This window comes from Apodemus sylvaticus, chromosome 12 (assembly GCF_947179515.1).
Source record: "Apodemus sylvaticus chromosome 12, mApoSyl1.1, whole genome shotgun sequence".
In the NCBI taxonomy this organism is placed as follows: domain Eukaryota; kingdom Metazoa; phylum Chordata; class Mammalia; order Rodentia; family Muridae; genus Apodemus; species Apodemus sylvaticus.
The window spans coordinates 101,009,075-101,153,253 of NC_067483.1; positions in this window are offsets into that span (position 1 = coordinate 101,009,075).

The window sequence follows — 144,179 nt, forward strand, 5'->3', positions numbered from 1 at the left end:
TCAGACATCAATGAGAGGAGAGCCCATGGGTGCTATGAAGGCTCGATTCTCCAGAATAGGGGAATGCAAGTCAAGAAATTAATGGGGGTGTGAGGAGGGGGAGGGGTGATGGGATAGAGGATTTTTGGAGGGGTAATTCGGAAAGGGGATACCATTTGAAATGTAAATAAAGGAAATATCGAATAAAAATGAAAAAAAAATAAAAGAATACTTACTGCCTCCCCCCCCCCCCGCCCCCCAGAAACGTTGTCCTTCCCTACTACATAGGCTGGAAAGCAAGCCTTACTCAGTGGCTTGGGAGCAGCATTCATGAGCCCTGCAGCTCTTATGGGAGTCTACAGCAAGAACGACTCACTGAGTCATATCCAAACAACAGCCCCCGAGGTTGGGAATCTTGGATCTGAGGGCTGTCAGCCTGGTAGTGAGCAGTTCCGACCTGTAGGTGCACCTTGTTGCCGTGTTCTCATCCTCTGAGCCCTTTTCACAATGATGGAACACTCCACAGGATCCCCATGGGAAAGGCATGCTTGCAGGTACGCCGGGCAGCCTGTATCTGCAGTCAGGAGCAGAGAGATGTTTGCTGGTACTTGTGTCTCTTTCTACTTTTTATTCAGCTTGGAGCTAGCCCATAGAATGGCCTTTCTACCTCAATTAATCCAATATAGAAAGCCCCTCAAAGATGTGGCCAGAGGTTTGTCTTCTAGGTGAGTCCAAATCCTCTTGACGATATTCACCAACTGTGGCGAAACTGACACCATGATTAGGTTTCCCTGGCCCTACTCCAGTATTATTTCCCCTCTCTCCCCATCTGGCTCTATCTGAAAAGGCCCTGCATGTGCTGGGGAGCATCCCAAACTTGCAAGGCAGATGTGTCCACACCTTATACAAGAAATCAAGTGTTCACTGGGCAGTGATGGCACACACCTTTAATCCCAGCACTTGAAAGGCAGAGGCATGTGGATATCTGAGTTTGAGGCCAGCCTGGCCTACAGAGTGAGTTCCAGAGTAGCCAGGGCTACACAGCGAAACCCTATCATGAAAAACCAAATAAATAATTAAATAAATAAATAAATAAAAATAAAAAATAAGAAAAAATAAAAAAAAATCAAGTGTTAGCTGCCTGCAGGCCTCTTAGTGAGAGTGCCAACACATAGTTCACTCCTAGGATGAAGGCAGCCGTTTGTACCACTCGAACATATTTGGAGTCATATGTTGAGGTAGTCCTAGGATCTTGACACCTTGAACATCCTCTAGAGATAAGGGCACAGGCATGGTGCCTGTCTTGATGTGTCTGCACACATTTCTGTGCTTTGGGTTAGGGATTTCATTCAGATGAGATCCTAAGCATGCTCTGAAAGGAAGGACCCAGGCTCAGTGCCTGTCTACTTGTGGTTCCATATATTTTCCTCTGTAAATGCCTAACTGGTAAAGATTAGGTCCTTCTAAAGTGGGGCTCAGGGCAAAATGAACCATGGAGAACACTTACAGATGATGCCTGCTACACCTGGGACTGGTCTAAAGATTTTACTAATTCAGAAATTCAGGTACATTTCTCAAATTAAGCAGATCTCCAGGCTCACAGGGGACACATCCAGGGATGGAACCCGGGGAGCTGGATCACAGAACTGCATACACTGACACCCAAGTCCCCACCTGGGTGTGACTGGCCTACCTGCATGGACCTCTATGTGCAGTATAGCAGGGAAGGGGATAAAATGGAAGGAAAACTGAAAAAGTCTGGAGTTCAGTGCTGCTTTCCCTTCAGCTGGCTCTGCCTTTTAATCAGGGAACTTTGCCTTTCTAAAAGGTTAGAGAGGCAACATGAACCCCACTGGGGACTGAGCTGTGAATGTAAAAAAGCTACAAAGACCTGTTATTATAAAGCCTGCTTTCATTAAGATGATATTCTAGTTACTATGGATACCTAATAATTTAGTTTAAAACTTATGGACATAAAGGGATCATTTACTATGTTCTCACAACCCCCAGGCCAAGAATGTTAGCCGTACATTTCCTACATTGTATAAGGTTTGGGGCCTCAGCAGGAAGACCTGGTAAATAGGAGCTCAAGTTTTCTGATGGCCCATTAACAGTAAGGGGCGGAGTCATCTGAAGACCCACTTCCAGCAAAGGGTGGAGTCATCTGATGACCCACTCACAGTAAGGGGCGGAGTCATCTGATGACCACTCACAGTAAGGGGCAGAGTCATCTGATGACCACTCACAGTAAGGGGCAGAGTCATCTGATGACCACTCACAGTAAGGGGCAGAGTCATCTGATGACCCACTCACAGTAAGGGGCGGAGTCATCTGATGACCACTCACAGTAAGGGGCGGAGTCATCTGATGACCACTCACAGTAAGGGGCAGAGTCATCTGATGACCCACTCACAGTAAGGAGTGGAGTCATCTGGAGACCCACCTACTCACAGGAGGAGTTGAGTCAAAGACCTGTCCACTCAGTGAGCGGCAAAGTTATGGGAAGGATGACTGACCCTCCCGCTCATAGCATGGGTCTGCTGCTGTCTGAGGGCTAAGACCCTAGCCGAAGCTGAGGACTGAGATGGTGTGTGTAGTCACTACATGTGACTTGGGTTCCTCCTGTCATTGCGGTAGGAAGAGACAGAGACTGAGAGAAGAAAGACAGTAAAACCCCTTCTTTCTCTGAGAGAAGTTTACTCTGTAAAATATTCATTGTTCATGAGCTTGCCTCTTCTCTCCAGGAAGAGAGGTAAGTCTAAATCATTACACACTTTGCTCTGCGGTGCTGGGGATGGAAGCTGCTAGGCTTTTACACATGCTGGCTGTATGGAAAAGCTGCAGCCAAACCGTCAAACTCTGGCTTTCCTGATAGTCAGGAGAGCAGCAGACCTGAAGCTCCACAGCCCATTCCCCACTTGCCAGGAAACAGCCCCTGACCTTTCAAGCTTTGCTTCAGCTGACTGTTTAAGGATAAATTCAGAGCAACCTGTGGGATTTACTTATTTCTCTAGGTATCTCCCATACATGTTTTATAACTTGTTTTTCTCTTGCTGATCTGTCGTTTGTTACCAGAGTCTGACTCAAATAAGATTCAAGCATGGTGCAAGGGAACCAAGAGCCCCGGTTTATTAGTTTGACTTGATTTACACCCTTTTGATGTTGCAATGATGTGAAGTGTAACATGTGGCTTGCTTGCTTTCTTCCTTCCTTCCTTCCTTCCTTCCTTCCTTCCTTCCTTCCTTCCTTCCTTCCTTCCTTCCTTCTTTCTTCTTGTCAAATTTAGACAAGAACAGTATTTAGAATTAGAACAGTATTCAGTATGATTATATGCCCTGTGAAACACTTTATTATAAAATAGGCTTTGTGAGAGATGTTTTGGCCCAACTGAGTACCGTGCTGATGCTCTGATCGCATTCAGGCAGGCCAGGCTAAGCTCTGACATCTGGTAAATTAGATGTATTAAATTGCATTTTCCACTTAATGGTATTTCCAGGTTATGATGGATTTATCAGGACACAACCTCCCTGTAAACTAAGAGTTACCTGGATTTTTGATGTATTACATTGTTTTATTGATAATTTGTCTTTTGCTAGTCTAGTTTCCAGAGCCTTTGCTGGACAACCTGAGACAGGCAGAGGAAACACTCCCCTCTCTCATGAAGTTTTCTGTCTGTTTCACTCTCCGACCCTGGCCCTTGCACTAGCTTCTCTCCTTCCCACTTCCAACTAGGTTGTGTTTATTATCTAGTTGCTAGGACAAAATACCCGAAGAAGGCAACTTAGGGAAGGGAGGGTTGGTTTAGTCATCCTCTTAGGGGAAGGGAGAGGGAAGGGCCCTAGCTGTGGTGCTAGGAGTATGAAGTCACTTTGTCTCCACAGTCAGAAGGCTCAGAGACATAGATGCTGGTGCTTAGCTCACTCCCTCTTAGGTGGTCCAGGATCCCAGCCCAGGTGTCTCCTCTCCTCAGTTAAAGTTCTTTGTAAATGTTCTCCCAGACATGCACAGAGATGCCACTTCTAGGTGATTTCTGAATCCTGCCACGTTGACAGTGAAGACCATCACACTGCGGCAGGTGTCCCTGCCTTCTTTGGTTTCTCACATTAAAGCTATGGTCACCAAGATTTCTTTCAGATGTTTATGAATTCCCACCTTTGCGTGTTAGATGGTTTTCTTGCATGCAGCCATTGAACTGAACAGTACATCATTTCTTAAAAACCTCTCTTATGCACATGGCTTGATGCTCTCTTATGCACACAGCTTGTGGAACTCTCCCCATTCCACAGTTTGCTACAGCATGTAATTATGACCTTATCACAAATTTCATCATATCTAGACTGGAGCTAGACTTAGTGGCAGTTTTAAGCAGTTTTAGCCATCTCTGCAGCTCCTAGAATGAAGTAATTTGGGTATCTGTAGCAGTCACTGGCTTCTTTGCAAAGTGTTTGTATTCTTTTGTACTTGTTTTTCATATTTAAGAAATATGAGAACTTAGATCTACAGTAAGCTTGAGAAATTTTCAAGTGAGAATTTGATTACTGCCCTTCAGAAAATTGAATCCCATTAGGTCTTATTCATCTCTGCACTTCCTTAATTTTTAATCCTCTTTCCCTTTCATATTTTATACAATTTCCTTTATTAACTCACATCCCTGAGGCAAAGACAAGAGAGTTTTGCAGACAAAAGTTGAAGGTGTTGAGTTGCCAAAGCATTAGGTGATTATTACATGAGTGTTTCCCTGGGTGTTATGACAATGAGAATCAGGATGAGTTGTGTGGCTAGGTGTACCCAGCTGTGAATAAGAAATTATCCCCATGAAAAAAGTCACACAGCATGAAGGAAGCAAGAATGTTCATGGGCTTGGGAGGAGAGAACAGGCAGACAATCGGTGTTGAACAAACCTCTGGCCTTCCTGGTTTGTGTCTGTCTGGAGTGGCATTATCTTTTAGCTACTTGGGAACAAATGTCATGTGTCTTAGCTGTTACATATACATCGTAGGTCAGGAGAGATCCCTGTCTACCTGTCTGCTATGGTCCCTCATATCACACTCACTTATATAGAAACGATCTGACTCTTTGCATTTGGATAGAAGAATCTGTGGAGTGCTGGGAAGAAACATTTTCTCTCCACCTTCTTATGCTTGTTCTCCACCATACAAGATGATGGAAGCCAGCTCAGTGGTGTGGGACCACAGAGCATCAAAGGAACACCAGCTGGGTGTGGGAGGTGTTTATGCAAGAATATTTCCAAATGGATTGTCCTAGATACCTGAGAATCTGGAATCATTTCTGTTTCTTTATGCCTCCTAAATACCCCCTGCCCTGTCTTTGTCTGTCTTTATTTTTCCTTCCTACCTTTCCTCCTACCTTCCCTCCCTCCCTCTTTTCTTTCCTCCCTTCCTCCCCTCTCTCTCTTTTCTCCCCTCCTCCCCTCTTCTCTTTTCTCCTCTCCTCCCCTCCTTCCTTCTCTTCCTTCCTCTCTACCTTCCTCTCCCTCCTTCTCTCCCCTATATCTCTCCTGGAGACTATGTAGTCCTATCTGACTTGAATCTCACTCTAAAGACCAAGTTGGCCTCAAATGCAAACTCCTGGCAATCCTCCTGCCTCTACTTCCCCCAGGGCTGAAATTATAAGGTTGAGCCACCACCCAGCTCAGCTGATTCTAACAAGCACAGGCATGTGAACTGGTCACCCAGAAATTTCTAAGGAGCCTGAAGTCCCTTGGCTCCACGAAAGCAAACTTAGATATTTCATTCTTTGTATTAATTGACACCACTGAAATTTTTGTAGGCATGGTCACATCTATTCAACTTCAACATTTATATTGGTTAATGACTGACACAATCCTGCAGCACCCAAAGAGACACTGGAATGTGGCATACACAATCATTTGTACCACAAGGAGATGGTTCTTTGCTTGTCTGAATCATCTGGAGGAAGTGCCTGGAGGTAAAATGAAATCAGTATTTAAAAACAAGCTGCTCTCAACTGTTTTTTTTTTTTAAGTAGATCTATGTGGAATAGATGTTCACAAGATCAGAGTGGAGACTGCTTTGCATTTAAGGAGTCTTCATAGAGCAGTAGAATTCAAAACAAGCCTTCTCAGACAGTCTTGCTGAGACACTCATCTAGGTCAGATCTCTGATGCTGGTGGTGGACAAGTTGCACAGGAAGGAAGGATATTGTTGTCTGTACCTGCTTAGGCAAAAGGAATCATCTCCAGGTGACACAAAACCCTGATAGAGTTGATCCAGGGGGATCCTAGATTTGTTTAAAATTGAATGTGTGGTGGCAGACAGCTTTCTCAGCTGATCCAGGCCTATGAGTTTTTGGGGAGGAGGTGACAGCATATCAGGAGAATTAGATGGAGAAACAGTAACTTTTGAAATGTTGCTGTAGGGCCAGAGTGGTGCTTTGCACTTTACAGACTCCATGTCCTCATCCTCCTGGGCTGTCTATGAAGCATAGATTGTTATCTGCATCTTGAGGATGGAGATGTTGAGGCATGGAGGTGAACCGTGTTTAAGTTTACATATTCCAACTAGGCTTTTAAAAATGATTTTTATTACTTATAAGAATGAGTTAGGAAAATTACTTCCCTTGGCAAGATATAGAAACTAAAATCTTTGGAAAATAAATAACCCCCCATAATTGCTATAACACATAGCTTTGTATACCACTTGAATATTGTTTAAAAATAATACTCTGTAAAAGTTGGTATAAGAAACATTGTCTCCAGTGTCAGCCTCATATCCTGACCTTCAAGTACTTAAGACACAGTTGAAATAAAATGTATTTCCAAAGGGGTTTATCTTCCACAGTCCCAAAAACTCTTCTATTGTGTAAGTTAGGCAGTGGCTCCAGGAGTGGAACTTACTTACTTTCTTTCTTTCTTTCTTTCTTTCTTTCTTTCTTTCTTTCTTTCTTTCTTTCTTTCTTTCTTTCTTTTGTTTAGAACTACTTACTCCAAATGGGAGTCCAAATAGTCTCCCAAGGCTAGAAGGGACCATTTCTCCAAAGTTCTCCAAAGTGAGGCTCTTCCCTCAACTGAACTTGACTTTTGGATTTAATAATGTGCATATGGTAAGACCCACTTCAGAGGGCAGTTATGTGTACTGGCTCTGAGTGTGATTACATTGCTGATATTTTCTTGTTTGTTTCTTGGAGTGCATAGGGACTGGGGCTCTCTGCTGGGGGCAGTGTGGTACAAGGCAATGGTAGTATCAGACTGCTTCATCCAGCTGCACCACAGGTAGCTCCATTGAGGTTGAATGTAGTTTTTAGGATGAGTTTCCAGTGAGCATCCATGGTACCTCAAGATATTGAGTCTCCCAATTGATGGATGGCAGAGCAGGCCTGGGTTGGCTAGAACCTGGATCTGACAACCCAAGTTGTCAGAACCTAAGCTATCTGACTGCAGATAGCTCCATTCTGATTGCTCCAGGGTTCAACAAAAGGATTGTGTTCTCTGTGAGCCTTTGTGTGAGAATGTTTGGAGACTCCCGGGGAGCATTGCATACTCTGGTCCAAATGCACCAAGGAAACCTGCAGAAGAAGTCACATTTATTGTATCTTCTGGTTATAACTTTAACTTTATTAGCTGAGTTAACTCTGAAAGTTGGAACAATCCAATCTAGCTCCTTAAATTGCTTGGGTGGAGTGTGTCAGTCTCAATGAGGCTACTGTAACAAAGTGCTGTGGTCCCAGCAGTTTACAGATACCAGAGGCTTATTTCTTGGAGTTCCAGAGCCTGGAAATCCACTATCAAGGTAGGGGCTTGCTCAAGTCTGGAAAACTGCATCTTTTGGGTTCACAGATGGCCACTTTAGGGTCACCTTTTATGATGGACACTAATCAAGTCATGAAAACTTACTGTCAAGGTTGCCTCCTAACTATAACATCATAGTGACAGTAACTTAACTTTTGAGATGTTTTGTGAGGCCAAGGTGATGCTTAGCTTACAGACTATGCCCTTATCCTCTTGGGCTCTCAGAGAAGCAGAGATTGTTATCTGTATTTTGAGCAGGGTTTAAGGAATATATTTAGGGTATGGGAACCACAAGCATTAGACCATAGCACATGAAGAAACTAATGCCAAAGGGCCCTCTGTTTCTTTTTCTTCTCTCCTTCCCCCTTTCTTCTTCCTCCCCTTCCTGTTTCCCATCTTCTCTTTCTCACTATGCAACCCAGGCTGCGTCAAACTCACAGTCTTTCTGCCTCAGCCTCCCACCTTCTGGGATTACAGGTATAGTGTGTACTGCCACCTCAACTGTAACATGTTTTCTAGAGATAAAGGGAGGATTGTAGAGCCTAAGGCAGCAGGGCCTTTGTCACCACAGAGCAAGGGGAGATGAATTATTGAAACATTGGAGTTTAGCATGTATTTCTTACTAATAAGATCTCTTAGCTATGCCCCTCAAATGCCACCAGATGTCAAAAGGAGATTCACAATGACACTTAGGTTTGCAGAGGCCTCATTTTGAAATTGTGGTCGCACAGCACCCATTTGTACTGAGATCATATTTAATTCTGACAAAGAACAAATAGGAGGTAGTGAGAATTGCTGGTTTTTCCTGCACCTCTGGAGAGGAGTGTTGGGGCATATTGTTTTTGACACAGCACCTCAATTAAGCCTTAAGAATAGGTAGTACATGCTCCATGAAATAGAGCCATGTGTTGACAGGGAGAATTCAGCAGCATGGTCTGAGGTTTAGTTTGATGTTCCTCCACCAGTCACAATAATTACATTGCTGTCTTTTCATAATATGATTTATTTAGATGTTGCTTTATGAATTAATTCCTTCTAATTGCTGCTCCCCTCGCTGTAAATCAAGGTTTCTTGCTTTCTGTAGTACAGCAAACATGATCCTACCATGCAGTAATTAGTCCAATTAGGAAGCAAGGCAGATGTGGAAAACCAATTAGTTTCAGGAATATGTCCCTGCCTATGTATCCCAAGCACTGTTCAATTGAAATTTAATAGCAACTTAATAAAACATTGTTTCATTCACAAACCATCTCCTCCTTCCAAGCTCTCATTTGTTTGTTTCTCTGCTCATTTTAAAGGGAGCCAGTGCCAACTTGCTTCATGCTTGGCCAATCTCTTTCTGTGTGAAGATTAGTGTTATTGTTTTCTCCCTCTGGTTTAAGTGGAGGGAATCCACGCTTGAAGAGGGAAGCAGACACCATTGATCTAGGGGAAAGGATGAGGTTTGGTCATCTCCATTCCTCTTTTCCTAATTACTAGGGATCTCTGTGTCCTGGAAGAGAGACCTTGCAGATCATATGATAGTATACTTAAGTGACCCCAAAAAAACTCTACTAGAGAACTCCTACAGCTGATAAACAACTTCAGCAAAGTGGCTGGCTACAAAATCAACGCAAGCAAATCAGTAGCCTTTATATACTCAAAGGATAAGCAGACTGAGAAAGAAATTAGGGAAATGACACCCTTCACAATAGTCACAAACACCATAAAGTATCTTGAGGTGACTCTAACCAAACAAGTGAAAGACCTATATGACAAGAACTTCAGATCTCTGAAGAAGGAAATCGAAGAAGATCTCAGAAAATGGAAAAATCTTCCATGCTCATGGATTGGCAGGATTAATATGGTTAAAATGGTCATCTTGCTAAAGGCAATCTACAGATTCAATGCTATCCCCATAAAAATCCCAACCCAGTTCTTCATAGAGTTAGAAAGAGCAATTCTCAAATTCATCTGGAATAAGAAAAAATCCCAGGATAGCTAAAACTATTCTCAAAAGTAAAAGAACTTCAGGGGGATTCAGTATCCCAGACCTCAAACTTTACTACAGAGCAATAGTGATAAAAACTGCATGGTATTGGTACAATGTCAGGCAAGTGAATCAATAGAATAGGATTGAAGACCCAGAAATGAACCAACACACCTATGGTCACTTGGTCTTCGACAAAGGAGCTGAAATCATCCAGTGGAAAAAAGATAGTCTTGTCAACAAATGGTGCTGGTTCAATTGGAGGTCAGCATGCAGAAGAATGCGAATGGATCCATTCTTATCTCTTTGTACTAAGTTCAACTCCAAATGGATCAAGGACCTCCACATAAAACCTGACACACTGAAACTAATAGAAAAGAAACTGGGGAAGACCCTTGAGGACATGGGCACAGGGGGAAAGTTCCTGAATAGAACACCAATAGCTTATGCTCTAAGATCAAGAATTGACAAATGGGACCTCATAAAACTACAAAGTTTCTGTAAGGCAAAGGACACTGTCAAAAAGACAAAACGTCAACCAACAGATTAGGAAAGGATCTTCACCAACCCTAAATCTGACAGAGGGCTAATATCTAATATATACAAAGAACTCAAGAAGGTAGAACCCAGAGAACCAAATAAACCCATTAAAAAGTGGGGTACGGAGCTAAACAAAGAATTTTCACCTGAAGAACTTCGGAGGGCTGAGAAATAACTTAAGAAATGTTCAACATCATTAATCATTAGGGAAATGCAAATCAAAACAACCCTGAGATTTCACCTCACACCAGTCAGAATGGCTAAGGTCAAAAACTCAGGAGACAGCAGGTGTTGGCGAGGATGTGGAGAAAGGGGAACACTCCTCCACTACTGGTGGGATTACAAGATAGTGCAACCACTTTGGAAATCAGTCTGGCGGTTCCTCAGAAAACTGGGCATGACACTTCCTGAGGACCCTGCTATACCACTCCTGGGCATATACCCAGAGGATTCTTCAGCATGCAATAAGGGCACATGCTCCACTATGTTGATAGCAGTCCTATTTGTAGTAGCCAGAAGCTGGAAAGAACCCAGGTGTCCCTCAACGGAGGAATGGATACAAAAAATGTGGTATATTTATACAATGGAGTACTATTCAGCCATTAGAAACAATGAATTCATTAAATTCTTAGACAAATGGATGGAGCTGGAGAACATCATACTAAGTGAGGTAACACAGTCTCAAAAGATCAATCATGGTATGCACTCATTGATAAGTGGATATTAGCCTAAAAACTTTGAATACCCAAGACATTATCCACATATTAAATGAGGTCCAAAAAGAACGAAGGAGTGGCCCCTGGTTCTGGAAAGACTCAGTGCAGCAGTATAGGGGAATACCAGAACAGGGAAGTGGGAAGGGGTAGATGGAGGAACAGGGGGAGGGAAGAGGGCTTACAGGACTTGCGGGGAGTGGGGACCCAGAAAAGGGGAAATCATTTGAAATGTAAATAAAAATATATCAATAAAGAAAAAAATTAAAAAAAAAAACCATCCTTCTTTCCATGGCTTGATCCAGAGATTTAGACCCATGAGACTAGAATGTTGTGTTTTATACAAACACACATAAATCCATAAAACACATGCACATAAATAAATACTTATATAGACACGTGCACATGTACACACACAAACATGCACATGTACACACATATATGCATGTGTGGTCTGTGTGCTGCCTATCCAGGGAGACCTATGCCTAGGCTCCCAATTTTCGTTTACCAATCCCATTAGATATTCTCTTGCCCAGGCCAGAGTATGACACTAGGGACATCCCTATCCTTTAACTTTTCAATTGGAAAATTGGGATGAGGTGAACTACTAACCTCATGGGTTCCAAAGATAACAACTTATCATAGCAACTTTGAAAGTATTAACCCACAAATCACCAACAAAACAAAAAGGCTACTAATCCAAATGTTTGTAATATAGATGGAAAATTAACTTGTACAACATTGGCCAGTGACACAAGGGTTATCTCAGGCCTCAGGCTGGTTTAGGACCTGTGATGGTGATGATCATTTATATGGTATCCTGTATCCCTTGATACAGAGCAAGGGAGCCCTGGGAGTGGGCAAGGCGATAGCTGGCTGTTTAAGCCTGTAGTTCATTTCTCTTGTAAAGCAGAAGGCAGAGTAATCCCATTTCTTCTTGTCTAGGGGATACAGATAGCAAATATGAGGAAGAGGCTCCCTTCTAGGTATGGAGACTTCTCCCACAGAAGGAAAGGCAGAGCTAAACTTAGCTCCAAGCTCTTGTAACATGCCCCCACTGGGTTCTTTATTTGCACAAACAGCTTGTGCCTGTCTTTGGGGAACAAATCTCTAGCTCTGGGACATCTACAAGAGAGTTATTCTTTAAAAGCCTATCACCAAACAATTACAGCAACTGAGAATCCCTCGTTGCAGGTTGGTCTGATAGGTGAGTTACTGAACTTTTGATTTATGTAACTCATTATCATTGCACAGTCACTGCAGTGCCACGCTCCATTTGTCTCTTGGATCATTATGTGGTTGGCTTTCTCCATGTCCTGGAAGCAAGACCTTAATAATAACCAGCAAGGGTAATATAATTAGTAAGAAAGTGGCATGGCTGTGTTCACTTAGCCCTTCGGTGTATGTGTGTGTGTGTGTGTGTGTGTCTGTGTGTGCATGCCAGGACTAGGGTAGCTGTGAGTATGCAACATACAAGAGATAACTAGCCCTCTTTGGAGACTAGCAACTCCCTTCTCTCCTGAATCAGCAGGTTCTCAGTAGATGTCTAGAGAGTCCAATCAGAGTCTCTCAGATGTAGGCTGCTGTGTGGGGAGCAAAGGACAAGGAAAAAGTGTCACCGTGGAAAAAAGATTGCGACATATCCGTGGTGGGTTTTAGAGGATGACTGCCCCTGTGACCTGGAAGATGAAGCTATTCATCCCAGCTCACAGGACACGATTATTGCTCTTTTGATTGTATCTGCTCCTTGGGGGACGCCGTGACAATGCTCAGGTTATAAACAGTCAGCCGCTCAGGGTGGATGATGTGCCAGCCTCAGGTGATTGAGGGACATGAGGTCTGAAGCTGAAATTGTTCAACGGCTTCCACTGTCCTTCTGAAATACTCAGCGGAAGGCAAATTTTATGGGGCCGTGAAAAAGACAATTGCTAACCAAACCAGCAAAAATTAAAATTAGGCTCACTGTCCAAAAGTTCAATAAAATTGAATTTGGAAAATATTTATTGACAGATCCCAATAGCTACAGATATTGTTGTTCAGATAAATAAGCATCCATTACGCTTGAGTGCATGAATTACTTCAGCATAGCCTACAGTTATAATCTACTTGGGCCTAAATAGAGTTTCTAACTAGAAGAGAGAATGGATCAGGGGATCAAAAGGTCCCCTGTCAAGAACAAATGCATGAGCTGTATCCTGAAGGGTAGTGGGCTGGAGACAGCACAGAGGGCAGGCACAATAGGCAACAGAAAGTGCTGGGAGGCTATGAGGCAGTGGTCAGGTTAGGTCTGTTCTCTAGTCTCAGTACATTGGTGTCTGGGAAGGCAGCTGGCTTACAGCACAGGCACTCTGGGATCTGCCCAGGGTCTGGTAAATACAGGGCAGCACCAGAAGCCTCTGCCAGCAGGGTAGTCATATTTTGGGAGCATTTTCTTTTCTTCTTAAAAAAAAAGTGTGTGTGTGTGTGTGTGTGTGTCTGTGTATGACCCTGTGTGTTCATGATGAGGCCAAAGGTCAATCAATGTCAGCTGTCTTCTTAAATTTCTTTTCATTTAAGTTAATTATTAATTTTTGAGACAGGGTCTCTCACTGCACCTGGAGCTCACTGTCTGTCTAAATGTCAGGTCCAAAAGAAACTTGGCAATGTTGTTTATTAGCATACAAAGTGCAGGCAGACCTCCAGGCTCTCCTGATATCACAAGTACCTGTGACAGGGTCCAGGCTACCATCGAGTCTCTTTTTGTCTCTTCTCACCCTGCTTCCTACCCTAAACTTCTCCAGCTTATAGGCTTCCCTTCCTCAACTCCCCATTCCCTTATAACCTCGACATTTTCACTATGCAATCTCTTCCCCTGTCCCCTTTTTGGTTTCCTTTGTCTGTAGTCTCTGTCTCCCCCTGCATCTCCCTTCATATCCCAGTCCATTACTTTCTCTGTTCTGGACTCTTCCAGATGCCTCTGGCTATACTCTTCCTCAAATCTACAGTTAAAATGGTTACTCAACCATACCTTGGAACAGTCATGTTGTCAGTTTATACAGTATCCTTCTATCTCTACCTCCCTGGTACTTACTAATGCATCTGGCTTTTATGTGGTGCTGGAGATCTAAACTCACTTCCTTATGCTTGTGACACGGACACAGACCTACTTAGCCACCTCCCTGAGTCCAAAGACTTGCAAGCTTTTGCTGTAAGGTAAATTTTGTAATGATAGAACAGTGTGATTTTTCTCAGTAGCTAACAGGGGAGGGGAGGATAATAAAAATAGCAGTGATTTAGGTTTTCCTCCAGGGTCCCCAGGGAATAAGGTGTCCACACTTCCCCACTGTTCTATTACTTGGGAAGAATGGGAGCCAGCAATAATGCTGGGAGGACTCCTTTGCAGCTTTCCTTGGGGCTTTCTGAGAGAACTGCCTCTGGGGCATCTGCTTTCCCAAGCAATCAATGCAACCACAGAGTGAGAAATGAGTAACAGCAACTGCTTAGCATCCATTCTTCCTTGTAATTAATACCACGTGGCTATGCAGACAGCCCAAGCTGTCTGTTGGAGAGATGCTCATTCAGGGGAACCAAGCAACAAGCAAACAAATGGGAAAGGCTGTGTGCACATAATTCTTGCAAAATTCAAGAAGACAATGGATTACCTCCAAGTTATTGGTACCCAAGTACCACTTGGGGGTTATGTCTTGTCTTTTTTCTTTTCTTCTGAAAAAAAATGGCATATATATACATATATATGTATGTATGTATATGTAACCAGAAGGAGCACAGTCTTAATTGTTTCATTAAAAGAGGTGTTGAGATGTTACTAATTGCCAAATGCAATTAAGTGTGGCAACATGTCACAGGTAAATTAATGAGAAGAAGCCAGGTGCATGGTGGGGGTGTGGTGCTCAGTGTTCATGAGGTGGGAATAATTGTTACTGTTACTGGAGGGGACTTCTGCTTGTCCCCACTATGCCATTGCACATGCCCTACATTGGGCCCATTTCAGCTTTGAAAAAAAATGCTTTCTCTCTTCCTCTTTTGTTTTCCATTCTTTGTTTTTCTTTGTTTTATGTGTGTGTGTGTGTGTGTGTGTGTGTGTGTGTGTGTGTGTTCAACCACATGGGCTATAGTATGCACAGGGAGGGCAGAGAACAAGATAATGGAATTTGTCCTGTCCTTCTACCATAAGTAAGCCAGAGACCAAACTTGGGTTGTAGGGCTTGGTTGCAGGTACCCTTAATACATATCTCTGGCCTTCCATTTCAATTCTAAGGGCTTCTGATTCACCTGTGACCATGGCTAGGACTGTTTTTAGCTGCTGACTCTCAGAGCTTCATAATGATGGGAAAGGAGTTGAGAATGTGAAAAAGAAAAGACAATTATTACAACCCAGAAAGGTGGGATAGTATTATGTTCACATAAGAAACCAGATGAAACCATAGTCTACCTTGTCACCAATCTGGTGTCATGGCAGAGAGAGAGCCACCATGCCTGAGTGTTTTAGGGTGATAAACTGTGAGGCTAGCTGTCTTTCAAGATGATAGCCAATGAGCTTTCAGAAAGCTAGGCTGTGGGACTGGTGTCTCAGGTGAGCTACAATTTACATACCATACTTTCTCTGATTTCACATTTATCTATTAGTTTTTCTTACATGTTCTGTGTAGTACAGAACATGATGAAGACCTTTTCAACTTCAGCTAAAGCAGACTGTGAGCCTGGTGTGAATGAGAACATTCCCCAATAGGTTCTGCGTTTGAATACTTGGTCTCCAGTTGGTGGAACTGCTTGAGGAGGCTTAGGAGGTATGCTCTTGCTGGAGGAAGTAGGAGGGGTGTTGAGAGTTTAAAGATTTAGGCCATTTCATGTGAGCTGTCTTGGCTTCCTGTACATGGTTCAAACTGTGAACCCGCAGATATTTCTGTTCCCAAGTCTGTTGCCTGATGTCATGCCCCTGCCTGATGCCCTGCTCCCTGCTTGATGTCATGTCCCTTTCTGATGCCATGTTCCCTGTCATAATACCTTGCTCCTGACCCGATGCCATGTTCCCTGCCATGATTGATTCTTATCCCTCTAGAACTATAAGCCCAAGTGTGCTGGATGGCTTTATGTCAACTTGATGTACGTTAAAGCCATCTGAACTCAAGAAGTTAGACCCTAGAAAACCATTTTAACCCTATTAAAAATGGGGTACAGAGCTAAACAAAGAATTTTCACCTGAAGAACTTCAGATGGCTGAGAAGCACCTTAAAAAATGTTCAGCCTCATTAGTCATTAGGGAAATGCAAATCAAAACAACCCTGAGATTTCATCTCACACCAGTCAGAATGGCTAAGATCAAAAACTCAGGAGAAAACAAGTGCTGGTGAAGATGTGGAGAAAGAGGAACACTCCTCCACTGTTGGTGGGGCTGCAAATTGGTAAACCACTCTGGAAATCAGTCTGGCAGTTCCTTAGAAAACTGGGCTCGTCACTTCCGGGGGACCCTGCTATACCACTCCTGGCATATACCCAGAGGATTCTCCAGCATGTAAGAAGGATACATGCTCCACTTTGTTCATAGCAGCCCTATTTGTAGTAGCCAGAAGCCAGGTGTCCCTCGATGGAGGAATGGATACAAAAAATGTGGTATATATACACAATGGAGTACTATTCAGTCATTAGAAACAATGAATTCATGAAATTCTTAGACAGATGGATGGAGCTGGAGAACATCATACTAAGTGAGGTAACCCAGTCTCAAAAGATCAGTCATGGTATGCACTCACTGATAAATGGCTATTAGCCTAGAAACTTGGAATACCCAAGACATAATCCACATATCAAATGATGTTCAAGAAGAACGGAGGAGTGGCTCCTGATTCTGGAAAGACTCAGTGCAGCAGTGTAGGGCAATAACAGAACAGGGAAGTGGGAAGGGGTGGATGATGGAACAGGGGGAGGGAAGAGGGCTTATGGGACTTTCAGGGAGTGTGGCACCAGGAAAAGGGAAATCGTTTGAAATGTAAATAAAAAAATATATCAAATAAAAAATAAATGAAAAAAAAAGCCATCTGAGAGGAGGGATCCTCAATTAGGAAAATGCCTCCATAAGATTAAGTTGTGAAAAGGTCTCTAGGTCACTTTTAAAATTAGTGATAGATGGGGGAGGCCCTGCCCATTATGTGTGGTGCCATCCCTGAGCTGGTGGCCCTGGGTGAAGGGACTTTAGCCAGCCCAAGCATGGCAAACATGGCTCTGGTAGGTCTTGCCCTTCTCCCCCACTCCTGTGTCTTGCTAGAAACCATTAGATTATATCTCTAAAGCCAGCCACCAAGGTCTATTCCCTTATTTCGTTACTTCCTCCTCCTGATGCTGACTACCTCGGTCCAGCTATGAAAGTATTAAAGTCCAGAAATCAAAACCCCTCTTTGGCTCACCTAATTAACATGTCCAATCAGAATTAAACACTTCATCCTAAAATGGGGATTCTCTTTTTACCCTTATAAACTGCCATTTGCCCCTGGCCACTCTTTCTCCTTTCTCCAGAAGCAGTTCTTTATCCCTCCAGGACAAATATCCTTTTCCCCCTCTCCCTTTTCCTTTCCCCTTCTCCATCATCCTCTATCTCCTGTCTTTGTCTCTTATTCCCTGCCCCTTTTCCCTCTGGGCAAATACATCTCTTTGTGTTGAGAACTTGGTCTTGAGAGTAACTTGTGCCAGATACCAGCCCTTCACTTTTCTGTAAGAAAGCAGGCTAAGCAACCCATGAGGAGCAAGCCAGTGAGCAGCACCTCTCCATGGCTTCTATATCAGCTTCTGCCTCCAGGTCCCTGCCCTGTGTGGATTTCTAGTCTGATTTCCTTTGGTGATGAATAGTGATATGGAAGAGCAGGCCAAATAAACCCTATTCTCCCCAGTTTGCTTTTTGGCATGGTGTTTCATTGCAGCAACAGAAACTGTAACTAAGATTCCAAGTAAACTTGTTCTATAAGTTTCCTTGGACATGGTGTTTTATCACAGCAATATAAAAAAAAGTAACCAATACAGATTCCTTTAGAAATGGGAATGGAACTCTGTTTTTCCAGGTTTTTTTTTCTTTCTTTTCCTTTTTTCTTTGGACCAATGCCTCACATAGTTCCTAGAACATGTTCAGGACTCAATATTTAATGAATAAACCAAATAAGATAACTGAGTTGATAAAGGGAACTGCTTTGTGGGAAGAGAAATGCCAGAATCGCTTGCAGAAAGTGGAGAGGAGGGTTGAAAGTCTCTGAGCAGTAAGCATGTTAAAATGGACATTACAATGATGCTAGAAAATAGACCAGATGACCATGATCTATAGAAGGTTCTGGAAGCAGTACAGTTACACACATTTTCAACAGCAGCTCTTAGGTTGTTCCTACATGGGGTAGAAAGACTGGCCTTCAGCTATTCCATCACCATGTACTTGGACTGCCCACTGAGAGCTTGGTCTATTAGATTCACCATGCACACTATCACACTGATGGTGATACAGGCTGTGACTAGGCACAGAGCCCCATGGTGGATGAGCATGGGTCCTCAAGGTGGGTGAGCATGGATCCCCTGGTGGATGAGCATGGATCCCATTGTGGATGAACATGGATCCTCATGGTGGATGAGCATGACTCCCCAAGGGGGGTGAGCATGGATCCCATGGTGAATGAACATGGATCTCATGGTAGGTAAGCATGGATCCCATGGTGGATGAGCATGGATCCCAAAGTGGATGAACATGGATCCTCAAAGTGGGTTCATCTATTATGACCATCAAATGTACAGGCAATACTTTATATTTTTAACCAGCATAGTCTCTTATTCCAGATATGGATTTTCCTTTCTTGTCCACAGGACTGCTACCAGTAGCACTTGCTGAGGCACTTGCTGAATCCTCTGGGACAGAGTTCTACATACATGACATCCATCCAACAATCATAATTTATAGAAGAGATGAACTGGTAAGCCTTTGAATATAGACACTGTAGTCATACCACACACTGTACATACCAGAGAGTTGTTGGTCTGGTAGAGCATAATGACCCGCTAAATACAGGGAGTAGTGCTCTCAAGGCATGGGTTGTTACTACTCAGGAAACAGTGCATACTTTGAATAAAAGAAATGTATATACTGCTGTGTACCTAGTAGGTAGAATTCATAAGTATGGGAAGCAAATGGTGAAAACTGTAGTCTTGCTCTTAGTGAATGAACCACATGGGGAACATGTTTCTTATACCTACAACTTAGGGTTCCCCATAGGTTTTACTTCCCGAAGAGGAAATACTGCTGCCAAAGGACCCAGCAGGAGTCCTGTGAATTATAAGCTATGACTTCTCTGTGTATTCAAGACTCTTTGGGCTGAAGGACCGGCAGGCAAGAAGAGGAGTCTCCATTTTGACTCAAGTGAAGTGATTTACCCAGGGCTATTGCAGGTTTGACGCTCATGCAATTCACACTGCCACCCTACATGCTTTTCAGACTGACTTTAGTAGGAAGTGGATGAATTCAGCAACCCTGCATAATGAGTAGGAGCTCAGACCTTTCAGGTGTATGGTTTGGCTCATGCCACCAAGTAAGGAAGATACCAATAGCAGCTTGGGTATTAAACAAGAGCTACCAATACCGGCTGTCATGTAAGAGCAAGCTGCGGAGAGAGGCAGTTGCAGGTTAGCAGCTGCTATCTTTCTGCCAAGTCTGCCCCGAAAAAGAAGGATTTCTAGAAGTATGGAGAACCTATTCCTAAAACTTGGGTGAAGAGCATCTCAAAGTACCCCGAGAGGGGGCAGGGGCATATGAATGGACTCTGATACTCCTCTCTCGTGGTCTTCCAGAAATGGAGGATGAGTTCTCTCAGGGGAACTTTCTGCTAACTGAAGTGATTGTTCTAGATTGAAGACAGCCTCAGCCAAGGAAAGCTGAGGCCCCCTCTTAGTGGTAGTCCATAAATAATACAGTACCCTGAGGGATGAAGGTCCTACCTATTTACCTCCAACTCATCATCCCTCTAAAGGACCATTTGAGCTCTAGAATATTCTCTGGGTCCAATGAGGCTTTCATTTAATTCATATCGCACTTAGCTCCTCCCTCCAACCAAATCTGTCTTCTTCCTCTCTCTTCTACAAGTGAGCAATCCTTCAGTGATATTTAGGTATTGTGGCTAACTTGCTGGGAAATGCTACTTCTTGGTAAGTGTAGTTAAAGTCATCTATAACCTTGTGTTTTTCCACCTGTCTACATTGTTCCTAGAAATTATGACTCTGGGACTTAATATTTCATGAATAAATGCCATGCCAAAAGCTTTGCTTATTCACGGCTAGCTCGTAACTTAATAACCCATTTATTCTATTGTCATGCCACGTGGCTGGTTACCTGGGCTTCAGTTTCATGTGACCATCGTCTTCTGTGGGGCAAATCTCCTGCATGCCTCTTTCCCACAATTCCCTCTCTTCTCCAAAATTCCCACCTCTTATCTCCTGCCTCAGCTCATTGGCCAGAGGCTTTTTTATTGACAGGTGAATGCTTTTACATAATGCACAAGAGATTCCCTTTACAGATAAGGCTTCAATTGTTACAGTTTTCCCTCCCTCTAACAGTCAAATCCCTTGTAACCATTAGTATACAGATACTTCATTTTCCTAATTTGTTATATGGCCAACACTGTGATTTCTGGCTTTCTTCAAAATGCCATCACTTGGGACCCTTCCTTGCTTGTGATTCATGTCACTGTGGGTGACACCTCCTTAGTTGTTCCAAGTCTCTGTGTTTGTCTCATTGCATTCAGTGGCCATCAGTGGATTTACGTTTGTCCCTCTGTGCTGAGTGCCTAGGCACTGGGGATGGGTTCCTGTCATTTTCTTTTTTTCTTTCTAGCTGTGCTTTTCTCAATATCACTTCTGACTCATCTCCAGTTCTTCTATATAACCATTGTTCCAATCATTGCTTCTCGCAGAAGGAGCTTGGTTAAGTGTTGTGTAACAGTTTCTTACAATATTAAAATATCCATCCTACAAGCTCTTTAAGCTCTTTAAGCAAGAAGATCACGACTCAAATTAGCTTCAGGAAGTTCCTAAAACTGACCAGATTCACTGGGTCTTTCCTGCCAGGGTAAATAATACAAAAAAGTTGAAAGTTGCTTTCAGAGGAGAACTGAGCTGCTTAAATATTCTCAGGTAAATTTCCAAAGCTGAAGAGATCCTGAGAGACAAACCAGCTGCCTAGAAAAAGGAGAGATGGGCTGAGCTGCCTGGAAGAGATTTAGACCAACTAACACACATGGAAAGGACACTCTCCAATTTATTGAGCTGCCCGTAGGCTGTGCGGTGCACTCCAGGTTCCCAGCTTTGTGAGCTGTCAGCCATGTTGACACGAGTTTTGATGAGTTATTTCTACTCCTGTAAGTAATTCCAGTAACACTCAGTTGGTTCACCAAGCTGAACCTTGATCTGTCCTTGGTCCCCTTGGTCTGTCATGAGCCTCCATGTCTGCCATGGAATGAATGAATATGTGTGGATCATTAGGTTAGGCAACAGTTAACAGTGCAGCCCTTACTTCACAGGACAGGGGATAGGCCAGTGTGGTACTACGGAAAAGGCGGCCAAAGGTAACACTTGGCCTTGGTGTTTCACCACCAGTATTCTTTAATCTTTTGAAAATTTATTTAGCTCTAAAGTTTTAGTACAAGTTTATATTGCACGTTAAGTATTTGTGCCCAATGCACCCCCACTTTTCCTTCCCCCCACTTTTCCCTCCTGTTGTCTCCTTAGACTGTTTTGTTTCTGCTTCCATGTTAGCTATAAATTATACAGATCTAGGAACCACAAATGAGATAAACCATCTGATATTTGTTTTCCGACACTGGCATAATTAATTTACTACAGTTATTTTCAGTTGCATCCATTTTCCTACAAATGACATGTTTCTTTTAGTGGATGAGAAAAATTCCATTGTGGACAAGCCACATTTCCTCATGCATTTCCTTACACATTTCCTTATGCATCCCTCTGTTTCTGGACAGTCATGTTGGTTCTATAATTTAGCTGTTGTAAATAGTGCTGCAATACACACTGATGGGCTGGGGTCTGTGTGATGTGTTAGCTTGGAGTTCTTCAGGTCATATTCAGGAGTTTGACCACTCTGATGCCTCATTATTCCACAAAGTCAGCTCTGGGGGAGGGGGGGAAATGGCTGATTTGGCCACAGTGTGTGTGTCTGTCACAGTGTTCTCACAGTGTGTGTGGCTGTCACAGTGTTCTCAGTGTGTATGACTGGCACAGTGTTCTCACAGTGTGTATGACTGGCACAGTGTTCTCACAGTGTGTGTGGCTGTCACAGTGTTCTCACAGTGTGTGTGGCTGTCACAGTGTTCTCACAGTGTGTGTGGCTGTCACAGTGTTCTCACAGTGTGTGTGGCTGTCACAGTGTTCTCACAGTGTGTGTGGCTGTCACAGTGTTCTCACAGTGTGTGTGGCTGTCACAGTGTTCTCACAGTGTGTGTGGCTGTCACAGTGTTTTCACAGTGTGTGTGGCTGTCACAGTGTTCTCAGTGTGTATGACTGGCACAGTGTTCTCACAGTGTGTGTGGCTGTCACAGTGTTCTCACAGTGTGTGCGGCTGTCACAGTGTTCTCACAGTGTGTGCGGCTGTCACAGTGTTCTCTCAGTGTGTGTGGCTGTTGCAGTGTTCTCACAGTGTGTGTGTCTGTCACGGTGTTCTCACAATGTGTGTGTCTGTCACAGTGTTCTCACAGTGTGTGTGGCTGTCACAGTGTTCTCAGTGTGTATGACTGGCACAGTGTTCTCACAGTGTGTATGACTGGCACAGTATTCTCACAGTGTGTGTGGCTGTCACAGTGTTCTCACAGTGTGTGTGGCTGTTGCAGTGTTCTCAGTGTGTGTGTCTGTCACAGTGTTCTCACAGTGTGTGTGACTGTCACAGTGTTCTCACAGTGTGTGTGACTATCACAGTGTTCTCAGTGTGTATGACTGGCACAGTGTTCTCACAGTGTGTATGACTGGCACAGTGTTCTCACAGTGTGTGTGTGGCTGTCACAGTGTTCTCACAGTGTGTGTGGCTGTCACAGTGTTCTCACAGTGTGTGTGGCTGTCACAGTGTACTCACAGTGTGTGTGGCTGTCACAGTGTTCTCACAGTGTGTGTGGCTGTCACAGTGTTTTCACAGTGTGTGTGGCTGTCACAGTGTTCTCACAGTGTGTGTGGCTGTCAGTGTTCTCACAGTGTGTGTGGCTGTTGCAGTGTTCTCAGTGTGTGTGTCTGTCACAGTGTTCTCACAGTGTGTGTTCTCACAGTGTGTGTGGCTGTCACAGTGTTCTCAGTGTGTATGACTGGCACAGTGTTCTCACAGTGTGTATGACTGGCACAGTGTTCTCACAGTGTGTGTGTGGCTGTCACAGTGTTCTCACAGTGTGTGTGGCTGTCACAGTGTTTTCACAGTGTGTGTGGCTGTCACAGTGTTCTCACAGTGTGTGTGGCTGTCACAGTGTACTCACAGTGTGTGTGGCTGTCACAGTGTTCTCACAGTGTGTGCGGCTGTCACAGTGTTCTCACAGTGTGTGTGGCTGTTGCAGTGTTCTCAGTGTGTGTGTCTGTCACAGTGTTCTCACAGTGTGTGTGACTGTCACGGTGTTCTCACAGTGTGTGTGGCTGTCACAGTGTTCTCAGTGTGTATGACTGGCACAGTGTTCTCACAATGTGTATGACTGGCACAGTGTTCTCACAGTGTGTGTGGCTGTCACAGTGTTCTCACAGTGTGTGTGGCTGTTGCAGTGTTCTCAGTGTGTGTGTCTGTCACAGTGTTCTCACAGTGTGTGTGACTGTCACAGTGTTCTCACAGTGTGTGTGACTATCACAGTGTTCTCAGTGTGTATGACTGGCACAGTGTTCTCACAGTGTGTATGACTGGCACAGTGTTCTCACAGTGTGTGTGTGGCTGTTACAGTGTTCTCACAGTGTGTGTGGCTGTCACAGTGTTCTCACAGTGTGTGTGGCTGTCACAGTGTACTCACAGTGTGTGTGGCTGTCACAGTGTTCTCACAGTGTGTGTGGCTGTCACAGTGTTTTCACAGTGTGTGTGGCTGTCACAGTGTTCTTACAGTGTGTGTGGCTGTCAGTGTTCTCACAGTGTGTGTGGCTGTTGCAGTGTTCTCAGTGTGTGTGTCTGTCACAGTGTTCTCACAGTGTGTGTTCTCACAGTGTGTGTGCCTGTCACAGTGTTCTCAGTGTGTATGACTGGCACAGTGTTCTCACAGTGTGTATGACTGGCACAGTGTTCTCACAGTGTGTGTGTGTGGCTGTCACAGTGTTCTCACAGTGTGTGTGGCTGTCACAGTGTTTTCACAGTGTGTGTGGCTGTCACAGTGTTCTCACAGTGTGTGTGGCTGTCACAGTGTTCTCACAGTGTGTGTAGCTGTTGCAGTGTTCTCAGTGTGTGTGTCTGTCACAGTGTTCTCACAGTGTGTGTGACTGTCACAGTGTTCTCACAGTGTGTGTGGCTGTCACAGTGTTCTCAGTGTGTATGACTGGCACAGTGTTCTCACAGTGTGTATGACTGGCACAGTGTTCTCACAGTGTGTGTGGCTGTCACAGTGTTCTCACAGTGTGTGTGGCTGTTGCAGTGTTCTCAGTGTGTGTGTCTGTCACAGTGTTCTCACAGTGTGTGTGACTGTCACAGTGTTCTCACAGTGTGTGTGGCTGTCACAGTGTTCTCAGTGTGTATGACTGGCACAGTGTTCTCACAGTGTGTATGACTGGCACAGTGTTCTCACAGTGTGTGTGGCTGTCACAGTGTTCTCACAGTGTGTGTGGCTGTCACAGTGTTCTCACAGTGTGTGTGGCTGTCACAGTGTTTTCACAGTGTGTATGACTGGCACAGTGTTCTCACAGTGTGTGTGGCTGTCACAGTGTTTTCACAGTGTGTGTGGCTGTCACAGTGTTCTCACAGTGTGTGTGGCTGTCACAGTGTTCTCACGGTGTGTGTGGCTGTCACAGTGTTTTCACAGTGTGTATGACTGGCACAGTGTTCTCACAGTGTGTGTGGCTGTCACAGTGTTCTCACAGTGTTCTCACAGTGTGTGTGGCTGTCACAGTGTTCTCACAGTGTGTGTGGCTGTCACAGTGTTTTCACAGTGTGTGTGGCTGTCACAGTGTTCTTACAGTGTGTGTGGCTGTCAGTGTTCTCACAGTGTGTGTGGCTGTTGCAGTGTTCTCAGTGTGTGTGTCTGTCACAGTGTTCTCACAGTGTGTGTTCTCACAGTGTGTGTGCCTGTCACAGTGTTCTCAGTGTGTATGACTGGCACAGTGTTCTCACAGTGTGTGTGGCTGTCACAGTGTACTCACAGTGTGTGTGGCTGTCACAGTGTTCTCACAGTGTGTGTGGCTGTCACAGTGTTTTCACAGTGTGTGTGGCTGTCACAGTGTTCTTACAGTGTGTGTGGCTGTCAGTGTTCTCACAGTGTGTGTGGCTGTTGCAGTGTTCTCAGTGTGTGTGTCTGTCACAGTGTTCTCACAGTGTGTGTTCTCACAGTGTGTGTGCCTGTCACAGTGTTCTCAGTGTGTATGACTGGCACAGTGTTCTCACAGTGTGTATGACTGGCACAGTGTTCTCACAGTGTGTGTGTGTGGCTGTCACAGTGTTCTCACAGTGTGTGTGGCTGTCACAGTGTTTTCACAGTGTGTGTGGCTGTCACAGTGTTCTCACAGTGTGTGTGGCTGTCACAGTGTTCTCACAGTGTGTGTAGCTGTTGCAGTGTTCTCAGTGTGTGTGTCTGTCACAGTGTTCTCACAGTGTGTGTGACTGTCACAGTGTTCTCACAGTGTGTGTGGCTGTCACAGTGTTCTCAGTGTGTATGACTGGCACAGTGTTCTCACAGTGTGTATGACTGGCACAGTGTTCTCACAGTGTGTGTGGCTGTCACAGTGTTCTCACAGTGTGTGTGGCTGTTGCAGTGTTCTCAGTGTGTGTGTCTGTCACAGTGTTCTCACAGTGTGTGTGACTGTCACAGTGTTCTCACAGTGTGTGTGGCTGTCACAGTGTTCTCAGTGTGTATGACTGGCACAGTGTTCTCACAGTGTGTGTGGCTGTCACAGTGTTCTCACAGTGTGTGTGGCTGTCACAGTGTTCTCACAGTGTGTGTGGCTGTCACAGTGTTTTCACAGTGTGTATGACTGGCACAGTGTTCTCACAGTGTGTGTGGCTGTCACAGTGTTTTCACAGTGTGTGTGGCTGTCACAGTGTTCTCACAGTGTGTGTGGCTGTCACAGTGTTCTCATGGTGTGTGTGGCAGTCACAGTGTTCTCACGGTGTGTGTGGCTGTCACAATGTTCTCACAGTGTGTGTGACTGTCACAGTGTTCTCACAGTGTGTGTGACTGTCACAGTGTTCTCTGTGTATGACTGTCACAGTGTTCTCACAGTGTGTATGACTGGCACAGTGTTCTCACAGTGTGTGTGGCTGTCACAGTGTTCTCACAGTGTTCTCACAGTGTGTGTGGCTGTCACAGTGTTCTCACAGTGTGTGTGGCTGTCACAGTGTTCTCACAGTGTGTGTGGCTGTCACAGTGTTCTCACAGTGTGTGTGGCAGTCACAGTGTTCTCACAGTGTGTGTGGCAGTCACAGTGTTCTCACAGTGTGTATGATTGTCACAGTGTTCTCACAGTGTGTGTGTCTGTCACAGTGTTCTCACAGTGTGTGTGACTGTCACAGTGTTCTCAGTGTGTATGACTGGCACAGTGTTCTCACAATGTGTATGACTGGCACAGTGTTCTCACAATGTGTATGACTGGCACAGTGTTCTCACAGTGTGTGTGGCTGTCACAGTGTTCTCACAGTGTGTGTGGCTGTCACAGTGTTCTCACAGTGTGTGTGGCTGTCACAGTGTTTTCACAGTGTGTGTGGCTGTCACAGTGTTCTCACAGTGTGTGTGGCTGTCACAGTGTTCTCATGGTGTGTGTGGCAGTCACAGTGTTCTCACGGTGTGTGTGGCTGTCACAATGTTCTCACAGTGTGTGTGACTGTCACAGTGTTCTCACAGTGTGTGTGACTGTCACAGTGTTCTCTGTGTATGACTGTCACAGTGTTCTCACAGTGTGTATGACTGGCACAGTGTTCTCACAGTGTGTGTGGCTGTCACAGTGTTCTCACAGTGTTCTCACAGTGTGTGTGGCTGTCACAGTGTTCTCACAGTGTGTGTGGCTGTCACAGTGTTCTCACAGTGTGTGTGGCTGTCACAGTGTTCTCACAGTGTGTGTGGCAGTCACAGTGTTCTCACAGTGTGTGTGGCAGTCACAGTGTTCTCACAGTGTGTATGATTGTCACAGTGTTCTCACAGTGTGTGTGTCTGTCACAGTGTTCTCACAGTGTGTGTGACTGTCACAGTGTTCTCAGTGTGTATGACTGGCACAGTGTTCTCACAATGTGTATGACTGGCACAGTGTTCTCACAATGTGTATGACTGGCACAGTGTTCTCACAGTGTGTGTGGCTGTCACAGTGTTCTCACAGTGTGTGTGGCTGTCACAGTGTTCTCACAGTGTGTGTGGCTGTCACAGTGTTCTCACAGTGTGTGTGGTTGTCACAGTGTTCTCAGTGTGTATGACTGGCACAGTGTTCTCATCCTGGAGCATTGCTTTTGTGAGCCTCACATATTTTTTCCTGATTGTAATTTCAATGTATTATTTTTTAAGTTTCTTTTCTTGGAACTAATTAATTTACTGTCCATCTTGATCAAAGCTTCCTCTGCTACTCCTCCCAGTAGCCTTCCTCTTCCTCCCCCTTCCTCACCCCTCCCTCACCCACTCCCTCACCCACTCCCTCACAGCCTCCCTAACCCCCTCCCTCACGGGGGCCTCCCACGGATATAAACCCACCTTGGCATATCAAATCACAGTGGTATAGGCTCATCTTCTCCTATTGAGCTTAGACAAGACAGCCCAGTTAAGGGAAAGGGGTCCAAAGGCAGGCAGCAGAGTCAGAATTGCCTCTGCTTCCGTTGTTGGGGGACCCACAGGAAAACCAAGATGCACATCTGTTACAAATATGTAAGGGATCCAGGTCTGTCCCATGCATGCTCTTTGGTTGGAGGTGTAGGCTCTATGAGCCTCTATGGGCCCAGGTTAGTTGATTCTGTAGGTTTTCCTGTGGTGTCCTTGACACCTCTGGTTCCTTCAATCCTTCCTCTCCCTCTTCCATAAAATTTCCCAAGCTCCACCTAATGTTTGGCTCTTGGTCTCTGCATCTGCTTCCATCAACTGCGGGGTGAAGCCTCTCGGAGGACAGTTATGGTAAGTTGAGCCTCATTTTTAAAGTAAGAGAATGGATGGTTCTATAAAAAGTCCAAGGAACTATGTGTCTACCTTAAAGCCTATTTTTGTTTTAAATTACATATTTAATACTTTCATGCTTGTTCCTCTCTCAGTACTTCATACTTAAGGAGACTAGCATTTTGGCTTTTGTTCTTAGTGTTGTATCTCAATACCCAGCACTGAGTCTATCAATTTATCAACAGGGACAAAGACATGTTTATACCTCATTAAACATGTGACAATATAAATCAGCTCATAAATAATTCTTAGGTGATTGTCTGCATGTCTTAGGGATCAGAGAAGCTTCACCCCCCAGTTCTCACCCTATATCTGCTCCAGGCTTTGCCCCTCTGTTTCTGATCCAACAAAGGAAAGGGTGAGAAGGACTAAAGAAACACATTGTGAGGATCAGAAAGAGCCTGAGCTCCTGTGCTGTGGATGCTTAGTGGGAAGAATGCTGGAGACAGCAAGCACAGCCCTGGGCAGCCCTGGGGTTGTGTCTCAGACACTGTGTGGCTCAAGCACCTGAAATACAGAAAACCCAAGGGCTTCAAGCCCAAACTCAAGGTGTGGTCAGGGTTGGTTCTTCTGAGGCCTGCCTTCTTAGCTGTAGATGGCTCCCTCTGCTTTGCTTTCATGTGTTTTCTCTTTTCGTGTATTTGTGTACAGATCCTTCTTTTAAATGAATGTTAATTATTGGTAGTTTAGGCTTCATTAGACAGTGTGTGTGTGTATGTGTGTGTGTGTGTGTGTATGGTGGCATGTGTATGGTGTGTATATGTGTGTGGTATGTGGTATATGGTATGTGGTGTATGTGTGGTATATAGTATGTGTATGTTGTGTGGTATGTGTGGTATGCATGTGTGTGTATGTGGTGTATGGTATATGTGGTAATTGTGGTGTGTGTGGTATGTATGGTGTGTGTGTGGGGGGTATGGGGTATGTGTGTAGTATGTGGTTTATGTATGTGTGTGTAGTATGGGGTGTGTATATAGTATGTGGTATATGTATGTGTGTGTGGTGTGTAATGTGTGTGAAGTATATGGTATATATATGTGTGTGTGGTGTGTATCTGTGTGATATATGGTATGTGGTATATGTGTTGTGTGTGTATGTGTTGTATGGTGTGTATAAGTATGTGGTATAGGGTATATGTGTAGTATGTGGTATATGTATGTGTATGGGGTGTGTGTGTAGTGTCGTATATGTATGTATGTGTGGTGTGTATCTGTGTGTGATATATAGTATGTGGTGTGTGTATGGTATGTGGTATATATGTGTTATGTGTGTATATGTGTATGCATGGTGGTGTGTATGTGTGTGTGTGTGTGTTTGTGTGTGGTGTATCTTTAGGTTGAATGTTGATTCCAGGTATATCCTTGGTTACTCTCTGCTCATTGACTCTGCTAGCCTAGCCACTACCCAGGGATCCTGTTTCTGCCTTTTCAGAGCTGGGGTTATTGGCAGGCCACCATGCCAGCTCAGTTTTTTCATCAGTGCTAGGGCTGTGAACTCCAGTCCTCACACTTGCATTGTAAGCACTTGATCTATAGCCATCTCCCCAGCCCTGACCACATTAAAATTTAATTACCTCTTTATAGGCCCAATCTTCCAAACCAGTCAATTCTGAGGTACTGGAGGTTAATACCATAGGAATTTGGGGGAGGGGCAACATATTCAGCCACAGCTTCTACCCAGACACAGACAAAACAGTCAGGGGGTGGGTGGGGGAGAGTCTTTTCAAGCATGCATGGTTACAGAAGCAAAAGGAAGTGATCAAAGTCCCTCCCTGAACAATGGATACAGAACATTTCCAAGCAACAGATGCTGGTTTACACCTGAGCTTCAGGGTCTGTCTCCTTGGATCAGTCTCCATGAAACAGACACTCAAGTTTTACAGTAAACAGAGCCTTAACTTAGCTACAGACTCAACATGGCTTCTGATTATAAAATGGAGTCAGGCTGGTTCTTTACTTCCTAAAGTTGCTGGGGATGCCATGAGCCAAGTCCGGATACATCGTCTGTGTCCTACGCAGCAAGAGCTGTACATGAACTGCTTGTGTCTGTCATCTTCATGGGACAAGAGCTTAGTTCTCCAGGACCCCTGTCTTCCCTTTGTGTGACTGAGTAGGATCCAGTGCAGCAAAGCTGCCTCTGTGCTTAGTTAAAATGTCCATTTTCTTTTTGGGGTAGTTAAAGATAGAAAAGACATTCTTTTTATACAGAAGTTAGTATTTCAACTATAAAGAGCCAAAGTAAAGCAACACAAGAGAACACACAACTTATAAAATGATTGAGCCAACAGGAGGTAGGTCTATGTTCTGACTTACGTTGCAAGGAAATGTTCAGATTCTGCCTAGGTGGTGAACAGTCTGATACTTGATCAGGCTTCGAGACACTGGGCTTTTCTACCTCCCTCCCTTCCCCCTTCTCTCCTTTTCCACCCCTCCCTCCCCCTCTCCCTCCCCTTTCCCTCCCTCCCTCCCCTTCCCTTCTTCCCCTCACCCCTCCCTCCCTCCCTCACTCCTTCCCTCCCCCTTCCCTCCCTCCCTCCCCTCCCTCTCTCTTCTTCCCTCTACCCTCCCTCCTTCCCTCCCCCTTCCCTCCCTTCCTCCCCTCCCCCTCTCTCCCTCCCTCTACCCTCCCTCCTCCCTCCCTCACTCTCTCCTACCCTCCCTCCTTCCCTCCCTTCTTCCTTCTTTTCTCTCTCTCTCTCTTTCTTTCTTTCTTTTTTCTTTCTTTCTCTCTCTCTCATTCCTCACCATGTCTCCTGTAACTAAGGGATGATGATGGGTTCTTGTCACCCACAATTAAGGAATTGTCACAGATAGTTTCATAACATCTGCTTCTTGCAACCTTCTAATTATCCATAAAAACCTGGCACAGAGTCTGACGGTTTATCTGGAACATGGGATGTGAATACCAAGCAGGGCATTTGGCTTCCGGATAGAGAGGGATGGCGTAAAACTGGTGTAGGAGCTCTTTGCCCTCTTCTGGATGTGACTGCGTCTCCTGTTGAAAGCAAGGTTAGGTTTCGCATCTTCTCTGTAATGACTGATTTTGAGAGTATCCTTTAACAAAAAGAATGCAGGTCAGGAGTATACTTAGGGTTCTGTGTGAGAGTCTGCTGTTAGTGTCTGCCCTGCAATGCCCCTCGTAACCTTTCTAGATGTGTGTCCCTCCTCCTTACTGAGATTTCTGAGTCTGGATGGGAGAAATGGAGGGTCTCTTGACTGGAGCATGCACTTGCCTTTAGCAAGGTCATCTCCTTGACTCCTGTGACGTGTTTGTGACCAATGCCTTTTTAACCCACCAAACTACCTGGCTTCCTGAGCAATGTTCTCTTTACTTCTCTTGCTCTTTATTCTCTGTATTTTGTTGATGGCCTAGCATGTTCTAACTTGTGATCACAATGTCTTATGTGTACTTACACTTCTAGCGATGATCTGATCCACTGATGATTCTGACCTGTGGTTCTGACTCCACAGGGTCCTGCATGGACATTTGGCTGGAGACCTCTACTCCAGTTGAGAGCTGGTACTTTGTGTCTTGCCATCTCTTGGATATGATGTCACCGCCTTGGGTCAGCTCCCTAGTGTTGTTATTTTTCATCTTGCTGAGTCATGGGAAGAAATTAAATCCCCCTCCACCCTCTTAGGGTCAATGGGTAGGATCTGGAAATTGGAGTGATAAAAGGCAAATAACCAGAAGGAAAAACAGATTTATAAAATGGTTCCACACAAGAGTTCAGTGAGCAGAGATTAGACCCTAGGCCAATGTAGTATCTTAACAAAGGGTACTGAAGCCCAGAACAGAGGCTTGGGGAATGCTTCTGCAAAGGGAAGGTTTACATAAAGGTGAGGAGCATATGTGTGATTAGTAAATGCCCCTCTTCAGTGTAGATAAGGGGTCACATTGACTGATGGGTATTGTCTCTGGAATGACCATACAAGTAGAAATTTGTTATCTTAGAGAGAAACTTTTTTTTTGAGAAAATGATGGGAAAGGAGATAGTTTTCCTCACATCTTTTCTTATGCACTTTCAACTCAAATGCTCCCTCTTCCGGACTGGCCCGTTAGGGGTGCGTTAGTCCCTCCACTGCTCTGAGCTAAGTGGATGAGAAATGATGTTGAGCCTTGAAAACTTTTAAGAATTGCATTTATTTAATTTATCTGTGTGCACTGGAAGAGCTCAGAGAACTTTCAGGAGTCAGCTCACTCCCCCAGCCAAGGGTTGAACTCAGGTCATTCGGCTTGATAGCATGAGCCTTTACCCTGAGCCATCTCCCTGGCCCTAGTTTTGAGTCCAGAGCTCTTGGTTTTTGCTATACTGAGAGGCATCAGCTGGGAACTTGTTAAAATGCTGGTCCTCAGGCCCTACCCTGCTTCTTCTTAGTCAGATCTGCGTTTTATAAGATTCTAAGGCAGGTGGCAGGTACCCGGCACATCAATTGCTGGACAGCAAAGTTCAAAATCAGTGTTTGGATGGCAAGCGGTCATTTATCAAGTCCCTCGTGGTAGGTGTAAGGAAGTTGCTGCCACTGCTGGCACAGGTTTGACTCGGAGCAGGAGCCTGTATCTAATTGCAATAGATAAAGCAACTTGGGTTAAAGCCAGGCCTTCAGGAGGACAAAGGGGAGTGATGTGGGCATCTGAGGTGAGGCCTTTAGCAGTTGGATTATAATACAATGTGCTGTAATGGAGCAGTAATGAAATGCAATTGATACAGTTCTGCTATAAAAGGAGCACTGTCTTCATTCAAGCATCTATCCTTCACAGAAGGTGTCATGGCATCAGGCACAGGGGAAAGAGCTCTGCTGCAAATGTTCTAGTCTTGCTGCTCTTTTGCTCTTCAGGTGAGTGTCCTAGCACAGAGCTCTGACTAGCCTGGGCTCTCACATGCTAGTCAGCTGGACATTGACACTGCTGGAAGAGAGCTGTGGGTGCTGTCCTGCTGGCCTCTCTGGAAAGTCTTGCAACAAATTGCAGCTGGGACATGAGCTTCTGCTGTCAGAGCCACCAGTCGTAGATACCTTTTAAAAAGACATGGAGCTGATCCTTTGTCACAGTGGAGCTGATCCTTTGTCACAGATCCGAAGATTAGCAGTGTTGCTAATCAGGAGGAAGAAACAGATTTACTATAAAAGCTTCACAAGGAGTTTACTGACAAACAAAAGAACAAACAAATATATTACTCAAGCAGGAGGTTAAATTCCAGGCTTACATACCATCCTACCAAAAGCTGCTAGAGTGAAGAGAACAGCATGAGTACCACATGGCATAGCATCCCTCAGCATTAATACCACACAACATTAGCACCACACAGCATCAGCACCACACAACATCAGCACCACATAGCATCAGCATCACACAGCACCACACAGCATCAGCACCACACAGCATGAACACCCCTGAGCATCAGCACCACACAGCATCAGCACCACACAACATCAGCACCACACAGCATCAGTACCACACAACATCAGCACCACATAGCATCAGCATCACACAACATCAGCACCACACAGTATGAACACCCCTCAGCATCAGCACCACACAGCATCAGCACCACACAACATCAGCACCACATAGCATCAGCATCACACAGCACCACACAGCATCAGCACCACACAACATTATCACCACACAGCATGAATACCCCTCAGCATGAACACCCCTCAGCATCAGCACCACACAGCATCAGCACCATACAACATAACCACCATACAGCATCAGCACCACACAGCATGAACACCCCTCAGTATCAGCACCACACAGCATCAGCACCACACAACATTACCACCACAGTATCAGCACCACACAGCATGAACACCCCTCAGTATCAGCACCGCGCAGCATCAGCACCACACAATATTGTCACCACAAAGCATCAGCACCACACAACATTATCACCACACAACATCACTGCCACACAGCATCACCACCACACAGCATGAACACCCCTCAGTATCAGCACCACACAGTATCAGCACCACACAACATTATCACCACACAGCATTAGCACCACACAACATCAGCACCACCCAGCACCAGCACCACACAACATCAGCACCACCCAGCACCAGCACCACACAACATCAGCACCACCCAGCACCAGCACCCCCTCATCAGCATCCCTCAGCATCAGCATACAACATCAGCATCCCTCAGCATCAGGACCACGCCTCCCTGATGTTTCAATTGCAATCTCTCACTTTATCATTTCTCTTGATCATTTTAGTTTTCCTGTGTGCTCAAAACTTATTTTTAGTAGCTTGTCACCAAAAGTTTATTTTTAAAAATATTTATTTCATTTTATTTTATGTATATGAATATTTTAGGAGTGCTCATGAGCGAATGTGGCCCCCCACCCCATCATGGTACATGCTTGCTTCTTGTGGAAGTCAAAAGAGGCCACTGTATCCTCAGGAAATGAGATTACAGATGGTTGTGAGCCACCATTTAGGTGCTGGGACCCAAACCTGAATCCTGCAAGAGCATTAAGCGCTTTTAATTACTGAGCCATCTCTCTGGCCTCGCAGTTTCCCTGTGCCCAGTATTTTCACTTTTTCCCTGAGGAAAATCTGAATTAGCAGTCACCCTGGCAAGACAGTTCTTACGTTTTTATTTGTATAATACTTATTTTGAAAAAGAAAAAGACATAATAAAACCTCTGAAGCCTTGTCTCACAGGACACACAGACTGAAGGAGAAGCCTTAAAGTGGAGGTGAAGGGAGGAGGAGATGCCCAGGGTCATGAAAATTACAAATGAGTTACATTGTAAATTTAATATTGGTGCCATTGAACATTTTTCTGAGGAGACTGTGGCAAACAGAGGTGTGCTTCCAAGAACTGAAATCTGGGCCTGATTCTACCTCAGTGCAGCATGAGAACCTCACATCATGAGCGCCCCTCAGTATGAGCACCACACAGCACCAACACCACACAGCATCAACACCACACTAACATGAACTCATGGTGACCAATGAGTTTAACTGGCGTTTCTCATAGAAGCATGGGCAACCTATGGGCAGTGAGACCACTCGAGAAAACAATCTCTGTCCTCCATAACTTCTGTTACCTCTCTGTAAATCCTGGCATCCTCTCTGTAAATCCATGGTGGGATCCCATGAGCCCCTACTATAGCAACCATTAAGCACCTATAAATTCTTGATAAAAGGCGCACCCAGATGTGTGCAGTTTCCTTCAGATAATCACAGGCTCTGACAGTTCAGAGGGCAGTAGGAACATTGTGTTGGGAAGATGGTATTCCATAGCAGTTGGGTTTCCAGTGGGCTGTCTTGGGTTAACTGTTCCATACAGGAGTGGGGGGAATGGAGTGGGGGGTGGGGAGCTGCAAGACAAGCCTGTCAAAGGCTTTGCTTTATACTGAGATAAAAATTGTGGATAGCATTCCTGAGTGCATAGACTCTCCAGATACTTGCTGGCTCTTCTGTGTGTGTTAGCCTCTATGTTAGCTTTCCATCATTGTGATAGAAAGCAGGAGAAAGTCAACCTAAAATGGGGAGATGGTTTCACTCTGCTGTTCTGACTTTGTTGTTCTGTAGCCTGGAGTGAGGAAGAAGTCATGGTGAGAGGATGTGGTGGGGCAAAGCCACTTACTCCAGAGGAGCTGGGAGATGGAGAGAGGGAAGACAAAGCTTTCTTCCAGTTCTCTCAAATTCTGTGGCCAGGCCCCACCCTAAAACAGTTCTAGCATCTCCCAGCAGGCCAGCACTGAGGACCAAGTCTCTTCACTGGCCTGTGGGAACACTGTAGATCCAAACCCCAGCGTATGGTCTGGTCCTCATACCAGCAGAAGGGATGGAGTGATGGTCTCAGTACCAACTCCAGAACAGAGAGCCCAGGCCTGACTTCCAGCTCCACTGTTTACAGGCCTTATGACTTCACGTCAGTCCCTCACCCTCTGTCACCTATAAACCTGAAATGTCAATTGCATCTGCTAATGGCTGGGAGCATTAAATTATGCTATGGACACGAAGCACGAAGTGTCTGGCTCTTCACAGGCCCTTGACATTATTGTCATTATTCCTACTTGACAGATAAGGAAATTGGGTCTCAAAGAGGTTAAGTGGCTGGCCCAGAGTCTGGTGGCTAGATCAAATTGGCACCAGATCTAATCTGACCTCTGTTAACCACTCACATGCTGACTCAGAAGCTTGGGGGCTGCTGCTGGATACTGCTGGGCACAGCATTACTGAAGTCTACCTCAGGGAGCACCTCTCATCTGGATTCCCTTGGCAGGTCTTTAGCTTGGTGAGTCCTTTGAGCTTACATCTACTTGTAACACAAGGAGGCAACTGTACCAGTCACCCCATGTATTTGTTCATCTGTGGGATCACCACAGTTGTTCTTAGACACCTGTCTTTCTCAGATATAGTTAAACACAGCCAAAACTGAAGTTACTTTCTGCCACAGGTCATCTTTAGTGTTGCTTCAGTGCAGGGTGTGTGTGTACCTACCTCTCTCTGCTGTTTCCCCATCTTAGAAGGTTCACCTGAGTGTAATTCCCCTACTTCCCACCAGGTGTCCCACCCTTCCCTGATATCTGATAATCAACTGGGAAAGGAAGACTTGAGGAGGTGGTGGGTGGTAGGATTGAAGGAAGGGGATGGGGGGAGGTGAAGAGACTTCCAGATGCTGCTTCTTATCTGTAGACAAAAGGAAGTGTTTGCCTTGTTCTTCTTTGATGAATAGTCGGATCTCCCCAGAAAGCCCAGGGAAGTCACCGTAATTCAGAGAGCTTCTATTTCTGTTAGGGAATTGGTGTCTGTCTGACCAGTCCCTTTCATCTCTGAGCTGGAGACTGCAATCTACAGTCACAGCATTCTTCTTTAGAGCTCTTCTTATAGCCTCCCCTCCTTTCTTAAACTCTTCTTCCAGGGTCTGATTTAAAAAAAAAAAAAAGACCAGAAGTCCTGGCCCCACCTGCCCTCAATATTCTTTGAATCAGGGAAGGTCAAAGGCTAGTGTGTGACAGTGGCACTAACTAGTGTTCCTGCAGACATTAACCTAATTCGTCCTCATTTTTAATGTTACTAATGCAGAAATACTTCTCATTCTGAAGCAAGACTGCCACATGCTTCTCCAGCGTGCACACAGCTAAGTTGGGATTTAGACAAGTGACTGGAACACTTGCAGTTGTAAAAGTCCTGCTAGTCCTGGCAGGTGGTGAGCTCCTACCAGTCATTAGCCCCGCCTTCCTTTGTTTCAGAAGATCCTGCACACCTAGGAGAGGTTGGGTCTGGAAAAGAACAGTCTGTGTTCTTTCTCTCTGGTATTACCATTTGTCCTGGGACTCTCTGAAGCCCCCTCAGCCTCACTGTGTAGACCCTGGATACCTCCCATGGCTTAAAGAAACAATGTGATCGTGGACCTGCAAGCTGGCAGGTTATTTCTCACCTGGTGATCTGCTGAGGGTATAGTGTGCTATCTTCATTTAGTGCCAACATCAGAAACAGCAGCACGGGCTATTCTGCCTTCCCCCTGGCCCTTGAAGACCCTGATGTCCAGAACACAGTGCTAAAGGAGGCCCCAGATTCTGCATCCTGCACCTCATTATGTGCACAGCTTTTAATATCCACAGGGTTTTTGCCAATATACATTTTCCTGTGTACTGGGAATCTAGAGCTCAGACACAATGTATTATTGATAGGATTGTAATTTACTCCCCTTGGGTTGTATCTACAGTGTATACCATTAACACAAAATATTAAATTACCAGTGGTTATATTTATTTGTCTACTTCGGTCTGGCTCAATGATATTTGCTTTTCTACTCAATAAAAGACCATGAATACAGAAAGCTGGATAATATTATTTTTTGTTGCTGCTGTTGCAAGGGTGTTTTGTCTAAACTATTTTTTTTGAACACCGTGCTGAGCCATACTTTGCAGCCAGGACAAGAGACATAGAAGACTGGGAGTTTAGGTGAAAAGATGGGTGGGCAGTTCTCTCTAGCTCTTGGCACACACTGCTTCCCTGGCTGGCTGCTCTAGTCAAGTGCAAGGACTTTTGCTTCTGCACAAGGGATCAACAATCTGTTGCGGCCAGAGGGAGGTCAGGGCTGTTCAGACCTCTGTGCCAGACCTGCAGAGCCCCGGGTCACAGCTGAAAATGTGGAGCTGAAGCTGGAGTGGGATTCACGTGTGTGGTGCAGAGCCTTTGGTTATAGTCTCCTAGATTACTTTGTAGTCTTCTCTTCTATAATCACTACTGGCCACTTTGTTTCTTTTCCTCCCTGAGCTGGGTTACATAGAAATACATAGGCATGTTTCCTTCTTTAGAAGAACCAAAGTTAAGGGGGTTCAAACAACACTACCCATGGGAATATCACATCATATCTGCCTGGTGCTTTCTTTGTTCTAGCCTTCAGATTCCTTGCAAAGCTCAAAACAGTGACATTTACTAGTTAGCTAGCTCGATACCCAGACTACCATGGTCCCCTCAGTCAGATCTGCTATGTAATATTTATGAGTGCACATTTTCTTAATGCCTGTGGGTTGGCCTCCTCACCATTTGTGAGGCTCAATATACAGAAGTGTGGGCTGAGTTTGGCATTCATATTAATAGACAGACGCAGGAGGGCAAGACATTTACAAAAATGTGTTTTCCTATATTCAGTGTGAGGAACTCATGATTTTTTTCCCTGGGGAAGATGGTCTGGGGAGGTAAAGAGGCCACTGTGGGACATTCAGGATACAGGGTCTTGGATACCAAAGAGGCCTCTATGTTCAGTTCCTAAGAGAAATGGTGGCTATGAGCTTAGCCACGCAGGGCATCTTCCAGAGGTAGGTTTTGTTTAGTGTCTGTTTTTGTTTTTGTTTTTGTTTTTAAGTCAAGTGGCTCCTCAAGCAGAGGAAGTGTTAATTCCATAAAGTATTTCTCTGGGCAGGTACTTCATACTAAGTGGACTTCTTTTGGACTTGTGCCTTCTGCCTCAATCCTACATCTTTTTCTCTAAAAGAGAGATATGGTGTTTAAAACAAAAACCAACACAACAGTCACTCAGAGTATACAGCCAATTAAGTCAGCACCAAATCTATCAGAGCAAACCAGAGACCCTGACAGCAAAGTATTTGTCCCTAACCCATCCCAGCTTCCTACAGAACCCGAGCACATGTTCTGGTGCAGAGGGACCCACGAAAAGGCAATTACACTTGGTGAGTGATTAAAGACGGATCTGGCAGCTTTATGTGTCAAATATGTTTAAATGCATTAACCTTTACCGAATTTACACTGCCTGCTGAGTTATATCCTGTACAGTGTCAGAAAGATCTGAATCTGCCTTCATTTAAGTCTTTTTTTATATTTATTTTATTACAATATAAATAGACTTAAATAATCTTAATAGGGATTTCCTTCCCAGTCCTGCAGGTCTTACTGGCACTGTGGAGAGTCTGAGGGCAATAGGGTCCCTGGCTGGTTGCAAATGATGTCCCAGCTACCTGCCTGGAAACCCTAGGGAGAGAGGGAGTGAGGGAAGCAGCAGGACTTTCTTGAGTTTATCTGGGATTTAAGCCTGCAGGGAGCAGGTTTAAGATACAGCACAGGGCAGAGAGGCAGGAGGGCTTGTCAGCAGATAGGCAACTTTTAATTTTGCGAGTTACAGAAAATACACATTTCTGAAGCATTGGCTTTAGGAAGAAAGGCCACACAGCAATCATCAGCAGCGCATTCTTGTCTGCTATTGCTGTCCCTCTGCAGAAGCGCAGGCTGTGGATGCTTCTGGTGACTGTGTTTGTAGACTGTGTTCAAAGGCTGTGCTTCAGCCCACCGCTGGCAGCTCCATGCCTCCTGAGCTTCACTCCACTGAAATCTGGTTGGCATAAGACAGACTCCGGTGGAATGAAGGACAAGAGGACCCATGGATTGTCTGGGGCTGTTTATCTACTAAGCCTCCTCTTGTAGTGCTGTGTGACCTGGAGGAGACCTTCAGGATCCTGTAACCCAACTCTTACAGGACCTGAATATGTGTATTCATTAATTCATTCACTCGTTCGTTCATTCATTCATTCATTCAGGACCTGGTGAGGACCTGACTACTCAAACCCTCAAGCATTCATATTCCCACCTCAGAGTGTTCTGGGTGGTACAGCCAATGCTGGGGAGGGGGGCGGGGAGGTCTGGACTCTAGATAGTTTCTTGCCCATGAAGGGCCATCCCAGATACATCCAAGTGGAGTCTTATCTCTGTATACCTAGTTAGGATGCTGGTTCTCCTCTTCAATGCGTGTTCCATACCAGAGCTGGGTATGTTTGGTGATATCTAGAGAAAGCACATGTTCTTTCATTGCATACCAAGGGTAGAATACAGGGAAGCGGGTATTCTTCTGAAGAAGCCACTGTGCGAGGGCATGAGCAGCCCAGTTGAGGCCTGTGTGTTGGTGTGTAATCAGGATAAGCTGAGGAAGACAATGCCTCTGCTTGTCTGCAGGCCTGTTTATGGTGGAGGGAAGAATCCTCCGTCCTTTCCCTATAACTGGGAAAGCATAGTCTGGGAAAGTCAGTCTCTAATGGCCATATATCCTTCCCCAGATCTGCACAGAATTAGTGAATGACTTCTCCAAGGAACCTAGAGTAGAGGTCAAAGGAGGGAGGCCAGAATGTAAGTGGCTTTCAGAGGCTGAGCTATATTGAGAGGCCATGTAATACCTGTGGACTTTCTGTCCCTGCCCATAAGAAAATGCTCACCAAGCAGGAGCTTTGCAGGGCTGCACTGGCCTCTTTGCTGTGTTCAGACATGTTTGCTGCTCAGCGTAAGCCTCATAAAAGGCTGCTCTAAGCAGAGACAAGCAGACAGGGTGGGTAGGGCTGGCCTACCTTGTTTGGAATACTTTCTTCTTCCTGGGCTTGTTCTGACCTGACAGAGAGGCTCCACCTCTCCCATCCAGCCCCCAGGCCATCAGGCCTCTGAGAAAGACTCTTAAACAAAAGCAGGGATTTCTAGCTATGGTTAGGGAAGAATCCCACTTTCCTGGGTTCAAACTAAGGCACCTTTCTCAGTGTGTGCACAGGGCACACTAGAAGGCAGGGGGCTGTGTGAAGAGAGCAAGAGGTTCAGTGAATCTTCTCCTGCTCAGCCTTTTAGCGAATACTTACCGAGTTACCAAGACCAAAGAAGCCCCCACACCACCTTTGACCTACTTCCTAGTCAAAGGGGAGAAAGACACAGGTTTGCTGGCTTTGACCAAGGAAGGCAGGAGACTGTGGGAGGTAGTTCTGGGCTGGAAAGAGTCTTGGTTTGTGGGATTTCAGCTCAGTTCTGAAAGCAAAAAGGTCATTATTAGGTCTCTGTCCAGGTCCCCCTTACCCAACTCTTGAGCAAGCCCATCAGATTCCTCAAGTCTACAATTGGACTCAATCTCATTTAAGATCCTGACCCTCCCAGTGGAATCCAGAGGAAAGGCTTGATAGTGGAAACAGGCCATATGAAAGCGTGTACTGGAGGCAGCTCAGGAAGGTCTTGCTTCCCCTCATAACATTCCTCTGTTCCAGCATACCTGCAGCTGCTATAAAGAGTTGATCTACAACCTGGATCCTGAGACCTGATACACCCTGTGTGTCACCTCCAGGATTCAAGTTCTCCCACCCAGCAGGCCTCTATCACTGCAATCTCCAGTGATGTCTGTCTTGGCTAGTTGCAGTATTAGATTGTGTCACAGAACCAATGAGACTAGGTTGGGTTAGAGAATAGGTTTTAGCCAGTGATTGTTCTTCCAGATACCGTCAGGACTGTGCCCTAAACGTCTTAAAAAACCATCTTGTACTCGAGATCACAGTAGGGAAGCAGGTCTTGCATGTGCTGCACTTAGTACCCCAGGACTAGGCAGTGGGCACACATTCCTCTAGTCAAGCTAGACAGAACTGCAGTGTTGCTATTCAGCTGCCTGACACCCACTTCCATTATCACCAAGATTTATCACCCAACAGCTCAGAAATCCCCTGGGAAACAAAGAAAGAAGTTGAAACTTGATTTATTTTCCACTCTTCCCTTCTGGCCCTATGATCCCTAGGATCTAGCCACTCACCCGCCAAAACTGGAGAATTCAGACTCACCTGCAAGTACATAGAAGTACCTATACCTCCGGATATCAGGCTCTGCTTTGCCTTTGATGCAAAATAATACTTTTTTTTTTCCTAAAGAGAGTATCAAGCTGGAAGATGGTTGAAGAATCCTAGGAGGAAAAAAAACCCAAACAAACAAAAAACAAAAACAACAACCAAAAAGACTTTTAAGTCTTTTACCCTCAAGAATTGAGGGCTTAGAGGAAGCAGCACATGCTCTACAGGGTGCCCAGCTCAGCGGCCTGGGCAGAGCAGAAGTTGCTACTGGAGAAAGAGACACGTGGTCCTCTCTTTAGTAAAAGACAATAGGAAAATAGGAGAAAGTGGCCGAGAGGGGGCTAAAGGAAGCTGGAAAGAGAGGCAGGTGGAGTACAGAGGCTGGACAAACCGAGCTTGGTCACAGACAATAAAAGAGAAACTGGTTTTTCCAAGGCAGGGGTGAGGAGGCGGCACTGGTCTCTCTATTTATGCACCTCTCCGCCAAGCTTCCAGTTACCTGCTGAGCCCAACCAATTGAGAGAGGGCTCGGCTGCTGACTCCGCCTCCCAGAACCACACCTCTCAGGGTGGGTCATGCTTGCTGAAGCCTTTCTGCATTCTAACCTTTTTCTCTCATTGTTTTGTAGTCTGGCGGCGGGCTTCCCCTGCCCAGAGAGAGAGAACCTGCGGAAAGCTCCAGTCCCCCAATATTTAGAGGGAAAGAACTTGTTCAGATCTTACTTTGGGTCATGGAGGCTGCGCATGTGTGTGTCCACATGTTTACATTCATACGGAGCCATGTAGGAAGCAGGAACCAAAAGTCCTTTTGCACCTTTAACAGAGTCCATACATCTATGGGGTGCTGCAGGAAGAGGTCGGAGGAGGGACAGAGCCTCATGGACCTTGTGACTTATCATGGTTTTATAACCCAAGAGGCCTCACTTCCCTTCCTTTCCTTAGAGGGAGGGCCTCTGCTGTACGAGAGGGAGCTGGGAGGACAGAAGGAACTGTGGAAGGTCCTAGCAAACTGTTAGTTCTACCTCCCCACCTTGCTTCACCTCCACTCATCTATTCCACTCCTCCCCCTCTCTTTGTTCTTTCCCCTCCCTCACCACCTCTCCTGTTCCCTTCTGCCTAGGTTTCCTGAAGGACTAGAGATATAGAAGTCTCTTTAAATGAATCCTAGAAGCTTGGTGCCTTCTGTTTGTTCTCAAAGTAGACCCTTTCTGGGCAAAGGCAGTCTTTCCCTTTCAGGAGAGTAAGGAAATGCAGAAAACAGTGTGTAGAGCATATTGGTCCTGCCCTGTTCCAGAGCCACTCACAGGACCTGCTCTAAATCTTCTTTGCCATCTACTTATGCCAACCTCTTCCCACAGCTGGGGAAAGAGGCTTATAATGCTTATGAGGCACACTTCTATAACTAGTGTTAAGATGTGTGCCTACCTAGATCTACGTGGCTTCACCGATACATACAACTCGCACTGCCTTTCATCAGTTCTTGCTCACTATGCCTTCTTCCTGTGCCTTTCTTCCCGCATTTCATCCATTCACTCACTCAGCATCTCATCCCACAGTGAATACTCTGTATCCTTTGACTTCATCTTTGAGGCTCTCCCAACTAGATATACCTAGATACAAGTGAAGGGTCTGGGAAGGGTCCACAGAGGAGGTTCCTTTGAACTGAATCTGAGAGGATAGGCAGAAGAGGGTTGGGGGCTGTTTGAATTAACCTCTCGAGGTGTGGAGAGGCAGCACAGGACTGAAGCTCATGGAGGGGGACAACCTTTCTGGGCAGGGCCTATGAGTGTTTTCTGTAGGAGGTAGCCATATCCCGTGTCTTAAAGGGAATGAATGGCCAGAGCTGTTTCTCAGATGCGTAGGACTTGGAGACAGTTAAATAACTGTTAAAGAATGTGACTGCCCCCAGAATGTGGGGGAATGAGGAGATAGTAGGCCAAAAGGACAAACATAAATCCTGTTGATCTCAAATCTCTCTTTTCTAGGTGTCATCTTTGACCCCTAAATGTGGTGAGAAAATAGAATCAATTTACATTTGGCTGGGCTCTCAGCTGTTCTTTTCCAGCTTCTGGAAGTGTGGGACACACCCAGGGGTGACTGTTGGAAGCCACCTGTCTTCCACTCCTCAGTCTAGTTCTTTACCCCAGAAACCTGAAGTTATCTTCCTCCCCTACTACCAAATCCAGGTTTCTAAGAGGAATTCATTTCCCAGACACGTTAAGATCATGCTGGGTGGGTAGAAAATAGAAAGGAATTTGGGGGATGAGTGGGAGTGGTCTGGGGGCTCCCTCCCATTTCTACTTCACTGTTTCCATGGTAACAGTAATTTGATCCCTCTTCACCCTAGTCTTTTTTGTCACTTTTTGTTTTGTGTGCTGTCTGTTTTTTTGGCTCTCATTTCTCTTTTTCCTGAACACACCCAAGCCTGAAGCTCTCTACAGTTAGAAATCTTTGGTCCCCTGTGTGGCTCATTTCTGGGAAGATGCTGCATTTCTCTGCTGGTTCTTCCAGTTCCGTGCCTTGCCCATAGTAGAGTCTGTAATAGGTCTTTCTGAATTAGTGAAAGCTGGTCATAAGCCCATCTAATTTTGCAACCATCCTGCTTATACCTACCAACTTGAGGTTCTGCTAAAACTGTGGTAGTTGTTGGCCTAAAGTAGAGGCGTTTGGGTTTCAAGGAAACCCCACTGTGCTTGCTACATTAGGAGAGGAGCAGAAGGGTTAGCATGACATGACATGCCATGTTCTCAGAAAGCTGTTGCAGACAGCAGGACATGGCCTGACAGGAGACTTCACTCTCAGATAGCTCCTGGATGCTCAGTCTGCAAACAGACGTGTTAATGGTGCTTCTTCTAGCCCTGTGTTCCTTTCTGGAACCCAGAAAGGAAATATGTAAATGTAAATCTGGGAATATGTGGTTCATCTGCATCCCTGAATGCAGAAAGACAAAATAAGAGCCCAAATGAGGTATGAGGTTTGAGCTTGCATGTAACTTCATAAAACTCAGGATTGTGATTACAACATGGTTGTGAGAAGACAAGGTCTTTCTTTGATTGCACGCTTAGAAATAGGAGACAGGGGCTGGGGTGTGGCTCAGGGATAGAGTGCTTGCCTTGCATGCACAAGACCTGAGTTCTAGTCACAGTACAGTGAAAATGAAGAAAGACAAAAAGGAGGAAAGGACAAAGGGAAGGGAAAAAGACAAGAAAGAAGGGGTAAAGATGTAGCTCAGTTGGTAGACTAATATGTACAAGGCCTTCATTGAAAAGCCTGGACACACAGAACACAGACAGACACATACAGATTTAGAAACACACAGATTCACAGACACACACACAAACACAGACACACACAAACAAACATAGACACAGAGTCACAGACACACAAAGACACAGACATACACAGACATAGACACACACAGATACAGACACTTGCACAGAAACAGACACACACAGAGACACACAGATAAACACAAATACAGAGAGAAACATAGTCATACACAGAGATACAGACACATGCACAGAAACACAGATACACACACACACAAACACACAAAGGCATAGACACACACAGAGCCATATAGACACAGAAACAGAGATACAGACACACACACACAAACACAGACACAGACACAAACACAGACACACACAGACATACAAACATACACAGACACACAAAGGCAGACACACAGATATATACACACTCACAGACACATACAAACAGACAGACACAGACATACATACAAACATACACAGACACACAAAGATAGACACATAGAGACATACACACATACACACACACAAGCACACACACACATACAAATACAAATACACCTCTAGGAATGTAGCTCAGTGTGTGAAAAGGAAGGAAGATGAAACCAGAAATAAAAGTGATGGCGGTCAGCCCTGCTCACCTAGTGAGGGTAGGGAGTCTTGGTTCTATTACCTTCAACTGTGGCCTTTGCATTTTAAGAGCAGAATCAATCAAACCCGGAAACAAGATTCATATGGGTAGGAAGGTGAGCATCTGGGAACAGGTGTCCTCCAGAGGGAAGATTAAGAAGTTGGGCGCTTGGCTAACAGGAGTAGTGACTTGGGGCCGGATGAAGTAAAATATGATGAACATTTAAAAAATTACAATCTCATGCCACATAGAAAAAGGTTGTTTTGTCCTTTGTGGCCTCTTGGGTAGCAACGGGGCAGTTCATATATTACCGGATGCCCACATGTAAGCAAAGGGTCAACCATAGCGACAGATAAGTTCATTCATTGTTCCTGAGGGCTGTCTCTATCCATGGAGCCAGCAAAAGGACTGGCAGTGTCATGAGCACCCACTCTGCCCATGTGGCCCCACCAGGGCTGCAGGACACCTGTCTCAACAGTGGTCTGTCCCTCCTCAATATGTTCAATCAGCTCCCTCCTTCTGGAATGAACTTCCCTGCTGAGCCTGAGCAGCACTGTGCAAACAGAAACAGAGATGGGGCAAGTCTCTAGTAGTCAAGCCTGCACTGGTTCCAGAGGCCACACCCCCACCCTATACTGGCGCCCCTACCCTGCGCTGCCACCCCTGCCCTGCACCGCCCTCTGTGGCTTCTGTGAGCCGAAGTCATACATGAAACTACAGTAAACAGTTCTCCACTGCATAGTGAGCTGCTTTTTTGAAAAGAAGGCTCTGGACTCCCAGCACCTTTGAAGTGAAGCCCATGAGGGTGCTAAGAGCCAGGAGGTTTGGGCAAGTTCAAGAGGGCACCTGGCGTCTCCCTTGCTGCTCTTGTCCTTCACATCCCTGCTCCTCTAGCGCGCACCAGACGCCAAGATTCTCAGGAGCTGTGGTCCAGTGATGCTTTCCTCCTATGAGGACCCCACTGCCATCCCACCAACCTTCTGCCTCTAGGGTGGGGCTGCAGGCCTTCATTTCCTGAGACGGGCTTATTCTCTGCAGCGTGCACAGGGAGGCAGGCAGGCTGGAGCCTGCCCTGTTTACACTTTCCTTTGCTGGTCCTTTCTTCAGAGGCTGTCCTGGCTTTGCAGCTTAGAAGGACCCACTGAGACCACCCACCCCTGCTGATGACAGAGAGAGGCCTAGGGGCCTAGAAGCACTTCAGGATAGAGCCAGCTGGATTACCCTATTCTGTATGCTCTGTGCTCTTTATTCCCACCCCTCCCCGGCCCCCTTTTACAGTAGAGCAGGCTTGTGCAGGTGTGTTTGCCGGGCAACGCTTCACCATTAAAGCTGCATTCCTAGCTCTCCTTTGTACTTCTCATTTTGAGACAGGGACAGGCTAAGTTGCCCAGGCTGGCTTTGAACTTGCACTCCTCCCACCCCAGCCTCTCCTATATCTGCCCCCAGCAGATTACAGATCTGTACCACCACAATGACTCTGTTTCCAGCATTCATAAACTCCTACAAAGCAACAATATCTCCAGTTGCCTACAAGCCTTCTGGAAGTGGCAAGTTTCACCTTCGTGCAGAATGTTTGTTTGGGATTTGATTTTTTTTTTTTAAATTAATGTGAAAATGTTGCAGGAACACTGAGGGTGAGGCCATCCTAACAGAGGCTTCCCATGTGCTGAAACAGGATGAAGGACGTCAGAAGGTTGGGCATATTTGCACCTCTGGCCCTGACCCAGGTCTGCCTTTCTGCATTCATTGTATCTTCTGATCTTCCACGATCAGAGACCTGGGTCAGCCTGTGCACGTGAGTGGGCTCCTGTTGTGGAACTTCTATGTGCCAGATGCAGTGTTGGGAATGGGCAGTGACTAAGTCCCAATCCCTGAGCACAGACTTTGCAGTAGACACAGTGAAGAAGGTTTGTGATATGTACTGCCAAAAACAAGGAGTCCAGCAGTCTCCGAGGTGCCCCACAGGAAGCAAGAGAAGATGATATTAGCCTATAGGCAAGTCTCTTGGACATTTCCTGATTAACAATTGATGTGGGAGGGCCTACCGCACTGTGAGTGTTGTCACTCATGGGCAGGTGGTCCTGGGTTTTATAAGAAAGTAAGTCTAAGCTGCTAAGCAGCACCCCTCAACAGTCTCCACTTGGGTTCATGCCTCACGTTCCTGCCTTGATGTCCCTTCACGATGCACAGAAAGCTGAAAGATCTCGAGGATCCTTTCTGCTCCAAGTTGCTTTCAGTTTAATAGCAATGAAAAATAAAAATAAGACCTGCACCTAGTGGGGGAGATGGCAAGTTGCAAGTCACACCTTCCATTTTGGGTCTCTGATACCACCCAGGGGGTCTAGAGTAAGGAAAGGAAGAGAAGTCAGGAGCCCACCTCGCCCAGGGGTGAAGATCCTAAGCCAAGTTTTCCCTCCCAGGCATCACTGTGGGATGGATCTGCACAGGTAATCAGGTTTGGCAATCTCTGTTGGCTGCCTTGCTGCGTTCTTTTATGCGTTTCATGAGACGCCAGTTAAAATTTGCTAAATAAAGAGGGAAGGTTGGCAAGAGAGGGGCAAGTTTTAATGGGGAGAAAATGACCGGTGAGGTGGGAGGCAGGCAGGCTGTAAAGTCACGACGTTGCTTAGCTCAGCACCTAAGGGCCACTGGGTAGCCTGTGCACGTGAGTGGGCTCCTATGTGGTGGTCACCTGTCTCTCTGTGTTAACTGAGAGTTCACTGAGAGAGGGGTGCACAGAATGGATGAGGTGGAGAAGGGGGAGAGACATAGTCCCACAAAATTTCTGTGTGAGGGTTCTGCCAAACATTTTTTTGAGATGATCCAGGGGGAAAGGAAACCATATTTTTGGGTCTCCCTTCTCACACCCTCATCCTTTAGACAACAACAACCAAACAACCCCCAAATCATCAGTGGAGGTTTCCTCCTCAGGCTCTGGTTTCTTGTCTCAGAGCACGCTGCTTGTGGCTGCCACCTCATCCATCTCACCGGAGTCTGGGAGAAGAGGGCTTCGGTGCTGAGGTCAGCAGTTCTGAGCAACAGAGCAATAAACGGTGGAGGAGGTGGAGCAGGTCTGTCACTAGGCTGAAGGGGATAATCCTGCGATTTAATAATGGATTGGGCAGGGAGGGGGGGCGTAGCTGCAAGGGAGGAGGCAGCCTAACTGACAGAGGGGCATGGAGGAAGGCATCCAGGATGTTCCATGAGCGGGAGCTGAGGAAGAGGAAGGCCTTAACTCCAGAGTTAGGAGGACTTTTAGTGTCCATGGCATCATTTGAAACTGAGGGTTGGTCAAACCAGGGAAGAACTCCCCATGTTCCCTGAACAGGAATGAACCAGGAGTTAGACCCTCTGGGGTCATGAATAGAGACTGAGATTAGACTGGAGGCTGCTGACTTTGATTTGAGCTCAGGCTATACTACATGGTATCACGGTCATGTGGATACTGTGGGTTGCTCTTTTTGTTGGTTTTGTTGCTGTTTGCTGTTTGCTGTTTTGAGGCAGGGTTTCACTCTGTAGCCCAGGCTGTCCCCAAACTTGAGACTGCCCCCTGCCTCAGCTTGAAGAGTGCTGAGACAGCTTCTGTCACCATGTCTCCCATTCTGTGGACTCTTGACATTTGGGTGTGTCACCTAAAAGGAACAACATGCTGAACTTCACACTTGCTGTTCATTTTTATCACAATGTTCCAGATGTAGGTGCTGCTGGGTTCCTGGCTTCTGGTTTCTGGGTTGGATCTGAGGACTCAGCTGGCATTCCTGGTTTTCCTCAGCCCTACTCCTGAGATAGGTGGCAGATGGCTACTTTGTGCTTAAAAGACCCAGTTACTAACATGTAAGCAAGCCGTTTGTGGTTTAAACCTGGTCTTGATGGGACCTGTTATGCCAGCCATAAAGCAGAGCCCGTTGTTAGGCATTTACTAACACAGCTGCCCCTCCCTTGCCTCTGTGCTTGTTCTGCACGTTGTATGAGGTGCCTAGGCCTCCCCACAGCCAGGCCCTCTACCTGCTCAGTGCACCGAGGCTGGGATTGCTGATGGCCCTGGAAGGCCTCTGGTGCTAGCCCCACACCCCAAATCTCTCATGGCTGCCTTCTGGGGGTACAATTTATGTGGTTTTTATGCTCTTCTTGCTTACACTCTGCATTCAGGTGTTCTTCAGCCCACCTACATCTGAGCTTCTCTGCCTGGTGGCTGCCCATTCTCTTGCTGTGGAGCTTTTTCCTGCCTGTGTAGGGGCAAATGGGTCACTCTCTCCCTGCCACTGGACAGAGCTGCCTCAAAGGCTGGGGTGGTGTCCCCTAAAAGGCTTAGTGTCCTCTGAAAATCGTATTCCAGGGCTCTTCTCTTTCCTTGTCTTGTAATTCTCATGATATGGAGTTTTTACAGAGAAACAAAGTGGAGTCTACTTTGTGTGATTGATTGAGCTAAGACGTGTGGTGTGTTACTCTCCACTTGAGAGCACTTTCTGTTTCTTAGGCCCAGGCTTGCCATCCTCATTCCCATGCGCCCCCTCCCCTGAACATCTTACTAGGCCCTTCCCAGTGTCAAGTTAATACCTGTTTGATGAATTGACTCAAACTTCCCTTCCTTGCAGTCACATACTCTGTCACAAAAATGTGAAGGGGATTAAAGAGGAATTAGAGTGTGATATTGCTGCTACAAAGTCACCCTGCCCTCAGTGAAGCCCTGAGAATGTCTAAGGCTGGCAGGCACAGCGCCCAACTCTTCCCAGGGGTGCAGCAAGGAGAGAGAACCCTGCCTGCAACAAACAGTGGAGAATAGCTAGTAGGACCTGTAGCTGTGGCACTGTGCACAGAACATTGCACACCACCCAAGTGTTAGAAAAGCTTCTTTCTCTTGCTTTATCCAGAATCCATCATTTGTTTTCCCCAGTCTGAGGACCACTTCTAAAATTTCCTCTTCCAGTCTCCATCTTAGCTGAACATCCTAGTTATTCCTTACCTCCATGGTTGAAGGAGTATGGAATTATAAAGAATCAGGAACTTAAAAAACAAGTTCTCAACAAACTCAGTACTTCCCATCCCAGCGCTGTACCCCAACTTCCTGGCCAATTTTAAAGGAAGATGCCCTCTGCCCCAGTGTGTTGTCTGACACAGTGGCCAGGAAGCACACATTCTTGGCCTCGCTATCCATGGCCACCAAGCTCCTTTGCACCTTTTTTTTTTCCCATGGAGTTTCTTCCAGGACAACATAAATTATAGGTTTCCCTCTGGCCAATGTTTTGAAGAACTATGGTATTTCTCTTCTTTTCCAACTAAGCTCTGATGTATGCAGACTCCCTGTAATTATGGTATAATTGGATTTAACTATTGGGGTAGAACCAGTTTTCAACCCGGTCCCTTCAAATAATTTGTTTGCTTGTTAGAGAAAAGGACAGTCCTGATGGTTCTAGGAGCACACATGTCTGCCCCTCACTTTTCCTCCCAAGGCAGGAAGAATTGCCAGAATAAACACCGGCCAGTCCCAGTCGGTGGGGCTGGTTGCTTCGTAGTGCCTCACACTAGATTAACTTCCCCTACAAAGGACTGAGATGAGGTTTTCTAGGGTCCCAGTGTGAAGTGCCCCGGCCTTTCTCATTCCATAGTCAGGCAGATCTTTTAAATGCCTAGACTAGAGCCTCAGCCCGGTACTGGCTTCTAGCTTTCGGCTTCTGTAATGTTTAGAGTTATGTATGCAGTTCCCAAGTTGGACCATTTTACACAAAACTTTGGATTTGAGTCTCTTCTCAAAAAAGAAAAACAAAACACATAAAATTTTCATTATAGCAGTATGCTAAACTTACTCCTTCAGAGGGGCTAGCTTGTCTTTGGTCTCCCTGCTGGTTCTTGTCACTTACCCACTTACATTTCTTCACTCTGAGGGCTTTCACTTTGTAGCTCCATTTTTCTCCCCAGCCCCTCATGTCTTAGAAATAAGAACTCATTTTCACCCAGTGTGGTGTGACTATCCTTTGCTATCCTCCACTAGTAACAAACTTTGGATGAGCAACTTAACACTCTAATAACTGCTTCCAAATCTAGTGGGTCACACAGTCCCTTGCCATGGGCTGGTGTGAGTTTCACATAGCATAATTGTTGGTTTTCCATTCCCCGTTCAGCTCCAAATGAAGCTGAAAAAAATGACCTTGGCATCAATTAAGACAGAGCTTTCTTGCACGGAAAGACAGCTGCATAGTTTACTTATTGGCTTCTTTATCTCAACTCTCAAATAAGCAATTGCAGAGATGCAAACCCGCTTGCTAAAGGTCTCTCCATGAATCAAAGCTAAAGCCAGGTGTCCTGAACTCTCAGTCCCATATTCACCTGGCACTTAACAGACCACCAGCCCCAGACTCTTCAGCTTAACTGAAGGGGAGTGAGTCTGGGATTTCTATTGCTTTGAGCAGGGAAAAAGAAGATACCTTTGCTTACTGTTTCAGTCTCTAATGAGGTGATTTATTCAGCTTCCATTCGGTATACCTCACCTTCCTTTCAGAGCTGATTGTGTTGTTTGGGTATGCCATTCACATTGGTGCTGTAATCATCCTGGTCTGATGTTTCCAAATGAAATAACAGCTGACCTTATTGGGACTCATTTCCTCTCTACCACCATGATCCTTTGTGGAAACCCATGTGGTCAGCAGGTGCCTGTCTTCACTTGCAAACAGCCCTAGGGATGTGGTGAAATGGAGGCCAAATTATTGAGTGTGGCAACAGTTGTGTTTCTCCTAAAGTGATTCAAGCTCGATATGACTTGAAAGACCTGGGTTTTAGCCTGTGTTCGCTATCAAGGACCTTATATGACCTTGGATAAGTCACTTTGTGCCTCTTTTGTTTTTTGTGACTGGGCTGCAGAACATGTGTTCAAAGATTCCTTCCACCTCAAAGTCTTAGATGACTTATTATTTGGAGATAGGGTCTAGTCCAAGTTGTCTTCAAACTTGCAATTCACCTACTTGTTTCATCATCTTGAGTGCTGAACTTAAGGTGCACACCACTTCAGATGGTTTTAGAAGTAGGACTTGAGTTCTTTGGATGGTTATAGACTTTGCAAAGATCCAGATCTGGCTTCTGTATGATAGAAGGAAAATTTATGATTCTGACATGGGTCCCATGGAGGCAGAGGTCAGGGATTTATGGCATGTGGTGGCAACTTTTGAGAATCCCAACAGATGTGAAGAACACCATCCTGCTAAGTTTGTTTGAGTGTAGTTCAGGAGTCAGGTGATGTTTTTAGGAGATAGGCAATGGTAGAAGTGGAGGCAGAGGCCTTGGCAATTCCATCCTGAGGCTTGTCAGTCAAGCAAGGCATTTTTGGGAAATAGATTTCATTCAGACTTACCTACCTCAGAGACTTGTGTGTGGGAAGGGTGAGTCAGGCAGGATGAGATTTTAAAAGATGTTCATTCTTACCTAGTAGTGAGGGTCAGGCCAGAGTGGGTGTGTGAATAGGGTTGTGAATTTCTCCTTCAAATTCCACTGAATGATTTGTACCAAAGCCTTTAGTCTCTTTGAAGCTGTGCAGCTGGTGTCTGCCTTTGGTCTTGTCATATTCTATTCTTGGGTGATTCAAGTTTTTAGAGGCAGAAGGTGTTATCCAGATGCAAATATTTCAACATTTAAACAGTGCTGGCTCAGGACTCTGACAGGGTAGAAATCAGAGTTGATTTTGCTTATGTCCTAGCAGGATATTTGGAATTGCTTGATTGAAAACTCCAAAAGGGAGCAAATCTCTTTGGAAAGTAGAAACAATTGGAAACTGAGCTAGGCTGTATAGTATTGTATTGGTCATAGCTCTTCCAGGATGAATCTGTACTCATCAGTCCCACCTGTCTTGCTCTTGAAGATTTAGCTCACGGTGCACCCTGGGATCATGAGAACACATGAGTCACCCAATTGTTTTCTGTCTTTAGCTGGCATATCCTATGGGATCTTCTAGATGTTATCTTCCCTATATACTTTAGCCCATTATGAGCTCTGAGGCTCTGATCTGTGGCCATTGCATTTTGAGCCCTTAAGACTTGTTCTTAATTACACACGTGTATGTGGGAGGGGAGGGCGATGTCTGCATGCGTGTGGAAACCAGAGGTTACTAGCTATCCTCATCAATTGCTTTCCACCTTAATTTTTGTTTTTTGAGAGAGTGTCTCTCATTGACCCCTAGAGCTTTCTGTTTAGGTGAGGTTGGCTGGCTTGCCTACCCACAAGCCCCAATGTCTGCCTCTTTAGTGCTGTGATTATATAGACGGGGAACACTGTTAACAGGATTTTTATATGGGTTTTGTGGATTTGAACCCAGCTCCTCTTGTATGCATGAAGATCATTGAACCCATTAAGCCATCTCTCAAGGCCCCTATACACTGTTTTATATTGACCACTAATTATTTCCTGTTCATTATTCGCCTCTTTACAACCTCTGCACATTCTAGAATCCTCGGGGTCATGGAATGTGTCCTCTGCCTTTTTTGGATAGCCCTGGGCTCCATCTTCCGGCTTCACAAACAGCATAATCTCTCATGTTCACAGTCTTTGCATTACATATGATTCTTATGGGGAGTTTCCCCTGCGTGTACACTCTTCCCTGACTCCTGCTTTGCTGCCGGGAAGATGAACCTTTCTGTACAACAGGGGCCCCGCAGCTGCCCTGGCATGTTATCCACATCAGCTTGAAGAAAGCTGTCTCTAAGTGCCTTGGTGAGTCAGAGGGCCCCTCCTCAGACACAGGAATTCCGAGATCTTGCAAGCACACACTTGCCCATCAGAGGAACCATTCCAGAGCCATCCCCAGCCCTGTCTCTGGCTGGGAAGGGTCCTCACTTTTACCTCATTTAAGGAGATTCTTCCATCATCCTCTGGTTGCCCTGGCTCATCAGAAAAAGATGGCAGTGCAATTCAGAAGGTCATCCCTAGGAGCAGGGGCAGGACAAAATGTCACCAACAGGGAGCTGGGGTGTTGCTGGTAGGCAATGCACAGGAAGGGAGAACTGTCATGGATTTTCTGTTCTTTTGAGTAGAGATCAGGTTGTGGTATGGCCTGGCCTCTAACTATTTTGCCATCTCCTGTGACTAACCCCCAAGATCTTCTAGAAGTAGGGTTGTTAGATTTAAATGGCAGCTCTCAAATTTGAGAACAAAGAACACTTTATCAAGTGAACTGTGATAGGTTCTAATTTCTAAAGAAGAAACAGCTGTGTGGCTAAAGTAGGGAGAAGAAGGCACTCTTCTCAATTCCTTCAGATTTCCCCCATGAAGTCTTGCCAGATCTGCCCAGGAACATCATTTGAAAGCACTAAGAGTGAATGAAGCTTTCTATAGCCTGTTCTAATGCATGAAGTGCCTATACTCTTGCTGCTCAGAAAATGGTCTTCAGCAGCAGCAGGCACCAGTACCTTGTTAGGTAGCATCATATCAGACCCCATTTGAGATCTACTGACTGAGAATCTGTATTGTAAAAGGCCACCCAGGTGATTTCTTCTAATGGTATAGGGACTAGGTGACCATAAGACCTAGGGGCCATTGTGCCTTTGACTGAAGCATGTAGGCTTGGACAGCTGAGGCTGGAAGTGTGGACCATATTGCTTTTATTCCATTTCTGGTGCTTTGGTGTATTTCTTGTTTGCTGGAGGGAACCAGGTACCGGAGCAATGGGATTGTTCCGGTTGCTCTGAGGAATGAATGCTGGTAAGTATTGGAGACTCAGCAGGTATGGAACAGAATGAACATGCCAGAGACTCAATAGTGACCCCACTGGGCCCTATGCTAACACTCCTGCAGCAACTCCATTCTCACTTCAGCACTAGGATATGGAGTTGGCTTGGACTGTCAAGGTGCTGTATTTGGGTCTTTAATCTAGCCTTCTCTGTTGTTAGCGCGTGTTTAAAGACACCTTTGCCAATCCTTACTTTCTCCATGATGAAGCAAAACTTTAAAGTGAAATGGAATATGTAGAAATGATACTGAGCTGGTGAGGGGTAGACACAAGGCAACTGAGGTTCACTCTAGCTGTGTCTTCTGACACAGAGTAACTAAGGACCACTGTAACTGTGTCTTCTGACCCAGGGAGACTGAGGACCCCTGTAGATGTATCTTCTGACACAGGGAGACTGAGGACCACTGTGTATTCTGGCCTTCAGAACTTCCCTTTGCAATCACACACCCTTGAAGCTGTAGCCTGGTTGTTACTACAATGTAAGAAGCTAAGGCATGAAGGCACACACATGTGTATTAACTCAGGGTCTACATCCTCAGAAGATATGACACACTCCTTTGTTAGGATTTTGTGGATGATCATGTGAAGAAATATTCTAAAAGGGAGACCTGATCCATTATGATTTGGAATAGGAAAAGGAACATCTTACCCCATAAATATGCCACCTCCTTTGTAGTTAGAAAAGCCTCTTTGAAATTTACAGTGTACAATCTTCTAATTGCTCCCCGTCTTGAAACACTCCGCTCCATGTTCTCTGGAGTATTTGCTTTGTTTAGCTTTGTTGAATAAACTTCTGCTCAAATTATGTCTTCTGACTGAATTCTTTCTTCAAGAAGAGGAATAGAGGGGAGAGTAGAGGAGAAGGGAGGAGAAGGGGAGGGGAAGCAAGAGGGGGAGGATGGGAAAGCTCAGGGTTGGAGAGTGGTAACAAGAGCACTCTACAAATTAAAAAGTTCTAAACTCAGGATGTGTTTGTTTAAATTCTACTCTTACAAGGCTCCCAGAGTTTAGCTCTAGCTGGTCGTAGGGGTCAATACTTGTCTGAGACCAACAGCCAGCTTCTTTCTTGACCCTCAGCCCACACTTTTCCTGCCATAACACTTTCTTTAAGATCACCAGAACTTGACTAACTGAGTGCTGGTTTGTTAAAAAAAGTGTTTTGGGAAATTGAAGAGAGGAGAAAGGAAAATCTAAAATAGTTCTTAGAATTTGAAATGAAAGGACAATTGGTTTATTACTGTTATGACCCTGCACTTAGAAAATTCTGGGAGTGCTTTCTTGGCTGGATCTTTTCATGCAGCCAGAAGCTGGGATGGGGCCTTGAGTCAGCTCTGAAGATGAACTTGGTATTTCTCTCCAATTAGTTAATGTCTTCACGGCCATTTCTGGGAACAGTACTTCCTGATAATCTGAAATCATGTTTGTGCTATGGGGAAGGCTGTTCAGGGGAGATTTATAATTTCTGCATTTATACTAATAGAAAAAGGGGCCATTTAAAATTCAGACGTTGGGGATTTTCTTCTGATTTATTATTAATTATCTTGTTTCAAAATTTAAAATCTTCCTCAGCCCAAAACATTTTGAAGCAACTTTCTCTGTTTCCCCTTCTTTCTTCCCTCTTTTCTTCTCTTTCTCCCCCACTCCTCTTTCCCCCTCTCTTCCCTCCTCCTTCCCTCCATTCTTTCTATCTTAAACTTAAAATATTTTCCTGCCTCAGCCTCCTGAGTGCTATAATTGCAGGGATATAATACCACATCTGGTTTAAGAACAAGGTTTTACCACCAAGAGTGGGCTTGATTTGACATCTAAATATTTGGGACTTAAGCAGGTTTGTAACTAGAGGGCAGCCTCAGCCCTGCCCTGGTTTGGTTGTGCACACTGGCCCTCTATCCTTCTTCCTTCCCCACTCCTCAGCCCAGCCCTTGCCTTTCATTGCTAGGCTGCACTGAGGGAGATGCTCTGCTGGTTGTGAGGACACATGGACTTTGGTTTGGATGAGAGGAATCTGAGGAGGTTGGAGCTGTTAGAGTGAAGCCCTGGAGTTCTCGTAAACATGTTAAGGCCTTCCCTGCCTGGTGCTGCAGGCTAACAATTCCAGGTCTGGTCAGGTGGACACAGGAGGATCCCTGGGCTCAGTGACCAGTCAGCCTGGTCTAATCCGGGAGACTCATCCTGCTAAAAGAGTCTGTCTTGAAAACCAAAGTGAATGGCACCTGTCGATGAATGATGGCTGAGGTTGACTGACCTCTGACTTCTCTCTATATTTTGTGTGTGCCATATGTGCCTGTATGTGTGTGTGTGTATGTGTGTGTGTACACACACACATACAAACTGGGTTTGGCTGTGCTATTCAGCTGAGTCCAAGAGTCTGAGACCTCTGCTTACGAAGCCTCCCTCCATCCTGTCTGGAAGGCCCTGCTTGATAGCCAGGGCTGACAGAGCAGAGAGTGAGACTACCCTAGCAAGATCTGCTCAGGGCTTTCCACCTATCACTGAAAGGTGATGGGGCAATTGAGGTCCTTTGTGACTTGATAAGATGTCCCCCACTAATGTAGCATCTTTCTTGAATATCCAAGATGATGATCAATTCTAAAGCACTTTGGGAGTATGATTTGGAAATTCTCTCATGAGGAAATGGAGGGATATAGACTTCTCCACTGCCTCCCATATATCCTCTTGAGCAACTTCCCATATCTAGTGCTTCCCAGAGTCACAGCCTTACTCTATGTCTTTGTCCTAAGCCTAAGAAGAGTCTCATCATCTTTATCTGGATATTCCACAGGACTCCAACCGACCAATATGTAAATGAGTTCATTTTCCCCTCACAGTTGATCTCTTACATCCTGCTAAATTCCCATGGCTTCAGTACTTACTGTGATTCTTCTAGAGGCTTTGCTTTCTATACCCTAATCGTTATGACAACTCATCAACTCTAGTGTCTTAATGTGACTTGAGTCAAATAATTTCCATCCACTCTAATTACTCTTCCCGTAGACTGTGGATCTAAGTTGACTCCATTAGACTCAGCCACTAAGATGGCAGAGTAGGCTGTTTTAAAATAGACTTTGCTGTAGAACTCCTGCTGGAGATTTCATTACCTTGAATTCCAATAACTTCAGTATGTGCCCCTTTTTACTGGCCTTTTCCTTACCAAGAATAATAGCTAGTCCCATTTATTTTGTTTATGGCAGAGAAATCTATGAAAACCTTTGTGTAATGCTAGGTATCAATTGACACTTAGATATCAATTAGATACCTAGATCCATTTCCTTGGAAAACAGTTGACTAGGGATGGATGGCTGTGCCAGGTAATTAGAAATTTAATTTTTAAATTTTTAAATTTGCTATTTGGGCCCAACTTTCCATTTTTTTCATCTAACTATGCAGATCTGTCTGTCTCTCTGTCTGTCTCTCTAGTTTCCTTTTCCAACTCTCCTTCCTGTGTAGACACTAAATCCCTGGCATCTTTCCCCTTTCCCCAAAGACCACTAAAGAAGGCAGGAGCTAGTTGCAAGAGACCAGGCATCTCAGGTTTCACCCTCTGCAAAGTCAGTGTGAATGCTTTCATTTCTCATTCTAGCATCAGAACATGACATGACATGTTTTGCCAATGCTCCATCTTAGACCTGTTGGAGAGGAAAGGAAGCCTGCCATGGTTCATTGTTTCAAGAGAACTCCTCATTTTTTTTTAATTCATGAGTGGGGGTGGGGTTTAATTTTACAACTGTCCCTTGCTGTCCAGACTTGCTTAGAAGCCTTGAAGGGGCCAGATACTTTTGTGGGAGTATCTTCTGCTTTGAGAAGAAAATACTTTCTGAACAGGAAGTCATAGAGACCCTTGCACAGCACTTGAATAGCTATACTATTTCTACCGAAGGGAAGCAAGCTGCTTGGCTCTGGCTTGCCTGGGTTGAGGTGCAAGGTAGGAAGAGGGCAGATGTTTGTGGGGTAGAGGGCAGAAAAGTGTTGTAATGAGGAAGGATAAGAAAATAAGCTTTCTTAGAAGAATCAGAGTTGAAGGTCTAAGTTATTTGTTCTGAAAGAAGTAAACATGTGGTTCTACACAAATAGATAATTCTCTGGATTTGAGGAGAGTCTTTTGATCTGCAAGAGAATTTCAAGGCACAGCAGATCATAAGAGACATGTCAGGCTTTTACACTTTCAAACAAAGGTAAAAGGCATGGGTTTTGCAGCTGGCTTGCTTTGTTGTGATGCTCTGATAATAATTTGTCAACATTTTTTATTTATCTCAGCTCTTCATCTGATTGACTTAAATGATTAATTATGTACCAGTTTTTCTTGATGTCTTGATTTGCAATTTGTTACTCCTGTTAATTTTTTTTAAAAAAATATCGGATAAAAAACATGGTATGTCTACTGAAATTGGACAAATTGCCTGTCTTTATTTTATCTAGAAAATGAACTCCAGTAACATAATATGTTATTGACTAAAACTTATTAATGATTAGACATTTCAAAGCATCTGTCTGCTGGATTTGCAGATCTAGAAATCCAGGGACAAAAGGGATGACTATTGGTGATCTCCTAGTGGGACTCAGTCAGGGTTTCTAAGAACACATACTGTTGTTTGGGGTTTTTGTAGTGAGAAGACTAAGGGGCACAGTTTCATTTAATGCTGGATACTTACAGTGCCATGTACTTTCAACAGGAGATTTCCTGTCCAAGTGACAGTGCTGCCTTTGGTTAGCACTGTCCCATCCCTCTGCTCAGACAGAAGAACCCCACCCCAGGCCAATGAAATAGCAACAAGCAACTCTGTTTTTCCTACTCCCATATCTTGGGTTCACCCATAGTTCTAAACATGCTGAGAAGAAATTCTCCATTCTATAGGGAAAGAACCAATCAAGTCTGATATTGGTTGCAAGACCTTAATTTATAACCTCTGGGGACCACAACTTATACCACCACAATGCTTAAAATAGTAAGAAGAATAATGAATACCAAAATTTGGAGAGGCCAGTGGCTTGAGGGAACTGATGAGAGAGCTAGAGAAGCTGGAAGCTCAGGAGATTTCAAGTGATTTTCATCAAGACAGGGTCAGTCAAATTTGGGCTTTGCAAGTGTGAGCTCAGGTATTCACATGGAGTTGAAGTTTTCCAGTTCAGGTGATCCATCTTCATGTATTAAAGACAGATGCAGGGAAACCCCAAAACTCTTGTTTTCTATAATGATAAAGAATGAAACAGTTTCCAGAATAAAGAAGAAAAACAGCCTGCTTCAGAGGGTGACTGTATGGGAACTTGCACCTGTTAAGATTGGTTAATGTGACTGAAACAGACTGCATGCATGTTCAGAAAAGAGTGAGATAGCCTGTGTCCACCTGCTTTGATACAATACCGTAATCTGACTCTTCATGGACTGGCTGCATGAAAAAAAAACATGAGTATCCACGGACCTACACTATGATAGTTTCCACAGTGAACTCAGTAGCTAGGACCACAGTTGCCTTGTTGTGCCATACTGCAGAGGACTACTTAGAAGAAACACAGTAACAGATATGATTTCTAAACTTCAGCATTGTAAACTTTGGTATATGGGATAGTCTTAGGAATAATCTCTAGGGCCTGAGAGACATCTTAGTCAGTAAAATGCATGAGACTCTGAGTTTGGACCTCTAGCACTCACAGAAAAGCTGGGAACAATGGCCTGCTCCCATAATCCCAGTGTTGGTGGCCTTAGGAGATGGGCAGATTTCTAGAGCTCACTCTCTAGTCAGTCTAACCTAATAAATGATGAACTCCTGGTTCTGTGAGATAGCCTGACTTAAAAATAATGTGAAGAGGGGTCAAGGAAGATACCCATTATCATGCTCTAGTTTTTGTATGCATGTGCATGTGCACCTATACACAACTACAGGCAAATATGTACATAAACTACACACTATCACCACCACCATTACCACCACCATCACCATCTTTATAGATTAGAAGACTGCGTCAAATATTAAGCACCTATGAATATTTACCACCTATGGATGTTAATTTACTGCACCAAAGCTCAAATCAATTATGCAACCACAGATACAGAAGACCTTATTTTGCAGATGTTAATTTTGAAAAGTGAAGGGCTCCTCACTGGACTGTAAGCAGAGAATGAAACAGTAGTATGCAGTTTTCACAAAAGTTAATGTAATATAAGGTGTATCCAGAGACATGTATTAGGCTGCTGAGGTGCTTGGGAAACATTGTATGAGGACTGATGGGAAGACCTTCTAATGCCTGGACTAAAAAGGAAACAACTCAAAGGTTTCCTTATGATGAGGAGGAATAGAGTTTACCTAACACGGACTTAGGGTAGTAGAATAAAGACTATTTGGAAGAGGTTAAAAGGAGAAATATTTTTAGCTGGGTATAAAAATGTAGAATTAGTCAAGAATAACCTTATATGCATGCTCACTGTAGCATTACACACTGAAGCTTGGAGTCAGGAGCAACTCTAACGTCTATAAGTAGAGAAATGAGAAAACAATATTCCACCCAGAAATAATGGAATAAAGTAGCATACAAAGAAGGTAGACCTTCTTTGCACTACAGGAATATTCTTGGGCACTATACTAAATAATTTAAGCTGGCCATGGAAAGATAAGCACCCTGTAACCCATATACATTGGGTGATGAAACTGTGAGACTCACAGATAGAAAGTTCCTGGCACTTGGAATAAGAAAGCAGGATGCTATTGTCGACTGGAAGATTTTGGGCTGGAAAGAGGTAAATGTCCTGGAGAAGGATGGTTGTAGTGTACAATACCATAAATGTACTTAATGGCACTGATCCCTATATTTTACAGTGTTTAAAATGGAAACATATAAATTACATATATTCTACCAGTTAAAAAACGCATCAAGAACTTCATTGCCTATAGAAGAAGCTCTAAAAAATAATGCTAGAAAAATCTGGGATGTCCTGACAGCCACTGTCTTGTGTCTCTAGCTGGATGGTAATTTTTTTCTGTGGTGTGCTTTAAAGGGAATTTTATGATGATATTGTATTTCAGAGCATCAACTCTGCATGAAAAGAGAGACTTGGTCTGTGCCACAGATTGAACAGGCTCATACCTTCTTGATATTGGCATACATAAAAGCATGTTTATATATATAATACGTCATACACAGAGAAGATCATGCTTTATAACCAACATACAATCCAGTGTGTACTACCCTTTTAGTCTTTCCAGACTCTGTGAGGAAACATTGAAGTCCTTCCTTGACCTTGACAACTGCCACCAGCCATACCTGTAACTTTATTTTTTTTCAAATCCGAGTTTAAATTCTTTAACATCCCTTTTAGCCCACCACCCACCAGAGGTAGTGGAAAAGAAAGGATACAGGGAAATGGACCTGTTTAGAAATGGTTCTTTGGAGTAACTCCCATCTCTGTTGTCTGGAAATCGGCAGGTCAGGTAACCAGTGGTAGCTCAATCCACTCCCATATACTTCACAAATATACCAGCAGTCTAGTGTAGCAGAGTCAGAACAAAAACAAATCATTAGCAGTAGCACTATTTAGCAGTCAGCCAGGCCTCAGCCTTGACTTGAGTCAGCAAAAATTCTTGGCTGTGCCTCTCTCAGCAAAGTGAAGATCAGTGAAGATGTGAGACCCACAAGTGTTGCACAGCTGACTCTATAAGCAAGCCAAGCTCAGCCTTGGTCATTGTCTGTCTAGTCCTATTTATACCCTCCAAACATCACGTGTCCTTCATGGGTCTTGCCTCACCATAGGTCTTGCTTCATCACGTGAATCCATCTCAGCTGACATCATTCTGCCAATCACCCCAAGTCTGCAGAAGTGGCAAGAAGCCACAGCACACCACCAGAGTTTCTTGGTGCATTCCTCTCTATGGAGTCCCGACAAATGCAGCTCAATGCTGCAATGTAAGGCAGACCAATACATGCATGTCATTAGTGAAGAATCCTTCATCCCATGTCCTTTCATGTGCTTGCTTTAGCACAACATCCTTTTACCTGTGTCTGCTTCAGTGAAACATTCCTTCATGAGTCTACCTTAGTCTTTCACCTGTGTCCACTTCAGGAAAATACTCCTTCATGTGTTTGCCCCAGCAAAACACCATCCAACACAACTGACTCTCCAAAGAACCCTTAAGTTTCCACTTCACATACCTATCACTTTTTCATGTCATTACCTACCTCCCAACAACAGCCACTCTCCAGACTTTTGTGAGGGACAATTGTTTGCTTTTTAAAAGTGACCCTATTGCTTATTATGCATCCGTAAACTGTGTCACTTATTTTTCCCACTTTGAACACCATGCCTATCATATGTTGAGCTTTCGTTTGCTATTGTTGCCTTTAACTCGCTGTGCTTTTAAACCCACCATTGTAGATGCAGTTGCAGATTGTAGATGCAGATACAGCTGCAATTAATTCCTTTCCAAAAGATCAGAGTGTTCCCTTGTGAGCACATGTCACTGTTTATCCATCATTTCTCCTGTTGATGGACATCTGAGCTGTTTCCAGATTTTAGTTTTCATAGATGTTGCTGGCTGGTAGGAATGTTTGAGTGTTTGATTTCTGATGCTCATGCACAAAACTGTCTCTAGGGACTGCACCGGGATTGGAAATCCTGGCTTGCAGGGTATATATATCTCCCAAGTTTTGAGATAGTTGCAGTGACTGTCACTTTTCATCACACAGTAGTGTGGACTCATTGCTTTTCAGGTCCATACTTCATTTGTTATGGAGGAATTAGGGACAGGAAGGAGGTTGGTAACCCAGCTCAGGCATCCCTTCCTAAAGTGGGGGAAGTATACTTGAATAACACTAAGAAAAAAAAAATCTTGAATTACTGTATGTGCCATCTCTGAGTTAAGTGGTTTCCAATTGTATTCTAAGTATATTTAATGGGGACAGACATTCAGTTTGGAAAGATGAAAAGTTCTGGAGAGAAATAGTAGTACCAAGAATCTTTCAGCCTAAATAGTCATGCCCTCTCTTCCTCCCGTAGCACCCAGGGTCATACCTGCTCACCCAGCACCAGCTGTGCTTGCAATCCAGCAGTTTTGAAGGGACTCTACTGTTACAAAAACAAACAAACAAACAAACAAACAAACAAACCATTAGCAGCAAGATGCTGCCAGCTGGGTTGAGCTGCCTCGTAGGAGGCTGACCCAAAAATGAAAATGAGCCTCTCCTAAGAGGATGTTACTGCCTGCTCAGCATCATGTAGAGGGTTCTAGGGCTAACCCTTTGGAAGTCAATGACAGTATGGCACTTTAAACCTTTTCCTGGTCTAGAGGTTTTAATAAGTTGTTTGCTTTTACAGTTGCCTCACCTAAAAAAAATGGGCAATTATCGGGTCTGCTCAGTAAACATTGTATACACAGCTGTATTGACAGAGAAAGCTAACAGTTAATGAGTTCTGGGATGAGAGTTTGTCAGGCACATGTAAAAGCAAGCCATGGCACATGTATGTTAACTGACAGAAGTGGGGCTGAAGAGGTCCTAGGAGAGCATCCTAGGAAGTGTTAGACTCCATGGTGTAGGAATCTCAAATGCCAAGAAAGAAATAGTGCATATTGCAGAGCAACAAAGTAGAAAGGGGCAAGTCACAGTCTAAAATTTGAATGTGTTGTAGTCAAAGTTAGAACTGTGCACATGTGGTTTAGAGGTTCAGTAAGAGCGGGAAAGGTGCCAGGGTGAGGATGAGGTAATGCAGTTGGTAAGCCTGAGGCCCCACAGACTGAGATTTGGGTCAAAAGGAAGGAAGGGTGAACACCAAAGGCTGTACCTGTTGTGAACAGAAAGAGTGTTGGATGGTAATGGGGGAGCAGAGGGTATAGAGGTCTGAGGACCACACTGGACCAGTTGCCAGGCTTTATTATCTATCTTTAGAGAGATTATTATCTACCATTTCAAAGTGAGATTTCATATCCAGTTCAGAGTGTCTAGGGGGGGTCTGTGCTCAGGAAGAGTGAAGATGGAATAGCCCTGAGTTCATCTTCACAACACATCCCATCCTGCCTCTTTGCCCTTGTGGGCATCTCATCCCATCTTAAAGGGATTAGGATTGAGGTAAAGCTTCTGGGATGAGGCCAGCAGCCCTGTGATTCTGAGGGGCTGGAGGTAAGAGACAGTTTCCCTTTGGAAGATTGTGGGGAAAGTGGTAGGGCAGCCATATGCCTTAAGATCCAGGTTCATATGAAAAGGTGATGGGTCTATTAGGGTTATGAAGGAATTTGATGATGGGGAAGTTCTTGAGGCCTGACACAAGAGTTCAGGCAAGATCTGGCTTAGGAGCAGAAGCTCAGGATAGAAGGCATAACATAGGAAATCACCAGGGAAGAGAAGCTTAACTAAGCTGAAGCCTTGGGTTCTAGTCCCAGAACCACATTAACCGAACATGTGGAATACAACGGAAATCCCAGCACTCGTGTGGTGAAGACAGGAGGATCAGGGGTCTTCAAGGTCATTCTTAACCATAGTGTGTTTTAGGCCATCTTGGGATACAGGGCACCTTGTTTAAAACAATACCAGAAACTCTGCTCATCGCAGTCCAGTGGCTGGCTGGAATCACTAATATGGAATAGGACATACAAGACATGTTGATAGAGACCCTGCTAGGACACTGCAGGAGGACCTTGGTGTGGCAGTAACAGAGTCACAGGGAACAGAACCAGACAGAACTTCTAAATCTCTCTCTGTGATGTGCCCAAACCACAGAAACTCAGCATCAGGAAGATTCATTATAAACTGAGATCCATCTCTCTAGTAAACCCTGTATTCTTGAGGGCCACAGGAGTCTGTGACAACCAGAGAGACTGATGTTTGTCAAATTTATACGGGATTCTCTTCCTGCTTGGCTCCTGCCTCATTAGAATAGGCTATCTCACTCACTTCTGTTAACATGTGCTAAGTGGTCTTCAAAGAGGCATCTGTGGGTAAATTGTGCTCCTGATTCTGTGAAAGCAGCTTGCAAACTCGGGTCCAGAGGTCATTGCAGAGTAAGAACTGTATGTTAAATTAGACACGCCTCAAGTCAAAACATGACTCTTCCACCTTTTTCACTGATGCAGCATCTCCCAGTCAAACCCAGAAACCACCAATACTATATTGCTTATTTTGGAGATTCTTGCTCTGAGACTGGAATGACAGGCATTGAAAATGACTGCAGGCATTAGCCCCTGACTGTGGTTATCAGGGTAAGTTGGTAAACTTGAGAATATGGAAAAATGGACAGAGCTGTAGCTCTGCCCACAGCTTTATAAACTTTCTCCAATGCCCTACTACACATCTCAAATTCAGAAGGACCCGTGACCCTAATATGGCTTCCAATTCAGAGTCCCAACTATAGGATGTTGTCATCTGCTCTCTTCTAGAAGCCCCTGTGAAATGCCCACAAGGCAGAGAGCAAGAATGGAGGTGTGGTGCAGGGAGAGCCTTGGGCTGCTTCATCTTCATTCTTTTCCCTCTGGATTTGGTGTGAACTTCCTTTGCCATTCTTCTATTCTCTCCTTGTCAAACGACAACAGTAAGAGGAATCAGAAAACTCAGTTTCTGACCTTGTCTCTCTTCAGCCTAAACAAGAAAATGCCTTATTAAAAAAAAAGAGAGGGGGGACGATATTTAATTGTATTGGGAAGAAGGATCATTGCAGAAGAGTGCTTGTGGCTAAATGAGGCCATCAAGAGACCAGAGCATGCACAAATATGAAGTAATATCTCTCTACTGTGAGAGAAGCTGACACCCAATTTCCTAAGCTTCAGGCAGGCAGCTCCAATGCTAGAGGTATCATAGCCTTCTTCGCTGAACCATTTCTAAGGCTTCAACTATGCTGTGAAAGCTAAAAATGCAAATGAAATGGGGCCATTTACAGAAAAACTATCCCGCTAACTGTGCTTCAGGACAGAAAAAAAAATCTACAGCTCTGAGGGCAATCTTAGTCAATGGGACTCACAGGCAAGACAGTGCTTTAGTCTGACAGATAATGTGCACAGCACTTCTCCCTCGTGAGCTCAGAAGTATTTAAAGAAAAAGGAAAATCACCCTGTTAGATTCATTACTCTTCTGAAAAAAAACTATCTGGATTTGCCTTCACTTCTGCTCTGACGGAGAGTTCTTAAATGGGTGTTGCTGACAGTGTGTGTACAAAGGTGCCTGGGTGCTTAGAGAGGGAATGAAACTGACTGTTCTCCTAGGAAAAGCCTTGCTTCTGTGGCTCTAGGATCCCAGCTGCACTTAGTTTTCAGGAAAGTATTGTGGAGTGGGTGTGTCCTGACCTGTGGATAGGTTTCCCTCCAGGATATGGCTCCTAGTTTCCACCATTCCTCATTGGTTTCTTGTGGACTTCCTTAGCCAGCCCCCTCCTCCAGTTCTCTAGACCAGCTTTCTTAGGCTTTTTCTATCCTTCCCTTGCATGCCTGGCTCTCAACTGTTTCCTTCAGAGGATGCAGATGCCAAGGGTGGGGATACCCTCTCCCCTTAACTCACGGCCACAAATGGTCTCTGTGCCTCCATGTGTCTTCCTCTCTATCCTTCATCTTACCCAAGTGCTAGCTCTGCCCTGTTCATCCATTCCTCCGCTTGCTCTCTGGAGTTTTCCTTCTCAGTTCCTTTAGCAGCTTGCTTGATCAATTCCTGTGCCCCACTCCCCTCCCTGCTGCCTCTCTTACCCAGTCTCATCTTCTCAATTATTTCTCTCTCTCTCTCTCTCTCTCTCTCTCTCTCTCTCTCTCTCTCTCTCTTATGAGCTTCATTTTTCTCTCTCAGATTCTTCCTGCCAGCACTTGGCCGTGCTACAGCTTCTGTCTTCTCTCTGATGCCTTTCTGGTTCTTAGCTCCCCCAGCTGCTGCTTTCTGTTTAAAGCCACGTCTACACCAGTCTCCCTGTTCCCATTCTACTCCATGGCCTGACATTTGCTATCTAGTAGGCCATCATTGAGGTTCTTTCTCCAAGGACAAATTGTAAGCCATACTGAAAATTCTTTTTCCTTGGATCTTCATGGCCATAGGCCGGGTCTTCATCCCTCTTCAGGCTCCTAGAGCACCTCTGACTCTGCTCACTCCTGGATTCTGGATGGGTTATGTCTGTCTGGTCTTCCCTGGGCTGCTCCTCAGGTCATCCTCAGAGTCCCATGACTTACTTGTCTGCAAAGGCCCCAAATGATCATATGGGCAGGTGGTAGAGTTCATCATGGGGAGCAGTTGAGAACAAGGTTGGCCAGCTAAAGTAGCAAGGAAGATAGAAACTGAGAAGTTAGCAAGACCTTGTCTCAGAGAGGTTGACAGTAGGCCAGTAGTACTCAGTCTAGACTGTTGGGATCAGCAATAGTAAGTCTAGAGCTTTCCCCCTGCTATAGAATGAAGGACAGCTGCTCCCACCCCCATAACTGGAGTCTGCATCTATAGGTACAGCTATGGATCAAAAATATTCATAAAACCATCTAAACTGTATGTATGTGCTTTGACAGGCTTTCTTAGACAATACAACATAGCATTTTTACTGTACTACAATTTATGGATGATTCAATATACAGGAGGCTTGAACAGGTGATAGAAAACACTACCAGTTTAGATAAAAGATACAAGTGTCAACAGATTTTGTCATCCATGATCCCCCGCTGATGCCAACTGGATTTGTCACATCTTTCTTCTGGGTTTCAGAGATAGGGCTACTGGGCAAGCCTTTGGAATCCCCCAAATGGTGAGAGCATCTTTGCCATCCAGGGTGAGCCTTGGGATAGGTACCTGAGTTATGCTAATGAGGTGATTCCTGAGGAACTGGAGATAGTTCCACAATGCTGTGGTAAGAGACTAGTACCAAGTCACCTGATGTGGTTCAGCTTCTAGCAGGAAAGGGTGCAGCTGGCTTAGTTTGATCACCAGCCAGTGACTCAGAGACGTCTACATAATGAAGCCTAGGGGAGACTCTTGAACAATAATATGTCAGCATCCTTGGTACTGAGTTCATTAATGTGCTGGAAAGGGGTGGTACTTCCTGAAGAGATGGCATAGAAGGAGCAGGTGTCCCAAACCCTGTCCTATGTGTCTTTTAATTGTTCTGGCCCTGACTTGGGTTCTTTAGGATTAAACTGTTATCTTCAGTATAGTAGTTGTTCAGTTCTGTGGACCATTCCAGTGAATTACTGAGCCTAGAGGGGCCAAGGGACCCTGATCTTGTGCTTGGTGGCTAAAGATGGCAGTCCTGTTATAGATTGTACACTGCACCTGTGTCTTCATTAGGTCTGGGAAGCTAATCCCAGGGTTACAAAGAACAGAGGGGGTTAGGATAGAGTAGACTTCATTTAGAAATAGTGTCTCTAGACTTGAGGTAGGATGACAGCCAGAAGATTAAAACAGATGCAAAATGTTTACTTTTACCTCTGTTTACTCCTCTGGTGACATTTTTTGTGCTTTTTGAGTTCCTGAATTGTCCCTCACAAATAGTATATTTCTGTATATCCCTTGAATATTGTATATGTTCAGGCCAAAAATATGGCTTTTTATGTTTCGTCCCCTAGAACAGGCAGCACACAGCTCTCGGGGATAATAATGACACCATTTACTCTGTGCTCTCTTATAGTTAAAATTGTGTCAGCCGTTCTGACCCCGACAGGATTTATGGTGGCTTAGATCACAGCTGGAGAAATGAGTTTTGGGCTGCAGACAGGAGGGAAAAGGTCTTGGGCTCAGAGCATATTATTTTATCGAAATGGGGAGAAAATTCACTTGAAGCCCCCCCCCCCACACACACACATACTCCTTTTTCTTCTTTTAGCTATACGATCTGACTGTGCACATGCTGTTGTCCCTGGCTGCATCATAACATTACCAGGCTTTCCAGAAGCTGTGTTGAATAGCCATTCTATTCCTAACAAGAATGTACGCTCCTGTGATACACTGCTGCCCTACTGTGTGACAGCTCACCATCACTGGCACCAGCTCCACATAAACCCATTTTTCAGAGGGTTATTCAGTGGGGAAAGGAATATGAGCAAGGGAAACTTAGGCAGATGGAATCTGACCACCAGGATGGGTTGACGCCTGCTCTCAGAGCTGCAGCCTCACCCTGCTGCCAGAAGCACCCATAGGGGTAGATGCCAACTAGAGCTGGAGAGAAATAATAAATAATGACTTATTCTCATCCTTCCTAGTGCCTACAGTTAATAGGGCAGCTGACTGTTATTCTTTGATTAGGGGCTGGCTTGAAGCTAGGATTGGTGACATAAAAACTGCCTAAACTTGAAGAAGCCATTAAAGACTTCAGCGCACTCTTGGGTGGAGATGCTTTCCCCTAGAAAGACTTCTAGGCCTTTGTACCTGAGTGCTTCATACAATGTTTGTACACACTGGATATAAAATGATTATTTCTAGAATAATAGAAAAAGGGTCATTGCCTAGATTCCTAGGTTCTTCAACTTTGAATTCAAGCCAGGCTTTTCCTATGTCTGGACACAATAGGCTCCAAAACCAAGACTCAAGAAAACCAGGTCTCTAGGACATTTGCTTTGGAAATATCTGGTTCTCCAAAACTGTGAGTTATTTTAAGCCTTTTTTTTTTTTAACAGACTAGGGGAAATATCATAGACCACAGCACTGGTTTATTTAACTAGGCAATACATAGTTTTTAACTTCCTATGAGGTAGACATCAAGAAGGTGAGGCTTCAGTGAAAACCACAAAGCAAGGGCACACAAGTTATGCATTTGTTAAGTAAGAATTTGAAGGCTACCTTGGTTTTCGATGACTTTGGCCCCAGGCACTGGAAAAGCCCCCAGCAGCTTCTGTTCTGAGTTGTTGGCCTTTAACAAGGGAGTGAGATGAGGAGGGTGGGCAGGGTGGAGATGGTGCAGAGTCCAGCACTTGGTTCTTCTCATCCTACTTCCCCAGATTGTATCTGCGCTCAGAAATGCTTTGAAGCATTCTGAAATCTCAGTGATGTTGACTGCATTGTGACCCAAAATTCTGAAGGTAGGGCTGCACACATCTGGGGTATACAGCTCATAGAACAAAGCCCAATGTTTAATAAAGACCGCACCTGCCTGTTCACAGATGCAGATTCCTGACTATAGATGCACTTGCCCTCCACAGGAGCATTATGAGGGCAGTCACTGTCACTGCCATTTATAGAACTAGAAAAGTTAAATGGCAGCATCCAGCCAGTAAATATTTGGCTTCATTGTCACCCCAGTATCCTGTTCTCCCAGCCATGGCTCTTTCCACAACTTTGCAGATGACCCATTCAGGATGGGGCAATAGAGTACATACTGGCCCACAAGATGCATGTGGAGGCCCTGAAGACAGGGAGCGAGGGTTTCAGGGCCCTCCAGATAGACTGTGAAGACAGAAAGGTGGTCAATGCCACCAGTGGACATAGACATGGGCCTATGGCTTGCTGAGCACCATGTTGGTTCTGTTCTACCCTGGGAGATTCAGCAGTGAAGCCCAAGGCTCTTCTGTCCACTTGGAGTTTGGGGAAAACTCAGAGCAAACAGGCACATAAAACCTCCCTAGACTTGTCAGACAGGCGCCATAAAAGGTCAAGAAAGTGTAGCACAGAGGGAAGCCATGCAGCAGGATTGTCGGGCAGCTTTTTTATTTATGGTGGCTGTGCTTTCTATTTGTTAGGCTGCAATGGTAGCAGCTTTTATGAGTAAGCAAATTTTTAATGAACTTGTTTCAGATGTGTGCTCCATTCATGGAATGCTCTGTTCTCTGAGGCAGCTCTGTAATTATTGCCTTGAGTAGGATAGCCAGACTCTATCTGGTGTTTATGTAAGCAATTTCCTTTTTTCAGCTTTAAATAAGTAAGGTGAGGGGGTGAAAAAAAAGAACCCTACTGGTCGTTTTTGTTTAGCTTGTCATATGCTACCAGAAGCTATGTGTTCATTCACTATGTGAGCACACACACACACACACACACACACTCTAGGGGGCACGTAAATATGTTTGTAAATCCATGGTGGAGGCCAGAAGATGAGTTTAGATTTTCTTCTTTAGTTGCTGTCAATCTCTTTTTGGGGGACAGCTGGGGATAGACTGGTTTGTAGCTTGTCAGGCCGGCTGGGCTGGCCGGATATCCAGGCTTGTCTCCATCCCCCTCCCCCAAGCACAAACTGTGGTTTCCAGCACATATCACCTCACCAACCTTTTGTTTCATTTTTACACGGGTTCTTAAGACTAAACTCAGTTTTTCATGCTTACAGGGCAAGCACGTTTTTGACAGAGCTGTGTCACCAGCCCATTTGTCTTCTAAATGTTTTCCTAATAGCTCCCATTTTACAGGTGAAGAGACTCCTGAGAGAAGTTAACAGGTAGAAAAGTGGTGGGGATGTGATCTACAGGACCCTAGAACGCTGCCTAAGATCTGACTCTTCTATGTGGAGTGGACTGGGAGGCCTGTTCAGGTTAGATAGTCTCAGGGAGAGCTGCTGTTAGGAGACTGGTGCTGTCATTCAAGCTGCTGAGTCCTTTGCCAAGGGTTGGTTCACGTGAGGGGTGGAGTCTTTAATGTCTTTTGGCATGAGGTAATTACACTTAATTTTCTGGTCTTTTGATTTTGTAAAGGAAAATAACAAGATACAGGCCATACCTTTCCCTGTGCTGTCTTAACAAACCATTTCACCATCATCTCAGAACTCAAAACTCTTTGTTTAAGGAGCCTCAGTTTTGCAAGCCTTACTTGCTATGACCCTATTCAGACTCTGCCCTTCCCAGCTTGGACCCAGGCCTGTCCCTTCCACTCTCTTCTGCATGCTACTCACAAGTAGCGACAGCGCTGAAAAGATCTTTCTCTGTGCCATCTGCAACTGGAGGAATGGAGCATACGGCCTGCTTAAACTAGCTTTCAGCCAGTGGCAGCTCTGGTGTCTACTCCTCCACCAGGTTGCTCTGTGGCTTTATGTCAGTAACTTAACCTCTCTGAGTCTGTGTGGGCTCATTATCAGATGGGAAATAGTAATAAGAACAACACGTCCAGTAGCCTTATTCTGAGGACTAATAAAATGATTCGTATAAAACGGAGAGCTTCATTATTACTACATTAGCTATTATTGAACCCCAGGTTTTAGTATTGAGAGCAGGTATCAAACTGTCCCTAGTATGTTGTCTAAGTTTTAGCCAGTTTGCCAGGCACACCACAGATGGGCTACCTCTGGAGTGCTGACAGTGGAGTTATTTTCAGACGTTTTATGTTTATTTATTTGTTTGGTTATTCACTTATTTGCATGTACACCGGGCTGTTTGCCACTGTGCACGTGCTAAGGAGCTGGAGTGGAGATCTGAGGGTGACTTTAAGGAGGGGGTTCTCTCATTTCTGTCTGTTGTGCATGCTTCATTCTCCATGCAAGCTGTCCAGGGAGGTCCCGGGCAATGCTCCTGTCTCAGTCTCCCGGCATCCATAAGTGCTGGGAGTCACAGTGTGACACCTCACCAGGGTTTGGCTCTTTCTCCTGGGTGAGCCTGAGATGAGCTGAGTTCCTGTGAAGGCAGTCTCTCCCCTTCCTGGACCCCACAATCTTCCTTGGTGCATAAGCCTCTCTCATACCATGGCTGCTGGCTGGCACTGGGTACCCAAAGCTCCACATGGGGTACTCTGACCTTTACTCTTTTATTATGACAGCGCCAAGTCCATTACAGAGATTGAGACATTTGCTCAGTTTGAACTATACATGAGTTTGTTTTTTTCCAGTTAGTTGGAAAATCAAACTTGATCCACCCAAACAGGCAGATTTTTGGCCTTAGCTGATACATTAATGTCTCTATGTAATAAAAGGGGAGCTCTCTCTAAGCTGGTCTGGGCTGTCTAATGACAATGCCTTCTACTTGAGCCCAAGCTGGGTGGCCAAGGATGATTAAACAGCCCTTCCTGGGAGGTAAAGATTCCTCAGGGAGCCAGCGCGTAAGCCAGCTATGGGCTCCCGTGTATCCTGGGCTCCCATTTCCCTCTGTGCAAAGCTAAGCTGCTCCAGTAAATTTCAAGACAGCTCTAGCTGACCATGTCCTCAGGGTGGTGGTGACTGTGAACTTCGTCCTGTCCTCATCTATAGGCCGTTCCTCTGTTCCTGCTTGTGGCCTGCTCCTTGCTAGCCGGTCTGGCATTGCTGTAAGTTATTTTTTTTTTCTTCATTAATTTTTTTATTCACTTTACATACCAATCTCAGCCCCCCTCCTCTTGGTGCCCCCTCACCCATGACCCCTTCCCAGACTCCCCTGGCATATCACACCATCCCTCTGCCCTGTTTCCTGTCCTCCTATGTCCCTCCCCTTCCCTGTTTTCCTTTTTTCCGTTTTCCTCCCTTGCACCCTCTCTGGCCTGTGTTCTCTCTAGGCTTTGGTGTCTCTCTTTTCTTCACCCTCTTATCCCTGACCTCCCTCCTTGCCTTCTTTTCTGCCTCTGATTCCAGTTTATAATATCTTGAAAGAGCGTCTGGTAGCGTCTGCCTGACCCTGCCTGACGCGTGCGCAGGAGCGACTCTCGGGCCGTGTTTGATGTGGTCTGTGTGTGGCTGATGAAAGCTTCTCAATCTTCTCTTCAAGCTGTGCTGATGGAGAGCTGGGCACACAGCCTCTCTGGAACGGGGCTCTTTTTCTCTTTGCATCAGAAAAAAAAATCCAAATTACCGGATAAAGCCAGGCCTTTCTCATCTCTCTGCCATGCTCGTAGACCCCTTGATGCCACAGAGGAGAATCAAATCCCAGAATCCTCCTCTTAAAAGAAATCTTCTTTCCCAGAATCTTCATGCCAGGGATCTGAACCAGCAGAGGACGTACCTGGGACAGCCTGGCCCATCCAAAATGAGACATATAGATTGGAATCTGTGTATGATAATGCAAAATATCCAGAGACTCAGACTCTGGAGGTAGATCCCAGAGACCTAGGTTCTCGGTAAGACCTAGACACTTTGCAAGTGTCTCTGTGAGATATTGCCAGGGGAAGGGATCCACTCTTCCTGCAATTTCTGGTTCTGGGAGGAATATGATTTAGGTTCCCTTTAGTACAGGTCACCCTGGAACCCCCATTATGGACCATTATCCACCCAGGTGTCTTACATCTGTTTCTGTCTCTCAGCCTAAGAAGACGATTTACACTCCTGTACTACATAGCTGCTCGAAGGAGTGATGGACAGAATGACCTATGGAGATTCTTTCTAGTTCTGGCCCTCCTGACTCTGAAAGTGTAAACTTTAGCTATAGGGACACCACTTTGGCAAAAAGATACTTCCATGCAAGAACACACCTGAGTTTAAATGAAGATGTGGACAGTCCTAAGCTGAGTGTTCTCCAGTAAATTTTAAAATTTGTATTTCTACCCCCAACAGCTTTGCTGAGAGATAATTTACATCCCACAGAAATTCTGACATTGTCAGAGTATACAGTTCAATGATTTTTAGTAAATGTATAGCCCTGCCCCCACTCCTAAATCCAGTTTTAGTTATTTTCTCTTTCCATATTAAAATTAGAATTATGAGGCAGAGGGATTGTGAAACTGAGCACAGTCCTACAAGCCCCTGAATCTCCTTGCATACAAAGTGGAATTGATTTCCCTGGCCCTTGAACTTGGGGCTGGCCTGGTGACTCACTCTCACCAAACGCTGGCTGTTAGTCTAGTGGGTTCCGAGCCCAGTTGTCTAGAGGTCATGAGTGTTTCCGCTGTCTGTGGAGCCCCATTGTCTTCTTTGTGAGTATAAAGTTGCCAGATGCTGACAAACAGAAAGCAGTGTGGGCATAGGCTGCCCTGGGTTAGGCCATCTCAGATTAGCTTCTTCCTCCTCTCCAACTGAGCACCATGGGAACACATCATCACAGGAAGCCCACAAGAAAGTCTAGAAGGTAATTGCTTTAGTCCCTAATTTTTCAGATGGTCTGTAAAGCACCATTATGATAATAACTGATAATGGATTATCAATAGGACCGGGGTTTTGAAAAGCTTTGAGAACATTTAGTACTCTCCTATAAGAGGCATTCACAGTGTTTGGAAATGCAGTTTGATGAACACTGTTGGGGCCTCCAATATGTGAAGCACTGTTTGGGCTTATGAGGAAGTTGGAGTCGAAACAGAGATTGTATAAATGATTAGGTCGTTTGCACTGGGAAGAGCAGGCACACAAACTGTAATACAGGACAGCCAGTTTCTATATGGGTAATATTTATGTTTCAGTAGTTTCTCCATTGTCTGCAAATAGCCACCACATACGTTCCTCAGCATGGCCCAAAATGTGTTCCAGGCTTATTGACCTCCCCATGCACAGTGTATTGACTATGGTCTCCTATTACTGGTTTGTTCAAGTATTCTGTTATTTATAGGGAACTTATAGGTTGGCCAAGTGCAATGTTCCAGAGATACAGAAATGCAGACAGGATGCAGATTTGTTGTTGGGGAGGAGGGTGAAGAGGGGTGGACTAATAGGTGGTAGGAAGCCTTAACTTCAAAACTAACTGCAAACATTAATTCCAAAGATGTTGGAATAATGGAGCATTGTATCTGAATACTTTAGTTTTGAGAAGGTTGGGGGAAGAGGAGAAAGGGGTGGGTGATCGGGAGTCCCTGACAGCAGAAGCTTTGTGATGGCTAGATCGTAAGCAGGTTCTTGTAACAAGTCCATCTTCCCCAGGAAGCAAGCTTTCTGGAGGAGTCTAACTGTACCATGCCAAGCTCTTGGGGTCACCAGATCTGTAGAGTTCATGCCTCGTGACCATGGATAGATGGATAGTCACCTTCCCTTCCCTTGACCTTGGTTATTTGTAAGCTTTCCTTAGAAGTTTCCCCATTCTCCTCTCTTACTCTAAGACTGGTTTGCAACTCACTATAAAGACCAGGCAGGCCTCAAACCAGCCATCTGCTGTCTCTGTCTTCTGAGTTCTGGGATTACAGGTATATTCCACAATGCCCAGCTTCTAAGGTCTTCTAATTCAAGTGGTCCCTAACTTCTAGTTCACCCACAAAGCTATAGAAGGAGGCAGAACCAGAGCAAACCAGAGAAGAAGGAAAGGCTGTCAGCCTGCACAGATCCCTAGAATAGTAAGCTGTATTCAGAAACCATGTCAGAGGGCACTGGGCAAGTCCTGCAGCTGAGGGAGCCCTCTTCATTTCTCCACTGTGTCAACTCTCAAGGGCTTATTCCCAGGACCCCTGAAGTCCCCTGTCCCAGCTGTGACCTACTGGAGAAGCCCCTGGGCTCCTGGCCAGGGCCAGCTGACTGCAGCCCCACTTTGTTCCCATTCTTATCCTTGAGCTCTAGGGAGGGGCTGTTGGGAAGAGCATTCCTAGAGGCCTGTTGGGAAGGGCTGGCCTTTGTTCCCTGAAAAACTCCCATTGTGAAAAGGGTTCCTTCTAGTGAGCCACTCTCTGAAGCAGCCTTAAATCAGATACCAGTGCTGATTCATGGCTCTTAAAAAATGTCTGGGACACCTTTTGGGTACATCCTTGCTAGCTCCTAAAGAACTCCTGGGAGATGGGATGGTGGGGGCAGGTGCTTACCAAGGCACCTTCCTAGCTTACCTTCCTCTCTTGACCTCCAATTCCTGACTTCCAGCTCAGGTCAGGCCTTGGGCTGCATTTCTGCAGGGGCCTTTACCACTGAACACACACCCCTGATGTGAAGTCACTTTGCTTTTCTAACCACAGAGGGTTGGTTTCTCCAGGATGGTAGCAAAGGAGGGACCTAGTGAGGTAGCAGTGTCTGCCACTCCCATTCTGGGCTGAAGCCCCAATCCCGAGTGACAGGAAATCTTTCACCTAAAAGAAAAAAACAGAATAAAGGACATTGTCCTCTGGGCAGCTATGGTGACTCTCCTCCCATCTGTGTCTCCTAGTTTCTTCTTTCATTGGTGCCTTTGGATTGCTGGATCACCAAGCCCTACAAGTCAGATTGCCCCTACTGTGTGGCCAAACAAACCCCACACTAGGCCATATTACCAAAGCCCTGAATTTCCTCCTGTTTCCTACAAGGGCTTCTGTTCTTCTGGCCTCTTAGATCTGAAGCTGTTTCAGAAATGGCTGCAGCAAGTCGGGAGATCACTGCTTATTTCTTGAGCCATGGTTGGACTGCTGAGTGAGCATCAGGTTGGTGATTGTCCAGCTGCCTGGCATGCAAGGGAATTAGAAAACAAAAATGGCAGTCTTCTGGAAAAAATCATTTCTGTTTCCTCTACTCCTTTACCACCTCTTATGACAGCCCCCTTCCTTGCTGCTGCTGCCCGAACAGATGGGTACGTGCCTGGGTACTCTTTTCCCTGTTCTTTAAGGATGAGTTAGATGCTAATGACCCATACCTGGGCTCAGACAGCCCTCTGTCTTGGCACTTCCTCCATGCCAAGCTTTGACTCACCATTCTTGTCTCAAGCAGTTATTTCTCCATGAATGACCTGGGGGAGAATGGTGGCTTTGTAGCATGTTTTAAAAGGCATCAGTTTGCTGGCCTAGTATGGAACAGGCCATTGGGTACCTGCTCGGTGAATGACTGTCAAGTCAGTTAACCCTGAGTTGCATGTGTTCTTGGAATACTCTGGTGCAGCCTTGTTCACTTAGGGATTTGGGAAGTTTGACCACTGGAGAATCTAGCATGTTCCAGACTGTGTGGGTAGCATTTAAGGGAAATGAACAGTCATGCACTCACGTGGTCTGTGGGACTGGGCTTGGTGAGGGTGGTCCTATGGCATAAGTTTGTGGATGAGTCTATCAGCAGAGCTAATATGGTGACAACTGAGCCTGCTATTAATGTATCCCCCATCCTTCTAGCACACTGTAAACTTACAAGACACCTTAAGCAAAATCTCTGAGTGTCAGGCAACCCATCCAGTTCCAAGGAGCCCTTTTTCTCTCCAGAGTGTATGGTTAACATATCAGAAACTCTCTAGGTAACCCTGACCTCAGTTGAAAGGATTTCTCATAATAGGAGACCAGACTTATAGGGTCCATGATCAAGCAACCTAGCTAGAGGTGCTGTGTTTCTAGGAAACACTTGAGAACTGACTTGCCTAGGTCTGACAGATAGGACAAAAAGGATTGAGAGCATAGTTCAGTGGCACATCACCTGCTGTACTGATGTACAAAGAGCTCCAATTCCATTTCCAGCCTTTCAGCAGCAGAGCAGCAGCAGCAGCAGCAGCAGCAGCAGCAGAGCAGCAGCAACTCTCTTGCAGCAAGGGTCCTGCTGGGACTGCCACTATCCAGCAGACTGAACTATCCTGGAGACATCAGGGTCATGAAGAAGACTTCTATTGCAGATTGGGAAGATCGGCCAAGGCTTTCTAGAAGGAGTGGCATGTGAGCTGGGCATAGAGGAGTACATACAGTTACCTCATCAAGAGAGGCTTCATGAGTGGAGTGGGAGAGGGCATTTCAGACAGTGGAGGAGATGTTGTACAAACCTGGAATCAGAATTGTTGTTCTGGGGCTGGGCTGGATGTGGTTTATCTGGATTTATTTTGTTTTCTTTTTTCCCCCCCAGACAGATCTTATAGCTTAAATGTTCCTGTAACTCACTACATAGCTAAGTTTGGCCTTGAACTCTGTCCTCAGCCTTGTAGGATGCCTGAAGTGAGCTTCTATAGAGGACTGTTACCCGACTTTAACATGCAAGTATTCTTCTCTCCTTGCTGGTCCTTGATGGTTTGGGTGGGGCTTCCCAGATCTCACCCTGTAACATCCTTTGTTAACTTGGAGAACCTGGAAGACTTTTACTGGAACTTCTGTGATGTGGCTTCTTAGGAGGTGGCTTGTAAGAGATCAGATAGCAGCACTATGGAAGGCTGCTGCTCACTGGGGGAAAGTCCATCCATCCCACATACCTTGAAGTGTTTGAGAAAAGTGGGCCAGAGAGCAGTGGGAAACAATGGCTCCTGGGTTTAGTGCCACAGGCAAGGCATGACGAATCAGAATGAAGTAACAGTTACAGACACCAACAGGCCCAGCTGGCAGTGCTTGAAGATATTACCTCAGTAAAGACTAGAGCTGGGGATGGGTGTGGTCTACAACCTTAAAAGCCTGCTGTTCTCTTCTTCTTCTTCTTCTCCTCCTCCCTCCTCCTCCTCCTCCTCCTCCTCCCTCCTCCTCCTCCTCCTCCTCCTCCTTGTCCTTGTCCTTGTGGCCTGATGGCAGTGGAAGCTGGGGAGGGGCACATAGTGAGTGCGTTTAGGTTCCTAGTTACTAAGTAAACAGCTCCTTCTCTTAAATGAAATTCCTCAAATTGGCAGGATCATTTGACAGGATCATTTGATGTCAGATAACCCAGGCTGGCATTGAACTTACTTTATAGTTGAGGACAACCTTGAATTCCTGCCTCTCCCTCCTGAGTACTGGGAGTACAGGCATGTAATACCACACCTGACTTTTCTTGTGCTGGGGATAGAGCCCAGAACTTTGTATATACTAGGTGAGGATTCTACCAGGTACCTTGCCAGACCCAGTCTCTTCTCATCCAGAAGTTTGCAGCCATCATGTGGGTAGAGTATTCTGGGACCCACTAGGAAAGAGTATAGGGATAATACACAAGCAGGTGCAGCCCCCTATAAGAGGGGGGTGTAGGAAGAATCACATGACCAGACAAGGCAGGAAATCCTTGCTGATATCTGGCCAGGAATCACAGAACCACAAGCTGGATGTAACCTTGCTTGTGTCCCAGGCCAGAAAAATGATAAGAAGGAAGTAATTTGTCAAAGGTAAGACTTGAATTAGACATCAAACTAGGTTTGGTTCCAGACCCAGTGCCTTTAACACACACACTGGCTTCCCCTATGCTACTATTCTGCCTGGTGTCACAGGCTTAATTACAGAAGATAGTTAAAGGACTATATATATCATCAGTAGTAATAAGCTTGGTGCCCATCAGATTGTACAATCCAGAGTTAACACAAATACAAGAAATGCCTGTGTTTCTGTCCTTCAGTATGCACACAGAGAGCCCACTGGGGACTGAGATTGTTATATCCCTTTTAATTAAATGGAACCTCGTGATTAACAGACTTTCTTGCTTGGCCCCTGTTCAGATACAGCTACATTTTCTGGGATTTTTTTTCCTCCATAATTCTTGACAGGTAAATCCACCTATCTAATCTTTGCTTCAGAAGATTACCTGAATACCCAATAGAGCAACAAGGCCCATCCCATAGCTGCTCCAGGTCTGCTTCTCCACAGCATACCAAGCTAACCACAGGCTGCTGCTTCAACCTCGCCCATGTCAAGGGTGGAGGTGTAGAACTCTACCTGGAGAGATGGAACTGGGGACCAAATGGAAGGTTCTTTTCTGGTTCTTCTAAGGTTCCCCAAGATGTCACACTCCTGGGTGGCAGGGAGCTATGATTTAAATTTCAGTGAAACAAAGACAGCTGAGACCCAGGGAAGAATTGCCTGTTCAGGGGTGGCTGGATTGATGTGGGATAACAGTTCTGACTGTTGTTAACTTGTTCAGTTGAAGTGAAAAGGCATTGCTTTAGGATGGTTTAGAGAAATGGCATCTAAGCATTTTGTAGATAAAAACATTTTAATGAATATATGTGCAGTCTCTCTCTCTCTCTCTCCCACCAGAAACTATCATATTTAATAGGAGTTTGAACCTCATTAGTCTCAGACTTCCCTTCTCAGTATCCAGCCTATAGTGAGTTCTTCCACTATTTCTGCAGCTGTCTGCACTGTCTTCACTGCAGGGATAGGCAGGATAAGTTTGGCTCCTTCTCTGTCTCTTGGGTACTTAGGACCTAACATGGCTCCTGGTACACAGCAGGAGCTTTGTGTATGATAAATAAGTATAAATATATCAAAACTATTGATGACAATGTTATGAATCATCTCTTTAATAAATCTATAAACACTGATTTATGCAAATACAATGTTCCCATGGAGTCCAAATGTACATGGGTTAGAGACGAAAAGCACGGAATAGTGTCCATCCTGGTGTCCAGTGTTCTGTTGTCTTTCCCTCACAGAGAGCTGAGTGCACCAAAGATCATAAACTTAAGGCAGAGATAGATGAGACTGAGAGCCTGGACCAAATGATCCCCTAAAGTTCACTCCAAAGTGGAAAGTCCACGGAGGGCACAGAATGCCTTGCGAGACTTCCTGACACCCACGGGACAGGCATGTTGATGACAGCTTCTCTCAGGAACCAGCACCTAACATTTGTAGGAACAAAATGTGAGCCAATCTCCAGGAGCCTTCAGGCCTTGGGGTTGTTATTTCAACTCTAAACAGGCCCACAGAGCTACTTTGTTGCTTTCCTCTGTCAACCTATTTGTGCAGAGTGTTGATAACTGATGTGACACACAGCAAAGACTCTTTGTCTTGTTAGACACTTGCCAGGAGTGGAGATGAGCGGAGAAAGATGGGAGTTGAAAGGATGTTTAGTTTAGACCATGTGCATGAGTGCCTGCCTCCCAGAGCCTGTGCTAACATTCGCTGACATCCCTTTTCTCCCTGAGACAGGAGCTTCTTCATTCTCCCTGCTCATTTTTATAGTCTCCAAACAAAGAGCACTGTATTCCAGGTGTGAACAAATCAGTGAGGTTTCCTGTTTGAGATTCAGAAATTCATAGCCCTGAGGAAATGAGTTAAAGAGAGGAGAGAGAGCGGACAGAGCAAGAGATGAAAAACAGAATCCCTAAAGCCACCTGCTATTTAGTGATTAGCTCCCAGATAAGCAGTCACAGATGCATTCCAGAAGCCTAGGACTTGTCTGGGCAGCGCAGAGCCAGGAGTGCTGAGAAGAGCTTGCAGACAAGAAACAGATGGTGGAGGGGGAAAAGCAGGGTTGCTCTAAACTCTGGGTTTTCTCTCTGCTTTTGTTCCACAGAGCCTTCCTTTTTGAGATGCTAAGGTTGAATGCAGGCCTTGTGAACCCTAGACAAGTGCTCTAGCCACATCCCCAGAGTTCTTAAGCATAGGGTCTTCATCCCCGCTGAACCGTCTGTGTGTGCTTCAGTTTATGGAAAAGAGTCTTACGAGGACTTGATCCATGAACTAGCTTTGTGACCTGGGCATGTCACATACCTTCTGAGGCTGGTGTCTCAGGCTACTTCCTCCTTTTTGGTGGTTTCCTCTTTTTTTTTTTTTTTTTTTTTTTTTTTTGTTTTGTTTTGTTTTGTTTTGTTTTGTTTTGTTTTTTCCCCCGAGACAGGGAGACAGGGTTTCTCTGTGTAGTCTTGGCTGTCCTGGAACTCACTCTGTAGACCAGGCTGGCCTCGAACTCAGAAATCCTCCTGCCTCTGCCTCCCAAGTGCTGGGATTACAGGCGTGCAACACCACGGTGGTTTCATCTTTTGTTTGTTTAGCAAGACAGGATCTTCCTATAGAGTCCATGATGACCTTGAGCTTGCTTCGTAGCCCCGGCCAACCTTGAGCTCTCAATACCACTAACTTCTTCCTTGTGAGGTAAATGGGTGTGCCACCTTGCTCAGCTTTGGGTGCCTACCTCTTGAGAGTAAATAGCTTTATCCAAAAGCGTATGAAACCAATGTGATAGCGCTGCTTAAAAGTACCCCTAACCTGGCCCTGCTCTCTCCCTTAAGCTTGTATACACACCCACCACCTTGTTTGATTAACTCACAAAGCAAGTCCTTATTCACTCACAGAGGGAGCAGACTGCTCAGTCAGTTTTCCTTCTCATTGCAAAGGGGTGAAAATAATTTCTCTACACCTGTGGCCAAAATATGACCCTGGATCCTGAACAGAAGGAGCAGGAAGCTATGTGCTCACCAGGGTCACATGACCTCTTCCATCATTAACCTTTTCTGTTCTTTTGCTCTTAGGATGTGAGTGTTGTGTCCTTGACAACAGCAGTATCTTCAGTTTTTCCAACAAGGTGAAGTAAGCACACTGCCTCCTGGGCTCTAAGTTATGCATGCATTACCAAGCTTCTACAGATATAAGATCAATTTGCTAATTCACTCTGATATTCATTTTGCTTTGTCTCCCATAAAAAATGAATGTGGAGCCATGAGCAATTATGCCAGGGTAGGAAATAAATACTCCCATGATTAAAAACTGGAAATCATTAGCTTTGAAATTTCTCCAAAAATACAGCCACAAATGTCATGCAATGCGGATCAAATAATGACTGTGAAACTCAAACTATAGACATTGTCTTGCAAAGTAGTCAGAGATGCAGCTGTGGCAGGACTCTCACAGCAGAGGCATACTTGCTGCCTTTCTCCTTCCTTTCTGCTTTTTTTTTTTTTAACTTGGAGGGGGGCAAAGGGGTTATGCATCAAACTGTTCATTTCAATATGCAATTTGCCCCAAAGAATTTCTGACTTAATTCATTTTCTCACCAACTCAAATCCAATTCAAAAAAAATATTTCTTGAAACTGGAACAATCACTTTCTGTTGAGGAGTGCTAATAGGTGAAATGCTACCCTGTCAACTTAGGCAGCACCAGCTGAGCTCAGAGCCACACAGGGAAAAGTTTTATTTGCTTCCTTCTGAATTCTTAGCCATAGCTGGGTAGGTAGAAGAGGATAATGAGAAGCAAACTACAGTACTGGCTTTTCTTTACCTATAAAAAAATTCAGGCTGGAAGATGTTCACATCCTAATGTTGGGTGTACCTCTAATGAGGAAGAGATTCATCTGGGTAAAAAAAAAATAAGAAGTGGGGTCAAAAGTCTCTTCTAAAATGCAAGTTTGCTAGTTCTTGCAGGGCATTAATATTTCTATTGAGTTATGTTAATTATTCATTTGACTTTCCAGGAGAGGAGCCTGTTAGTGTCTTTAGGTTCTATATCTAGATGAATTCCTGGAGAAACTCAACAGCATGACACTTTCAGTTTGAAAGGTTTTATTGTGGTTTTCTTACTGGCAAGAGGTAAGGTGTGTGTGTGTGTCTGTGTACTCACTCTGTGCGTGTGATATATCATTGCATTCTTCTGTCCCTTCAGTGCTGGGATTAAATGGATGCCACATATAAGTTCTATGATTGAGCCATATTTCAACCTCATCTCCTTCCCCCTTGGTTTGTAGTTAATCAAAGAGAGTTTGGCCCTTCAAGTCTTTGTGATCTGGACTTTACTTTTGCTGTCAAAAGTCATTCCCCAGCTTGACCCTTTGTATAGATCTCTGGTGGCAAGTCATAAGGCACAGATTCAAATGCCTTTCTGTTCATTCTTTCATCGTTCATTTATTCATATTCATTGTTTATTCATTCACCTTCCTTTCTCTTTCTTCCTTTCTCTTTCTTCCTTTCTCTTTCTTCCTTTCTCTTTCTTTCTTTCTTTCTTTCTTCCTTCCTTTCTTTCTTTCTTTCTTTCTTGCTTGCTTTCTTTCTTTCTTTCTTTCTTTCTTGCTTTCTTGCTTTCTTGCTTTCTTGCTTTCTTGCTTTCTTGCTTTCTTGCTTTCTTGCTTTCTTGCTTTCTTGCTTCCTTTCTTTCTTTCCTGTTCATGCACATAATAACACCAGCAAAGTCTTCCAGGTGCTAAAGTCACTACAGAGATTGGGGCAGATGGGGCCATATGGGAACATATAGGTCAGAGGTCACATTCTGCTATGGAAATATAGCACAGAACAAAATAAGAAAGGTTTTTTAAAGTCAATAATTGTCAAAGAGGTGAAAAGCAGTAATGATAATCCTTGCTGTGTGATTGGAGAATGAGAAATGTGTTCTCTGTGCAGTGATGGGTTAACAGCCAGGATGGCATGTGGGAAGAAAGCTGCAGGCAGAAGACCCAGGAGAGCACCTGAGAGGGAAGTGCACAGCCTGAGCAGGTCTCTGGGCACAGCATTCCTGTGTTAGGGAGTTTACTTACCCTTTTAAGCCAAGCAGAAAGTTGCTGTCTCCTAACAATGTGTGTGAAGCTTTATTAAGAAAACTGGAAGTGAAGGGTTTGCTAGACAGGTTGGGAAACCTGGGTTCTCTGGTCCCCCTTGCCAGGAACAGGCTTTGTACCATGAGAAGTTCATCTTGTCTGACATCAATTTCTAGGTTCTTCTTGAAACCCAAATGCTAGATTACTTGAATGATATTTAAATCCTCTTCTAGGTAGGCATGTCTGAGCTATCTAGGTACAGATTCTGGGGCTACATATAGGACCAAGGACCGTCACTCATTTAAGTTTTGGGCATCGTTTCTAGAGGAAAGAACTCATCTGGAGAGAATGGTTCTCAGTCTCTGGCAGTGTAGTGCACTGTGAAAATCCCTATTCTAAGTCAGAGAGAGAGGCATGGTAGACATAATGAGGAGAACAGTAGTGTCCAAGTTCACATCTGGAATCAGCCTTTGATCCCTAGGGCTGCTTAGGATACCAAGCAAGGACAATGAGTAAAAGCGTATCACAGACTCCAGGAAGAGCAATGCCAATCTGGTCTCCTAGGGGAGGACCCAGCAGAAGTTCAAACTGAAGCTCCAAGAGCCTGATACAAGGCACCAGAGCTCTGCCCTTTTGGAATGCAGCTACTTTGGGTGCTGAGGCTTCCAGTTGCCACCTAGGAAAGCACAATCTTTTCCTATTTACATGTACTGGAGAAGGCAGGACTAGAGTTGCCAGCTACTGACTCAGTATCTGGGGTTATTGTCTCTGTTACTTTGGTAACTTGCTTGGGAGTTAGGACTCAACTTTAGTCTCCAGATGCCTGTTTGCTGTGACCTACAAATGCCACATCAACTTGACCTCTCCTGCCCAGACATGCTTCTCCATTGCAGGCACAACTCTTTGGCATCTTTTTGCTCCCTGATTATTTATTCATTTATTCTCTCTCTCTCTCTCTCTCTCTCTCTCTCTCTCTCTCTCTCTCTCTCTCTCCCCTCTCCCTCTCCCTCTCCCTCTCCCTTTCCCCCTCTCTCTACCTCTCTCTCTAGCTCTTTCTGTCTGTCTCTCTCTTTCTCTCTGTCTCTTCCTCCCTCTCCTCTTCTTCTGTTTCCTCCTCCTCTGCTTCCTCCTATTCCTCCTCCTCTTCTTCTTCCTCCAAGGCTTCTGGGTATAGAAGTTTGTTTAGAAGTCTGTATTCCCCCTCACCAATCCTAATCTGGATTCAAAGCTGGTCTGCTACCAGGTAGTCAAACAAGAGGACAGCTTTATCCCAATTCAATTCTCCCTCCTGTCCCTACCTGTCTCCCTTCCATCTCAGCCCTGTGACAACTAGCCAACTGATCTGCATTTACTTTTTTCTTTTGTCATTCTTGCTGGCTGCTTTTCGTTGTTGTTGATGTTTTAGTTATTTCTTATTCAGTCACAGTTTCATGAATGTATGTAGTGTACTTTGGCCATTTTTACTCCCTATTATTCTCCCTCTTTCCTGTTCTACTCCAGCTAACCCACACCCTTAAACTAACCCATACCCCAAAACTAACCCACACCCCAAAAGACTGCCTGCCTTGTATTTTTTTTTCTGTTTGTTTTGTGTTTTTGTGACCAAATTTAATTAAGGAGAGGATGTATGTGTGTGTGTTTACTGCCCATGAACAACCTAACAGTTATGCCACTTAAGAAAATAACTTCTGCCATTAAGGACTAGAAAGTCCTTAAACATGGGTCTTGTGACCCTCCCCTATCCATGATGGACTACTGACAGCCTTCTTTTTTACATCTACTCTTGATCCACATTTGGACCTGTATTTGAAGTGTGTATGTAGTATAGAGTTTAGAGGAAACCTCTGTTGTTGCTCCTCAGTTGTTATCCAACTTATCTTTGTTTATTTTGGGGACAGGGCCTCTCACTAAACCTGAATCTTGCTAGGCTAGGCTGTCTGGCCACAGAGCCTCCATCCTCCATCACCTGTAGTGACCTTTCCAGACTAGGGTTGCAGGATCATGCCATCACACCCATTTGTGTGGGTTCTGGGGATGTAAACGCAGGTCTTCTGCTTGCAAAGTGAGTGTTTTTCTGACTCAACCATCTTCCCATCTCTGTTTAGATAGGGAACCCTAATGTGGTAGTTATGATGGTAGTCTTGCTCATTGTGTGATCGCTTTGTTCCTGTCCTTTCATTCATTTGTCCATCAACATTCTCTTAAATAGTTAGTCACTGTTATGGTCACAAAGTAACAGCAGTGGCGAGAAGGAGCAATTTTGGAGTTCTTTTACCAGGAGCCCACCACTGCTTAATTGCTCCAGAAAACCAGAGAAATAACTGAGACTCAGAGACTAAGCTGCCCAAGGTCACTCCTGTATGCAGTCTAGGTAGACAGCTTCTGCCCAGAACTCTGAATGGAGTGTGTTCCCAGTTCTACCTGCAGTTCCCAGGAATCCATCAAACCAAGCTCTCAAATAACTTGGGGTTTTAAAATGGGGAGCCCCACTCCATGCAGTCTGATTCAAGGCGAGGGGCCAGAGGACTACAAAATTAGCTTGTCCCCATTGTTACTGAGCTTGTGTTCAGAAACTCCCAAGCAAAATAGATTAAAAAAAAAAAATGCTTTTTTTCTGTGCCCGCTCACTGAATGCAAATTTTCATTCAGGGAGTGTTGGTATGAGTCTGCCTTAGTTCTTATACAATATCACTTTAATCTTCTATAGATGGCTAGCATGCTTTCATCCCACAGAAAATTTCATTTCTGATCATTTCAGATAGGTCTCTTATTTGAATTTGCCTTTTCCTTCTTTTAATACAGTGACGCAGTCCTTTCACATCTAGGTTTTGTACTGTAATGCTATTTCTTGGTGGAATGTTGTCATGGTAGGGCATTAATGATGAAGATGTCGAATTGTATTCTAAATGATAGTAAGATTCAAATAAAGACTCCAGTAGAAAATATGCCTATAAATATTTTAAAAGACCTCTTTGAGGGAGGCATTATTTTTTTCTCTCAGCAAAAAGGAAATGTTGATTGATATAGATACCTTAGGAGATGCATTTTCTTGTTGAATACACCGTCATAAGAAACAGTCAGGTAAATCTTGCTTGTCAGAACTCCCACAGAGGTCAGTGTGCTGGATAAAAACCGCACTCAGCTCTGCTTTTCTGTATAAACGTTTAATCTAGGACTGCCCACCATAGTGGATGTGATGGTTCTAATAACAGTCTGACTCATTTAACTCAATTTCTTTTTCTCCATTAAAGACCCTAAAATGACAATATGAAAGGCAGAGATTGGCGGTGTTTCCACCACAGGAAATGAGGAAGGTACTGTGGAGATGGGACCTGAATCAGAGCATGTGATTGATCTCATCTCCTTTAAGTTTCTTCTTGTGTACAGGACGGGAGTGAGGTCTGGTGTGAATGTATGCTTCTGTGAAACCCAAGGAACGGGAACAAACCATCCATATTCATCCTTCCTTTGGGGGACCTGCTCAGCATGTTCAAATATTTGGAATCAATGTAAAGATTTGAGCTAGGTTCTCAAAAGAGTTGAGGTCACTGCTTCAGAGACGTGTTTTTTTTTTTTTTTTTTTTTTTTTTTTTTTTTTTTTTTTTTTTTTTAGGACTAAGGCTCTGCCTACTTGCACACTGAGATAAGATAGTGTATTTGACAAAGATATCTCCCCCCAAACCCTGTAATAAAATCTAAAATGTCTCATTATCTATGCATCTGAGAAGAAGGAGGAGGAGGAGGAGGAGGAGCAGGAGGAAGATCAGGAGGAGGAGGAAGAGAAGGAGGAAGAGGAGGAGGAGGAGAAGGAGAAGAAGGAGGAGGAGGAGGAGAAGGAGGAGGAGGAGGAGAAGAAAGAAGAAGAAGAAGAAGAAGGAGAAGAAGAAGAAGAAGAAGAAGAAGAAGAAGAAGAAGAAGAAGAAGAAGAAGAAGAAGAAGAAGAAGAAGAAGAAGAAGAAGAAACAAAACAAAAATGAATTTGGCTATTGCATCTAACCTACATTCTTTGGTCCTTCGCCCTCCAGTTCATTCGTTCCTGCTCTGAAAGCACTTGCCAGACCTTAAGGGGGCGCTCTCCATCCACTCCCTGCACTTGAATCCACTTGTGAGCTGGAGCAGGGGCTTGCCTGTTGAGATTCCTTTAGGAAAAGTAGTCTTTAAGCAAAGGACAGTGTGTGGGAGTGGGGCTAAGCTTTGGGTGCACAGGGCTGGCTTCTTCCTCTCATTACCCAGACAGCATCTGGTTAGAGAAAATGTTCCTGCTCTTTCAGTTCTTGGTGCCTGTTGAACAAAATTACTTTTTGAACTAATTTTTTCCAAATGCATTTAATTCTCTTCACAGAAGTCCTATGAGTTAAATACCTCCGTTTACTTTTTTTTTTTCAAGTGAGAAATATGGGCTTCTAGTTACTTTAGCCCCCGGTTAGGCCAACATTTGAATCCTGATCTGTCTGACATTAGTATCTCTTCACTACACGCTACACTGGCTGAAAATATAAATAACAGTTGATGACTGAAGGCCTGGAAAAGTCAACAGAAAATGAGATTCATCTCCAGGGTCAGAGGGATTAAACCAGAAGCTGGAAGGCTTTATCCGCTCCAGTGTGGCAGGGCTTCCTTTTAATGACTTCCCCTTGCAGGCGAAATTCTCTGGAAGAATGCAGTTGACAGCCTTCAATGCACCATAAATAACACCCCAGGTGCTCCAAGGACCCTCTCATCACCCTCCTCCTGGAGCTTTGCAAAAGCCTCAGATTTAACCCTCTCAAAACTAACTCCACGCTTACCCACCAACCCCCCAAACTTAGCAGCACACAATGGGTGGCTGCTTTGAAAGTTCCCCAGATGTGTTTGTAATAAATGTCATTTCAGCCGGGCCAGGCAGTGGTGGTGGTGGTGGTGGTGGTGGTGGTGGTGGTGGTACATGCCTTTAATCCCAGTACTTGGGAGGTAGAGGCAGGCGGATTTCTGAGTTGGAGGCCAGCCTAGTCTACAAAGTGAGTTCCAGGACAGCCAGGGCTACACAGAGAAACCCTGTCTAAAAAAAAAAAAAAAAAAAAAAAAAAAAAAAAAAAAAAAAAAGTCATTTCAGGTGTGTGTCAGCTGCAGTGAGGATTTGGTGTCTCTATGTAGTTGGCATTTAAGAATTCTGCCAACTTGTGGTTTATTTGTGGTAAAGTCACCTAAACTTAGATGCTTTTAAGGCTGGACCAGGCTTTGGTTTTACATCTCTGGCCTTGACTGAAGAGTACTCAAGACAAGTGCTCAGAAAAGCCTAATAAACAAAACCAAATATGGAGTCAGTTCTCCTAAGTTCTGTGACAGGAAATACACACTCTGTAGGTGAATCTCATTTTAGACAGGAGCATCTTGGATGTAGAGGTCACCCTGTAGGACATGAGAGGACATCATGCAGAATACCAAGTGCTTGGGTACTCCAGAGTTCGGAGAATTCTATCCAGCTACCTAAGTGTTAGGCATCTGATAGCTTGTAGGTACCTACCAAACCAATGAACAAGTGGAAACTCTGGTCCCTGGGAAGTACTTGTTTAACAGAGTGCTTTTATAACATATTCTGTCATCACAATTAAAATAAGGAAGAGAATTGAAAGAGGAGGAGGAAAATGGGGAGGCGGAGGGGAGGAAGAGGGAGAGGAGGAAGAGGAGAGGAAGAGAGAGAGGAAGAGATGGGAGGAGAAGGAACTTCACAGGGAATAAGCCAGCTTGTGGTTGAGTTTGGAATTCTCCAAGCAGCAGGCCTGCCAGCTGCAGACACATTGCTACACAAAGCTTTCCTCCAATTCCAGCCTGGCGATCCACCTGCGAAATTTGGAATTGATAGTTGCCAGGATAGACTGAATCAGTTCCTTCAAGCTGAAGCACAGGGGAAAAAAATCCAAATGGAAGACACAGATCAGAGATAGGTTAACAGTGAAGATTTGGAGAGACAGAACTGACAAGAATGAGCCCGGGTTTCTGGGCTTGGGCAAGGATGAAACTAACAAGAAAGTTAGGGTAAACTGTGAGGGCAGAAAATGGTATTACCGAGTTCGCTTGGTGGCAAGAGTAAGGCTGCCTAGACTTCCATGGAAGTTATTACCATGAGGAGAGACAGCAAGGCTCTGCTTAGGTTTTGGTCATGCGTGTAAGGTACTGACCAATCGGTGGGGACTTAGCCAACTGTATTTCACTGCTATTGCTGAGCCCAGTGCTGGGAGCAGCTAAGCCAAGGATAACCTCTGCTCTGAACTAGACAGAATCCATGATAGATGCTCAGAAAAGGTTATGGTACAGTTGGAGCCAGTTGTTCAAAGTTCAGTCCTACTAGACTGAGAATGGACCATCCAAGAGACAGGACCAGAAGAAAACCAAGCACGTCTCAGACTACTCACAGGTCTCTGACTGGACATGGAATCCCAAGCTAGATGTTAGATTTTTCTGTTGTTGTTGTTCTCTGTTTTATTTAAAAAAAAAAAAATTAGCTCACCCTGCTTGAATTAATTTTTCTGTTTAAATATACTCAAATATAAGTGTGTACATCCACACTTACGATTTTTAATGTGCTTCTCTGTTTCTGTTAGGGAGAAATTAGGTCCAAAACTCGATTTTAATCAAATACCCATCTACTGCTCCAGTCAATAACAGGTTTCCCATCTGCCATTGTCTTTATCAGCCACCTTTTTTGTTCCTTTAACCATTTCCTGTCTTTCTGTTTTGTCTTGTGCTGTGTGGTCAGATCCTTTCTGCTCTGTTTATATTCTTAATTTCTTTTGACTCTCAAGTGGAAATCCATTATTTGCTCTGTGAGTCTAAGTCCTTCTTTGATGCACTTTCATATTTCAGATTGCTTTTAAAAAGTAACACATTTATTTTTTTCTCACAAAAGACATTTTGAGCAAGATACATTTCCTAGGGGCATCAGCACTATTGCTGGGCATGGTCCAAAGGTTTTTTTAAATTTCTTGTTACTGCAATAAAATACCTGGGAAAAACAAACTAAAGAAGGAATGGTTTATTTTGGCTCACTGTCCAAGGATATAGTCCGTCAGGGCAGCAGGAGCTTGGGGTGGCTAGTCACCTTGCAAACACAGTCAGGAATCACAGAGGGATGAGTGGTGGTGCTCAGCTTACTCTGATTTCTATGCTCAGTTCAGGACCTCAGCTCAAGTAAAGGTGTTTGTTGTCTCCGCTTAGGATGAATCCCCCTGCCTCAATTAACCTGATAATCATTTAATCTCAGAGAAATGCCCAGAGTTGGTCTCTTCGGTGATTCTATATTTGTGATTAATTTTGCATGCCAGCTTAGCTAGACCAAGCATCCAGGCAGTTGGTTAGCCTGTCTTTATGTTGCTGAGAAGCATTTTGAGATAAATAGATTGTTCTCTATAGTGTGGTGGGCCTTATGCAATCAGCTGAAAACATTTAGAAAACAGACCTTCCCCCAAGGGATTCTAAGGGCAAAAAGCTGACTTCATGCTCACCCTGCTATATCATTGCCTTCCTGTGTCTCTAGCCTGTTATCTGTCCTCAAGATTTTTGGACTTGCCAATTGCCAGAACTCATTTAATGAGTCAGTTTCTCCTGTCTGTCTCTGTGTCTGTCTGTCTCTGTCACTCTGTCTCTGTCTCTCTGTCTCTCTGACTCTCTCTCTCTCTCTCTCTCTCTCTCTTTCTCTCTCTCTCTCTCTCATCCCATTATTTCATTTTCCCTGGAAAACCATGATTAATTATGTACCCCTGACTAGCTGTTTTCATGTCTCTTCTATTTCTCTAGAAAGATTATAACTTTTAAAAATAATCCATTCCATAGATACACACTGGATATCCCCTAGGTTCTAGGTACCAATGAAACAGAGTTTCTGTGAACTGACATCTCTTCCACTTCATAGCCTGCATAGTGGCTCTGATGTCACTCACCTACGTCTTGATTCCTGTCTTTGTGTGTGTGTGTGTGTGTGTGTCATTGGTGGAGGAAAGCACAGCTTGTTGCCACTATTTATAAATAGATACAGTTTGAAAGAGCCTTGGCTACACACTGAAAGCTTTCTAGACTCTCCAGTCTCTCTCTCCAAGTCTACTTCTCAGTATATTATGAATCTTCTTGTCCTTTGAGGTCTCTCTAAGTTCACTATTGAACTTTTCTGGGCCTTCACCTTGAGACCAGTGATATATTTCATAGATTTTACTATGTCAGGATAAAGTCATGCACTGGGCATTGCCAAGTTTCCCAAAGACATGTTTTCTTGGTGGAGATGCATGCTTCAGCCATAGCCATAGCCATCAGGGCCATTTAGGACAGTCTGACTATATCCAGTATCATCACACCCTCTGATAAGCAATGAAACCACACAGGTTCAGTTGAGTATGTAGAAAGGACTCTCCCAGTTCCCCTTACATGGAAATGTGATCATTTGACCAATCAATAATTCAATCAGCCAATTATCAATCTGGCCAGTAGAACACAAGAGGAAAGGTTATATAGAATTTCTGCCAAGAACAGTACAGAAGCAAAGGCTGGATTGGAGCGAGGACAAGTTGTGTGTTGTCTGAGATTGGGACATGCCCAGAATTTTCTGTGACGATGGCTTAAGTGCATTGAAGGGGAAGAAGGAGTAAGTAAAGGAAGGGAGCCCAAGCCCTTGAATATCTGTGGAGGACCACACTGCTACAGAAATACTTGCAGCAAGCTCGGTTTTATTCTTTTTAACTCTAAAGACTTCTGAGAGAGAAGTGCAGAGGTTTGGTCACTGCCATGAAAGTTGTTCCAAGCAAACTTAACCCCTGACTAATCATGGACTTGGGTAAACTTATCCCTCAATTACCCAACCTATTTTCCATGTAATTCCTTCTTACAATACAAGGTAGGGTAGATGTCTTCACACCCTGTCAGCCTGGTAAGCCTGCCTGCCCAGACAGAACTCTGTGTGACTTTACTCCCCTGACATGTTGATACACACACTCTCCCAACCAGGGTTCAGGGCCTGAGCATGTAGGAGAGATAAATGCTGCAAGATTTTTCTACCCACAGCAAATCAAACAACCCTGGGAACAAGGACAGTATGAGTCTCGCTGTGGAATGTTCTGGCTTCTCTGTAGATCTGCTAGGGGATTCCAGAGACTCCTTTCAGCTGAAGAGAGATTCAAGTTTCTTTAATGCTGCACAGTACTCCATGTCTCATGGACAAATATAATCCCAGCATGGAAAAACTGTGCTTAGGTTTTGCTTATGAGTAATTACTAGGTATGGCATATTGAGTATGATCTATTTTACTATGTGATTTTGAAGGGCAATACCGTATTCCCTAGAAAGGCCAAAGGATTCATGTTCTGAAAGCTTAGATGCAGCATTGGTTACAGTCCCAATGCTGTGTACTTCCACAAGTCAAATTTTATTTCTCAGAGCCTTGTTACTATGAGTATTCATTCATTCATTCATTCATTCATTCATTCACACATCTATCCATCTCTCACTTATACATCCACCATCTATCAATCATCTATCCATTTACCACTCATACACTCTGAATCCATCACTCACCCAATCATCCACTTATCATCCATTCACTATCCCCCAGTTTACTACCTAGTCATTGTGTATACATTATTCATCCAGCCATCATTCATTCATATATTAACCCATCCTTTATCTGTCTGTCTGTCTGTCTGTCTGTCTATCATCCATCAATCACTCATCTATCAATCCATTCATCTATCCATTTACCATGGTAAGTCATCTATCATCTCTCTCTCTCTCTCTCTCTCTCTCTCTCTCTCAATCATCTATCATTCATCTATCAGTAATTCATCTATTATCCATCTGTCCATCATCCATCTGTTTATCATCTACCCACCCATTGATCTTTCTACCAGCTATTCATCAATCATCCATCTATCCATTCATTATCCATTGATCCATCAACCCTTCATTCGTCCAAGTTAAGATTTATTAAGCATAAACTTTTGCAGGCTCTGTGTACACAAAGATGAACAAGACATATCTTCCCTGTGGACAGCTTACCACCTACCTAAGAGTTTACAGTAAATGGATGGGATGGTACTTGGAACCATCTAAAAGCATAAAGTAGATACATATAACTAATGGGTTATCTTTAAGTCATACTTTGTAAACCCTGTTTCCTTTCTTTAAAAATGCAGTAAAAAGCCGATGGAGGAACAGGCATGAGATTTGTCAACTGGTTATTATGGCCACTGGCAATAGCTTTTGAATCATAGACAGGCATTACCATAAAGGTAGAGGCATCCTTGGGAGGTTGGCTGCCGAGAAGTATCTTGTAGCTTATAGATTACAAGGTCCCTTATAGTTAGAGAGACCTCAGGCCACAGACACCTGTCTTTATGGTTGGAGATGCCTCTGTCAACCAGGAGAAATTTCAATATTTTATTGAAAATATTTTGCAGCAGGAAATCCTTCTCTCTCTCTCTCTCCTTTTTTCCCTTGTTGGTGCCAGCATAATTTAACTGTGATTTAATAGCTCCTTTCATTTACTTGCTAAATTATGCCTTTCCATCACCTTCCCTTTGGGTTTTCCCTCTTTTGGTCCTACAACCTCCCATTATTTATTAATGCTCCATAATACATGATGGAGGCAGGCAGAACACAGTTGTTTCACAGTGATTTAGGGGCTCCTGGCAGTGAGACAGCAAGAACCGGTGCATATACTTGGAGAGTCTCCCCTGTACTTGCCTTTTTAGAGCTGGGTCAGACAGCTCCAAGCCAACTTCTGTGTAAGCCCTCCCCTCCCTTCCCAGCCCACCCCCCTGGCCATTTTCCTGCTTGGAGCAAATTCAAACACTTGGCTCAGAATGATGGATGAGTCATAGTTCATGTTTTTTCCAAGATTCAACTGCTAGAATGAGCATGCTCCTCAAAGCGTGCTTAACTGAAGGCGAGCCGAAAGGTAACTCGGCTTCCCTTCAAGGAAGGATCCCTGCTTGGGACTAGGAGATTTCAGACAATCTGAATCATGAGGGAGTCAGTTCTTGAAAGACAAGCCAGGGAAACGGTTCTTGTAATTTTTGGGAGTAGCTTGGAACACTTGACTGACAGGCTGAGTTGCATAGGAGAGGGCTATACTTGGACACATAGTGTGCTTTGTGACCTACTCAAGGCTCTAGAGCGTCAGAGCACCCCCAGGAATTAGTGAAAGGTGCATTTGGAATTCCCTACTTGGCTCATTTTCCTCATTTCTTCAGGTGTGCTTTGAACTACACTCACACATGCTCTCTCACTTGGCGGATGAGGTGGGGACATCCTGCAAGTAATGAGCGGAAAGGCCTGCTCAGTAGCGTACAAAATGGACTGACCTTCCTCTGTGACTTAAGAGTTTGTGGGCCACATTAATATTTCATCATTTGGAGATAATAATAGAGTTGAGCCCTCAGCACAGTGCCGAGCATTTAAAATGCTTGCCTTCCTCTCTCGATGGGCCTCAGAACCAATACAGATCTTACAAGGCAAGGTTGGGTTGAGTGCAGACAAGCCAGGACGAGGCCTGCTCTCCCATGTACACTAGTCAATAACTTATCTGAAGACCCCAGAGGAGCTGCTCAGCTTCTCTGGGCCTCAGTCTCTGCAGGTGTAGATAGTCTCTGTGATAATTTCCTGGTATAATTTTGCTCCTGAGACTGCTTTAGTAGAGGCTTGGAGGTACTGGTAGTCATGTAAGGAAGGGGGTATAGGGATTACAAACTCAAAGCACAAGGATTTTGTGATTTTCCTATTGGATAACAATATCAAACAGGAGAATTTCTTCTGGCTCTTGGACATTTCAATCTTTTGTTCCTCTCCCAGAGCCTTAATGTCTTTGACTCACACTATGCTGGGCCTAATTGTGGAGCGACACAGTTGTTCCAGCAGGCCCTTCCACTCTCCTTCATCCTGGACTGCATGCACCTGTTCCATGGCTATGAATGGTGGCAAGAGCCTTGGAGCATGGACATTGCCCGCTGGAGACTTGTCCTGAAGTTCCCCAGGGGTCTCTGCAGCCATTCTCCATCTGTTGAGCTAGAGAGAAAACTCAAGGACAGAGGAGTGGAATGAGATAAAATGGCATCTGCAATGGTTACTTTGCTCCTCTGCCCTTCCAGGTGACCTCCTGCTTCCAGATCTAGCTGGCAGAGGTGTCAAAGAGAGGGAGTATGTGCAGAGGCATCCCTGGCTAATTTTCAGTGCACTTTTCTGCCACAAGCTGACTTTGTGGTGACCTCTGCAGTCCCCCATTCACATCTCTGCAGTGCTGGATTTGCAATGACATGCTCATAGTTTCCTTCAGAACTTTTCATTCATATAGCTCCCAGGCTGGGGAACTTCAGAGGGACAGGCTGCTCTATAACTAACATGAATGTGTAATCTGCCTAAGCCTTGACTAATGTGTTCCTTGCATTATTAAACACAGATTAAATATATATGGATATTTAAATGTAATGTGTTATTTCCCCAAATCTGGCTTCTTGGTGTTCCTGACTTATGCCTTTTCAGTGCTCATAATTGTCTCAGGGATCATGAATTGCAGGCAGGAGCTGCAGCTCACTTTGCTCTAAAATCTTTGCCATCCCATTACATTTGTTGAAGAGATGCATCCATAGTCCTTCAGCCCAGAAAATTACTGCAGGGGTTCTTCTCATGGGGATGTACTTTTCTCCTTCTCAGACAGAGTTTACTTCCTTCCAGCAAGTAAAGGCTGAGCTAGAAGGAGCCTAGTGGAATTGTGGGTTTGTGTCTGCTCTGCAGGAGAGCTTGTATCTCTGGCAAATCACCTAATAGCTAAAGTAAACTCGAAGCTTTGTGTCCCGATTTCTCTACTCTGCCAATCCAGCAGTCACATGTCCTGTATGGATGCTTACAGGACCCTAGAGAAGTCTGATTACCTTCTTTTGTGTTTGATTTTGTGTGTGTGTGTGTGTGTGTGTGAGAGAGAGAGAGAGAAAGAGAGAGACAGAGACAGAGACAGAGATGACAGATAGACACAGAGACAGAGGACAGATAGACACAGAGAGACACACACACAGAGATGGAGGCAGAGACAGAGCTCTTTACCTTGGTTTTGTGAACTTAGTCTTTCAGTGACCCAGAACTCCCCAAGGCTAAACTAGCCAGCCAGCAAGCTCCAGGGATTTGCCTGCCTCTCCCCAGCCAGGGTTATAAGCACACATTGTGCCTGACTTTTTTGGGTATGTTCTGGGGATTAAGCTCAGGTCTTCATGATTGCCAGACCAACACTACTGATTGCTATCCTCTAGCCCTAATTTTTCTTTTTTAATAATAATTGAATTTCTTTGGAAGAGAATTGCTGAATACCTTAGCCTAATGGTATGGGAAACTTCCACCTATGGAAAGGTGCAGCTTGAGGCCAAGCCTATCCAAATTGCTTCACTCTTGCCTGCCCCAAATTTCTCTTCACCAAAGGACAGAATAGGTCTTGGTTACCTTCAAAATCCTTACGGGCTTCCCCCAATGGAACCAGAATGGGTGTATGCCTGGTGTAGTTTTCTACTTAGCCATGCAGCTGTTTTTCTTGCTCCACGAAAATGCTTTCCTCTAGGAGTCTTGGTTAACGTTTTCTGCCCACCACCCATTAAGCAACTGAACCAGAGACAGAGCTTGTGTTTGTTATGCTTGTCTGTCTACCAGACACATTAGCTATGGTATGTCAGACACTTCCACCTAGCAAATAGCTGACTGTGTTTCCTCCCATCTCCTTTTTCAGGGATTTCTTTAAACCAGCCACCTAGAAACATTTCCACCATGGGAATTGGCCACAAAACAAGGTAGAAAAGTTATTTTCCCTTGAAGAACCAATTCTTAAAACTGATCAGCACAGCTGGACATAGTGAAATATACCTGGAAACCTCTTTCCCCAGAGGTGGAGACAGAAGTAGTACGGTGTTCAAATCTAGCCTGAACTGTGTGTAGAAATCTTGTCTTGATAGATACTTACTCTCACAATCAAAAGGAAAAGAAAAAAAAAAAAAAGAAAATGGAAGGAAGGAAGGAAGGAAGAAAGGAAGGGAGGAAGGAAGGAAAGATGCAGCCATGCACCGTTGAAAGTTCTCTCAGAGTGACTCCTTAAATATCTAAGACTAAACACATGGGATTTAAGACTTAAGACTTAAGGGCTTAAGCCCTTATGGAGCACAGAACACACGTGAGACCTGAGCTTCCCAGTTTGCCTGTAAAGTTATAATCTCTGCCAAGTACCACAGATTTCCATAACTGCCTCTCTTCTATAATCTTGTATGTCTGCTGTTACTTGTTCTCATAGCTAAGAGGTGCTCTGTCCTAGCCCCAGACTTCCCTGAATTGGGGGTCGTAGATGTTGTTTAAGGAAGGGAACTTGCTTTTCAGCTTCCCAGGGCAATTACTGTCAGTTGCTGTCTTCCAGTAGGAGATTCAGCAGAGCCAGGTGACCTAAGACTTGCCTAGGAAGGATGAAAAGGGCAGACATGGGAACTAACTAGGTTTGGAGGAACAATACTTGGCTGGGACAACTCCAGCTGTAGCTCACTCATCAGCTAGATTCTGAAAAACCCACAGAAAAGAAAAAAGCCATGTTTGGTGGTCATGCCATACAGCATTCTACATATTTGCTCACAGACAGCAGCAGCGTGTGTAATCTTCTGTTTCTATTCTCTCGGGGCTGCCAAGCTTTTCTAGCTTGTCTGCTGCCTTTCTCCCAGACTCTCCTCAACCTTACCAAGCACTCGCTAGCTCCAGGACAAGTTCAGAATGTAGAAAGAAGGCACCAGATCAGGGTAAAGTCTCCGATCACACTCATGGTTATGGTCTGTGGCTACAGGTTGCAGAGGGTTAGCTCCTACCCTCACCCCGAACTCTGTTTTATTCTGTGTGCTTCAGTCAAAGTGCTAACCAGGCCGCTCAAAGAAAGGGAGAGAATTCTCAAGATGTGAGGATGCCAACAGGGGAGAGGCTAAAGCAGGAGGAATCCATCCTTTGTGGATTGCAGTTCCAACTCTTCAGGGGCTGCTCAGCTCAGGCAAGCAGGGAGTTAAGGTCTGAGAAGAATGGAATTTTCCCTGTGGCCGTACAGACTTGTTTTAACCACAGGAATGAACACAAGATGCAACTTGTTCCCTCTGCTATTGTCTGGTTCCCTTTCCCTCCAGCAGGCAGCCAGGCTAATGTGTGACATTTCTCCAGGCATCCAGAGTGTTCCCTGCCCTTCTCTTTATAGCTTTTCAGCTGCCTTTCTCCCAGACCTTCACCAACCTCACCTTCAAAGGCTTTTCAATAAGCCAGGGCTGTCCTCTGTGGACTGGGCAGGGAAGGCATGTGGATTTGGGTTATTTATTAATTTTAAGATGTGTGCTCCCAGTTCTTTCTGTTCAGTCTCCTGTGATTTTTATTTTTGGCAACCTCAAAATTCTACCATTATCTCTTCCCAATTCCTAAGTGAGGTGATGGGCATCAGGCACAGGAGCCGTCCATGCTGGCTGGGGCTTTCAACAACCTCATCAGCACACTGAGAGGACAGCACTTTTCCTCTCAATTAATTCTTGTTGCCAGCTCCCCAAGCTCTAAGTCCTTCCAAACCTTGGTTAGAGGTCTTACTTTATGGATGTACCAGTTGTCTAGTCACTGCACAGCTCAGGGGAGGCCTCTCCCCAGCCCCAGCACATTTCTGTCATTAACCTTGAGTACAGAGGGACTCAGCTTTACTCCCAGATGGTGGGGCAGACAGAGAGTGTAGGAGAGGGATGACGTCACACATGGGTCCCCTCCCTTGGTTTCTCCATATTCCTGCCATACCTTTTCACCTTTTTGCCTGGTTCTTCAGTTCTCTTTGCACACCAGGATGACAAATGACAACAGGAAAGTCAAGTAAGCCTACATCTGGAGACTCACTTCTCCCTGCTGGTACTGCAATGGAAAGTCTTCCTGCAGACAATGATTTTTTTAAAAATCCATTTTAAAGCAGCATTAGGAAAATTAAAATGTTTCTTTCCAAAGTATACCCCTTGGATAAGGTGCAAAGAAAGTTCAATGAGAAGCCAAACTTTGGTTTCAAATATAAGACACCTTTATTCTAATTATAATCATAATGATCCAATGTGTTTGGGATTTAATTATTTGGAATTAAAGTAAAGAAAGACATCCTATAATTACCATTGAACTTATCTTGAGGCATAAATCTAATAATTAAACACTTTCAGATTTTTATTCAGTGAGCAATGAAATAGCAAAAGCGCTGTGGATTCTCTTTTGCCTTTATAAAGAAGGTTCTAAAACTATGAGTGGATCCCCCTGGAAATACTGCAGAATCATTGTGTGTAAAGTACACTTGCCAACGAACTTGTTCTCAGGAACAGGGTGTCTAAGCCGCTGAGGTTAGATAGCAAATGGATGTGAATGACAAATGATTCCTTCCAGAGAGAAGTGGAGAGTGGGGTGAGAAGAAAAGGGAGAAAGAAGAGAGGGAGAAAGAGAAGAAGAGGGGAGAGAAGGAGAGCATGGGAAAGTAAACAACTCTTTAAGTCTCAGGAAGTCCCTGAATCTGATCAGGCTGCAAAAGGCTTCTTCCCCAAAATGATAAAAGCAGTAAAAAATCCTGAGAAGATTCTTCAATCTGTCAAGCTACCTGCCAGTCAATTAGAAAGCTCTAACATTGTGAGTTATCACCCATGCTAGAATGGACTTTTCAGGCATGTCCCTGTTCTGTAAGTAACCCCTCATCAGACTCTTACAACCTCATTGGTTCAGCAAGTTTAATGTTGGTGGTATCAGTTATTTGGTCTGTCATAGGGTCATTATCTTGAGTAAGTAGATGTTTGTTTATATCTTCTCCAGGAACACTCATCTATAAAATGGGAATGATAAATTTACAAAGTTACACCTAGGTAGAGTATACATAATGCTCTTATTGTGGTACCCAGCTCTGCATTATTTACATTTACAGATATCTATGTGAGACTCATGTTAGATCTTGTAGAATGATGCTAACTGGAAACATGAGGGAAATCTCAGAGACTATAACATAGAAAATGTGGTCATGCTTCTGTTACCATTCTCTTAAATTGTAGACTTCACTTAGGATTCATTGTTGGTCTTTACTATAGCTCTTTAGATATTTAACTTATCCACATGATATGATCATCTAATTTAGGTGACTAGACTCTAAAGTTTTACCATGGCCGCTGACAGTTCTTCTAGTACCGGAACACTCTTCTAATTTCCTCAGCACAGATGCTTCCACAGCCTGAGTGCTCCAATTTACAGCAAGTGTCCCCGAAGGTTTCTATTTCCTTGGGCACCACACTCCAGGTCTCTAGGATTGAGTCCCTCTGATGCTTCTTTCTCAAGTCCAGTCAACACACAGTTTGTGTCCATTTTATTGTTCCTGGAATTCAAGTTGCTTTTTTAACAGGGAAAACTGCATCACCTTTCTAATTGATCAGCAAACACCTGTGATATTGTGCTGTGCACAGTCTTAGGGCTGAACTTCCAGAGAAAATTCTAATAATATCAGCTCATGCTCAGAGAGCTGTAAAAAATGCAGAAGAGGGAGGACCTATTTCACACGCTGTTGTGCTTTTCTCTGGACTCAGTGCTTTCCTGTCACTTGCTTTCAGCCCTCAGTGCCCCCTTTCCCACACTGGTCTACCCCATAACTTCACCCATTGATCCTTTATTTCCTCAGGCAGCTTACTCCTTGTTCTTTGACCATTTTTCCTGGTCGCCTCTGGTGGACAGGGTCTCTTTTCTTTCCAGGATGCTGAAAGGCTTTGTATATATCCCCCCTTTGATGGTCACGATATTGCCCTGTGTTGAGGTTTAACCGATTACCGCAAATTCATATCCTGTTATCTTCATCCATTTGAAAAGTGACTCCCTTATGTGCTTATGCATCCTATGTGAGATTACACTCTTTCCATCTTCCAGATGAGGAAAGATGAGGCTTGTAACTGGTAAGTCAGTTGGCAAAGGTACAGAAGAATTGGGCAGAAGAATTAGTGTGAATTCAAGTCCATCTTGCATCAAAACTACCGCAGAATGTTAACAAGTGAAATGTTAGTAGGTTAGAGTGGAGAGAGAAAGAAGGAGCAGTTAAAAGATAGGGAAAACTTTGCAAAAAAGGAGAACACAAATTGGGCTGTGACAGCCAGACACGTGAGCAGGTGCAGAGGAGGGCCTACTGGGCAGGAGGACAGAGGACAGCGTGGCAGAGGAGCCATGGCCATTGCTAGAATCAGTAGACTAAAAATTGGCTGCCTTCCTTTCCTGCCTTGAGCTGCATCCTTTGCAAGAAACCTCCCTGCCCCTCTGTCCGACTCATATTGCAGATTGGAGAGGAGGAGGTTTCTCTACTCCAGGAAGAGCCCCGGGACTCACATTTTCTGCCACTTTCAATTCCAGTCTTTAGGTGTTCTGTCTGGTAAGCAGAGTCTCCTCCTGAGCAGCTTGGCTGTCCCACACCTGCCCAGACTCTTCATTCAGTTCTCTCTGAGGAAGTCCACAGCAATGGAGTCAAGGCAAGGTCAGTGTGGACCAGTACCTTCCTGGGAAGTAGGCTGAATGCCAGAGGTCTTTGTCATGCCTACTCTTGCTTCTACACTCCTGACCCTCACTCCGGGATCCACCTGGGCTAATGCTCCTGAAGAACCTGTAGGCTAAGACCTCCCTGGGACTGGGCTCTATCACCTAGAATCTCAGCTCTAAAGAACAGGGGAAATCTAATTAAGCAGTTTTACTGGAATCTCAGCAGAACAGGAAGAAGCAGGGACCTTGTTCTGAAGGCTCCATCTGCCTAAAAAGCCAATGAATTAAGGCTTGACCCCCCCCCCCCAACCCTGATTACCAATGGCTGCCAAGGCTCTAGACAGAGCCACACAAAGTCATTGTTTTTAAGGCCTGATATCAACCCCATGTGGGATGATCTTTCTGCCCGAGAAAATGTTACTAACAGATAACAGTCAAGATGGAGTCATAACCCTAACCAGAAAGCTAGGCATGGTAGTAAAGGCCTGTAATCCCAGTACTTGGAAGCTGAGGCAGGAGGATTACTGTAAAATTGAAACCAGTCTCAGGAAGTATCAGGCAAATATACAAATATGAATGAGAAAAGGATTCAGTAGAGTATTGGTGTTGTGTTAGGAAGAGCTTATAGAGTCAGCAGCTATAGCAGGATAAGAGGATAGATCAACAGCATAGTATTTACATGCCATGGTGCTGAGCTGTATCTGGGTGAGGAGGATGAACAGCTTCTACTCCAAAACCAGGAGAGTGAAGCAGAGGACACTTAGCTATGCTTTCTATTTAAAGAGGAAAATGAGAACTTTTATGATTTAATTGTTTTAGTGTTTCCCAATTTTTCTATAATAAGTAGAAACAAAAAAATGACACAGATTACTCTCCTTTCTCCAAAATGTCAGCATTCCACTTCCTCAACCTGAGAATATTTGAGGCCATATGGCCTAAGGACTTCACATATGTGGTCAAATTAGGGATTCCTAGGTAATGTGGTCATCCTGGGCTTTGCATGGAAGAGGTGCAGAGTCTTAGAGACTTGAAGGGGCTACACTGCCGATGGAAGAAGACACAGCCTGAAGAGTGTCTGAAGAAGTAACACAACCCTGCCTTATTCTCAGCCTGGTCAAACTCATGGTGTTGGAACTGTGATACTACATTTTTGGTAATATTTTTTGCCAGCAATCATGCCAAACTGATCAACATACTTTCAGACTGAAAAGCAGTGTCCATGAGCCTGGTCTGGTGCTGTTCCTTTTTCAAGCACTTTCTGGAAAGCAGAGGCAGAGAAACAGAGTTTGAATAACTACTCAGTGAGGCCCTATCTTAAAAATCAAACAAGCAATAATTTTAACAAAGCCTGTTGCCCTTAATGGGGTTATTGGGTAGAAGGATGAAGAGAGATGGGGAGGGATCTGGTTCAGGGACAAGGCTTCTCAGACCACAGTTAAGTTGTAGAATGTTCTGACCACTAGTAGACTGAGTTTCTATAAGAGGAATTAAATTAAACTGCTTGAACTTTGCTCCCAGAATGCTTTTAGCTGTTAGAATAGTCTCCTTTAAACTCTGGAACACCAGGAATCTGTATTTGCTCTGTTCACCTCTCTATCCTACCACTTAGCAGCTAGCTATCCCACAGCAAAGGTATGACTGGAATTCTAGAAGCTTCCCTGCTCATCTTTCCCTCAGCTGTGGGAACTCAGGGCTGATATCTTCTGTTGCCTTCTGAAGCATTCTGTTGCCTTCAGTGGCAGCATTTGGACACATACCAATATGCAGAGCTACCATGAACCCTGCTCTGAATTGGTAGGGGGGTTCTTGGTGTGCTGGGGGTACCTGCTTTGGCCTCAAGAGGACCCCAGTTCTATGTGCTCTGATAATGCCATTGGCTGGCCAGAGCCTCCCCAAGTAGCACCAGCAGTTGGGGATTAAGCATTCAATACACAAGCCTGTGGAAGCCAGTTCGTAGTCAAACCATAACAGCTTTGTGGGATCCCGACTACTGACCTGTGGCCCTGACTTTAACCACAACCTTTCTGTTACTGAGAGAATGTAAGCTGCCTCAGAAGGGAGTTCAGAAGGGACCATGGAACCAATATGAAAGCCATACGAGAAGAAAGAAAGCTTGGCAAGGATCTGGGCTGTTTACAAAGGCACTGCCCGTTCTATACCACACCATCCCAGGATCACTGTCTGAAACTGAATCACAGGGTCTTGTAAAATGTGGTCGCAGATGCTCAATAGAAGAAAGAGAGTCCTGGCCAGAGTAGAGAAAAAAATTAAAATGCTAAAGGGGAGTATCAAGGAAGGGGAACAACGGAAGTTCAGTTGGCAGGGTAGTGTGTCTCCTGTATCCTAAATCAACAGAATTCCTGACTACAAAGTGCAGAATGGAAGAACTAGTCTCCAATTAACAAGGTAACCGAACACATTTGCCTCTTGTGCCAGGGAGCAGGGGACAGACTAAACACCCTCTGGGATTTCTCCCAGCATGGTCTTGGCTTTTCATTTCTCCTATGTAGCTACTTCTTTATCTTGATTTTCTCTTGTAGATGGAACTACAGTTCCCACCTCATGCAAATCAGTGGGAAAAGCAGGGACTTGGTTCTCTGGTAATATCTCTGTCTAGATGAGTGGTGCAAGGGGCACTAGAGTTTACTGTGTCATGCACTTAACACTCACTGGCTACACCTTACTCTTCATCTCCAGGAGAGACCCAGGGGACAAGGGGCATGGGCTCAGTGTTAGATCCTTGCATGCTGACTAATGACTATAGGAGAGCAGGATCTTTTCAGAGCAAGGAGCTAGACAGCCTGCTTGACTGGCAGGTTTCATTTTGTTATTTAAAAATGAAATTTCGGTTCTAAGGCCCTGACTTGTCTGTGGCTTTTCAAAAATGAATTAAGCATATGGAAGTTCCTAAGGAACAAACACCTGGGGCTCACTGATGGCCAAACAGAGCAGAATCTAGCCTTTGTGTGATTTTTTTTTTTTCCTTCCTCCATGCTTGCTCTGCTTTGCCTTCCTGCAAAAGGGCACTGAGCCCAGAGTCTAGGAGTTTGCCACGTGCTTCTTACTTAGGGAAATACTAACAAGCCTTCTTTCCCACAGACATCACAAGCCAGTCTGAGTTCTGGGAAAGCTTCGAGAGGGCTCTGCAACTCCGGAAGGGATGGGTGGGGGAGGGGGGGTGAGGGGTGGCCCACCAATCCCTCAGCGCCTGTGGCTGCATTCTAAACACTAGGTGGCAGCACGGAACTTCCTAAGCTTCCAGAAGAGGTGAAGCTCAAACTGAGCAATTCCCCCTTAAGAAGGGCACGCACAGAACCATGCAAAATGGGAGCAGTAATTCTGGGACGTGGCTAATCTCTGTAAGTCACCCGATTGCAGATACAAGTGACAGCTGCAATAGGGGTGATGTTCTCTCATTCGCTGTGTCACCAGGATGCTATTTCGAATCTTCTTGAGATTAGAAAAAGGATTACAATTGCCCCCAGAGCCTTGCTATGTAATTTTTATCAGCCTTGATCTCTGAGTTCCCCCAGTCTCTCTCTCTCTCTCTCTCTCTCTCTCTCTCTCTCTCTCTCTCTCTCTCTCTCTCTCTCTGTGTGTGTGTGTGTGTGTGTGTGTGTGTATTCACATACATGTGTCTATTGTCTGTACATGCATAAGGAATAGGCTCATGGTGTGATGTAAAGTTCTTATAAATGGTATTGTTTTGCCATTAGGTCCAGGCTGGTTCCTCAATTCAAGACTCTTGTCTTCTTTAGCTGTGCTCATTTGCTTGGATTCTGTGGCATAGCATCAATTTCATAGCCATGCAGTCAGTGCAGAGTAAAGTTACAAAACAAAACAAAACAAAGAACAACAACAAAACTATTCTCTATCTTTATTTTAATGTTCCATGCTATCATTGTTTTAAAATAATTAGTGCTTTTTGAACAAGGGGTCTTGTATTTTACATAGATATTGTGGCCAAGTTGACACATCCTCCCTAAAGCTCTGGAGATGACTGAAACACACAAGTTTCAGAAAGCTCCTGAAACTTAAGATTCATGGGTCCCACCTCAAAGTTGTATTAATGTAACCACCTCCAAGTTAAAGATGGAGCTCCATGGGTGCATCTTTGAGAAGCTGGACACGTGCTGAGGTGAGATTTGGGGAATACAGCTGCCTTTTGGTCCAAGTACTCCTGAAAGTTATCTCAGTGAAAACACTGGTTCATTAGGCCAGACTCTATTTTCTTGGATCTGTTGTGAGTACTCTATCAGGGTGTGAATAGGTGTTTGATCACATCTCCCCAGAAAAATGCACACAACACATTTCCACTGTGTCTGGGCTCCATACATCACACAGTTAGCCCTACTGCGGAGAAGTATGGCCAGAGGTAAATTCTGATCAAAATCTTGACTATTGTTTTCTCAGCTTAGAGCAAAGGTATACAAAGTGTGAGCTTTGGGTCAGATGGGCATGTGCTGCTTGTGGAATGTTCTTGGAATTCTTCATGAGGCCTCCTTCTCACTGGGATTTTGCTCTCCCCATATTATGGAGTACAGTGACTATTAAATGTCCAGCACTTTGTAGACACTCGGCAATGCTGCTTGTCTCTGCATCCACTGCTCCTGGACATTAGCACCAATTCTTTCTAGGATTTTCCCCTTACCTAGCAGGTGGACCCAGTTAGAGTTAAATCTTGGTTATATTTAAGAGTGAAGCAGCATTAGGGCTGATTCTATATTCCAATTTCCTGTATATTTAAAGAGTTCCTTTTGTTTTTAAACAAGGTGTTGCCTTGATGTCCAAGTTAGTTTAGAATACTCTATGTAGCCCAGGCTGACCTGGAACTCATCATTCTCCTGCCTCAACCTGTCTAATTCTGGGATTACAGACTTGCTTCAGGTACACATGGCCCTTGAAAGCAGCTCATTATGCCTAGGTCTCTGTTTAGGGTAAGAGATGCATGCATGGTCATGAGGTTTGAACTTCTGTACTTGGGTTAGCTGTCTGTGGAGAACTCCCTACATGTTCTAGAACCTCTAAAGGGAGCCTCTGATGGAGATGCCCTTTCCAGAAATCCCTAATTAGCTTAATATGCTGTGCTGTTGCAAGACCTTCTCTTCCAAAGGCCCACGGACACCTGGCAAGCTGCCGTTAGTTCTGGCCTCCCAGTTTGGACCATGACAGATGCATCTGTTGCCTGTGCATGTCTTGGGAGCCTGGGGTCCAGTGCCTGCCTCTGCTCAGGACTCTTGTGTGGTCTTTAGCAGCCCTTCTGGACCTCAATTCTTTAGGTGCAAGCTGTGGTTAATAAGTTATGGATGGAAATTACTCCTGTGGACAAATGCTATGAAAATGAACCAGCATGGAAACATTTCTGTTAAGAGCAGAAAAGACTTCACAATGGGAAGAGCTGAAGTACTGCGTTTCGACAGTTATGCTCAAGTCCAAACTTCAAGGCTACACTGAACAATGTGCTCTTGCAGGCACTGAAACTTCCTGTTGCTGAGCCTGGTGTGGGAGTGTTCAAGGGACAAAAGAAAAATTCCTTTAAACACCAAGATGGTCACAGGCCATTTGCTCTCAATTCAAAATATCAAGGAGCGTAAGAGGCCAAGTGAGTTCTCACTGGTCTCTTCCGGGCTTCCTTAATCATCTTTGTGAACTTGCCATCCTCTGAATTTTTATGGATTTCAATAAGTGTCATCCCCCCCCATGTCACTGAGATTGGGCAGATACACCTGTTATGTGCAACAACACCCTGCCTTTTTCTCATTGAGGGAGGGAGGGATGGGGCTAGTAGATGTGTGCTCCACCTGGCAAGCTCCATGCTCTGGCCTTAGGGAATCTCTTTAATGAGTGCCAGTATAAGAGGGTGGTCTAGTCAGTCTGCTGCTTCAGGAGGCAGGCCTCACAACATGCTAAGAAGACTCTGGGGTATTCTGTGCGGCCTGCAATGACTGCTGCGATTTGGATCTGGAGTGTTCCTCTCTGGGAGCTATTAGAAGGTGGTAGAACCTTTAGAAGTGGGGTACTATGATTATTTTGGGGCATGCCTCCCTCTTTTCTGCTTTGCTTCAAGCTCGTTTGGTGAGTTGTTTTGGCAAATGACCCTGTTGTGATGTGACTTTCCTGGTAGAGGTCCAAAAGCAATGAGCTTGCACAAATCATTGACTGGAACCTCTAGGGTAAATCTCTGTCTCTGTCTCTGTCTCTATCTCTCTCTTCTCTCTTTCTCTCTGTCTGCTTTTGTCTCTTTCTCAATATCTTTCTTCTCTCTGTCTGCCTCTGACTCTCTCCCCTCTCTGTCTTTCTGCCTGTCTCTGTCCCTGTCTTTGTCTCTCTCTCTTTTCTGTCTCTCTGTCTGTCTCTCTGTCTTTGTCTGTCTCTCTGTCTTTGTCTCTGTCTCTCTGTGTGTGTCTCTCTGTCTCTCTCTCTCTCTCTCTCTCTCTCTCTCTCTCTCTCTCTCAACTGACTACCTCAGGTACATGTTATAGTCACAGAGAGCAAATAAACTGGTTTACACAGTCTTTCCTAAAGAGACTCTGAGTGAATGTGCTTGTTAAAGATTGGTGCCAGGGCTGATGATGTGGCTCAGCTTTGTAAATACGAGGTTCTGAGTTTGAGACATCAAATCCATGTGAAAGAAGACAGACATGATAATAACTGCTTGTTCTTCCAGTACTTGGGTTGTGGAGTCAGCTAGATCCCAGGGCTTTGCAGCTACACAGTCTATTTGGGGGAGTTTCAGGCCAGTGAGAGACCCTGCTTCAGAAACACAAGGCAGACTGCAACTGAGAATGACACCCAAGGTTGTCTTTTGGGCCTCACTCCCCATATTTACATATAAACTCCCAGACCCCAAGGGTATTTGCATGTTCTCTCTCTCTCTCTCTTTCTCTCTCTCTCTCTCTCTCTCTCTCTCTCTCTCTCTCTCTCTCTCTCTCTCACACACACACACACACACACACACACACACACACACACACACACACGCACACGCACGCGCACGCGCACACGCACACACATGTGCACGCACACAAAAATTGATGCAATCTCTCACTTAATGAAAGGACACAGTTTTGCAACATTGATGAAAAGATCAGTCTGTAAGTAACTAATCTGTTACAGCAACTACCAACAGGAGCTTAGTTTTCTTGAGTTTGCCTTTGAAGGGATCCCTGGAATCTCATGGCACACACAGTCTGATACAAAAAAATAAAAAAACAAAAAAAAAAACAAAAAAAAAAACCAAAAAGCAAAAACAAAACAAAACAAAACAAAAAAACAGTTTCCTCTTCTAGCTCTCAATTCCAGACCCCTTCAGTATTGTGACTTACTCCTCATCCAGACTGTGGCCTTTGCAGCAGAAGGCTGGCAGTGAGCTGCTCTCTAGCCATCAAACTATTGGAAGTGGAGCTATAGCACTGAAATCTTTCTCTTGGGACAAGGATGAACAGGACTCTATTTCAAGTTGAGGCCTTTATGAAACTCAAAGCTAATGGTCTCTAGAAGCAACTAGACTTCACTATCAAGCTTTGAATAATCTACTTGTGGTGACACAATTATGCTACTGTGAGTCATTCTGTCTATCCTCCATCTCTGGATTGTGTTAATACAATAACAATCATCCTATGTGTGGGGTACTATAGGGTTTACCAAGCATTATAGATATAGCTTTCATTTACTCTTTCTCCAAATATTTCAGAATGTCGGTTGCTGTATCCAGTTTCCTAAGCAAGTGGGAGGTGAGAGAAGCTATAGCACACCTCAAAACACACTGTATAGAGCAGGGCCCAGGTAACTGGGCCTTATCATGCCTCCTTTCTCCAGCAAGTTCTCAGAGGTGAGGAATTTCTACCAGTTTCTCCTAGTCAGGCAGTTCTCAGAACCATAAGATTCTGATAGGTCTGTGAAATCCCACCTTCTGCTTATGAACCTGGGGCCCTTGCCCTCCTCTATTCCACTGAAAGCAATGAAATGTGTATAGATTTAGGCCAGTCTCGGCTCACAGTCCCAGGCAGACACTCCACACTTTAGTTTTCAGTTCCACCACTGAGTGAGCCATCTCTGACATACATCTTCTCACTATAAGACAATGATGTTACACCTCACACTGAGCTGCTGAAATGTCTCTCTGTGATACACAGAGAGAATGAGCACCAGGCCACAGACTGGAAGTGACTTTATTACTTCCTCTTTACTGTGCCTCTGGCTCTTTGTTGTTCTAGAGCATCCCTGGGAGAGGGCATAGGCTCACACATGGACCTAAGTTGCAGCTGGCTGTTTTCCTAGGAAAGACACTCTTTCAGAGATCCCCAACAAGTCATAGAAAGAATCTTAGAACTACTCAGTGGACACCAGAAGCTGGGTGGGGGGTGGGAGGGTACTGTAGAGCTTATCAGAGGGTGGGGAAGGGATACTTTGGAGTACATCAGAGGGTAGTAGAGGGGTAGGTACTTCAGGGGTCAGAAGGTTGCAGGAGATAGATACTGGAGGGTCTGTCATTGGGGAGTGGAGTAATTCTATGGAGCATCAGAAGGTAGTGAATGCAAACTCAGGGTAGCTGGAGGGTAGTAGAGGGATCCTTTCAGGAGAGGAATCAGAAGCCAATAGAGGAAAACTCAGTGGCCCATCAGTTGTGGGGTGTCATGTCTCTGATAACATAAAATTCTCTTATGGTCCATGCTTTGCCCCTCATAGGCCTAAAAAGCAGCCACAAGGTGCCTCCCATAACTCTGGTTAGACTAGAAGTACCAATGCCTTTTACATGGGCAGCTTGTGTGTTTCCCACCACTCGGCTGCATCTGTTGGCTGGTATGAATTCCCTTTAAAGGCCTCTTTTGCCTTTTAGCACACTTTCTCTCCAGTTACCACTGAAGAAGGCATGTGCATCATCTCATGGCAAGAGTATGGCCTGTGGATCAAATGCGCTTGTTCTGGAACAACACAGCAGACAGCCTGGGCCTGGAGGAGATACTGTAGCTCTCAGAAATCCTCATCAGTTATCACCCCATGGTACCCATGCATGAGGATATAAATGTTGGTTAGGGGGAGCAGGGCAGAGGAGGCCTCCATGCTCAGGGTATATTGGCTCTAGGCTGGGCAGGGCTTTACATTCTGCTCAGCAACATACTAGTTCTGTGACCTAGAGACAATTATGGACCCTCTGAAGGTGTGTTTTGTGTGTGTGTGTATGTGTGCTTTGTATGTGTGTGCACATGTGTATATGTGTGTGTGCTCATGTACGTATATATTTTTGCGTGTGTGGCTTGTGTTTGTGTATGTGTTGTGTGTATGTGTGTATGTATGCATGTGTGTATTTGTGTATATGTGGTATGGATGTGTATGTGTGTATTATGTATGTGTGTTATGTGTGTATGTATGTGTGTGCATGTATATATGTATATGTGTGTACATATGTATTTGTGTATGTGTGTGTCTATATGTGTGATGGTGTATGTGTGTGTATGTTTGTGTGTGTATATGTTTTAAAGGTCATTGAACACAGTGTCTTACAGATATTAGGCACGCATTCTACCACTCAAGGACCTCTCTAGACCCCCTTCTTACTTTTCATTTTGAGGCAGGATCTCATCAAGTTTAAGCTCAACTTGAGCACACCCAAGGCACACAGTGTTCCTGCATCAGTATCTTCATGTGTGTACTGCCAGGTCTGGCCACACTTTTAGAGTTGGGTTAGTACTGTACTCCTAGACTGCTTGGAACCACCAAGGGTGGGGTGTGGGGAACTCTCCTAATCTCCACCCTGCTCTGCTAATTACAGCCTCAGCTAAACTCATAAATACAAACTCATAAATACAAAAAAATGTTCCTGTAGTGTCATTAGAGGAACATTGGTTGTAGGAAGCTTTCAGTCCAGTACATATAGGTATTTGTGTTAAATCCTCAAGAAAACTTAATACTGTGAAATGCGTATCCCAAAACATTGTCGATATTCAGAGTTAACTTTTTGTTTCATCTCTCCCTCTTGGATGTTGTCTCTTTTTGCTTTGATAAAACACTGACCAAAAGCAACTTAGAAGAAAAAAGGGTTTAGTCATGGTGGTCACCATGATGGCAGGAACACAAGGCAGGAGACTGAAACAGAGGGGGGAATGCTGCTTACTGGTTTTCTTTCAGGCTCACATTCAGCTACATTAAAAAAAAAAATCCAGTCCAGACTCTTTTGCCTAAGGATGGTACCACCCTCAGTGGGTTGGACCCTCCTATATTAATTAGCCATTGAGTTTTTCTCTCCTCTTCCTATGAAACTGTAGGTTTGTGCCATGTTGACATGGAAGCTAACTTCAACATACACTGACTTAAATAGTACCTTGGTCTTAATTCATGCTGGCCTTCACTGTAGCAGCTGGCACACAAGGTAAAAGATCAGAAAGTATTTTGGATTAGAGTGAAGTGGACTCTTTTGTGCTTCTATGATTGTTGTGTTTTGTTTCTGTTCAGCCCAAAAGATCTAGAAGGAAGGACCATAGGCTACTGGCTGCTGCTATTAGGTTTTCAGTTCTGGGCTATAGTTTGATATTTTGTGTAAAAATGAAACAAAACAACAACAAAACAAAAACAAAACCCATCAACTGAGTGGTGAATCATGAGTCCAAGGGACCAGGCTTTATATGAGGTAACTTGAGCTCTACCTCTGTGTGAAGTTGGAAAAGTTACTTTGCTTCTCCAAACCTCAGCTTTCTCATCTAGAAGGCAAGGATAAGGAGACTCATCTGCCTCATAGGGTAGTGTGCAGGTCTAATGTGCTACTATCTTTAAAGTTTCACTGTAGTGTCTGGCTATAGTGAATGTGCCTGGATTCATCCCTGTGGGATGGGTAGGGCTCCTTGGGCTGGACAAACCTCTCCTGTCTATAATGTTAGGTGAGTTTGATACATCCAAACCAGTGGTTCTCAATCCGTGAGTCATAACCCTTTTGGGGGGGGTTGCATTTTAGATATCCTGCATATCCGATATTTATATTATAATTCACAACAGTAGCAAAATCACAGTTATGAAGAAGCAACAAAATAACTTTATAGTCAAGGGTGTCACCATGATATGAGGAGGTGTGTTAAAGGGTCACAGCATTAAGAAGGTTGAGAACTGCTGCTCTATAGGAATACAAAAGAGAAAGAAAGGATTTTGTTTGCCTCGGGTGTTGTACCATGTCCATCCCCTTTGGTTCTGATTCCATACAGTGTGTTCTTGACGATGCTGTGGCCAAGCATTTATGTCTCTGTTAACAGCCATTCAGGTAGCTGCTTTGGTGTGGAAACTGAAGCTTGACGTTTATAGATTCAGATTACTCATAGCAGCCCAAATTGCTGGATAGAAATCTAATCTCATAAATATTGGAGGGTGGGGGAATATTCCAATTTCCAGAAGCTGGTGATTAACTTCAAAGCTGAGAGCCAAGGTGGAAACCCCTTCTTTGTAAATGTTCCAGAAAATGCAAGGTCTGGATGGGGGAGTTTGCCAGAGGTTTATATCTTGGTATTCCAGTCATCTTGTATATTGAGGTAGAATGGAACTGAAGTGGAAATGTAGGCCTAGCTGTCCTTTTGTGCATTTGGCACATTTGTCATTACAGCTAAACACTTGGGTGAATGGATGCTGAGTATCTAGGGAGCAGGTAGGTGACTGTCCAAGCAGCCACTGTTTTTGTGAGGGGGGTACCCTCAAAAAGGCAGCAGAATGCAGCTCCAGAGAATACCCAGAAATACCCAGTGTTTGTAACCTGTGTGGGTGTGGGGTGGAGAAATTCACTGCTGACAAAGGGATGCTTTTCTTCCAGAAGCCGACTTTACTGGCTGTTGACATGTGCTGCATCCAAATTGGATGGACAGCTCTCTCTCGGAGATGCTTTAACTGAAACATTCGCTGAAAACACTGGGATTGTTCAAAATATTAAGATAAACATTGTTTCTTTGCAGCAGATACAGACTGTGACAGAAAATGCATATAAAGAAACATGAGGAATGATTGAAGTCTTTCATAATCCAGCAAAGAGAACCAATTAGGCCTTTGCTGCTCTAATTCCATGCTGTCATTTTGAAACACAGTTCAGAATGGCATACAAACAATTTAATTCTCACTTTTAAATGTAACAATTAAGCACAAGCATTTCCACATAGTTTAAAATGTTCATAAACAATACAGATGGCATTATAACATCCTGTTTACTTTTGTACTTGGTTCTACTAAACCATTGTCTCATTGGCTCACCAACACTTCAGTGTGTCAGACACTGATCTGTATGTTTTATATTTGTAAGTTCATTTGTTTCTCCAAACCACAGTGTAAGGTATGTGCTATTGATAATCTCACTTCCAGGGAAGACACTGAAGGGCAGGTCATTGCTAGAGGTCACTCAACTGCTGAGTTTCAGGGATGAGATTTTAACCAATGCAGTTGGTGCTTTAATACACTAACACAGATACACCAACACATACAATAAACAATACACCAACACATTCCTGCCAAAAGCCCTACTATTCAGATGCTTTATTCTCATAGATGATCAGAATACTCACTCTTCTTTACAGAAAATTTCCATGAAGGAGGTCTCTCCTCTTTGTTACATTTGGGGGTTAGTGCTTTCAGTGCAGGCTGGCTCCTGGAGGCTGGGTACAGCAGCTACTGGTCATGTGAGACTCAGGGTTCTGGGGCCAATACTGACATGAAAGGCCCCACTGTAGGTAACAGAATCAGCATTCAGACCTCTTTTTGATTCATCTCTAGTCTTTTCCTTTCTATTTTCATGCACACACATGCATGTGCACATGTGCACACACAAACATCTTTCTAATGAAAGGCCAGTGTCTAGACAAAGTCATTGCAGGTAGAGACTTATTAATTATAGCAGATTATTTTTATGCTCATTTCCATATTTACGACTTGGCTTAGAAAGTATTGGGTTTTTCAAAAGCCTTTTTAAGTGTCTGGAAGGGACTTAGTACCTGTTTTGTATTGGTTCTTAAAAGAAGGCCTCTGCATCTGAAGGGTGAAGGGTAAGGGTGGCACTTACCCTTCTTTTCTGCACTGAGGCATACTCTTTCCTGGGGCTCTGCTCCTCTAAACTCAACCTTGACCTAACAGGAAATGTTCTCCACACTCCTACTCCCTAATGCTTAAGAGACAGCTTCAGCATGCTAAACCAATCCCCAACCTTATTTCCAGGGGAATTCTACTTTGACAGGCAAACTACTAGATTTCTCTGGGGCTCAGATAGATTTCCATGAGTAGACCTCCAGCAGTGAGTGAACAGTGGAGGTGAGGATACAGGTTCCCTATAAAAGACCCGAGGCTCTATCCTGAGGATAGAAGGATGGAAGAACTGGGTGAGGAAAATCAACCCACACTGGTGGCTAACCAGAGGGCCTCACAAGATTTCAGATATGAAATCTCCTTGGGATTCATCTGAGTAAGCCTGGGTTCTCAGTTGCTGTTGTGTGAGGGGTGATTAGATTTGAAGGACCTAATCTTGTCAATGAATTAATCTGTTGAGAGTTTCACTGATAACTTCATAGCTAAATGACTATTAGTGGGGGGCATAGTTGGGTGAAGTGGGTCACAGAGCTGTGTACCTTCCTTGTTTCTAGCCCCTCATGTCTTGCTCTTGCACTCTCCGTCTGAACCACTGTGGGTTGAGTGGTTTTGTTTATTTGAGTGTGCCCCTCAGATGATCAACCTCGCTTAGTGCCTGGAAACAATGTAGCGGACTGACAGAACTCTGAAACCTTGAGACATACAAACCTTTCCTGCCTTCACTTGTTTTCCTTGGGCATTTTGTTACAGTAATAGAAACCTAGCTAGCAACATGGTAGAAGAATCCAAAGCACTTAGGGTACATGAATAATATCAAGAGTCACAGGAACAGAAAGGCAGCTTTGTGGAATGTTTACTGGGAGATGGTGAACCAAGCCATTGAGAATTTTACTGTCCTTTGATCAAAATAATATTCTCTGAAATGTGACAGAAGTTGGAATTCTGAATGTGATGTTGCAGTGGGGATGAAGTTATCAGATGAAATTAAGACACTTATCTCCCTAAACATTAAATTTGACTCCATAGATGTGATCTAGTGGGAATGGAGGGATTTCTCTTTAGTGTACCAACCCTGGGGCTGGTAGGGGTAATGTTTGTGCAGAAGCATGGGTCAATCATACATGGAATCTGTCAGACCTGAGAGACCTGTGTCTGTCCCATGTCTGTTTGTCCTGATGATTTCCTGCTGGCCTCTCTAGGACCTGCTCTTCTAGTGTCTAGTTTGTGATACTGTAGACATGCATGTCTGAGAGAAAGATCAAGCCTTGGCCAGTTTGGCCAAGGATAGCAACCCATAAGGCAGGAAGTAAGAATTTGATATTTCCCTTTCAGAACTATTCCCTATGAAGAGTGCATGTGCTGGGGCAAGAGGCTCCCAGGAAAGAATCACAACAAAGTAAATGGAGTGTCTGGATGCAGGTGACTCAGCTGGCACAAAAGAGCCAGGAACTCTGCAGGAAGGTGGTTAGCTCTGGTGAGAGCCCATCAACGCTCCCTAAATACTAGGGTTTCTTCCAGGTACCTACAGCTTTCTGTGGCATACAGGCCTTGGTAGAACACTGCAGATGCCATCAGAGCTAGGGAAATACTGTGGTCATGTGGGGACAGAGGCACAGACAGCCACTGAGTGAGTTGATGCAGTCTGGGCAACACAGTTTATTCTATTTCTGGGCTTCCTTTCCATACAGCTCAGGGAAAGCTGTCGTTATTTCACTGAGTGAGATGAGGGAGAAGAAACAAGTGTCAGCTGCACAGCTAGTCTTGAAGAAGGTTGGCAGGAGCCAGCAGCCTCCCAGCTGTACCACTGACACTCCACTTCTCCCACTTGGATTCAGGCTTCAGCAGATAGACTGTTTGCCACGTGTCTGCCTTTCCTGGCTCATGTTTCCCAACAGCCATAGATAACTTGGATGAAGTTATTAGTGGATCTTATTGTCTGCCTTCCACCCTGTGTATAAACAAGCATGCTTATCTGGGTGGCTTTCTGGCTGCCATTGTAAGGATAGGTAGAGAGCAGGTCTTTGTTTACTAGCCAAATATGACATCCTGCTGTCCTTTTGGGGCTATGTGGCTTTGTCCTGGGTCTGTTGGCATGAATTCTTCACAGGCTTTCAGATGTGTCAATTTTAGCAGGGAATTCTGTGGTAGATTTGGCAGGCAGAGGGAGAATAAATCAGAGGTCTATATATACCTGACTGTTAAGAAGACTAGGAGGCTAATTACCAAGATTACAAGCTCATTAACGAAGCCACAAGCCACGGGATCCAAGGTAGAGGGCACACACTCACTGCTAGGGGGACCTTATTGGTGGGAGGTGCACTTTGTCCCAAGGACTTGGTAGCATGTTTAAAGGCTGAGTCAGGGTCTATACATACACACACACACACACACACACACAGCCTCACAGCAGGCAAGCTCCCTGGTACTTTGGCATTGTCATGGTGATATTTGTTCCTGGCTTATGGAGCACAAACCTGCCCTACAAAGGCCATGCTTCTGTCAGACCATGTGAAAACCCAACATGTCCCTATTTAGGATGGGTAATTATGGAGGCCAGACTCATAGGACCCGAGGCAAGGCGAGCTCTCCAGTCGTGCTTTCATGTGCATTTGAAGGAGAAACTGAAGTTGCATAGCAACCAACACATTTCTAGATCTTGAGGGGCTCTCCAAGGCACCAGTGACAGAGACTGCCCTCTGGCAACTAGGTTTAGACTGGAGGATGCCACTTTCCTGAATGCTTAAGGCAGGTGCTGGACATCTGTGTCTCTGCTGGATGCCGTGTCTCCCCAGAAAGTTCAATCAGAAGCTAGACTTTAAAGCTCACCCCAACCCCCTAATCCCCCGGAGACACAGGGTAATTACAGGGTGGGTGTGCTTTTAAGCTGGGGACAGGAGAATGGGTTTTAAAGAGGGAAGGTGAGATTTCTCAATTTAGTTTACTTGAAATACCTTGTGAAGAGGTTCAGACTCTAAAATAGACAGTAGCTGACATTTGCTTAAGTTTAGGGGATGATGTACCTTTCTTGGTCTCTGAAAAAAAAAATCTATCCCAAACTCAAACCAGTCAACTTCACAGCAACATTTGGAGCTGTGAAGATGAATCCAAGGCAGGGACGGGACATTTGTGGAATGCAGGGGCGATGGAAACCAAGCTGTGGCCTGCTTCTCAGCTGAGACTTTAGAATATTGTTAGGGCCCTCCTGCCCCACCCACCAGCAGTTGACGGTCTGTGTCCAGCTACTGCTTGCTTGCCTCTGAAACAACGAAGAATTCTGAGCCTGCAATGAAGCACACATCCCCGGAAGCTTCTTTACATTCTTCTGAAAATAATACTTTTTCCTCCTTTGTGATGAGTAAAACAAGTAAGGGTTGGGCCTTGTGATGCGGGATTTTGACTTTAAATCATTTCTGACATAGTTCCAAGATAAAAGCTCCTGAGAAAGGGACCCTTGCAGAGAGACACAACCTCACTGCCTGGCAGCTGCACCAGAGAAAAATCAGGAAGAAAGCTTTGGAGCCCTTCCAGTCTCTGCTTTGTTGTTCATGTGGTGGCTATCGATCTCCAGAAGAGGACTCATACTCTGGACAGCAAGGAGCTGCATTTGTGTTAACACGTGCACTTGATAACTCCTCACTGAGAACAATAAGGTCCATCTTACCAGGAGGGCCACACATCTGCGTTTAACTGGGCTGGTCACAGAGACAGTCCGGTGTGAGTACCTGGAGCAAGGGTGCTTTGGAGGGGAACGAATTCAGAGTGCAAACTAAGAAGCTGAGACTTGGATTCTCAGGTTGGGGCTCAAGTCACACAGGACAGATTCTCTGCCAGTGGCATGCTCTCCTAGGGGTGTATTGGATGCTGTTGGCTCAGGTGCGCCACCTAGTGCTAGGACTCTGCTATCACTGCTGGCATTTGTGAGCTTTGTGGTGTGTGGGGGGTGGGGGGTTGTTAACTTGTTGACATGGAGAAGAGGGAGTAGTAGTAAGGGGGGTAGTAAGGAGGTCCAAGTAGGAGCTAATAGTGAGGGGTGGTGCGGGGTGGGGGAGAAGGGGTGGTAGGGAGGTTACAGTGGGGGATAGAAGTGAGAGAGATGACAGTAGGGGGCCTGGTTGTGAGGTGGGGTGGTAGTGGTGGTGGCGGCGGCGGGCGGGGAGGGGGGGAGGGGGCAGTAGCAATTAATGTGTTTTTTCCTGTTTCATTTTCTCTTCTTTTCTGTTTCTCTGTCTCAATGCCTCAGTTCCCCTCTCTCCACCTGTCTCTTTGGACCTAAATAGATTACTCTTTTCTGTTTGGAAACCACACATTACAACCATCTACACATTGTCACCAAAACCAATTTGTGCAAACTAACAGGCTTATCAGTGCCACTGAAATGAGATTAAAACTGCTTCCAGTGAAACAGATAAAAACCAGATGAATGAAGCCTGCTAATAAGACATTAAAGATAATGACGAGAATGACTAACCCGTTGATTCAGTGAGCAGTTATGAGAGCCGGCTGCTCAGGATCAGTAAACTAATAAAAAGAATCCACCTTTAATTCCCCTTTGTCATCGAGATATAATAACATCCGCATCATCTTAGTTTGGTTACTATTTATCTGTGAGAGAGCAACATCACCTTTCTCTAAAGTGCTTAGGGGTGGGGAGAGTAAGAGAACGGAGAAGAAAGACATTTGCTATGGGGATAAACCTTTTATTCCTGCTTTTTTAAGCCTGGAGGGGGATGTTTAATACCCTGCTTGTGTTTGTGTGTTGCTTGTGCAGACACACTCTTTCATTTGTTCCACCTCTGAAAGGGGCCAGCTCTTAGCCAGCCTGCTTTACATCACAGTCAGTTAGCTAATTATCACATTAACAAGTCACCTGAAGACAATCTGAAAATTGCATTTCTGCCATTAACATCACGGGGTTGGCCATGGTCAGCTGTAACCCTGATGTCTGGGTTTGCATTGCAATGGGGAGTCTCTTCGCCATCCTGCAGCTGGGTGCATGGATCTTCCTGCCTCACTGGGTGTGAGTTAATGGGAAGGGAGTGTGAAAAAGAGAGAAGTCATTTACCATTAGAGCTTCCCAACCGTATTCAGAGAGAGCTTCCCTGACCGTCTGAAGTGTTGGCTCAGGGTTGTGTTCCCTGAAGGCAGGTGAGTAAGAACTCCACCCTGCCCTCAGGGGTAGGAAGGGGAGTAAACAAAGACTAGAAGACAGGTGGACAAGTCTAGTGACTCTGATTGTACCCTGCACCACAGATGCCTGGAGGAGGGAACTGCTCTCCGGAGGAGCCAGGGATGGCTGCTCAAAGGAAGAACTCTTTGAAGTGGGTATGAAAAGAAGAATGGGCTTTTGCTAGAGGGAGAAATGGTGTAGGGCAGAGATGGAGTAATTGCACAAATAGCCATGAAAGGCCCTGGTGTGCTGTGGGAAGAAATGCTCAGAGGTGGGGGAGAACCCGGGGAGAGCTGGGAGAGGAGGAGGCCGGGATGAGGCCAGAGGCCTGTGTTCCATGCTGATCTTTGCACGTTTATCCTTAACAGTTTGTTAGGATCACTCTGATCAAATCTGTTGTGAATGGATTAAAGGCAGGAATGAGTGGAGTCAGAAGGAAACCCAAGCCCTGAGGTAGCAAGAAGTTCCCCACTTAACTTTTGACCGACTGCACCATCTCTACTAGCTTGTGCCCTGAGCAGCAGTTTTAGCATCTGCAAGTCCAGGATACCCACAAACCTTCTGGGGTTGCTGGGAAGTTTAGACTTAATGCGTAGCCCAGGTCCCCAGGCTCTGTAGCTCTTCAGAAGTTCTGCTGTGGGCTGGGATTAGGGTAGGATGCTGATGGCCACAGCTGGTATGATTGTGTGTGCCCTTGCAGCTCGATGGGGTAGTTGTACAAATAGCCAACAATAGTTGGAGAATCACTACAGAACGTAGGGGTCAGAGGGAAGTCCAGAGTGAAAACACATGTTGGAGAGAGACACTTCCTGTCTGTGAGGTATTTTGCTGAGTGAGATGGAACAGAACAGACACATTATATAAGACAGACAGCAAGTTAGGAATGACCCTCATCTCAGTCATCTTACAATAGCTGCAGTGGCTCAAAACTGATGAAAGACTGCCCTATTCCCAGAATGTTGGCCCTGAGAAGATAGAGATGTATCCACTGATCTCATCAAAATAAATATGTATTGAACAAACCAATTAGACATGAAGTGAGCCAAGAAATCAATGACAATATCAGCCTAGTGGTAGATAAGAGTAAAATATGCAGGGGGGTCTTCCTTTCCAGTCCCCTCATCAGCTATTATTTCTCTCAACATTTAACAGAAATATTGCAGGAATACATCTAAATATGCCTGACCTCTAAATCGACACGGTCATAGTATGAAGGACTTAGTATCCTGTGGGAAATGATTAGAAAGACCCTTGTCCCAAGCTTTCAACCTGGTAAATAGAGGTAGTGTGTTTCATGAAGGTTACCAAGTATAAGCACACATTTCTATTGCACCCCTGTCATTCCAACTGAAAATGATGGGCATAGATGCATGCTCAAGGGCAAAAGTAGTGTGATCAAGTGAAGGGGAGGGCTGCCCAGAGGGGAGGGGAAGGTATGTGGGGGAGGGGAAGGGCATGTGGGGGAGGGGGATAGCATGCCAGAGGAGGGGGGAGGGTGTGCTGGGAGAAGGGAAGGTATGCAGGGGGAGGAGGGCATGACAGAAGATGGGGAGGGTGTGGTGGGAGAGTGGGGAGTGGGGAGGGTTTGCCAGGGAAAGGGATAGGGTTTGTTTGGGGAGGGGGAAGACATGCCAGGGGAGGGGAGAGGGTGTGCCAGAGGAGGGGGACGGCATGCCTGGGGATGGGAAGAGTGTGCTCAGGGTCTCACAGAGGTGGATTTTGTCCCTGGCTCTGTTTCTATCTAGATTGAGAGTCTGAGTTAGCTATGCAGTCTTTGTGAGCTGAGACACCCTCATTTATAAAATGGAGTCAGTAATGTGAAATAGGCAAATCATTTGTGCCTTGCAGGCTCTTATTTTTTCCTTACAAGTAGTTTTTTTTAATAGATTGTATTGATAACCATGGGCAAATGATTGTTTTTCAAGGAATTTAGAACTTTTCTATCCCTAGAAAACAGTCAACTAACTCAACCTTAATCAGAAAATAGGGGAACTGCTTTCTAATAGCTCTTGAAAATACGACTGTATCTGACAATTTATTAACTCACAATCAAGTGCAGATACAAAGCCTGCGTACATTCAGAGGGGCAGTTCTCTTAAGAACTGATGGATAAGATATGCTTTAATAAGGAGACGAATCCAAAAATAGTGTGTTTCAAAGCACACAATTTCACTGCTTAAGATAATGAAGCTAAAAATGCCAATTCTTTATTTTTATACTCACTGTTCATGTTCACAAACACATTCAAAATGCCATTGTTTCTAAGTAGGAATTTCAAAGAAAGTTTTGAATGTTTTAGACCTCTAAATCAAGATCTCCTTCCTAGAGCCAACCCCATCCCAGCCATCCTACCAATTCTCCTGACCACAGAGAAGGTGGATTTCCATAAAAGGTAAACGTGGTGACAGAATATAACTTTTATAATTAAAAATGTTTGATTGAAAAACCACATGTACAGTTATTTACAGTTCTGTTTTATAATTGGCTATATTTAAAAATATATTCACTTTACAGAAATTACCATGGCTGCAGAATGTACACATATATGTGTTCTGAGACAAGGTTTCATGTCACCTAGGCTGGTCTCAAATTTACAATCCCACTGCCTCAGCCACCAGAGTCACTGTGCCAAACTAGAATGTATACTTTTTCGGTGGATTCTTCCTGCTGCAGTGAAGATCTGGTGTCTCTGAAACATATTCTCACCTTGGTCTAGAAAGATGCCTCCCCTACTTCCCAAGATTCGTGGCTGGAGGAAAGGATGAGGACAACTTGAAGTAGAAACTTAAGGGTTCTTTGGAGAGTCAGTTGTGTTGGATGGTGTTTTGTAGGGGCAAACATGTGAAGAAGTGTTTTCCTAAAGTGGTCACAGGTGAAAAACTAAGGCAGACTGAAGTACATTTCACTGAAGCAGACATAGGAGAGAGGATGTTCTCCTAAAGCAAGCCTGTGAAAGGACAGGTGATGAAGGATTCTTTGCTAACAGCACACATGCATTGGTCTATCTTTCATTGCATAGTTGAGCTCCATTTGTCAGAACTCTCTGGACTTGGGCTGACTGGATGCAGGTGCTGAGGTAAGACCCATGCTGAGGCAAGGCACACGTAGGACACATGAGGTTTGGAGGGTCTAAATAGGACTCGATAGAGTGATGGAGAGGGAGCTTGCTGGTACAGCTAGCTGTGCAACACTTGTGGGTCTTGAGTCTTCTGATCTTCGCTTCCCTGAGAGAGGCCCAGTACAGAGAATTTCTCCTAGTGTTCCTGCTGGTTCTTCCTGGTGACTTGAGATGAGGCTGAGGTCCGGCTGTCTCTGCTAGGTCATATCACCACTGTTGCTAACCCAACTCTACCAAACTGGACTGCAGGTTTATCCATGAAGTGTTTCTGGGTGAAGCGAACTGCTGCTGCTAACCTGTGAACTGAACTGATGATTTCCAGACAACACAGATGAGAGTTGCTCTAAAGAACCTTTCTAAGCAGGTCTACTTCCTCATATCCTTTCTTTTCCACTATCTCTGCTGGGTGGTGGGCTACAAGGGAGGCTAAAGCATTCAAAAACTATCATTAAAAATAGGATTTGAAAAAAATTAAAGTTACAACAATTTCCCTGGTATTCAGAGGGAGCAGCAGCAACTGAAGACACCAACTCCTTTTTTCTAACTCTGAGGGTGTGTGCCTCTATGGTTCACAGTCTCAGGTTAAGGGGAGGCTGCAGTTGGAATCTGCTTCTCATCTGAGGGCAGTCTCCAAAGCAAGAAGGCAGGACCAGGGGTAGGAGTCTGACATACAGAAGACACTCCTTCTTGCATTGCTGGAGAAATGTTCACCACTTGGTGCACATGGCCTGCTCAGAGGCCAGGGTGAAACCAGTGTATTGAAGGGAAAGTATGAAATAACAAGATTTAACTTTGGGAGGATGTATATAATCACTTAAAATGTGTTTATCTGTGGGAGAATGCAAGAATTATTATTTTAAAAACTAGAATTACTAAAAATAAAAGCAGCGTGCCAAATACATTAAAGAAGAATAAAATGTCCTCCCATTGACTCTGTAAACACCAAAAAGGACACACATGAATAATTCTTCGTTTCTTGTGTATGGACCAAGGATGCCACATATTTACATTGATTGTTACATTGATTGTCGCCTTGACAGGATCTGGCACCATCCAGAAGATGAGCTTTCTCTGTGTGGGTGGCACCATCTCCTGCTGTGGCATTCTAGATTGCACAAAAAGGATAAAGCTTACCAACTTCATCTCTATTTGCTTCTTGGGTGTGGAGGCCGAGGAACCAGCTGCCTCCTGCTTCCATGATTTCTCCAGTGTGACACAGTGAAGCCAAACTTTGAGCCAGAGCAAACCATTCCTTCCTCAAGTTGCTTCTGTCAGGATATTTTATCGCAGCAATGGAAAGTGTCTAAGACACCATGACATGATCATTTCTCTAAAGAAGGAAATTTTCACTATGGCTTTTTATTCATTTCTCTCATAAAATTGCTGTCTTCTTCAAAGCTATCTTTTTATGATTAACAAGTCTCACATATCTTATATTTTTGTCTCCATTTCTTTAAAAATGACTTACAAAATCAAAACAAGTTGCCTTCTAACGTTGAAAGCTCTCAGGGCAGTCCTGACCTGGGACAACATTTTGGTGAAGGGCAATGGGCACCTCCATGTCTTCATTGCAATCACTCTCAGAGGCCAAGTCCTCCAGAGCATGCCTACAGAATTTCAAAACTAAGTCAGATTTTATTTCTCACCATCTTCATTAAGTTCTCCCTTTGCTTTCATGCGGTTAAATCTCATCATTTTTCTGTGTTTATGATTTTCAGTTAATAATTACAGCTTGCTTTATGTTTCAAGAGAGGGAGGCAGTGTCCCATTGGTTGACTGGTTTGATTAAAGATTTGCAACTTCTTTCAAACAGAATGCACTTCACTTAGAGAACTCCAGCACTCACTATTATTTGTGATGCTGCATTCACCTATAAAGTAGTTCTTACAAAGGGCAATTACAGACTTTCTGTGGTGCTGTTTTAATCTGCTCAGCTTGCTGTAACTTAAACCACAGGCTGAGTGGCTTATAAAGAGCAGGCCTTGTTTCACACAACTCTAGAAAAAGACTAACATTAAAATCCTTGGCTCCTAGGTAGACAAGTTTCTCTCTGTTGTGCCCTCATTTGGTGGCAGATGACCCAGGATTTCTCTGTGTTCTCCTTCATTGGGAACTGATTCCCAGCATGCTGACCCTGCCCTCCTTATCCCAGAGACCCTCAGCCTGAGGCCAGTAGCCTGGAGGCTGGCATTTCCAAACTCAGATTTCAATGGGACATTAACATCCAGTCCATAGCAGACAGCACAGGGATAGCATGCAATGGCATGCTGGTACTATTCATCATTGAATACTCCGTAAATGTTGCTGCAAACATTTGGGACTTGATTGCTTTAAGCACAGTTTCTCTTTAGATGGAGGAGTAAAGCGTTCTGGGACATACTTTGTGAATAATGTGCTTTCCACTGCATTTCATCCAGAGTTCTCCTCCATGGGTTTCTTTTTAAGATATTTGTTTGAGATTTTAATATAATTTCACCAGTTTTCTTCTCTTTTCTCCTTTTAAATCCTCCCATAGACTCCTCCTTGCTTTCTTTAAAATCCATGTGTATGCATGAGACTGTTGTGGATTGTGTAAAAATTATCCTTGCATTATTCAAATACTGATTTCCCGTGCCCCCATATCTGGTTACAATCCTTATTCTGGGAATCTCCTGTCTCAGTGTTGTGTAAACATTGCTCTCCAATTATTCCCAGAATGGTCAACAAAGAACCGATCAGCCAATGACTGAGCAGGAGAGAATAGGACTGGACTTACAGTCAGGAGAAGGGGAGGGAGAGAGATGTGGTGATTCAACCAGGAGACACTGTGAAAAAATAGCTGGAACAGAGAAAGCCATAAAATGCAAGTATCTCAGAGATTTTGACTGGAAGGTAGCCAGATTATTTTAGAGGATTAAAAAAGATTAATACTGCTCAGTTGTTGCGTCTTATGGCTGTTTAAAAAAAAAAGTCCAGTCACAATTATTTGTGATCTAGCTGGGTTAAAAGAAAACTGCAGCATTTGTAAATTTGCACTAACATTCATGGTTACTTTTTTTTCACTAAATGTAGTTGTGTGTGTGTGTGTGTGTGTGTGTGTGTGTGTGTGTGTTCCTAAATGCATAAATACAACATTCTCAGTTTCTGTGTTACCTGTATGTATGTGTTTCAGGACTGACCATTTGATACTGGATAATTAATTGGTACGTTCTTCTCTGTGGAAGATAGTTTCTCCCACTCTCATGATTCCTTAGTTGTTTGTAGTTCTGTGTATTGAGGCCTTGTAGGCCCTGGTCCATGTTAGCATGCCTATTGTTGTGGTTCTTGTTCAGGTAGTGACATGTCATAGGCATAACTTCTGATATTACTAGGAAACAAACAGAAAACTCCCTATTCCTCTGGCTCTTACAATACTCCCCCTCCAATCTTCTTCAATGATCCATGAATCTTAGGTGCAGGAGTTGTATTGGAAATGAATCAGGTGGGACTTGGCTCCACAACTCTGCTTCCTGATAGGTTGTTTTCTGTAATGGTCTCCATCTATTGCAAGTTTCCTTGACCAGGAGTAAAGACAATTACAATTACCTGGGTGGTTTCTTCCTTTTATTTTGTTGGTTTTCAAGACAGTTTCTCTGTGTAGCCCTGGCTGTCCTAGAACTCCCTCTATAGACCAGGCTGGCCTCAACTCATACAGATCACCTGCCTCTGTCTCCTGATTATTGGGATTAAAGGTGTGTACCACCACTGCCCAGTTTCCTCTGTTTTCTTAATTTAAATTAATGTTTTATTTAATTTTATTTTCATAGAATATCTCATGTCTCCCATGCTGGCCTCAAGCTTCTTGTATAAACTAGGATGACCTTGAATTCCTGATCCATCCACCTCTACCTCCCAAGAGCTGATACAGGTGTGTATGTGGTTTATGTACCCAGTTTATGTGGTGCTGGGATACAATTCATGACTTGGTACAAAAAACTCTGCCAACTGAGTTATATTCCTAGCCCATGTTTTTTAAAAATTAATTAGTATACTTTTTTTTTTTTTAACTTCAGTGTGTATTAGTTAGTTTTCTTGTTGCACATGGCCCGGATACCTGACAAAAGCAACCTAGGGAGGACAGATTGGTTTTGGCTCACAGTTCCAGGGTACAGTCTATGGACCAAGGAAGGTGTGATGGCAGAGGTGTGAGGCAGTGGCCACGTTGCATCTACAGTCTGGAAGTAGAGAGTGATAAACTCTGGTGTTCAACTGACTTTATTTTTATATAACCCAGGACTCAGACTGAGGAATGGTACCTCCACATTCCCACGTCAATTAACCTGTCTATAGATTCCCTCACAGACGTATGACTGGAGATTTCTTTCCATTGTGCTTCTAAATCCCATCAACTTGGCAATCAAAATTCACGTCATGCAATGTGTCTAAAATTTGTATCCTGTCACTGCTGTAAGTACAAGTAACAATTTTCACAGTTCAACTATGTCTTCAGATCTGTAACGTTTACCATGAGAGCAAGCATTTTACACAGACGGTGACCTTGAGCCTGCAGCATGTAATTTCACTTTGTCTTTATGAATTGTATTTAAGAAACATTATTGTAATGGATGGGTTTTCTGTTTAGACTGTCAGGGTACAAATGTGAAGCCAACATCATGTAACTCTTGGTGGAGTTCTGAAGCTAACAGAAACAATACTTTCTTTTTGAAGATGCAAAGAGGAATGCCCCCTCCCCCCCTTGGGCTCTGGAGTTTTAACATTTGGTGCCCAGTTGGTAGTGCTGTTTGGGGGAGGTTTAGGAGGTGTGGCTTTGCTGGAGGAAGTACATACTTGGGGTGGGTTTGGAGATTATATAGCCGCATTCTATTTCCAGGTCTCTCTGTGAGTCCCGTTTGCAGTTGGTGTGAGCTCTCAGTGTCCTGCTCCTGCTGCCCTTCTGGATGCTGCCCTGCCTCCTGACCTTTTACCCCCAGAACCATAAGCTTAAATAAACTTTCTTCTACAACTTGCCTTGATCCTTATGTCTTATCACAGCAGCAGAAAAGCAACTAATACATTTTCATAGCTGTATAGTTGCACACTTTGCGTATATTTAAGAAAAACTTAGACTGGGGAGTAGAATTTAGAAACACACAGGTTTAGCTGAAAAGTCAGGTTTTCTATCATTGTGAATGAAGCTGCTATACCTGAACTTGCTAAACCCACATCACAGGAACAGTCTGCGGATGGTGACTAGCTGAAGCAGATGGTGACCCAATGGGTGTCAGAAAGTGAGTACTCACCAAAAGATTGTGTCGTGGGTATCTTCGCCAATAAGTTTATTAAGGTATATAAACCCAGGATTTAATATCTTACTATATGCTTTTGGGGAAGTGCGTTTCAAAGGGAGAATAAAAAGCATCACAGAGCAATAGAGTACATGCAATACAAATCAGTTGTGATTTGTACTACACAATAGTTGTAGCTCATATATAAAAAAAAAGAATGTTCTGAAGCAGTGTTCAGAATATAGTCTCTGGGATCTGTGTAGGACAGTCAAGTGCATATGGTTTCATGTGTTCTGGGCCTGGGATTTCTATCACATCCATAGTTGTGTGACTGCTAAGCATGTGTGTCTTACACCTTATCCTGGTCTCAGTGCAACCTGCAGCTGGTACGCGGAGAGGCCGGCAGGAGCAGAAGTGCTGAGCACGCATCACGCTTAGAGCAGAGGACTTAATGGGCCTCATGACTACCTACTTGGAGCCCCCATCTTTTAATCAGTGAGTTTATACTGTCCTGGATAGTAGTGTGGAGTGCATAAGTCTTGGCAGAGGTTGGGACACCACTTGTCATCTGTTCCATTTTACCACCTGTCAATCTGAATTCTGTCCATTATGTATTGTTAAACCAGACCCCGACAGATGCTACAGTTGCAAAGCAGAAGTTACCGAAATCTGTTTATGTTTTGTTCTTTAAAAATGATTCTGCTGCGACGACTGTTACACAGTGCTGACTCTGAGGCAGCAGGCACAGGCTGGGAGTGTTCCAAGTAACTAGGACACATGATCACCACAATAAAAGGTGTTGATTCTATTTGTATTTCTCTCATAATTGTTCCATGGTGGTGATTAAATAAAGGGTTAGAAACTTAAACATACATTTTATCTACATAGATGAAAAACTAGCAGAAAATTGCAAAAATTAGATTAGTTCTAGGGAATTCCATAGTTCCCAAGCAGGTGTGTGTGTGTGTGTGTGTGTGTGTGTGTGTGTGTGTCTGTGTGTGTGTGTGTGTGTGTGTGTGTAATTTACTAAGTACATTTAGTTTACTCATATGTACACATGTCCAGTATTAGACACCCTATCTGGAAACTCATTCCTGGGGGAAATTGATTTCTCTACTCTCAGCAGCTATTGACCAACTCTTCATCTGGGAAGGGAACCATGTATAATTTCATCTGTCCATATTGGCACGGCATGCATCCTCTTAGCACCATACATACTTGTGGCATCAAAACTGACTCACCCATCTGTGAACCTTGCTGATAGGGAGAAGAGCGTGTACTTGGGTGTGAATTAGCTCCCAGCTCTCAGTTTCCCATTTCCTTGGAACCATAAAAAGAAAGTTCATTTCATTATTAGGGGCTGTGCACACTTTCCGAGGGATTCATACCTTCTTAGGCATTGCACTGGCTAGTGTTTGTCAACTTGGCATAAACTAGTGTCAACGGGGGTGGGGGGGATGGGGGATGGGGGTGGGGGTGGGGGGAAGAGGGGTACTAAATCCAGAACTCGCCTCCATCAGATTAGCCTGTAGGCAAGTCCTTGTGGCATTTTCTTGGTTAAGTATTATTGTGGGTGGATACAGCTCACTGTGGGCCATGCCACCCCTGGGCAGGTGGTCCTGGGAGATATAAAAGAGCCTTAGAGCAAGACAGTAAGTATGCTTCCACAACTGCAGCCTCTGCCCCTGCTCAGCTCCTGCCTTGGCTGCCCTTGGTGGTTTACTGTGATAGGGCCTATAAGCCAAATAAACTCTTTCCTCACCAGTTGCTTTTGGTCATGGTGTTTATCACATCAACAGAAAACAAAGTGGGACAGATGTCTCTTTGGCCTGTAGGCCGATAGGGAGGGAAAGCAGAATGTGTAGGGCACGTGTTAATAAAACCTTTCCTGGATTTTGTTAATTTACTGCAGAGTTTCAACACTAGCTGATATTTGTTTTACTGTGCCATTGTGGGCAGCAGCAGTTTGGAGAGTTCCACATACTTTTTATGTTTTAAAAAAGTTTTATGTTATTTTACCCCAGTGTTTATACCAACAGAAATGAACAAATAAATGATTCTGGATAACTCAACTTTTGCTTGTGAAGTCACGCTCTATTTGTATGTAAGTTACAACAGTGATTTCATAATTCTGCCTTTTCACTCATTGAATTCATTCATCATTCAATTTGTGAGAGTGTCTATCTGGCCCATTCCAGTCACTGTGTTAGAGCAGGGAGTCTCAGTCTGACCTCCAGGAGTGTAGACATGGGGAGAAGCACACACACTTTGACAGAGTGTGCCCACTGCTCCAACCCTAGGGCAGAAAGACACAGATGGAGAAAAATGTCTAGATCAGGAGTGTTTCCATGAGCTCTGAAGAATGGGCTCGTGCTTGAGTCAAGGCTCTGCTACCTTGTTGGATAGAGCAGTGGGGAGGAGGGCAATCTACCCACAGTTAATAACATCAGTGAATTTAGACACATGGACAGTGGGGCCACTTCTGAGCTCTGTTGGAGAAAACAAAATTCCTCATTCACTATTTTTTGTGCCACCTGTTTTTGTGCTACAGTGGATTAGGTAAGGTTACAGTGGAGAGGTAATCTTACTTCTCGTGTTTCTTCATTGAGTGTCTTTCTGTGACATATGAAGTTTGCATTCGATGTCTTTTTATGGGCTTCCATAGTGTCCTGAATTTCTCCTAACAGCACAAACATAAATTCAAGTTTCAAGTTTTAAATGCTAATTTCATCCATAAATTCTAAGTTCCTTGAGGACAGGGACTGGAAGAGCATTTCCTTCATGGTTATTGCTCTGCTACCTGGCACAGCCTGTGCAATATAATAAGCTCTCCGTATTTATTGAAAGAATGAATGAATAAATAAATGTATAGAGTCGGGCTATGTAAACCGAGACATAATTTTCTCCCAAAGCTGACCAGGGTTCTTTTAGAATGCTATTAGCTAAAGCATTTTTGTTTTATAGCCTTCATTTCTCATAAAACTTGATGTTCTCCAAAGTATTTTTAAAATTTGCTTCAGATGGCAGGCAGTGACTTTACCCCTCGTAAGACCTCATCAAAATGATGGTTTTGGAGCATGCAAAGCAGTGGCCCATCCAAGTACAGGGAGAAGCCTGATAAACCTCAGGACTTTAGACGTTGAGCCAGGATGAGAACTATCAGGTAGAGAAGACTGGGAGGCAGCCCAGACTCAGATGGTTGTTGAGTAGTAATGCAGTAGATGTTGATAAAACCTGGACACCCTTGCAGTAAGGAAGTCAGGAGGAAGAAGGGTAATCCAAAGAAAGAGTCGTTCAAGGTCAGCTGTGGTAAGACATGACAGTTGTATCTACTCCCTACCTTCTGTTCATGTCCTCAGAGTGGCAAGCAGATGCCATGGTAATAATACTCGACACTCTTCTCTGGAGAACTCTCTATAGTAGGCAGTTTAAGGTTGTTAATTCCACAAAGCCTAGAGTGAGCTGTTACTGGTGAATCCATCCACTTCTGTACTGGCTTGTTTTGTGTCAGCTTGACACAAGCTGGAGTCACAGAGGAGGAAATGCCAACTGAGAAAATGCCCCGGTAAGATCTGACTGTAGGCAAGCTTGTAGGGCATTTTCTTAATTGGTGACGTGTGTGGGAGGACCCAGCTCATTTTGGGTGGGGCCACCCCTAGGCTGGGTCCTATAAGAAAGTAGGCTGAGCAAGCCATAGAAAACAAGCCAGTAAGCAGCACCCATCTGTGGCCTCTGCATCAACTCCTGCCTCCAGGTTCTTGTCCTGCATAAATTCCTTCCCTGACTTCCTTCAGTGATGGACTATAATGTGGAAGTGTAAGCTGAGGAAACCTTTTCCTCTCCAAGCTGCTTTAGTTCATGGTGTATCACTAAAGCAATAGTAACACTAAATAAGACAAGTGCCAAAGGCATCAGCCTTCTCACCGAGAACAGAACTCTGAAGGGAGAACCTGCCTGTAGACACATGAACCAGGGAGCCCACTTATTTCCAAATGGTTAGAGCTTCTCAGCTCTGTAATGTCAAAGAGTACCCCAAAACATGAAGGAGTGAGAGTACAGATCAGGTTCACTGGAAGCAGGTTCAAATTAAATCTGCCTTCAGATTGCCAAAGGAAAGGAGGATAGAATTACTAAGATGGTGAAGAAAATCTACCCCAGGGAAGAATGATTGTCAATAAACCAAGCAGAAAGCCCATCTTGCATTAAGTGACAGGAGGGAACATGACTGTAGTCACAAACAACCGTGATTGCTATGACAAAGACCCAAACTCTCATCACCTGAGCACAAACTTTGTTTTCCCTCCAAAATCATGGAGAAATAGTGAATTCCCATTTTAGGGTTCTTCTATACCCTTCCTTTTGTTTCTGGGTGGGGACAGTTGGACTGAGGAGGCATGGCATCTGAAAAAAAAAAAAGGTTGCTTGGGGTTTGACTGTGAAATGTACCCATTGTGTGTTTGAATCCTTGACCCTGACTGGTGGTACTGTTGGGAGAAGGTTGTGGAACCTTTGAGAGATGGGGCCACGCAGGAGGAAGTGCCTCACTGGGGCGGGCTTCACATTTGAGAGGTGGGGCTTCACAGGAGGAAGTGCCTCACTGGGGCGGGCCTCACATTTGTGAGGTGGGGCCTCGCTGGAGGAAGTGTGTCACTGAGGTGGGTCTTGAGGTTTAATAGCCTGTCTTCATTTCTCGTTTGCCATTTTTGCTTCCTTACTGCAAATGCAGCTTGACTAGCAGTGCGTCCTTACCCTCATGGATTGTGCACCCTGCATTGTAAGAATAAACTCTTCCTTAACTTGTTTTTCAAATATTTAGCCCCTGCAATGAGAATAGTAACTGATTTAAGGCCTTTGAGCAGATTGTGTCCCTTTTCTCCCTTTTCTGACCAAACCAAAGAACTTGTAAAGGCTGGGATGATGCAGGAGCCCAAAGTCAGAGGTTTCTAGTCATTCTGTAGGCGAGGTAAATGCATGTTGTGGTGAGTGGAGAAGTTTTGAGGGTTACTTACTATAGCTACATACAGCGTTGGGCTTACTAATTTAATTGGCAAGATTCAACTTTAAAAATGAATAGAATAGGAAATCCAATGCGAGAAGTGTCTCAAGATCTGGAAAAACTAGGAAAAGAGAATTTTGGAAAGTTTAGATATAGACGTTCTATGAAGTTCTATGAACTAAAGGATTTTTAAAGGGATAGTACACATCACAAAGAAGAAAAGTCATCAATGGACTTACTAGAAGAAAATTCATAGAACTGAAAATCAAGTTTCAGATAAAGAAAAGGATCAATAAAATCAGGATAGCCAGCTTAAATTGTTAACAGGCCAGACTCAGTCACACCAAACTTCAGAATGCTAAGGATACTAAGATGAAAACTGAAAGTCTGAAAAATCAGGCTTTAGAAGAAAAATAATCAGGTTGTCTTAGAAGAAAAATAATCAGACTGACTCGCAGTTTCTCAACAGCCTCACTGGGTACCCATAGTCAGTGGAGAATTAATTCAGTACTTGAGAAAACCATTTCAGCAATGAATTAGCAATGTAAACCAAGCCTATTGCTAACAAACAGATAAAGAAAGACTTCCAGACACCAAGAACATATTCCACCTCTGTCTTTCCTTCCTGAAGCTATAAGAAAAACTTAGGAAAAATTAAGTTCAGCACAAATGGGGCAACCACACTCCCCAAACAGGACAGGTTCAGAGAGCTCTCGCCTGTTACATGGTCAGGAGCCATGTATGTAGAAGGTGTAGGCGAGGGTAGAGGAGCTGGTTTTTTATAGTTTGCCTTGCCTAATGGTCTTACCAATTGGTCTCTTGTGCTTGCCTAAAGACTCTTCAGGTAGGCTTTCTGTTCGTTTGCATATAGGTCAATTTTAGTTGAGCAATAAGTTATTAACTTCAGCACTCCAGCAGTCAACAGCAAAACCAATGCGGGTGGGATATATGACCATGCCACAGATGCCCACTAAGAGTTCCAGGTTCTTGAGTCCCAAAATAGGGAACTGGATAGAGGCACAAGGATAATAGAAAGCAAAGCAAAACAATATATTAAGAAAAAAATAAAAACCAAATTCTTCAGGGAGGTAATAGGCAGGACCAAAGAGAAAGCTAAGTAGCTCAAATGATCTATTGTGCAAAGAACTGGAACCTGTATATATTGTTAGCATCTCAGGTCTTCACCTGGGAGCTTGTGTTTTAGTATCATAATGGACCACAAATTACCATCAGACTCTGTGTAGTGCCCTGTGCTTGCTGTGCCTGGACCACCAAAGCAGTCTGGTTTGGGCCCTCTCTGCTCATTTGTTTATTTCATATACTAACTTTGTAAGGCTTTGCACAGAGCCTTCCAGATTGCATGCTTTTCCTTCTTTTTCTGCCTCAAGGAGCAAACACAAGTATCCTTCACTTCTAGTTTCCCAATTTAACACTGCTTACTCCCACAAAACATAGATGCATACCTTCCTCTCTGCATCTCTGCATCTTTACAAAGGAAGAGTCTGCTGGAGTGAGGGTCCTGTGAATTACTTTAGAGGAAGGTCAGAGAATTATTTTACAGCCCCATCCAGGAAAAAAACAAAACAAAACAACAACAAAAAAAAAAAAACCAAAAACCAGAAAACAAGTGAAGGTACAGAGTTTTCCCGCTTCTGTTTCCATAACTGCTGTGCTGCCATAGTTGGGGGTGGTATGTCTTAAACCCCGGAGATGCCAAAACATTTTTGTCATTAAAAGAACTGGGCATTCTTAGAATATATCTTGATGGCTGCCACTCTGAGAGTCAGGCCAGATTATGGAATGGTAGGTGTGCCCATTGCATGTGTTACTTTTGATTTTTATATGTGCTGTTTCATTCTGCCCCAAATCATGTTTGAAGAGGCAACTATTTGTCAGCGTCTGAGTTGAAGTTCTCCTGTCACCTGGGCCCTAGCATTGCTGTCACCAGGCAATGAGAGAGGAGGGGACAGTCTATAAACTCAAAGGGCTCTAGATGCCTTGAGCACTATCTGGAGATGTGTAATGGTGACATAAAATCATGTCGAGCAACAGCAAACTGTAAAACTTACAGACATGCCCAGGGAATGAGAATAAATATGGTAACTCAACCAGGACACAGTCTGAGGCTGAGGAAATATTTCTGATGGGGACATGGTCATGATTCAGAGTAGAGAAGCTAAGATGTTTGGGATCCTGAAGGAGGTACTGGAATTGGGGCTGGGTTCAGGAATTTTAAAGATGGCTGACTGAGCTTGCCTCTCTCTGGGAGAAGCTCCAGGTCCTTCTGTTGGTGTGTTTTACCTCACAGTCTTACTACTCTGTTGATATGAGTAATCTAACACAAAGGTGCCATGCACATGCAGAATACTGGTTAGTAGAGGAGGTGGTACTCTGGTTTTGCTTAATGAAGCTGAATTTTAAGAGCTGTAGGCAGGGCTGTTTTGTAATACTCAGTGGGAACTGAGCACTGACCACTTGTTCTTTGCATGTGTGTATGGTAATTGGCAGAGACAGAGGAGCCACACAGACTAGGGTTCTAATCATCTGCCCGCAGCACTGCTCCTAGTGCTTGCTATAACGAGCTACCGACTGGCTAGTCAAGTGTCCTCTGTGAGCCTCGGTGTGCATGGTTGTAAGCTGGAGCCGACCACTTCCTCACAGTGCTAGTTCGAGAATTAAACATGTGAGCATGTCTCAACACACTTGCAGGTACAGTCTGTTCACAGAACATAGCACATAGCACATAGCACATAGCAATGAGCTACTAATTAAGAATTGTGCTGACAAAGATTTGGGGGAATTGTGAGCAATTACCCACTTAACCTGCAGACTGTTTTTTAAATGCAATTTTTGTTGTGGTCTAATTTGCTTATTTACTCTGATTAATGCCTAGACAATGGCAACACCTATCATTCCTGGAGACTGCCATTATGTTATTCAAGTGTCACTTATGGGATACAAATCCCATACAAACAGATAGATGGCTGGGTCTCAGGGGTCTAGAATCCATCTTCCCATCTTTTGCTTATGTCCTGGGATTAGGGAAGAAATCAATCCCAGGGCCTAGTGTTCCAGTTTGGTGGCCTATAGCATGTTCCTCACCTGTGTCTACTAGGGTGGTCTAGGCTGGCTGCAGTGGACTCATGAAGATACCAAAGGCCAAGCCCATTGCCTGGACAGTGATACTAAACCTCCAAGCAAGCAACACCCATAGCCTCAGGACTGGAAGATGGGCAATGTGTTTCCCTTTACAGGTAGATTTCTACATGTGGCATAGAAAAGAGCTCTGGAGACTTGGAAAGCAACCATCCAAGTTCTTCTAGCAAGCCTCTCTCACAATGGAGCAGCAAGGGACTGAGTAGTAGGAAGGGAACCTTCGTGGTTGCTCACTAGACTCTGGTCTGCCAGTCCCAGCAGGGATGTTGGCATCAGCTATCCCCATCCAGTAAGATTTAGTGGCTCTATCTACATTCACTTTAGAATGTAGTCCTGGAGAGGACATTAACATTCCCAGCTTAGCTGTGTCATCCTGGTTACCACAGCAACAGAGGGAAATATAATTTGTGTCCAATGGTTATTTCTCCACACTAATGAAATGGACATTTTTCTTCAGTGAATTGAATCAAAACTAATTGAGTAGTAATCAGCACAGACCCTAAAGTTCAGAGCTATGTAGTCTGACTAGTGCTTTGTAGAAACACAGAAACCATTAACTATCTTTAAATGAGTTTTTTTTTTTAAATTAGTGCATCTTAGTAACCTATTACAGATGGGCATGAGTGTTATCACACAAAAAGCCCTTCATTTGTTTAGTGTTGGGAGGGGAAATTTATTTTCAACTAATTCAGGTACTGATAGCATTCGATGGTTGGTCTTATCCTATACCTCAGTAAATGTGCCAAACTGAAGCGTGTTCCTTGATGGGTGTGTATGTGTGTGTGTGTGTGTGTGTGTGTGTGTGTGTGTGTATATATATATATATATATATATATATATATATATATATATATAGTGTATGTTTATATATATATATTATATGTATATATTCACATATTTATTTGAATCTCAGATTTTTTTTGAACCAAGTGCTTTTTTCCTGATATCAGCTATTATGGAAGCCTGTTTGACAGTGGGGAGGACAGAGTGCCTCCCCTACCCCTTCCACATTTTTCCAGTGTCTCAGGGAAGAATCTGCCAGGCTCCAAGGTAGAAATCACATGATGTGGAAGTCACAGGCTCAGCATTGTAGTTGTTGGATATAGTCACAAGTGTTTCTTGATTAACCTAATAGTTCTTTTTGCTTGTTTGGACCAAAGGTATAAACAAAATTACAGGCTATGAATTAATCCTCTGTGAGTGTAGTAGTGGTTCTTGCCTAAGAAAGCAAAACTCTATCAGTATACACTGATATATCACTGATACTATATATACATTGATACTATACACTATCATACACACTGATATGATATACTATCAGTATATGATACACTATTAGTATACATTGATACTATATACTATCATACACACTGATACTTCACACTATCAGTACACACTGATATGATACACTATCAGTATACATTGATACTATATACTATCAGTATATGATGATTTAATACACTATCAGTACACATTGATATGATACACCATCAGTATACACTGATATTATACACTATCCATATATACTGATATGATTCACTGTCAATATAAGAGAATCACTTGCTAATGAGCATTCCTTTCTATGACAGACTGGAATGTTTCCCTTGGATTTTTAAGAAAGCTGAGAGGTCAGGTGTGATGAAAAAGAGAGCTGGTCACGGGTAAATATGTTTGACTTCAGATGCCTAGGTTCTCTTCTTCATGTGGGCAACTGAGATGCATCTGACATCCTTCTGTCAGACAGAGCTTTCTTGGCATCAAAACTTCTGAGTGACAGTAGTGTTAATCAGTGTCCTCTTTTTCCCTGGGACAGTTCCTGGATCTCACCCACATAGGCCACTGTGGTTGTCTTCTTGAGTATAGGATAAGGCAGGTAGGGTTTCAGAAAACTACACAACATTCAGCAAATTGGTAAGCATTGAGTCATTTCCCTGGGACTCAGTTTAATGCTTCCAATCTGTACTATATTCACAATAAAAATTGATTGTGCTGTAATTTTTAAGAACAGCCAAGCCCACAGATACTTGTTAGCATTTCTACAAGGTGGATAAAGTTGCCTGGAGCCAGTCTCTTAGCTGATTGGCTGGACAACTAGGAAGGAGGGAGTAGAAAGAGGAAGGAGGGACTCATCACACACCTTCCTTTTTTATAGCCTGTGGGTCTCAATGTGGGAGAAGAAACTTCCCTATCACCATAGCAACCTAAGTGCTTCACAGTGGGATTAGAGGGTTGAAAAGAGAGACATTCCAAGTTTGGATAAGTTGGGGGCAACAGGAAGAAGAGGACCCTTCACTAGAAATAAACACAGGGAGGTGCTGGGGTGATAGAAGAGAGTAGATTTATGGTTTATGACGTTCCTAAAATATCTTTATTTAATAATGAAAACTTCATTATCCGGGCCTGGGTTGAAGTGTTGCTGTGGGCCCTCTGAGGATCCCAGCAAAGATCTTTCATCTTGACAGAAGTTCTAAATTACAACATTAGTGTTCTAACCGAGAGCCTGTTATTGCCTATTTGGTCTGCCCAGGGAAATGAGACACACATTGCTGGAGTGTGGGTTATTGAAATCTAATAGCTTGGAATATTAAAAATGGGGGTTGGGCTGAGGGAGGTCTCTCCTTCTCTTCCTCTGTCTCTTGCTTCTGCATGACTTGGAGGATGCCCTACATGGTGAAACTACATGTTTACTAAACTCTCATTATTTTTCAGGTGCGAAAGTGATCTTTCTTTATTATGGTTCAAACCATTATGTTTCACATCATTAAGTCTCTGACATAAGGAGACCCCTAAAGCTAATTTCAGATCAACTCTGTGAACCTGTTGGGTTTTATTTTCATCCCAGATACCCCTATCTGCTTTTCGGCTATGTGGCCTGACCTCCAAAAAGTGTTTGGTCTTTAGATGTTTCAAAGACAATTAGTTCTCACCAGCTCCCAGGGTTTGACTAATGGGCAGAACGGATGGCTCTCTGGATCATAGTCCAATTTCTACTCCTTCTGGCAGAGCAGGAAGACAGCCAGCCAGGGCCAGAATGTAGGAGGGGTCTGTGGTGGCTGGCCAGGGCTCTCCCTCCCTCCCTTCAGCTAATGTGACTTTGTTCACTTTCTGTTTCTGAGGGTGGTCTTGAAGGGCAGTCTCACAAAGGGAATGACCTAGGCAGTTACATATCCACAGCAGATGAGGGGGCACCCATGCATGCTTTCAAGGTAGGACCTCAACTATGTTCACAGCCATGCACCAGGTGGCACTACTGTTATCCCCGCTTTCAGCTAAGGAAGCTGCAGCTGGAAGAGCCAAAACCTCGCACCTAAAACACTGTGGTGCCAGGTCTGAGTTCAAGTGCCTCCACTCCCAAGCCTCAGCCTGCTGCTCTTCATGCTCTTCGATGCTTTCTCCCTTATCTGGATGTGCAGGAAGTTTACTTCTGTCAAATGATTGCTGAACTGACACTCTGGTCCTCAAGGCTTGCCTCAAGATGAACCCATAGGCAACCACTCCTTTCCCTTAAGACAGGGACTGAAGACTTGTGTAGAAGGGAACCCACTGGATGGAGTAGTGTGATGACTGCCTAACTTGGGTGAGCAATGGTCTAGTACCCACTAAATGGCTGAGTGTGGATAATACTGGATCATAACTGAGTTCTTCCAGAAATCTTAAATGAGACTCACTGTTAAAAATGACTGTCTCAGCCATGGTGTGGTGCAGGGCCACAACCTCATGTGTGAGTTATCACTGTTACTATCTGGGACTGTTGTCACCAACTGACATGCAGACATATTGATTAGCTGATTGAGGGGTCCGGAAGGATTACAGGTAAGTCAGACCACTGTTGTTAAAGAAAGATGAAGACAAATCAGCAGTCTGAACACAGCTTGGGAGAGTGGCAAGAGAGAAGCATTCTACAGGTCAGCCTGAGAAAGGTGACAGGTGGTCCCAGTATATGAACATGTGTACATGTATATACACATGTGCATATGTATGAATGAATGTGTGCATGTGTCTATTTATGTACATGCACATGCTTTTATGTGTTGCGTGCGTGTTGTATTCTGTATATTCTTATGTTTGTGTGTGTGTGTGTGTTTGTGTGTGTGTGTGTGTGTTTGCATACATGGGCGATGCCTGCTCCTTCTGGAGCTGGACATAGATTATGGAAGAGAATAGGATGAGAAAGTCAGGAGAAGAAAGCTAGAGTCCTGAAAGCAGCAGGAACAGGGCACACTGAACAAACTCTTTTTTTTTTTTTTTTTGGACCTTGGATCTGTGGTTTTCCAGAAAGC